Below are 127,969 nucleotides of genomic sequence, written 5' to 3' on the forward strand. Positions count from 1 at the left end.
GGACGGCTTGTTCTTATTCAAGTGTATACACAGATAAACAAACAAAGGAAGGCAACGTTCACACAGAGTGAACCCTTCCCTTCAACCAGCTAATCGGCAGGGTGCCGGAGTGTCAGACCCCCGCCGATCTGATATTGATGACCTATCCCGACGATAGGTCATCAATATTAAAATCCCGGAAAACCTCTTTAAAGTAAACCCTTGCTCCTGCAGTAAGGCGAGCCCTATTCTGTATGTGTAAACCCACAAATATAGAATTAAAATGGCAACCAAAATGTGGCTCAAAAATGTCACAAACACCACAAAAAAACTTGTGCAATACTGTATAAAGTCATAGTCACATACATAATGTAAAGGCAGCCAGGTAAACCAAACTAAACCTCAAAAATGTGGCCACAAATGTGCTTGGCAATTAGGCATATTCCGCTGTTTGTGGTTGCAGATGTGAAAGAAGCCATCCTGAATCTACAGAACATCTGACCTCACTATAAAGGAAAATATTAATTTATATCCAGTTACTACAGTCAACAGCAAGTTGTGTCTTGAGAAAAACATGTCTAAGGAAGTTACAGAATGTGTTGTCCATATAGTCAAGGGAAAATGGCTGTAATATTTACTACCCAATCATGTGACCACCGACAGTAATTGTGGTTAAGCTAAGTGCCTTTTAAGGTCTTGCAATCAATCCGAGGGAGATGATGCGGAAATGTTTTTTTGCTTCGGTCAAATCACAATAATATTAGTGGTTGAAGCATGAGCGGACATGCGGACATGGGAGCTGGATAATTGCAAGTGACTGTTGTAGGAATCAGCAGATTCCGTAAATGTGCATGTGATGGACGGCTGTGATCACTTTAAAAGGAAGATTTTAAAGGGAGCGATCTCCCTATCCAGCAGTTTGCATAGATGCATAGCTATAGTTCACCTGATTAAAGGGCTGTTTATTAGTGTTGATCGAGCACCCCAGTTCGGAAGAGAAGAGGATGTCTGGTTCACAAAAAAAAGGTTAGAAATTGATGGAAAACCCATCAAAATGGTTTGGAAACAGCTTCAAGAGGATGGCTGGATGCGTCTCGGACTCCTATTATCTATGACATACAATAGACAACCACACAAAGGCTATATGCCAAAAGCCAGGTATGTGGAAACCAACAATCTATCCATGAGACAGATAACAGTCAGCATACCTTACAATAGCAGCCTTTTGTACTATGAGGCATTCCAAACCAGCTCTCATCTGACTGAGCGCCAGTAAACTTCAAAGTTGCTTCACATCTGTTGGATGGCTTGGGTGGACCTGCGCACCTAGATCAATATCATTAGGGTGACAAAAAGTTTTCGGATTGTCCTAACATAATATTCAATAACTTTTATATACAGTTTTGTCATGTAAAAACTCATTTGCATAAACATGGGCATATGGGAAAGACAGGCAAATGAGCAGAATCTGCCTTTTTTTTCAGCTGAATAACCATTTGCATGGAAAATTTGCGATTTACACTACTCATGAACAGCGCCATCTATTGGTTTCATAGTCTTATGACAAGATTATTAGTCTTGTCATAAGACTATGAAACCAATAGATGGCGCTGTTCATCTTGTTGGGGTGCTAGTAAGTGGGGCACCCTGCTCAACAGAGTCCACACACCGTGGAGCACTCAGCCTATAATAGCCTGCGCTAACACTGAGGTGTATATCGGATTGCTGCTATCATTCAAACATCTTCTAGCACTTTATCTGCGATAATATAAGCTTGCTAGGGTGCATCTGAGGACTATTGCCCTGCTTGTAATGAATCATTAACAGCGCCATCTATTGGTTTTATAATCTTGTGACAAGACTAATAGTCTTCAAGAGAATTTAGACTAGAACCTTCAGAATCACAGGTGCATATCCATTAAGCAAACATAATTATAAAAAACTAAATGGCTGCACACCATTATACATACAAACAATAGAGCTAAGAAATGGGGGTCATTCTAAATAAAAGTGGTACAATACTGACTATAAATGAGTTAATGGAAGCTCTTAGCGCACATATTTGCTCAAACATGTGTCAGGTCCATCTTCCAGGCGTCAAGGTGGCTTCCGCAGATGGGTCCCTAACACTAAATATACTGCCTCTCTTTGGACTTATTTAAGCCTACAATATTCAGGGCAGTGTAGAGACCAGCTACATACGTACTCTGCTCAGAAGTCCCAGGTAGATGGGTGTGTTCAGTCAAAAAGAGGAGCTACCCTCAATATATACCACAAGAGAATTTAGACTAGAACCTTCAGAATCACAGGACCATATCCATGAAGCAAACATAATTATAAAAAACAAAATGGCTGCACACCATTATAGCCACCTTGACGCCTGGTAGATGGGCCCAAAACATGTTTGAGCAAATATGTGCGCTAAGAGCTAATAAGTATCTACCTGGGACTTCTGAGCAGAGTACGTATGTAGCTGGTCTCTACACTGCCCTGAATATTGTAGGCTTAAATAAGTCCAAAGAGAGGCAGTATATTTAGTGTTAGGGACTCATCTGCGGAAGCCACCTTGACGCCTGGTAGATCAAAAGTTTAAGACCACTTTAAAAATAGCAAAAAATCATATTTTACATTGTTGGATCTTAACAAGGTTCCAAGTAGAGCTTCAACATGCAACAAGAAGAAATGAGAGTGAGACAAAACATTTTTTGAGCATTCAATTAATTGAAAATAACAATTAAACTGAAACAGGCTGTTTTTCAGCTGATCAAAATTTTAGGACCACATGCCTTTAAAAGGCCAAATCTGTGCAAAGATGTGGATTCATTGTCATTTTCTGTCAGGTAGTCACACGTTGTGATGGCAAAGGCAAAAAAAACTCTCCCTTTTTAAATGTGGTCGGGTTGTTGAACTGCATAACCAGGGTCTCTCACAGCGCGCCATCGCTTCTGAGGTGGGACACAGTAAGACAGTCATTTGGAATTTCTCAAATGATCCTGAGGGTTATGGAACAAAAAAGTCAAGTGGAAGACCCAAAAAAATTTCATCAGCACTGAGCCGGAGGATCCAATTGGCTGTCCGTCAAGACACTGGACGATCCTCGACCCAAATTAAGGCCCTTACTGGTGCTGACTGTGGCCCCATAACTATCAGACGGCATCTGAGACTGAAGGGCTTCAAAAACAAAAAAACTTCTTCAAAGACCTTGTCTCCTTGAACGCCACAGAACTGCTCGTTTGGACTTTGCAAGAGAGCACCAAACATGGGACATTCAAAAGGTGGAAGAAAGTTTTATTCTCTGAATATAACCTTGATGGTCCTGATGGTTTCCAACGTTACTGGCATGACAAGCAGATCCCACCTGAGATGTTTTCTACGCGCCACAGTGGAGGGGGCGCCATAATGCTCTGGGGTGCTTTTTCCTTCAGTGGAAAAATGAAGCTTCAGGAAGTGCAGGGGCGTCAAACGGCCGCTGGCTATGTCCAGATGTTGCAGAGAGCATTCCTCATGACTGAGGGCCCTCGTCTGTGCGGTAACGACTGGGTTTTTCAACAGGACAACGCTACAGCACACAATGCCCGCAAGACAAGGGACTTCTTCCAGGAGAATAACATCACTCTTTTGGCCCATCCTGCGTGTTCCCCTGATCTAAATCCAATTAAGAACCTTTGGGGATAGATGGCAAGGGAAATTTACAAAAATGGACAACAGTTCCAGAAAGTAGATGGCCTTCGTGCGGCAGTCTTCACCACTTGGAGAAATGTTCCCACTCACCTCATGGAAACGCTTGCATCAAGCATGCTGAAACTAATTTTTGAAGTGATAAACAATAACGCGGAGCTACTCATTACTGAGTTCATGTTTGGAAGTTGGATTTCTGTTTTGGGGGGGGGTTTAGTTTTTTTTTGGAGGTGTGGTCCTAAACTTTTGATCAGCTGAAAAACAGCCTGTTTCAGTTTATTCGTTGTTTTCATTAAATTGAATGCTCAAAAAATGTTTTGTCTCACTCCCATTTCTTCTTGTTGCATGTTGAAGCTCTACTTGGAACCTTGTTAAGATCCAGCCATGCTAAATATGATTTTTTGCCATTTTTCAAGTGGTCTTAAACTTTTGAGCAGGACTGTATAATGGTGTGCAGCTATTTTGTTTTTTATAAGACTAATAGTCTTGTCATAAGACTCAGTTTAATAGTCTTGTCATAAGACTATGAAACCAATAGATGGCTCTGTTCATGACTCATGAACAGCACCATCTATTGGTTTCATAGTCTTATGACAAGACTATGAATCCAATAGATGGCGCTGTTCATGAGTAGTGTAGATCGCGAATATTCCATGCAAATGGTTTTTCAGCTGCAAAACAAGGCAGATTCTGCTCATTTGCATGTCTTTCCCATATGCCCATGTTTATGCAAATTAGTTTTTACATGACAAAACTGTATAGAAAGGTTATTGAATATTGTGTTAGGACAATCAGAAAACTTTTTGTCATCCTAATGATATTGATCTAGGTGCGCAGGTCCACCCAAGCCATCCAACAGATGTGAAGCAACTTTGAGGCTTACTGGCTCTCAGTCAGATGAGAGCTGGTTTGGAATGTCTCATAGTGCACAAGGCTGCCATTGTAAGGTATGATGACTGTTATCTGTCTCATGGATAGATTGTTGGCTTCCACATACCTGGCTTTTGGCATATAGCCTTTGTGTGGTTGTCTATTGTATGTCATAGATAATAGGAGTCCGAGACGCATCCAGCCATCCTCTAAATGCTGTTTCCAAACCATTTTGATGGGGTTTCCATCAATTTCTAACCTTTTTTTGTGAATCAGACACCCTCTCTTCTTCAGAGCAGGGGGTGCCAGGTTTGATGCTTGGGTCTCCCATTGACTTTCATTGTATTAAATTGTACTCGAGCACCCGCAGTATTCGGCTGAGCACTGCAATGTGCCGAGCACAGCGATGCTCGAGCCGAACAGCAGTTCACCCAAGCATGCTCGCTCAACACTACTGTTTATCTTTTGTTAATCTGAGGCTCCGTTCCAGAGTATTTTTTTTTAATATGCAACTTAGGCATTTGGTGCTACGAGGGCTGCACCAAAGTTCCACTCCTTTCTATGGCCAGACCCTCCCTGGCTGCTTTGACCGACAGGGTTAGGCAGTGACCATATGTCTTTTTCAACCCTACTAAGGCTAAGTTCACATCTGTGCTATAATTTCCATTCTTCTGCTCCGTTATAGGAACAGAAATAACAGAAGATAACTGACATGAAAGGAAACTAACAGATCCCATTGACTATAATTATTATTTTATAATTATTTTACAGGAGAAAAAAGTCCAGCATGCAGGACTTTTCTCTCTGCTATTTTTGACGAACTCTGGGAGGACGATTCCTAACGGAGCCTCCAATGCAGATGTGAACATTGCCTTACTATGCACCCTCATTGACAAAAAAAATAATGCACCCAGATAAAAAAGTCAGATTGCTGCAAAACTCGGCAAGCAGTTATGTCTCAGGCAGATACAGTATGTAAAAGTTCTTCCTCTGCTGCCCTATAAAAAGGCTCTCAGAGACTACTTTTGGGCAGTGGACCTCTTGGTGAAAGACCTGCTAGACATGCCTCTATGACGCACTCAAAGACATTTTGCCCAGTTGACAGACTTTGAAAGGGGGCATTTCATTGGACTGAGAGAAGCAAGATAGTCAGTTTGGGATCCAACAACAGTCGGGTTCGAGTATGGAGGCCTCATGGTGAGCGTTTCAATCCTGCTGTGATGATCTGAGAAGCCATCGCACATGACAGTAGAGATACGAGGAACACTAACAGCTCCTGGCATATCGAACCATGACAAGATGTGGGCAGTAGTGGTGAAAGAAGCAGCATTAGAGTGATGGAAGTGAGTAATCTTTCTGTTCTATTTTCTATTTCATTTAGATCTGTTTTATTTTTAATTATTTTTAATTTGCTCACTGGAAACCCCCTTTAAAGGGGATCTCCGACATTATCAAAAATTGGGGAACAGGCCGGGTGTAATAAATGAAAAACAGTAGATAGATGATGGTAGATAACAGAATAGCGTCTCGCTCACACATAAGGCTGGGGCTGCACAGCAACATTTATCGAGCCACATCACATCTAATAGTTGTCAATTATGTCACAATAAGACATGCTGCAATGCAACAATTGTAGAAATTCAGACCTGATGGATTTTTCACTGTACAGAGTTGAGATACTCTATTAGCAGGCACTGTGTCCTATCAGGGAACTCAACTGGTGGTTCATGTGAAGCTTATTTCTGAGATCTTCTGAGAGTTCCTAAGCACTTATTACAGCTTAATTCTTTGGCCACTTTCACATGGGCAAGAATTCCACGTGGGTGCAATGCGTGAGGTGAATGCATTGCACCCGCACTGAATCCGGACCCATTCACTTCAATGGGGCTGTTCAGATGAGCGGTGATTTTCACGCATCAGTTGTGCGTTGCATGAAAATCGCAGCATGTTCTGTGTTCTGCATTTTTCAACAACGCAGGCCCCATAGAAATGAATGGGTCTGTGTGAAAATCGCAAGCAAGTGCGGATGCGGTGCGATTTTCACGCATGGTTGATAGGAGATGATAGGGATGAGCAACCCCATTAAAGTGTAATCACTGTATTATTTTCCCTGGTTATAAAGGGAAAATAATAGCATTCTTAATACAGAATGCTTACTAAAATATGGCTTGAGGGGTTAAAAAAAATATATATATTAACTCACCTCATCCTCTTGTTCGTGCAGCCAGCATGTCTTTTTTCTTCTTCTTTTAGGACCTGTAAAAGGACCTTTGATGACGTAATTGCACTCACCACGTGGTGAGCGCGGTGACGTCAGCGCAGGTCCTGCTGAATGAAGATAGTAGGATCTTCTAGAAGAAGAAAGAAGACGATGCTGGCTGCGCGAACAAGAGGATGAGGTGAGTTCATTTATTTTTTAACCCCTCAAGGCACATTTTAGTAAGCATTCTGTATTAAGAATGCTATTATTTTCCTTTATAACCATGTTATAAGGGGAAAAAAAAAAAAAATGAATAGAACACCTAACCCAAACCCGAACTTCAGTGAAGAAGTCTGGGTTCGGGTCGGTACCATATTCAATTTTTTGTCACGCGTGTGCAAAAATGTATTGCACTCGCGCGGAAAAAACTGACTGCAATTGCATGCCTACTCGCGCGGTTTTCCCACAATGCACACGTGACGCATCCAGAGCAAATCCGGGACGCCCCCGTGTAAAAGAGGCCTTATCTAAAGTGCCCTTTACACAGGCTGAGAATCCCAAAGATAAATGCACCGCCGATTACCCAATGAACGAGTGAAGCACTCGTTGATTGGGTAATTCAATAGTTTGTGCGCACACAAAAATGATCATTTAACAGCACCAGATGGTACTGTGTAAACACGATCTGCTGCTGGCAAACAACGAGTCAGTATGTGGAAGAGTGGTGACTGAGGAGGAGATCGCTGCATGTAAATACAGCGCTCTCCTCCACTAGCGAGTAGGCGGTTGCCGGGGAGGAACGCTTCCTTCTTGACAATCGCCTGCTTTCTTGTTCCGTGTAAAGGGACATTTTCTTATAAGAATGTGGCTTAAATAAGCGATTATGAGCTGTTAGTAATTTAGAGATCGGGGTTATCAGATTATGGCACAAAGTGTAAGTAAAAGTAAGATGCCTACAGCTAGGATAAAGCATAACCCTTTAAGACAAAAATTGCTGACATTTTTTAATAAAGTCCAATTGAAAAAATGATTTTTTTTAGCCCAAAATGAGTGAAATGCAATCACAAAAAAAATTGCCTCCAAAGGTGTTAATAGCCATTAATATAAGTTGTGCAATTCACCTATGATTTTTCTGCGAGTCGCGTGAAACAAGCTAAACATTGAATACTATTGAACTATACCAGTTGTGAAAAGATCTGTGTGGGACTGGGGACAGTTCTGAGGTACACAAGGTTTCATGTAATTTCTTAAGCTTCTGCACAATGTATGTTCCTTTAGGGCTCATGCACACAAACGTATTTTCTTTCTGTGTCCATTCCATTTTTGTTTGCGGACCATTCATTTCAATGGTTCAGCAAAAAAACAAACAAAAAAAAACACGGAAGTTACTCTATGTGCATTGCGTTTTCGTATGTCCGTATTTCTGTTCTGCAAAAAAATAGGACATGTCCTACTATTGTCCGCATTACAGACAAGGATAGTACTGTTCTATTAGGGGCCCGCTGTTCCCTTCCTGCAAAATACGGAATGCACACGGACGTCATCCGTATTGTTTGCGGACTGCAAAATACATACGGTCATGTGCATTAGCCCCGACTCTCAGTGATGTAAAAGATAGTCAGGTCCATAAATATTGGGACATAGACACAATTCTAACATTTTTTAATTTGAGGGTATTTACATGCAAATCAGGTGAACCGTGTAGGAATTACAACAGTTTGCATATGTGCCTCCCACTTGTTAAGAAACCAAAAGTAATGGGACAATTGGCTTCTCAGCTGTTCCATGGTCAGGTGAGTGTTATTCTCTCATTATCCCAATTACAATGAGCAGATAAAAGCTCCAGAGTTCATTTCAAGTGTGCTATTTGCATTTGGAATCTGTTGCTGTCAACTCTCAAGATGAGATCCAAGGAACTGTCACTATCAGTGAAGCAAGCCATCATTAGGCTGAAAAAACAAGACAAACCAATCAGTGAGATAGCAAAAACATTAGGCGTGGCCAAAACAACAGTTTGGAACATTCTTGAAAAGAAGGAGCGCACCGGTGAGCTCAGCAACACAAAAAGACGCGGAAGACCACGGAAAGCAACTATGATGGCTGATCGAAGAATTATTTCCCTGGTGTAGAAAACACCCTTCACAACAGTTGGCCAGATCAAGAACACTCTCCAGGAGGTTGGTGTATGTCTCAAAGTCAAACAAGAGAAGACTTCCCCAGAGTGAATACAGAGGGTTCACCACAAGATGTAAACCATTGGTGAGCCTCAAAAACAGGAAGGCCAGATTAGAGTTTGCCAAACGACATCTAAAAAAAGCCTTCACAGTTCTGGAACAACATCCTATGGACAGATGAGACCAAGATCAACTTGTACCAGAGTGATGGGAAGAGAAGAGTATGGAGAAGGAAAGGAACTGCTCATGATCCTAAGCATACCGCCTCATCAGTGAAGCATGGTGGTGGTAGTGTCATGGCGTGGGCATGTATGGCTGCCAATTGAACTGGTTCTCTTGTATTTATTGATGATGTGACTGCTGACAAAAGTGTTTCGGGCAATATTATCTGCTCATATTCAGCCAAATCCTTCAGAACTCATTGGACGGCGCTTCACAGTGCAGATGGACAATGACCCAAAGCATACTGCAAAAGCAACCAAAGAGTTTTTTTAAGGGAAAGAAGTGGAATGTTATGCAATGGCCAAGTCAATCACCTGACCTGAATCCGATTGAGCATGCATTTCACTTGCTGAAGACAAAACTGAAGGGAAAATGCCCCAAGAACAAGCAGGAACTGAAGACAGTCGCAGTAGAGACCTGGCAGAGCATCATCAGGGATGAAACCCAGCATCTGATGAGGTCTATGCGTTCCAGACTTCAGGCTGTAATTGACTGCAAAGGATTTGGACCAAAGTATTAAAAAGTGAAAGTTTGATTTATGATTATTATTCTGTCCCATTACTTTTGGTCTCTTAAAAAGTGGGAGGCACATATGCAAACTGTTGTAATTTCTACACCGTTAACCTGATTTGGATGTAAATGCCTCCAAATTAAAGCTGACAGTCTGCAGTTAAAGCACATCTTGTTCGTATCATTTAAAATCCATTGTGGTGGTGTATAGAGCCAACATTTTTAGAATTGTGTCGATGTCCCAATATTAATGGACCTGACTGTATATACGGTAAGCCAAATTTCAAGAAGATTGGATAATATTTGGAGGTTGCACACTTTGATCCGTTTTGTATGGGAAAACTAGAAATCACAAACTTAAAATAATAATAAAACTAGACACTAAAATTAATAGGTAGTATGATAGGCAAAACATGTGTTATATTAATCAACTTTGAACGATGCAATCCCTTCTTTTGTTAGCTTGGTGACGACTTTTCTGTGAGGCTCGACTACCCTCAACAAGAATTGTTTTTGTTGTTCGTTCCTGACCGATTCGTTAAACTTTATCAGAGCAATTCCTCTTTCAGCAGTATCATTGACCACCTTAAGAGCGTTCACATGGCTTCTTAGAGAATCACTGCAGTATTCTGTCACGTTGTGGAACCCAAACAATTCAAAGAACGTCTTTGTTTTATTAGTAACTAAATGGCTCAAGTCTTTACCTTCAAAAACTAGGTTTTTACCCTCTAATCGTTTCATTTCCTTTTTCTTTGCAGGTTTGGTTTCAAAATTTTTTGTCATATTTTTCTTAACAGCCTGAGTAATACCTTCGTCCAAAAAAGCCAATCCTACGTTTGCTTCCGATACCAAAGGTGTCTCTTAGCAACTGTGAGAGAACTTTTTTTGACGTCTGCATCTGGGTAAGTGCTCAGAAGCTGTAGCATATCCAAATCATTCTTTGGAGCCCATCGACTTACGATTGCCTCGTGCAAAAAGCAAACATATGAGGCTGACAAAATGTGCAACCTGTTACATTCCTTTCAAATCTCGTTGAGGAATATTTAACTGTTTAGTGAAGAGGACAATCTTAAGTGCATATATTGGCTTTGCCATCCACCTTGCTTGATGCAGAGCCCCTGGGATCCAGAAAGTGAAGTCGTTTTTAGGAGTGAGAGTAGCAATGAAAAGTGATCAATGTGTGCAACCCCTAAATATTATCCAATTGTCTTGAAATTTGGCATATATATCTTTTACATCACTGAGACTTGGGGTGTAAGCAAAGTCATATGAAAATCACATCTTTGGAAAAATGAAACACCCTAGTGTGCATGAGCCCTTATACTGTATGCTTTTTGACACCGTACAGGCATGGCTTGTGTCTGTCATCCATGGACCTTTATAATTACATGAATATGTAATAAATATCAAAAGCTATTAAAACATACAAACAGAAAATATTTCAACTTTAATTATCATTTAAATTTAACTACGGTATTCTACAAAATGCATGATAATATACAATACAAAGCACAGCAGACAGCCAGAAATAGGATGTTATAAAGGCAAATATTGCACATTTCCTTTGACAATTATTAACAGGCTCCTGCAAGCAATCAGTGTCAATGCGGCTCTGCTTGATTTGCTGAATATGATCACAGATTTGCACTATGTTTACGGATATCTACTGCTAAATCATCACCATAGCTGCCCCTACAGCAGAATCAACATCCTTTCCATAGACTACAGGGAAAGGGAAGACTCTCTCCACCTCCTGCTTTAAGATAGCATTCCTTGCCAGCGCGCCTCCACTCCCAACGATTTGCTGAATCCCAGACTCTTTCAGACGATGTGACGGCAGCATGGAATAAATGTTCTCAATAATGCCGCGACACAGTGCTCTGGTCACATGACCCAGTGACAGATTAGCTGGAGTCAGGCTTGAAACTGAAGCGCGGCTGTCCGGAGCATGCCTCTCCCCAAATAGTGTAGGACTAATGGTAAGATGGGTGTCATGTACAGACAAAGCAGCATTAATCGCCCTCGAGTAGATATCGGAATCAGAAATTTCAAGACCTGTAAAAGAAAAAGCATGTTCATCATGGACTCTGTGCGCTAGGGTGCGGATTCTCAAGAGAGAAAAAAAGACCATACAACAGCACCCTGCAAATCAGATAAAGTACAATAATGCCATAGTCACAAAAAAATATTATAGTGCTAATGCTACGCTTAGTTATAAAGTGAGATGCTTGGCCAATGCATTTTGTACAAAACCATCTGAGCCCGTCTGCCGTACGTCAAGGCGATCTCTGTAAGACGGGTCCTAACACTAAATACTACCTGTTATGCGCAAATATGGCTGCCATAAAGTTCAGGAAGTGTTAGATCCACAAGAATGCTGGGTCCACTCTGCCTTTTACCATTTTTGGTGCTATAATGGCCTCCATTACTTACAAGGGATGCAGGTACCAACATGCATGCCGAGCCCACTCCATACCTTTCCTTGTGCCAGACGGCTTCCAATGAATGTAGTCAGAGCAGGCTACAGCTTTATACTGAAACTAATTAAAATCAGCCTATGGGCAGACAGGCTAATCAGGAGTGCACGACTCGCTGGATGGGGTGCGGATTCTCAAGAGTCATTTTAAAGGGAACCTGCCACCTGGATAGAGGCAACTATATCACCAGCGTGCCATTATGCAGCTGGGGTTTAGGGTCCTAAACCTGCCCACAGCAAACCCTTCCATCCCCGTACCGGGAGAAGAAAGCGGGACTGTTCTCCGGTGGCATCAGACGCATGTGCTGATGAAGCCAACAATCATTCTTCACTTTCCAGTACATATTTTATAAAGGGAGATGTACCATCCTGAGCTGTATTGGCATAATATGCATGTGCCTGATGCCGTTGGAGAAGAGTCCTGGACTCTACTCTGCAAGTTTGATTTTTTTCATGTATTATTTGCTGGGAGATATGGGTTTTGCTATGGACAGATTTGGGATCATAATCCCCAGCTACAAAATAGCATGCTGTGGTTTACATGCCCCAAACCAGGTGACAGGTTCCCTTTAAAGGGGTTATCCAACAGCTATAATGCCCCCCAAAATGCCCGGGCACCTCATACAGGTTATACTTACCCCACTCCCCGGCACCCATGTGAGGGAAAGCATAAAGGCGTCCATTTTGTATACATATTCATCTATGTCTAACCTGTGCTTACACAAGAGGGGGATTTAGCCTTTAAAGCAAGAGTACAAATTCCACAATGGGCCCCTACTCCCCCTATGCTGATCATTCTTTTTCTTATCTGAAACCAAACATAGAAACTCAAAACTGGTGTACAAGAGGACAGTTTATATTGTGTCGGTCTGTGTATAAATAAGTGCACTGCTCATTACAATAAAGAGGACATTATGAGAAAAACAGGTTGCTGTGACTTTATATTTTGACCTCGAGCCGGCTCACTCAATTTCAGACAAATTAGGACACTGCATCACATCAGAAAGGTCGGTTTGCGACCACAGAAAATGGTGCCCTATAACAGGGACAGGACAACGAGGAAGGCCATTTGGATCAACAACGGCATGTGCTCCACCGGGATGGACAAACCATAAAGCAGCTGCATGGTAAGAACTTTTATCCTTACAAAATTACCCTCTGTCCCTCCCTGGGTTGACTGCTAAGATCTGGGTGAGTGTTATGGTTATAATTGTTCAGTCCAAAAGAACTGTGATATTGATGTGATGTTGGTTTAATGTTATGCTGTCAATGTGGAGTTGAGACAGTCTCCACAGACCAGGGTTTGCCACGGTCAACTGGTATGGTGTCTCAAGACTGTTTTGATAAGAGGCTCTGGGCGTTCCCAGATTGCAGCGAGCATCGTAGCCACATAACAGAATTAAAGGGAACCTGTCACCGGGATTTGATGTATAGAGCTGAGGACATGGGTTGCTAGATGGCCGCTAGCACATCCGCAATACCCAGTCCCCATAGCTCTGTGTGCTTTTATTGTGGGAAAAAAAAACGATTTGTTCCTTCCCTGTGCTGGCATCAGCCTCAGGGAAGGAACAGCGCATTTGCTAGCTCGCGCATCGCGAGATTATGGCGCTCTGGCTGTCTGACGTTGTGGAGCAAGGAGGAGATTCAGAGGATGTGGGGCGGTGCTGCGCTCCTTCACGCTGGACTCATCTCACATACAGGACACATCTCAGGGTAATTTGCATATGGATCAAATCGGTTTTTTTCCACAATAAAAGCACACAGAGCTATGGGGACTGGGTATTGCGGATGTGCTAGCGACCATCTAGCAACCCATGTCCTCAGCTCTATACATCCAATCCCGGTGACAGGTTCCCTTTAACCATCCACCTGTATGCATTGCATATTACTGTCAGTTTTGTAAGACATCTGTTAGGGCTATACATCGTAATGTCAGTAGTGGTAAAGAAATATATAAGGTCAGGTAATCTCCATTTGAAAAGATATAGACTGCATGTTGTTTTATGAGAATCCCTGAATGAGAAGGTGTAAGAGTGTGAATGATCTATGAGGGGCAAAAGAATATGTCCCTGATTGATGAGGGATTCCAGTAGGTGTGACGTCTTGTATGTGACAAGACGAGTCCTTCTCCCTTAAGGAGACAGAAGGAGAGGGATGTGTGTGTGAGAAAAATAAACTGTAGGAAATAGGGTGTCAAAGAGACTTTATCCTTAACACAGACTCATCACGTGGCGAATGAGTGAATGAAATCAGGGGATCCAGCGTAGCAGTCAGGGACAACCCCAAAGAATAGGAGCGAAAGTTGTACGGCCTGAGAGTCTGTTTGGTAAAAAGAAGGATTCCCAAATCAGAGAGTAAAACTGTAAGACCTTATTCTGCAGATTGTAAAACATCTCCAGGAAGATATAGAAAAGATCTAGGTAAGATAGAAGTCTAAATAGTAATAGAGGAATTAGAGATAGTTGCTATAGTATTGTATGTACTGATAATTTGTCTGGCTGAAAAAAATTAAAGGGACACCCCGTATTGAAGTTAATAGACCTGGTGGGTCCCCAAAGTGGTATGTGCGCAAGTCCTGACTAGGTGTACCAGAAGGACTGTGAGGGAGGAGGACCTAGAGTACATTTTGACTAGGTGTACCAGAAGGATTATAATCCGAGGGAGGAGGACCTAGGGGGAGCCTAGCCGGCAAACTATGTAATTTAGGATTTGGGGTGTTAAAGTGTCTTGTGAGCCAGACCCAAATCCTGGGATTGGACAGAGATAGACCATGGGGACCACAGGAAGTAAGTCCGGGGAGAAACACTGCCAGACAAATAGTGAAAGAGAGTAGGAAAGGATGCTTTCAAAGGATGTGATAAAATGTTAATAAAAGCTGATATATGTAAGAATGCATGTCTAGATCTTGAACGGTGGAAAATTTTTAGGAAAGAATGTAGGGGATGGCTAATAAATGAAGGCTTAGCGCACACTGCAGAAAAATGGGAAAAGGTTGCTGAGGAAATATGTAGAGAAGGATATAAGGAATATGCAACCTCTTCAGGCCAGGTGACCTATGAATGTTTTACCCTGAAGAGTCCGATGGTTTCTCACACTGAGAAGTCACAGCCTCCACCGTATAAAGAATCTGGAGGGTGGATATGCCACGCTTGTGGCAATCAGAACCCAGGCTGGGGGGACCTTTGTGCGGTATGCTGTGCCCCTAAGCCCAAGGTAGGACTGTACCCAGTCTTAACTAGATCCCATGTGGTAGGTAGGAAGTCCTGCAACCTCGAGTGCCCCACAATTAAGCCCAATAGGCACCTATGATGCAATCTGACCCTGTGTTACCCACCCCATACATGCAGGCTGAACGGTGGGAAGGGAGTCAGGGTAGTTTTGAGAGTGGTATAACAAGACATCAGTATCAAAATACACCAAGTGCCACTCCTGCGGTTCCTGAGACTAGACAAATATTGCCTGCTATGCCCCAACTGATACCCCAGATGGGCCAAATTTCAGAGTATAGATCCTGGAGTCCAGGTGACCGATTAGCCATGATTGTGGAACACCTAAAGGGTTAACAAAGTTTGTAAAATAAGTTTCGAGTAACTTGAGGGGTGTAGTTTCTACAATGGGGTCATTTATGGGGGGGTTTCCACTATGTAAGCCCCACAAAGTGACTTCAGACCTGAACTGGTCCTTAAAAAGTGAGTTTTGGAAAGTTTCTAAAAAAAATTTAAGAGTTGCTTCTAAAATTCTAAGCCTTGTAACGTCCTAAAAAAATAAAATGACATTTACAAATTGATGACAACATAAAGTAGACATATGGGGAATGTTAAGTAATAAATATTTTAGGAGGTATCACTTTCTGTTTTAACTCATTAAGGACATATTTCACCTTAAGGACTTGGCCATTTTTTGCAAATCTGACCAGTGTCACTTTAAGTGGTGATAACTTTAAAACGCTTTGACTTATCCAGGCCATTCTGAGATAGTTTTTTCGTCACATATTGTACTTCACAACACTGGTAAAATGGAGTAAAAAAAAATCATTTTTATTTATAAAAAACAAATTTACCAAAATTTGGGAAAAAATTGCAAATTTCCAAGTTTCAATTTCTCTACCTCTATAATACATACTAATACCTCCAAAAATAGTTATTACTTTACATTCCCCATATGTCTACTTCATGTTTGGATCATTTTGGGAATGACATTTTAGTTTTTGGGAACGTTACAAGGCTTAGAAGTTTAGAAGCAAATCTTGAACTTTTTCAGAAATTTTCAAAAACCCACTTTTTAAAGGACCAGTTCAGGTCTGAAGTCACTTTGTGAGGGTTACATAAGAGAAACCACCCAAAAAATGACCCCATTCTAGAAACTAGACCCCTCAAGGTATTCAAAACTGATTTTACAAACGTCGCTAACCCTTTAGGTGTTCCACAAGAGTTCATGGAAAATGGAGATACAATTTCAGAATTTCACTTTTTTGGCAAATTTTCCATTTAAATCAATTTTTTCCAGTAACAAAGCAAGGGTTAACAGCTAAACAAAATGCTATATTTATTGCCCCGATTCTTTAGTTTGCAGAAACACCCCACATGTGGTCGTAAACTACTGTACGGGCACACGGTTGGCGTAGAGGGAAAGGAATGCCGTATGGTTTTTGGAAGGCAGATTTTTCTGGACTGGTTTATTTACATCATGTCCCATTTGAAGCCCCCCTGATGCAGCCCTAGAGTAGAAACTCCATAAAAGTGACCCCATCTAAGAAACTACACCGCTCATTCAAAACGGATTTTACTAACTTTGTTAACCCTTTAGGTGTTGCACAAGAGTTATTGGCAAATGGAGATGGAAAATTTGCCCAAAAATTTTAATTCTCAAATTTCATTTTAATCAATTTTTTCCAGTAAGAAATCAAGGGTTAACAGCCAAACAAAATGCTATATTTATTTCCCTGATTCTGTAGTTTGCAGAAACACCCCATATGTGGCTGTAAACTACTGTATGGCCACACAGTAGGGCGTAGAGGGAAAGGAATGCCGTATGGTTTTTGGAAGGCAGATTTTGCTGGACTGGTTTATTTACACCATGTCCCGTTTGAAGCCCCCGGATGCACCCCTAGAGTAGCAACTCCATAAAAGTGACCCCATTTTGGAAACTATGGGATAAGGTGGCAGTTTTGTTGGGACTATTTTTAGGGTACATGTGATTTTTGGTTTATCTATATAACATTTTTGTGAGGCAAGGTTACCAGAAATAGAAATTCTGAAATTTCATCTCCATTTGCCAATAACTCTTGTGGAACACCTAAAGGGTTAACGACGTTTGTAAAATCAGTTTTGAATACCTTGAGGGGTGTAGTTTCTTAGATGGGGTCGCTTTTAAGGAGTTTTTACTCTAGGGGTGCATCATGGGGGGGCTTCAAATGAGACATGGTGCCCAAAAAAAAAAGGCCATCAAAATCTGCCTTCCAGAAACCATACGGCGTTCCTTTCCTTCTGCGCCCTGCCATTTGGTCATACAGCAATTTACGACCACATATGGGGTGTTTCTGTAAACTGCAATATGCGGGTAATAAATATTACGTTTTGTTTGGCTGTTAACCCTTGCTTTGTTACTGGAAAAAAACGGATTAAAATGGAAAATTTGGCAAAAATTGCTTTTTTGGCACAGTTTTTATTTTATTTTTTTGACCGTGTTCATCTGAGGGGTAGGGGTATTTTTATAGAGCAGATTCTTACGGACGTGGCGATACCTAATAGGTCTACTTTTTTTTATTTATTTTAGTTTTACTAAATATTATTTTTTTATTTATTATTTTTTATTTAGTGTCTCAAGTCTGAGAACCAGTTTTTTATCCGATTGTCAGTGGCTAAATTGGAATATAAATTTAGTACTCCATGAAAGTGTGGTTCTCCCAGAAGCAACCAAAAATGCAGAGGCCCGGATGGTCGGGGCACGTGTCTGTAACGGTCACGTCCACACACACACAGGGGAAAGGATAGTGACCACTGCGCTCCACCCTCACCCCTGGCCCTGCCTACTTGCCTCACGAGTCCTGATGACAGGGGACAACTGGACGACAGTCCCTAACTTAGGATACGTGCAGGGAAGACAGACAAGACAAAATACGGAACATGAACGGACCGGGTCAGAACCAAGAGAGCTACGCAGTACAAAGGGTTAAGCAAATAATGGTCAGGAGAAGGTGGGGTCAAATACCAGGAGGAGAGTATAGAAGTACAAGAGGAGTCCTAAGAGAGTAGTCAGGTGGGAGCCGAGGTCACAATACCAGGACGAATGCGCAGTACAGGAGGAGCAGGCAAAGGATCGTCAGGGAACGGAATCAGGTGAGTATTCAGTAGTCCAACAAATAGCCAGGAACCTAGAAATTAACAGGCAACCTGTGGCTAGCAGGCTGCCTGTATTTATAGTGGAGAGTGAGGGTCATGTGACGTGGCCAGCGTCACATGACCGACAGACCAACCAGTTGAGCACCGAGTGATCAGCTCGGCGCTCAAGGCAGACTTAGGAGCAGGGAGCCACCCAGCAGTAAAGCCGCCCTGGGAATGAGGTCAAACACAGATCCTCATTCCCAAAGCTAAGCAACAGGTCTGCGGGTAATGGGGGACCGAGTGCACCTTCGGAACCCTGTTACAGTGTCACACTGAATAGTGGTGTCCTTCCGTATCCCCCTCCTGTGACACACACTGCACCTTTTTTGGGTCCGTCCCTTCTTTCCAGTATGGGGGACCACACCTGGAAAGTGTTGGCCAGGGACGATCCAGGCGCCTCCAGTTCCCGAGGTACTCCGGCCTGCTCTTTCCCGGTCAGAAAAGATTAGGTCCTTGAGGACTGCCTCATAGAACTGAAGGAATGTCCCTGTGTTGCCAGCGCTCTGGGACAGCACAAAAGAGTTGTACAAGGCAACCTGCACCAAGTAGACCGCAACTTTTTTGTACCATGCCCGGGTTTAGCGCATGGCGTTATATGGCTTGAGGACTAGATCAGATAGATCAACTCCTCCCATATACCGATTGTAGTCGACGATACAATCGGGCTTGAGGACCGTTGCCGCGGTACCTCGCACAGGGACAGGGGTGATGCTGTTACCATGAATTGTGGACAGTACAAGGACATCCCTCTTATCCTTATATCTGACCAGCAACAGGTTTCCACTGGCAAGGGCACGGGTCTCACCCCTGGGGATAGGTACCTGGAGGGGGTGGGTAGGGAGGCCGCGTTGATTTTTCCGCATGGTCCCACAAGCGGACGTGGATCTGGCGGCGAGGGACTGGAACAAGGGGATACTAGTATAAAAGTTATCCACGTACAGGTGGTAACCCTTATCTAGCAGTGGGTGCATAAGGTCCCACACAAGTTTCACGCTAACACCCAGAGTGGGGGGACATTCTGGGGGTTGAATACGGGAATCTCGCCCCTTGTACACACGAAACTTGTAAGCTGAGGTACTCACACAAAGTTTGTACAGCTTCACGCCATACCTCGCCCGCTTAGAGGGAACATACTTGCGGAAAAGGAGTCTCCCCTTCAAAGCAATGAGAGACTCATCAACCGCGACCTCCCTTCCAGATACATAGGCCTGTACGAATTTGGCCCCAAAGTGATCGATGACCGCCCTGATTTTGTACAGGTGGTCATAGGCAGGGGAAGGGGGGGGGGGGGGGCGGACATGCTGCATTATCTGAATAATGCAGGCATTTCCGGATGGCCTCAGACCGGGGAGCGTGTCATGGCCGTACTGTAAAGTACAGTCTGGTAGAGGACGTCCCCACTCCAGTAATGCCTGACACTAGGTTTCTTGACTAGGCCCATACGCAGCACGAGGCCCCAAAATGTCCTCATCTCGGCTGCACTGACTGGGGTCCAGCCACCGGGCCTAGCCAAAAAGGAGCCCGCGTGTTGAGCAACGAACTATTGGGCGTACAGGTTCATCTGCTCCACCATCAGATTTACAAAGTGGTCACTGAAAAAAAGACTAAAATAGTCGTATTCAGTGAAGCGCACTGTGGAAATCTGGATTCCTGTTTGGCCTACAAAATCAGGAATCACGGGCTCATAACGCTCTGGGGTATACTAGACAAGTTCACCGGCAGGGGGCTCCGGTGGATTTAACTGGTGGGCCGGAAAACTAGTATGAGCCCCAGAGCTGCTTGTACTAGGGTGGGCCACAGGGTCCCTAGCATGGCGGCCCCCTTGCTCCGCCTGGCGGCGTCTCTGCCGCCTTGGGGGGGTCATCATCATTGCTAGATGATGAGGAGGACGCGGATGACAAAAGGAAAGTGGGGTCATCCTCGTCCTCACTGGGACTCTCGGACTCGGGGCTGGGCGTATGCCTCCTCGGCCGAGAACATCCGGCGGGCCATAGGGGAGTGTGTGTGTGCGTGTACATCTTTATTCAGTGTGCGTGTGTGTGGGGGCACGGGTGTTCGCGAACTCCCCCTAAACCTAACGGACAAAAAAAAAGACTAACTAAAAAAAAGGCCAAAAAATGTGAAAAAAATAAATATTCAAAATCGCTGATCAACCGTCCGAAGTTGATCAGCGGTGGGGTGTGCGATGCGCTAACAGTGGCCGGACGCTAAGAGTGGCGGCCACAGTCAGCGTACGCCCAAAAAAAAAAAGTTGCGGGGCAGGGGGGCAAGCTGCAGCACCCCTGGGGGGGTCTAGGGTCACACAGCTGTGCTGTGGACCCCAGACACCTGATTTAGGGTGATACAATCAAAAATAGTTTTATTTTTTTCTTCACTAACTTGCCCTAAAATATCCCTGCCTAATCTAACCTGTCCCTAGCCTTTCCCTAATTACCTGGGTGCTGGGGCACAGATGGGGGTGCTGTCTGGAGATCTGTGCAGCGATCCACGTGCAGCGCTCGGCTCCCCGGACACAAAAGAAGGAGGAGAGGAGCGCTTCGGTAATTTGAACCTCCTGCCCCTGCAGCCGACAGAGCGATCCTAAGAGGTCGCAGGATGGTTATTGGTGGTGTATTATCACATCACCAACCTGTTCCGGTTTATCGGGTCCCCAGAGACCCGAAAACGCAGGTCTGAATTGACCTGCGGTTTGTTGCGATCGCCGACATGGGGGGGGGTCACAGGACCCCCCCCCGGCGCATTCAGCCAAGGTGCCTGCTCAATGATTTGAGCAGGCACCGGGTTCCGATCACCGCCCGCCGGGCGGCGGGGATTGGAACTATACTATACATGACGTGCCGTATCGGTTTGTCATGTGTCTGGAACAGGTTAAAAGCTGTGAAATTGAAATTTAGAAAATTGCTAATTTTTTCAAAATCTTGGGTAATGTTGGGATTTTTTCATAAATAAAAAGGTGAAATATATTGACTCAAATTTATGACCATCATGAAGTATAATGTGTTATGAGAAAATCTCAGAATGGCCTGGATAAGTAAAAGTGTTCCAAAGTTATTACCATATAAAGTGACACGTCAGATTTGCAAAAAAAGGCTCGGTCAGGAACTGGGTAAATGGCCCAGATGGGAAGTGGTTAAGCTCATTAGCAATGTCACGTCACAAGTATGTACACTTAACTTCCCTAATCCCTTCATGGCTAACAAAAAAATTAAAAATGTAATGGCAGCCCAACTATTCCCCAAGGATAAAGACAGGGGGAAAGAAGGATCAGCTTAGGCTAGATTTCAACATGCGTGATCATGAGGGTGATGCAGCACTGCACCTTTTATGTTGTCCCTGTATTAGTCTACTTTCACACTGGCGTTTTGGCTTTCCGTTTGTGAGATCCGTTCAGGGCTCTCACAAGCGGTCCAAAATGGATCAGTTTTGCCCTAATGCATTCTGAATGGAAAAGGATCCGCTCAGAATGCATCAGTTCAGTCTCCATTCTGCTCTGGAGGCGGACACCAAAACGTTGCTTGCAGCGTTTTGGTGTCCGTCTGATGAAACTGAGCCAAACGGAACCGTCCCCATTGACTTACATTGTGTGTCAGGACGGATCCGTTTGGCTCAGTTTCATCATGACTTTCAATGGTGTTCAAGACGGATCCGTTTTGGCTAGGTTACAGATAATACAAACAGATCCGTTCTGAATGGATGCAGTTGGTTGTATTATGTGAACTGATCCCAACGTGAGTGTGAAGGTAGCCTAATGTCGTCCAGCATTATATCTCCACTAGCTTTTCTGCAGTTTTTACTTCATTTTCATTTCCAAGAGAAAAATCCTATTATTAAGTACTTAGAAGCATCACTCCAAGAAAAACAAGGAAGAGGGTAGGCACACGATCTCCTAACAAGCTCTGCCTCCACACCAGATGTAAGGCAGCTCTCCTATAAGTCAATGTTCAACCTTATAAAAAGCCTTGAGACATAACTTGAATAAAAATTAACCCCTTAAGGACCCTGGGATTTTCCATTTTTGCGTTTTCGTTTTTCACTCCCCGCCTTCCCATAGTCCTAACTTTTTTATTTTTCCCATTCACATAGCCTTATGAGGGCTTATTTTTTGTGGAACAAGTTGTACTTTCTAATGGCACCATTTACGGTTGCATACCATGTAGTAGGGAGCGTGAAAAAAATTCCAAATGGGGTAGAATTGGGAAAAAACGCAATTCTGATAAAGGTTTTTTTTTTACACTGTACACTATGCGGTAAAATTGACCTGTTATCTTCATTCTCCAGGTGAGTACGGTTCCAACGATACCACACTTGTATAATTTTCTTGCGTTTTAATACTGAATTATTATTTTTTTTTAAACCTTTGAGGGAATAAAAATTATTTTTTCATAACCATATTCTGACCCCTATAACTTTTTTGTAGCTATGTGTATGGGGCTGTGTGAGGGCTCATTCTTTGCGGGATGATCGGTTCTTTTCAGTGATACCAATTTTAAGTGTATGTGACTTTTTGATCACTTTTTATTAAAAAATTATTGGGTAGTTGAAGTTTTTATTTTTTCTCCCACTACGCCATTTGCTGTATGCCATTAATATTGTTATATTTTAATAGTATGGGCATTTTTCGTGCGCGGCGATGCCCATGTTTATATTTTTATTGGTTAAGTATTTTTATTTTAAGGAAAGGGGGGTGATTTGAACTTTAATTTTATTTTATATATATTTGTAAAAACTTATTTTTTTTAAGTCACCTTGGGTGACAATAACTGGCAATCATTTGATTGCCCATAGTATTCAGTGATGGCTAAATAGCCATCATTGAAGACTTCATTTGCACTATATCAATACAAGGCTGCCACCTAGTGGCCTGTATTGATATATATACATCTTATTGACTCTGAATCATGCCTGAGGCTTCGGTCAATTAGATCGAGGTAACAGGTCCCCCGATCTCAGCCGGGGAATGCTGTTACCGGACTGGAAGCAGGCAACTTCCGGTTCAGGTCTGCGCAGATGCCATGGTCACATTTAACCACGGCATCTGAAAGGTAAGATGTATGCGATCGGCCTTATGGCTGATCACAAGGGTTAAGCCGGCACCTCATCTGCAGACAGCTGTTTCGGGGTGATTGCCCCGCATCAATGCATATATCTCCTTCCCAGAATTCCAGAGGAGTGTTGCCTGGCCTATAAGACTCCTCACGCCGTTTAAGGCGCTCCCCATAAGGAGATATTGTATTACCCAAATTCCGACCTAGACCCCTCACCCAGTAATCTGCTCTGCACTGATGAGGGGCAATCGGCGGTCTCTACAAACAGCTGATTGATGGGGTGCTGGGAGTCAGACCCCAGCATAGGTGTGCGCGGCTTATTGCTCTAGGGTGTGCACCCTAATTATGTATATAATATATATATATATATATATATATTATATTATATATCCTTTATGCCATTAGCCCCCATTATCAGCCATTATGCCTTATTAGCCCCCATTATGCCCCCAGCAGCCTCATTTTTTATAAAATAAAAAAACACTTACCTCTCTTCTCCTGGAGGCCGCCGCTCCTCGCCACCCGCAATCCTCTTACTCCTGCTGTCGGCTGTGCTCTGAACTGGCGCGCACAGCGTGACGTCACAAAGCGCCTCACGCTGTGCGCAGCCCTGCACAGCCGACAGCTGAGGACCAGGAAGCGTTAAGTACATAGTGTTCACCGCTTCCTGGTCCTCCGGTACTAATGAACGCTTCCAAAATGGAAGCGCTTCATTAGTATTCGCCGGCCAGCAGGCTTGATTAGGGTGTGCACGCCTATGGACCCAAGTCAATCTGATATTGAAGATTTCCTCGATAACCCCTTTAGGGTACATGCACACGTTCAGGATTCATGTGCGGAGAATCCGCACTGAAATCCGCAGGTGTTCGCAGGCAAATCTGTGCGGTCAATCCGCATTAATTGGTGCGGATTTGCGTGCGGATTTGGTGCGGATTTTCCGCATGCGGATTTCACTAAGTGAATGAAGAAAATCCGGTCAGGAAAAAAAAAATTAATTGACATGTCGCAGATTTGAAAATCCGCACCGCAGGTCAAAATCCGCGCGGAAAAAATCTGCATCGTGTGCATTGAGAATTTCAAATTCTCATAGAATACAATGGACATGACCTACGGTGCGGATTTTCCGCACGCAAATCCGCACGCAATCCTGATCGTGTGCAGGGGGCCTTAATAAGCAGTGTAATCCCTATGGCATATTCTAGCACCATGCCATTACTTTATAAAATGAGAACACCCCTTAGGCCTCCTGCACACGAACGTGTGCGCTCCGTGGCCGTATTGCGGCCCCGCAATACACAGGCACCGTTCCGTGTTCATTCCGCATCACAGATGCGGACCCATTCACTTCAATGGGCCCGCAATGGATGCGGAATGGAACCCTATGGGAGCACTACGGAGTGCTTCCGTGGGGTTTCGTCCCGTACTTCCGTTCCGCAAAAAGATAGAACATGTCCTATCTTTTTGCGGAACGGCCGGATCGCGGACCCATTAAAGTGAATGGGTCCGCGATCCGCTGCGACTGCCCCATGGATGGTGTTCATGCATTGCTGCCCACATTGTTCATGTGCAGGAGGCCTTAAAGGGCATCTGTCAGCAGATTTTTACCCATGACACTGGCTGACCTGTTCCATGGGCACTTGGCAGCTGAAGGCATCTGTGTTGGTCCCATGTTCATATGTGCCCATATTTCTCTATTATTATGTTTGCCCTTTTTAGAACCAAGGGATCAGAAAAAAATATATAAAAATCACAAATTGCACCAAAAACAGCATTTGTGAATTCAGACTAAATTTAGGTAATGGGTATTAGAAAGTTTATAATATGAAAAACGTAAAACTAAACACTATTGCTACTACAATAAATATATCTTTTAATCTTGTAGACAGCAATCATAATTTTAAAAACTTGGCACAAATAAAGAAGCCACAGAAAAGCTTTTTACCCAGAAAAATGCAGAATGCAGTCACCGTCTTCACAACACATCAGCTAATGAGCCCAGGAAATGAGAGATGTCTTGGGATCACATTGCATTTACCTAATCGTGTTAGATTCTTTTCATTTACAAGCAGGTTTCCTGTGTACAGTCAGATCCTTTCTACCTAAAAAGCTTATGTTTGAGCCACTGTTGTGTAGAACCAAGAGCCAGCACATATAACAGACGTATGAAGAATAAGGCAATCTGTAGAATAGTGTAATAGAAAGAAATACAATGGGGGACATTTATCAATAATGGCGTAATTTGCGCTAAAAAAATTATGGTGATTTGTTTCATCTCATATCAAAAGGTGCACACCACTTGTAAAACGTGACTTTTTTAAATATCAACTTGATTATCCACCCATTTCTCTTGATTTACGACATTTTAAAACCAATACCACTTAAATGAGACTTTTTAAAACTGAAATGCGCCATTTCAGCCACCCCTGTCCAGACCACACTTGCGACTTTTGAAGCATATTTGCGACATTCTCAATGGTAAATTGCGACTTTTGACTCTGGGCTTTTTTGTTATTGTTTTGTTTTTGTTGAATGACAATTTACTGACAAAACCCTGCTTCTTAGCTCATTTATATCATCCGGTTTTAATTCTTACATTTCACTTGTTCCCACTACAGGTTGGTTTTTCGTTTCATAAATGCGACTTATTGACAAAAAGTCGCATCTTTCTGCCATAAATGCGACTTTTTACACAAAGCACCACCACATAAGCTGGCTTAATGGTCCGGAACAATTTGAGCCATTTCTGCCATAATATGAGCCAATTTGATAGCACTGCCCACTTTGACATTTATAACTCATTTCTGGCGTATTGTATTCTTTATGTTGAAATTAAGAGATGTGCGAATCGACTTCGGATGAAACATCCAAAGTCTATTCGCATAAAACTTTGTTTCAATACTGTACGGAGCGAGCACTGTGTACAGTATTAGAATGTATTGGCTCCGATGAGCCGAGGTTATTACTTTTGCGAAGTCTCGCGAGACTTTGTGTAATAACTTCATAAATTGATTTCTACTGTTAAAAATCATTTCCCGAAATTCGGTTCGGTTCCAAGAGTATTAGAACAGTAATGTTTATGAATATATATATATATATATATATATATATATATATATATTTTTTTTTTTTTTTTCACATCACTATCTATAATAAAAATAAATATAAAAAAAAGCCTAACCACATGTCCAGAGTTTAGGTTCTGTAAAGACCACTTCTCAGCAGTGAAAAAGTGATAACTCCTGCCTGTTCCTGTCAATCAATGCAGAGCCTCTAGGTGTAATGGGAACGCCCCCGTTGCTCCTAGAGGCTAATTTGCATATATAAAGCATAATTTTTCTCAGCAATGCGGACTCATATGAACATGGGACCAACACAGAAGCCTTCAGCTGCCAATCGCACATGTAACAGGTCAGCCAGTTTCATAGGTACAAATCTGCTGACAGATGTCCACCATGTAGAGGGTGCCTGAGCATTAGGTTGCTAGTGACCAGCAAAGATGTTAAAATCTAGTGTTTCTGTGATTCTCCAGCGTTTTACCTAAATCATCCTGTGTTTGTTCTGGTTTCTGCTCTAGCCCTGTACCAGCCCTGTCTGTGTGCTCCTACACTTCCAGCTTCTGTTCTGTTCGTGTTTAAGTTAACCCTGTCCGTCCACTTTATTCTTGTCAGGTACCCAGCCTGCCTGCCCTGACTATGTCTTCACTACCACCAAGCCTGCCGGCTAAGCCTCAGTCACTGTTTGGACTACTCCTTCAGTTTTGGAGCATTTTCTGTATACTGTATGCCAGTGGGTCAGCTTCCAACTACATGGACTATTCCAGGACCGTTCAGCTGCTTCCCTGCAGAGAAGGCGAGATCCCTGTACAGGGGTTAAAGGGTGAATACCAGGGGAGCGGTTAGTTGGCACCATGGGTCCACACTCCTTGATCTGTAACAACCTGCATTTTTTTAGGAAGGATATATTAAAATTTAAAGGTTGTGACCACTTTTGGGGCAATTTTTGTTAATCTACTGGTTAATTCTACTAATTTTTTCCTAAAAAACAAACAAAAAAAAAACATTCAATTGATCTTTTGTAAACATTTTCAGCTGTTTTCCTCTGCAGCTTTTAATTTCAGTGCATCTTCAGGCTATTTCTACCCCCTTCTCAGTGAAACCATCAGAGTGCTGCTCTGACAGCTCGATGTGTAACCCTTATCTGCCTTACTTTCCTAACAGCTCATAAACACTTATTATAGCTAAATGCTTACCAGTTTGATATAAACACTAATTCTAGAAAATGTTGTAAGTTGTCAGGAGTTCAGATATAAGGCCTACAGATCGAGCTGTCAGAGCAGCTCTCTGACGGATTCACTGAAACGGGGGAAGCAAAAGCCTGCAGATACATTGAAAGTGAGGAAAGCCCCATTTACAAAAGATGGTAGGCCAAAATAAACAGGTTTGGCCAATATAGATCTAATGTTTATGGCCAGCTTTAGGAAGTCTATTTCCAAGGGAAGGTGACCACCGTAAACTAATATACAGTACACTACAAAATGTCAGTATTATATAAATGCACAGTAAAACAGACATCAGATATTACCTAGCTCTGCCGTCCATTGAGCCAAAGTTGTGACAAAGGATGCAAAAACATTCCCTCCATTCAGAGAAGCAGCAACTGCCAAATACCGATCCTTGAAGTAAGGAAAGTATGTCACAGCTTCTGCAGGACTAGGGTGGTCTTCAGGCTGGAATCCCTCCGGCATAAAGAAGGTCAGTTGAGCAGAAGTGCTAATATTCAGGACTTATAAAGCAGAAAAAATAAGTCATGAATACCGGTAATTAAATTTTGTTATAAATAATACTGCAAAGTGAGTGTGCATAATAGACATAAAGCCAAGGCAGCCTGCATTGTATATTCCCCAAAAGTAGTTCCAGTGACTTGGAAGGCCAGCTCTACCACCCAAAGTTTAAAACTGATGATGGGAGACGTTGTAGGGGCCTGCCTCTTCTGCAGTACCTCACAGTGACCATTTTAAAGGAGTTGTCTAGTTTCTGATATTAATGACCTCTCCTAAGGTTAGGTCATCAATATCAGGCGCCCCTGTTGATGAACTGTTCGAATAGACAGCAGAGCTTGTATGAGCACTGTGTTCTCTTCACTGTTTACCTGTTTGCTGTTGAGACTGCCGTGGTGAGCAGTGTAATTACATCTCAGCCGTCCCATTCTCCTTGGATGGGACTGAGTGTAACTGCAACTGTTCCTTCCCATTCAAGTGAACGGGACGGAGTTGCTTTTATTACACTACTTGCTGCTGCAATGTCAATGGCGAGCAGTTAAACAGTTAAGAGAACGCAGCTCTCATATGAGCCCTGCGGTCCCTTCAAGCAGCTGTTCGGTGGGGGTCTTGTGAGTCGGACCACCGCTGATCTGATATTGATGACTAGGGATGAAAGAATCGACTTCGGATGAAACATCCAAAGTTGATTTGCATAATACTTATTTTGAATACTGTACAGAGCGAGCGCTCTGTACAGTATTAGAATGTATTGGCTCCTATGAGCCGAAGTTATTACTTTGCAAGACTTCACATAATAACTTCATAAATTATTATTTGTCATGATGTAAGGGGAGCTGCGGTGTCAAACTGGATGTTTACAGCGAGGGAGCTCAGCTGAGCATCGCCGGCCATGAGGGGAAGGAGCGGGGAGCCAGCGCTGGGAAGCAGGTAAGTCTTCCCTTTACAGGTCCAGCCAAGTGGGAGATGCTTTGCCAACCCCCTCCCATCATTCTTGCACAATTCTTTAAAAGGGTTTTTCAAGACTTAAATACTGATGACTTATCCTCTATCCTCCAACACCTGGGACCCCCACGATCAGCTGTTTGAGAAGGCACCGGTGCTCGCAGTAGCGATGTGGCCTTCCCACAGCTTTGCCTAGGGCATATGACATCACATTCATCGGTCACATGGCCTAGGTGCACCTCAGCCCCACTTAAATAAACGGGGATGACCTGCGATTACAAGTTCAGCTGCAATAGTATGTACGGTGCTGTGCTTGGTGATCGGGGATAAGGCCGCAGTCCTCACAGGAGCGCCGGTGTCTTCTCAAACAGGTGATCGGTATTTATGTCTTGTAAATCCCTTTTAAGCTTTATGGGACAGAGCTGCAGTATCACGCACAGTCTCTACAAAACTTATGCCACTGCGCCTGGTAAACACTGTACAGGCTGTAGTCTTCCATTACCAAACATTGATCTTATATTGATATCCTAAGGATAGGTCATCAATATTAAAATCCCAGACGGCTCCGTTAAGCCATAGGAATGACACACATAAGCTTTTACATTAATGAAAGAAGCAAACAACCAGTTAAAACCCCAGTCTCATCCCTGACAGGGAAGATCATAGAGCACACATCACTTTATTTTTTCCAGGAAATGAGTTAAAAATTAGCAAGGAGACATTGCTCCCAAGATAGATATGGGTAGGCTTGTCTAATTAGACAATCCTGGAGGTAAACAGACTTGCTGTCCATTGTTCTGGGGTCTAATTAATAATTAGTTGTAGGCAGTTTGAATACTCTGTAGATGCGGTTAGTAAAGTGGCATTCTGGCACGCAGCCACAATGAATATAATCACTGCTAATTATGACATGGACACTTATATTTGTATCGTTTGTATAATTACTTAGATATCAAAGAACCAATGTAAGGCTACTTTCACACCTGCGCTAGGTGCGGATCCGTCTGTTATCTGCACAGACGGATCCGCACCTATAAATGCAAACAATGGTATCGGTTCAGTGTGGATCCGTCTGCATAACAGCTTTTTCAGATCTGAGTTTTCGCGATCGTAAAAACTCAGATCCGACAGTATATTCTAACACAGAGGCGTTCCCATGGTGATGGGGACGCTTCAAGTTAGAATATACTAAGAACTGTGTACATACCTGCCCCCTGCTGCCTGGCAGCACCTGATCTCTTACAGGGGCTGTAATCCAGACAATTAACCCCTCAGGTGCCGCACCTGAGGGGTTAATTGTGCGGATCTCAGCCTCCTGATCGGGTGCTGCCAGGCAGCAGGGGCCAGACCCCCCTCCTTCCCCAGTATTAAAAGCATTGGTGGCCAGTGCGGCTGCCCCCTTCCTCCCCAGTATTATAAGCATTGGTGGCCAGTGCGCCCCCCCCCTCCCTCCCCAGTATTAAAAGTATTGGTGGCAGTGGCCACAGGCTAACAACCCCCCTCCCCCCCATCATTGGTGGCAGCGGAGCGGCATTTCCAATCGGAGTCCCAGTTTAATCGCTGGGGCTCCGATCGGACGCTACTGCAGTCCTGGCTGCCATGGTTACTTAGCTTATACTTACATGTGTTGTCTGTGGCCGGCCGGCGCTCCTCCTACTGGTAAGTGACAGGTCTGTGCGCCGCACTGGCCACCAATGCTTTTAATACTGAGGAGGGAGGGGGGTCTGGCCCCTGCTGCCTCAGATCCGACAGTATATTCTAACACAGAGGCGTTCCCATGGTGATGGGGACGCTTCCAGTTAGAATATTCTAAGAACTGTGTACATAACTGCCCCCTGCTGCCTGGCAGCACCCGATCTCTTACAGGGGGCTGAGATCCGCACAATTAACCCCTCAGGTGCTGCACCTGAGGGGTTAATTGTGCGGATAGTGCTGCCAGGCAGCAGGGGCCAGACCCCCCCTCCTTCCCCAGTATTAAAAGCATTGGTGGCTAGTGCGCCCCCCCCCCACCCCAGTATTATAAGCATTGGTGGCAGTGGCCACAGGCTAACAACCCCCCTCCTCCCCCATCATTGGTGGCAGCGAAGCGGCATTTCCAATCGGAGTCCCAGTTTAATCGCTGGGGCTCCGATCGGTTACCATGGCAGCCAGGACGGTACTGCAGTCCTGGCTGCCATGGTTACTTAGCCTATACTTACATGTGCTGTCTGTGGCCGGCCGGCACTCCTCCTACTGGTAAGTGACAGGTCTGTGCGCCGCACTGGCCACCAATGCTTTTAATACTGGGGAGGGAGGGGGGGGGGGGCGAATCACAGGCCCCTGTAAGAGATCGGGTGCTGCCAGGGGGCAGTTATGTACACAGTTCTTAGTATATTCTAACTTTAAGCGTTCCCATCACTATGGGAATGCCTCTGTGTTAGAATATACTGTCGGATCCTTTAAGGCTAGCAGTGATGTTTAGATGACTGGCTTAAGGAAATTTACATATGGCACATCCATCTTTCAAACGTATTTTTCTACATCATGCTGCATCAGTCAGTTTGCATATGGAGGTCATTGTTAACCCAATACTGTGCTGCACAACAGCTGGAAAAATCTATCTATTCTAGACTAACCAATGGAAGAACTCATCTCCAGGCAGCAGAGATCCATTTCTATTGTAGATCAATTGACAGAAACCACTAAGATGTAGTTGTGACCGCTCTGGATCATGCAGGAGAACTTTATTCTACTCAACATGTATATCTTCAGAGAGAACTTTCTTCTGAACACTAGACATTTAGGCAGTAGAAGTACACGTCATCCATTTAGCAGTACGTGCACAGGTGTGCTGAAAGGGCCATAGCAGGAACCGCGGCGTACTATTCTTGCACACAGAAAGGGGTCCCAAGCAGAGGACCTCCATCTATGATGACCATATGTCATAACATGGCACACAGGCAAGGGTTATCATTGTAAGACACCCCTTTAACAGGTGGGAAGAATGTTCACACTACTGTACATGCTCTAGTACCAAGGCAGACATGATAAGTACAAATCCACAGCCAGTATTAAAGGGGTTACAAGCAAATATAATCAATAATGTAAGCACTTCTGGCATTCACACTTCGGGGCAGAACATGATGTGGAAGCACTAAAGGGTGTATTAAATGGACAGATTTTCTGCCCAATGATTGCTACCAAGCGTTCGCATGAACGCTCGTTAGCAATCATCTTGCAGTGTAATACTGCTGTCGATTGTATGAGCTCGTTCATTGGGAAATCCACATCTTTCAGCATGCTGAAAGATCAGGATTTGTTGGTGGTAGATCGTGTTAATTATGATCTGCCGCCGGCAATCCACTGTACAGCATGGGGATGAGGCATGGCACAGAGATCTCTCCTTCCCATGCTGCAGAGGCGATCACTGCATGTAATAGCAGGGGCCTCCTCAGCAAGCGAGCAGGCGATTGGTGGGAGGGAACAATTCCCTCTCGATGATCGTTTGCGTGATCGGGGTGTCTAATACAGCCTTAAAGCAACTAAACAGTAGATGCTCTTTTCAGGGCTTAGAATTTGATTACAATGTATATATTTCAGGCACAGTTGAAGAGCTCCTATTTACATCAGACGAATACCATATCATATACGATCCGTACTGTTAATCCATACCTGCATCTGTGCTTTCAGTCAATGAACTATAGACTGAACACTGGAAATCTCCCAAGGCAACACCAACTTCTGTCCCCTGTGGTATTCCGCACCACTCATACGAAGTCTTCCCTGCTAGACATCCAGCATCCAAAACATTAGGTAGAAGATGTACAGGAAAACCAAATTCTCTTAATCTAATATGGAAAAGCAAACAGAAATTAAATCAGTCAGAAGGATCACATAAAATATAAAACACAATACACAAAACAGCACAATACATTGTAAATTTAAACAAGTCACTAGCAAATACAATTCCTTCAACTGCGTAAAGCGCTACTAACCTTTCAACAAACTTTGCATTACGCTGGGTTCACACCTGAGCGTACTGTAGGAGCGCTCTGTATGCGCGATTTTATCGGCCGTTCCTATTCGCGGCCGGCAACAAGCAAACGCCCATTGTCGCGCGTTCCCGGAAGTCTATGTACGGGAACACGCGACCATACGCCCCAAAGAAGCTAATGCACTTCTTGGGGCGTAGGGCGTTTTACAGCGCGTTCGTACGCGCTGTAAAACGCTCAGATGAGAACCATGCCCATAGGGAATCATTGGTTCCTGCCTGTTGAGCGTTTTACAGTGCGTAGGAACGCGCTGTAAAAAAAACGCTCAGGTGTGAACCCACTGTCAAAGAGTAACTCAAGTTTTATAATAATTTTTAATATGTTGTCCCTAAGCCACTAAATAAATGTTTTCTAATATACTTTTTATAATATACTTTATTTATTAATTTTCTATTTTTACATCCCTAAAGTGCACCAGTCAGTGTGCGCTTAAAACTCAGAAACTGAGCTTGCAGCCGTCATGCAGTTTAGCTGCTGCTCAAACCACCCCCTCCCCTCTCCAAAGACTTACATTGACATGTGTAATATGATCCTCCCGCAGAGAAGATCAGTCCTGGACAGGTATAAGACATTTTGCCAAGTGAAAAGCATTTAGCAAGGAAGGAGGGGGTAAACAACTGATAGGCCTCATGCACACGACCGTATTTTTTCACGGTCCGCAAAACGGGGTTCCGTTGGTCCGTGATCCATGACCGTTTTTTCGTCAGTCGGTTTTTCTTGATTTTTGGAGGATACACGGACATGAAAAAACAGTCGTTTTGGTGTCCGCCTGGCCGTGCGGAGCCAAACGGATCCGTCCTGAATTACAATGCAAGTCAATGGGGACGGATCCGTTTGACGTTGACACAATATGGTGCAATTTCAAATGGATCCGTCCCCCATTGACTTTCAATGTAAAGTCAGGAGTTAATATACCATCGGATCTGAGTTTTCTCCAATCCGATGGTATATTTTAACTTGAAGCGTCCCCATCACCATGTTAGAATATACCATCGCATTTGAGTTACATCGTGAAACTCAGATCCGACAGTATATTCTAACACAGAGGCGTTCCCATAGTGATGGGGACGCTTCTAGTTAGAATATACAACGAACTGTGTACATGACTGCCCCCTGCTGCCTGGCAGCACCCGATCTTTTACAGGGGGCTGTGATCAGCACAATTAACCCTTCAGGTGCCGCACCTGAAGGGGTTAATTGTGCGTATCATAGCCCCCTGTAAGAGATCAGGGGCTGCCAGGCAGCAGGGGGCAGACCCCCCTCCCTCCCCAGTTTGAATATCATTGGTGGCCAGTGTGCGGCCCCCCCCCCCCATGTAATATCATTGGTGGCCAGTGTGCGGCCTCCGTCGGCTCCCCCTCCCTCCCTTTATTGTAATATCATTGGTGGCCAGTGTGTGGCCTCCCTCCCCCCCTCTATTGTAATATCATTGGTGGCCAGTGTGCGGCCTCCCCCGCCCCCTCCCTCTATTGTAATATCATTGGTGGCCAGTGTGCGGCCTCCGTCGGCCCCCCTCCCTCCCTTTATTGTAATATCATTGGTGGCCAGTGTGCGGCCTCCCCTCTCCCCTCCCCCCCCCCCCCGCCCGATTATTGGTGGCAGCGGAGAGTTCCGATCGGAGTCCCAGTTTAATCGCTGGGGCTCCGATCGGTAACCATGGCAACCAGGACGCTACTGCAGGCCTGGTTGCCATGGTTACTTAGCAATATTACAATATTAGAAGCATCATACTTACCTGCTGCGCTGTCTGTGACCGGCCGGGAGCTCCTCCTACTGGTAAGTGACAGGTCTGTGCGGCGCATTGCTTAATGATCTGTCACTTACCAGTAGGAGGAGCTCCCGGCCGGTCACAGACAGCGCAGCAGGTAAGTATGATGCTTCTAATATTGTTAAGTAACCATGGCAACCAGGCCTGCAGTAGCGTTCTGGTTGCCATGGTTACCGATCGGAGCCCCAGAGCGATTAAACTGGGAGTCCAAACAGAACTCTCCGCTGCCACCAATGATCGGGGGGGGGGGGGGAGGCCGCACACTGGCCACCAATGATATTAATACAATAGAGGGGGGGGGGGGGGTGGGGGGGCGCACACTGGCCACCAATGATATTACAATAGAGGGAAGGGGGGGGGCGCACTGGCCACCAATGAAATTAAAACTGGGGAGGGAGGGGGGTTAATTGTGCGGATCACAGCCCCCTGTAAGAGATCGGGTGCTGCCAGGCAGCAGTCATGTACACAGTTCGTAGTATATTCTAACTAGTAGCGTCCCCATCACTATGGGAACGCCTCTGTGTTAGAATATACTGTCGGATATGAATTTTGACGAAGTGAAAACTCATCTCTGAAAAAGCTTTTATGCAGACGGATCTTCGGATCCGTCTGTATGAAAGTAACCTACGGCCACGGATCACGGACGCAGATGCCAATCTTGTGTGCATCTGTGTTCTTTCACGGACCCATTGACTTGAATGGGTCCGTGAACCTTTGTCCGTCCAAAAAATAGGACAGGTCCTATTTTTTTGACGGACAGGAAACACGGATCACGGATGCGGCTGAAAAACGGGGTATTTTCCGATTTTTCCGCAGACCCATTGAAAGTCAATGGGTCCGCGAAAAAAAAAAGGGAAAACAGCACAACGGCCACGGATGCACACAACGGTAGTGTGCATGAGGCCATAACATGAGAACCAGACATTTCTCACTGATAACTCATATTATAAAGTTTCTTGTGGTCACTTGTACTGATTTGTGCGAAATTTGTGACCATTTAAGGAATGGATTTCCTATATATTTTACTAATCAAAACGAGACAGTGCTATAGATTCATTTTTTTCTAATCAGTTTTTTTTACTAATTAAAACAAGATAATGCTAAATATTATTTTTCTAATCAGTTATTTTATTGTAGATTTTTTTAAATTCTATTTTCGGTACATGATTATGGAGTTAACAGCATTTTGCAATATTGTCATGGTGGGGAGTAGGGCAAACCCCCCAGCGTACAATGTCAGGAATAAAGGGGAAGCAGCTAGGCCAGGACGCCGGGATCAAGTCACCTCATATTGCATCCCTAATGCTCGCCCTAACTCCTAACCGTATGAGCGGACCTTGATGGTAGGACGGCTCATACCCTGGATACCTTTGGCCCTGAGAATCCCTCACATAGGAGCAGGGGAGGGACGACCTGTTCTTCCCAGACATGGAGGAACAGGAGTCTCAAATGGCCTAGCTGCATGGAAAAGTGGAAGACTGAATACAGCAACAGAGTCGGCAGGTAAGAACACCAGACAACACGCTTACCTGCCGCTACCACCACGACTGGAACCCGTGCATACGTACAGGTGCCCACACACCAAACAGGACTCCGTACAAACAACACCACACACCGGTATCCAGCACACCTGATACTGCCTGGACCCCATGCCGCGAGGTGCACGGCAGCCCCAGACAGCGCTGCATACAGGCTTATGGTTCACCCCTCCAGGATACCAGACCCCTTCCGGAGGTAGGCAAGGGAATGTCTAGCATACATGCTGGATGACAATACCAAACATGGAACAACAAGCTACACATAACAAAACACCAAATACCTAACCCCACACCAAACATACACCACATGTAAGGGAGGGAAGACATAGCTGGAGAACTCGGAATGACATCGATGTCCTACAAGGTGGGCCTCAAGGACTGAGCAGATAGAACACCCTGGACTGGAGCAAAGCTCCAGCACAAACGACAGCTGAAGTACAACTGACTCCAGCCAGGGAGCCACAGGGGATAAAACCCTAGTGGACACACCCAGTCAGGAAGTTAACCCTTCCAGCACCAGACAGAGGGAGGATACCACTAAAAAGGGAAGTGCACACACCAGCCAACAAGTAACACGTTACCACAAGCAACAGCATGCGTGGCAACCATGTCACGGCGTACACAGCAAAAGCAGAGACACTGCCACGACATGCCATAACAGCAACACGTTGTCACCGGCAACTGCAAGCGTGGCAAAAGTGTCACGGCGCTCACAGCAAAGGCTGTGACATATATGCTGCAGTGTAGAGCAAACACTGACTTAAATGCAAGAGTATTGTGAGCATGCTCTGTGAACTGTGCAGGTTACTTGGAGAGAAGAAAGTCAGCTGTGACCATCACTTATTATGAATAGTGGATCCTGTATTATCTATATGTAGGTGTTATCCTTCATTGTAATCCTACCTGTGATGATAATGAGAGGACTGCTAAAAAGCGATCGCTAAAGAACAGCAAGTGTCAACCTATTATCAGGCTCACTGCAGGATTTTTTTTTTTTTAAATATAGATACAGACATGAAGAATTTAAAACAAATCACCAATAAATCTAAAAAAAAATCCATTTAAGGGTTCATTCACACGTCCGCAGTGTTTTGCGGATCCGCAAAACACCGGGCCGGCATCTCAATAGAAATGTGCATTCTTGTCCGCAGCTGCAGACAAGAATAAGACATGTTTTATTTTTTTGCAGAGCCACGGACCGGAGGTTCGGGGCCGCGGACCGGAAATGCGGATACGGACAGCACACTGTATGCTGTCTGCATCTTTTCCTCCCCCATTGAAAATGAATGGGTCCGCACCCGTTCTGCATAATTGCCAAACGGATCCGGACCCAAAGTTTTGATTTAAACAATAGGTCATTTTCTGATGACACATTCCCTTTAAGAAGTTTTTGAAAAGGTTGGATGGAAATCAATATGATTACTAAAATGGTGTCCCTGGCTGATGAATAGCAAAACTTCCAGGTTGCAGAGAAGACAAAGTCTACATCTACACCCAGTTAACAAATGCACAGATTTGTCATTTATGTTCTATCCACGGCATTGTGCCGCCACACAGATTTAGAACAATAAAGCTGTTACTCTCTAGACACCATCGTTATTTTTACCAAACAACCCGCGATACTATAGTTACAAGGGATTACTCTGCTCATATAGGATATTTCTAATTTAGGAGCAGGGCCATTGTGATACTTTCATGGTTTAACACAATTTGTTCTAGAGCAATGTGCTATTTTATGCAATTTTATGTTTCTAGCAAATACAATCTCCGGCATTACAGCATCAACTACATTGGTGATTACAATATAAACAGGAAGCCGCCTGCAATCTTCTCCAGTAACAGATACAGAGCCTAGCTCAGTGTCAGGTGAAAGATGATGACATATGTTACAACACAACATACATATCTGTGTTCCAGGTTTTGGTCCTGGTATTAAAATACCCCCAGCTAGCAGCATTCTGCACAGACATCAGAGGTTTCTGGAGTCCACACAGCATGGAGACAACATAGTCCTGGATTGTACCGGCGGCATCATATTGCTGAAGGAATTCAGGCCTGTACAAAACACAAAAGTACATGTTATAAAATGTTGGGCCAAAACCCGTCCAGACAATAGGCCGGTTTTACTGCTGCCTTCCAACGGAGAGCAGGCCTGCAAAGTTTGTAAGCATAATTCATTCAATGGCGAGTGCCTGTTAGACTGCTGATGTGCTGCCGATAATTAATACTAATAGTAACTAATTGTTCCTCCCAAATTCAGTTTGCGTGGACCTGTGTAATCAGACCAGTGAAGAAGAGTGCAGACGGATGTGTTCTCATACGCAGAGTAATATAGCCTTATGGCTTCTGTCCTAAGAGAATATTATTGACTATTATTTACAATGCCCGATTGTCGGGCAGATTAACGGGAACAAACGATCCTAGGAATGCTCGCTCCTGATAATCTGCCCGTCTAAATGTGCTGCAGATCATCCGATGGTAACAGTTCATGCAGGCACCTAAATTATTGTTTCAGGGCAGCAGATTGTGCGGCCTAAACAGCGATCTGCTGCCCAGAAACAATGCAGCTGTATGAGGACGAGCGATGGCAGCAGTGATCACTCGTCCTCAGTGAATGCAGCGCTTCACCTCCACTGACGAACAGGCAATTGTCATGTAAAGCCGGAATTAGACTTACCGGTAATTCATTTTCCACGAATCCACCATGACGGCCCAGAGAGATTGACCCCTGACCTCTGTAGGGGCAGGAACAGAGATAGGTTTAAAAGGACCCCTCCCACCACCATTCACCAGTGAGTTCCAGATTATAGTGCTACAACCACCGGTTACGAGTGAAACAACTCCAAGTGTTTTTTTTTTTGTTTTTTTTTTTGGTATTAACTCATACCAAGTCATTGGAAAAAATTTTCCTTTTTTTTTTTTTTTTTTTTTTATATATATAGGGCGGGATATCATGCCGTCATGGTGGATTCGTGGAAAATGAATTACCGGTAAGTCTAATTCCGGCTTTCCACTTCACCACCATGACGGCCCAGAGAGACATAACAGATTATACGTCTTAGGGTGGGGCAACGGCCTGTAGGACCTTGCGACCAAATGCGAGGTCGGAAGACCTGGATAAGTCAAGCCTATAATGTTTAATGAAGGTGTTTACATTTGACCAAGTTGCAGCCCGGCATATTTGATCTAGGGAAGCGCCTGCCCTTTCAGCGAAAGAGGCAGATATAGCTCTTGTGGAGTGAGCCCGGATGACTTCTGGACAATTGATGCCCTCGATCTTGTAACAGTCTGTAATAGTCTGTTTTACCCATCGGGCAATGGTAGATCTGGAAGCTGCCTTCCCCTTATTTTTACCACAGAAGAGCACTAGTAAGTTGTCCACCTTCCTCAGGTCTCTGGTGACCTCTAGGTATTTTAGTACCGTTTGTTTGACGTCCAGGGTATGGAAACGTTCCTCTCCAGGATTTTTAGGATTCACACAAAAGGAGGGAAGAATGATCTCCTGGTTTCTATGGAAGTCTGTTACTACCTTTGGCAAAAAAGTCGGGTCTAACCTCAAGGTAATACGATCCTCCTGTATTGTGAGATATGGTTGTCTTATTGACAATGCCTGAATCTCACTCAGTCTTTTTGCCGATGTTATGGCTATAAGAAAAGCCACCTTCTGAAAAAAATTCTTCAAGGAACATGCGTCCACGGGTTCGTAGGGTGGACCTGTGAGTCCTCTAAGGACAATGTTTAAGTCCCAGGTAGGCACCTTTGATCTGAGAGATGGTCTTAGTCTGGCTGCGGACCTCAGGAATCTTTGGATCCATCTATGGCTGGCTAATTCGGAATCGAAATAGGCACTAAGCGCTGAGACCTGGACTCTCAGGGTGAAAGGACTTAACCCTAATTCTAGTCCCTTTTGAAGGAAATCCAGAATTTTCTGTATATTTGGTCTGGTTTGGTCTGGGGCCTCGTTGCCTGACCAGGTGCAGAATCTTTTCCAGATTTTAAAATAAATGGCGTTAGTCACCTTTTTTCTGCTGGCCTTCAAGGTAGATATAACGCCCTCAGAGAGACCTCTCTGTCTCAGGAGGTTGGACTCAGGATCCAGGCCGAGAGTTTGAAGATTTCCGGATGAGGATGGAGAACCGGCCCCTGGATCAGGATATCCCTTCTCGCTGGGAGAATAAATGCTTCCTGTGGGGAGAGCTTGGCTAGAATCGAGAACCAGCTTCTCTTGGGCCAGTACGGGGTGACCAGGATGACTCTGGCTCTGTCCCTGATGATTTTTTGTAGAACCCTTGGGATTAATGGGAACGGGGGGAAAGCATATGCAAGATCCCAGTCCCAGTGCAGGGAGAAGGCGTCGATCGTTAGGGGCCTGTCCCTTGGGTTTAGGGAGCAAAAGGTTGATACCTTTGTGTTTATCTTTGTAGCGAAGAGATCTACCACTGGAAGGCCCCATCTCTGGACAATCAGATTGAAGATCTCGATGTTTAAGGACCATTCTCCCTGGTCTATGGTAGTCCTGCTGAGGAAGTCCGCCGCACAGTTTAGGCTTCCTTTTAAATGAACTGCCGATATTGATCTTACATTTTTTTCCCCCCAGAGGAAGATTTTTCTGGACAGACCTTCCAGTTTTTGAGACCGTGTGCCCCCCTGATGCTTGAGGTAGGACACGGTCGTTACATTGTCTGAATAGACCTTTATATGTTGGTTCCTTAGTTTTGGAGCAGCTGCTCGTATTGTTTCCCAAACTGCCCTGAGCTCCCTGTAGTTGGAGGACTGAGCTGCAATTTCTAGAGGCCAGTCTCCCTGGTAGAGATTGGAGTAGATTTTTGCGCCCCACCCTTTTAGGCTGGCGTCGGTCTGAAAATGTACTGCCGGGGTCTTGAACCAGACCATGCCTTTTTTTAAATTTTTTGTTTGAAGCCACCACCGGACTGAAGATTTTATGTGGCCCGGGATCAGGATCTTCCTGTCTAAAGAGGTCAGATTTTTGTCCCATTTTCTTAGGAGCCAGGACTGAAGGGCTCTGTAATGGGCCTGGCACCACGGGACTGCTACGATGCAGGCTGTCATCTGACCTAAAAGGCTCATCGTTTCTCTGAACGAGAAGGAGCGACGTCTCAGGAAGGCCCTGATTGATGACTGTAGGTTCTGGATTCTTTCTGCTGGAAGGAAGGTAGTTTGTTTTTCCGAATCCAGCAAAACCCCCAGGAATTTTACCCTGGTATTCGGAACTAGGGATGACTTTTTTAGGTTTATAACCCAACCTAGATATGTCAGAAGGGAACAGAAGGTTTCTCGATCTGCTATAGATTGATCCACCGTGTTTGAAATTAGTAGAAAGTCGTCTAGATAAGGAACGACCGTCACCCCCTGAGGTCTCAGGGAGGCGACCATCTCTACCACCAGCTTCGTGAAAATCCTTGGGGCTGAAGCCAGCCCGAAGGGGAGAGCCACGAACTGGAAGTGGTGAACAGACCCTCTGTGATCCCTTACTGCAAAACGCAGGAACTTCTGAGACTGGGAGTGAATGGGAACATGATAATATGTGTCCTTCAGGTCGATTGTACAGAGGGACGCGTCCCTTTGAATTAAGGGGATGGTAGAATTTAAAGATTCCATCTTGAACCTTTTGTAGATCACAAATTTGTTTAGCCTCTTGAGGTTTATGATCATGCGGAAGGAGCCCCCCGGTTTTTTTACCAAGAAAAGGCTGGAGTAGAACCCCCGCCCCCGTTGAGGCACGGGAACCGGAATTACTACTCCCAGGTCCAGGAGATTCTGGACCTCCTTCCAGATCTGGCTGTGCTGAAAAGGAGAAGGGTGGTGAGAAATCAGAAATACATCTGGAGGGGGGGAAGATAACTCTATCCTGTATCCCGACCTGACAAGATCTTGCGCCCAGGGGCTCGGAGAAGTCTGCTGCCACTGAGCAAAATGTTGGGATAGTCTTCCCCCTATCCTGGCGTCACTGTTTCTCGCCACCCTTGTTTTGGGGATTAAGGAGGTACCCTCTACCCCTCCCCCCTTTTGGGTAACTCCAACGTCCGGTTTTTCCTTTTCCACGAAAGGAACTATTCTGGGTATATTGACCACGAAAGGAGGGTTTCTTTTTAGGGGTCCTATCCTCAGGGAACCCCTTCTTTTTATCAGTAGCCTTCTCGAGGATCGTGTCTAATACGGGACCAAACACGTATTCACCCGAGAAGGCTATAGAACACAGCTTCATCTTGGAAGAGATGTCTCCCGACCAAGATTTCATCCAAAGTGCCCTTCGGGCCGCATTGGACAAGGCTGCATCCTTGGCTGAAAATCTAATTGTCTCTGCGGAAGCGTCCGCTAAGAAACCCGTGGCAGACTTTAGCAAGGGGATAGAGTCTAGTATCTGTTCCCTGGGAGTTTTACTGCTTAGATGACCCTCTAACTCATTCAGCCACAGGTACATAGACCTGGCGACTGAAGTAGCGGCTATGTTTGTCTTGACACTAAACATGGCTGCCTCCCAGGACCTTTTTAATAAGCTGTCCGCCTTCCTTTCCATAGTGTCCCTTAACTGACAGGAGTCTTCAAATGGAAGTGAGGTTTTCTTATTGACTTTCGCCACCTGGACGTCAATTCTAGGGACCTCGTCAAAAATTTTTGAGTCTGACGGGTCAAATACAAGGCGGTTTCTGAATTCTTTGGAAATTCCTAGCTTCTTTTCAGGATGGGCCCATTCATCCATCACCATCTCCTTAATGTTTCCGTTTATGGGGAATACCCTGGAGCGTTTGACCCTCAATCCCCCAAACATCTCTTCCTGAACTGTGTGGGGTTGCTGAATGTCCTCCACCCCCATGGTATCCCTGACCGCCTTTAAAAGGTCACTCATTTCACTGGGAGTGAAGAAAAATTTCCTAGAGTCCTCTACGATCTCTCCTTCAGAAAGGGGGTCGTCGTCCTCTTTTCTAGAGGATGAGGCATCATCTTCTAAATCCTCGGAGTCAGAGGGAATGTCCGCCCCCCTGGGTCTTTTAGGTGGGCGGATCCCCCTGGAATCCTCACGGAGGGAGGCCAGTGAGGACCTAACCTCCTCCTGAATCATGGATCTAAACTCCTGCATAATTGAGGGCTGTTCGTCTCTCACTATTTTAGAAATGCAATGCTTGCAAAGCTTTTTAGTATAGTCCTCAGGAAGCCTGACGGAGCACTGGATGCATTTGGCGGTCCTTTTTCCTTTTTTTAAGGTAAGTTTGGCCTAAAGTGAGAGAGGCAGCCCATTAAATTTATGTCAGTCTAGTATAGGAGCATAATTTGATGCAGTATACTAGCAGACACACCAGGGGGAGGGGAAAAGCGGTTACTCTAAGCACACATCCCCCCCCCCCTGCCACCTGTGAAGCTGCCGATTTGCCCAGGTGGGCTACTCACGCAGGGGCGCTCGGGAGCGGTCTGCTCCTGCTGCTGCTGTGGCTCCTTCTCCTGGTCCGACATGTTCCGGTCAGAGCACGATTTGCAGAGAGCGCAACGGGAAGGTGCTTGTTAGCATTTTTTATAGGAGCTCCGTCTACTTCCGGGTTCCGCCGGCGGCCCGGAAGTGACGTCAGACGCGCGCGACAGCGCTGAGCGTCTTTCCGGTCGGCTACCTCCCTGGAGGCAGGCGACTCAGCGGCAGCTCAGGGCAGGCTTCCCACAACAGGGAGCGTGACCCTGGCGTCTCCCTGTCAGCTTAGGAACAAAGTCCGCCGGAGAGCAGGGGACGCATCTCTGGGTGAAAAGGACCCGCAAGGGAGGCAAGGAACACCACCGATGCGGTCACCCAGGTACTTAAAAATAATAAAACGAGGTCCACTTCACCTCCCTGAAAGCCAGAGAGGACTTTACTCTGTCCTGGCCGCTATAGGGGCAGGAACACACTGGTGAATGGTGGTGGGAGGGGTCCTTTTAAACCTATCTCTGTTCCTGCCCCTACAGAGGTCAGGGGTCAATCTCTCTGGGCCGTCATGGTGGTGAAGTGGAAATGCAGCATTACAGGGAATAGCAGCATTCTAAAGAACCTTTCACATGGGCCAATGATCGGGTGAAGAACATGCATTCCCAGCCACTGCCAGGTGTAAACAGTCCCAGCATTTAGACACCAGCAAACAAGGGCTCCTTGGCTGTTGACTGATCCCAACAATTGCTAGCAGAACATTTCCCTGTGTAAAAAGGGGATTTGCTGCTGAAAGGTGGAATCCGATTGGTTGCTATGGGCAACTAAGCTAGTTTTCCTTTGCAGCAGTTTTGATAAATCTCCCCTATAGTGTAATGTCAAATGCTTTTCATTACAAGCAAAAGGATGCATGGGATCGAAGGAGAAGAAAACAATGTGATCAGGCCAAGATAAGGAAATAACATTTAAAGAGTTACCTGATGGCAGGATCAACCCTATTAAACCAAGCATACAGCCTGGTATAGTTGGTCCTGCTGACAGATACCTTTATTGCCCAAATGCGAAATGCTCTTGCAGAGATATATAAAGACGCATTTACATTCGCTGACTAAGCAGGCCATTATCAGAAAGGAACGGTTTCTTCCTGATAACTGCCTGCTTGTAAGTAGAGGTAAGAGCTGCATTTACATGTAGAGATCACCTCCACTGTATGGAGAGGAGTGATGGCTACTGCTATCACTCGTCCATATAGTATTGTTTCCAGCTCGCTCATTAGTGAGCACCCCGAGTGCACGGAACACAACGGGTAAGACCTCAGAATACGAAAAGAAGAAAAAAGTTCCAGCACTCACTTTAAAGATGTGTCGATCTTTGTCTTTATTTACTGCATCAGCATAACCGGTAGGGACACATTCATCCACCTCCTGGCAATCATTGACGCGTTTCGAACATACTGTTCTTAGTCGTAACGACACGAAAAAACTATTGCCATGAGGTGGATGAATGTGTGCCTACTTGGTTATGCTGATGCAGTAAATAAAGACAAAAAACGACACATCCATAAAGTGAGTGCTGGAACTTTTTTCTTCTTTTTGCCATCACTCGTCCTCATATAGATTCATTGGGGATCATTTATTAGGACCGGTGTTTTAGACACCGGTCATAATAGCCCTTCTATCTGGTGCTGGATCTGCCGAAGTTAAGAAGAGGCGCCAGCGCCAGTCTAAATGTAAGCCAGCTTCCTTACTGTCTTACATTTAGACCATTTTCTATGCCTAAAACAGGCGTAGAAAATGATGAATGAGATGGGCCTGCCGGCCCGTCCCCTTCCCCACTACGCCCACTTTTTTAGACCTGCATACGAAATGATCCCAGCAGACGTGCTTGCTCTTCAGAATGTATTTATTAAACGGTTCACAGAACGCGTTGCGGCATGTCTCAACTGCAGTTGGGGAAGGCAGACATGCCGCAACGCGTTCTGTGAACCGTTTAATAAATACATTCTGAAGAGCAAGCACGTCTGCTGGGATCATTTCGTATGCATCATATGGGGATCGCTCCTTTCCCGTGCAGACATTGAAAAGGTTGTGAGCTGTCTTATTTGGGAACTGTCACTTTTTTAGACCTGACGCGAGTGGGGAAAAGTTGCAGATTGCAGAGCAACTAACCATTGCGCCGCAATCTGTGCCTGAAATATGCTAAATAAAGGCATATTTTAGTTTAATAAATGACCCCCATTGTTTCTAGACAGAAGTTTGCTGTTTAATATATGTCTGAGAAGAAACCAGTAATATGTATTGTATTAGCTTTCTGGGCATAGAAAACCCTTATTCTCAACAAAATAGGTCTATAGCCTGCAGACAAGTGTTCTGTACATATACTGCCTTCCATATAGAAGGTTTCAGGTTCAAATCTCAAAAAAAAGAAGTGTACATTTTTTCTTCCTCATTTAACCCATCATAAAAGTTGATAGAAATTAAAATCTTATGTGTACGGCAAAATGGCCTGATGCAAGTAATGCTATACTTGCTAGGCTGTAAGTACAGTATATGACTTGTAAGTAGTGTATATGCTATGACACAGCTCTATGATGAATTTTACTTTGTTTCTGGTACTCATATATAATATTCCCCATATCTACTTTAAGATCTGTTTCTTACTGTAAACGTAAAGTTTGGGCCAGAGCCGAGTGTCACAGATGAGAAGCATGATTGCATCTGCTGCTTCTACCCTCAACATGCTTGATGTCTAGCCCTGTCAATCAAGAGGAAGAGGAAGCACAGGGGCGTTAAAAAAGCAGTGCTCCAAGGATTTAGGCCAGTCCCCCGGTGCTCAAACTTGCTCATTTGTATATGAATAAAAGCACTGATAGCTCTGCAGCTGTTCAACATACAGATCATCCTATCTGGTAGTATGCCTGGTTTAATAGAGTTGATCATGCCGACAGAGGCCCTTTACGTCAGCTGCCTGAGTGATCAGGCAGCTGAATGTTGAGTCCTCTGCAGTGAAAGACTGCCGGGCAACCCAGAGGGAAGACAGAAATGGTTTTCATGGCGTCTGTCCTCTCGGTTCTTGCATACACAGCTCTCAATAAGTGCAGTGTACAGAACAGAGGCAGTGGTATTTGTCATGGTGGTCGTGTGACTGCACTTCTATAACCTTTAAGGGACAAAGTCTAAAAATAAAAAATAACAGTAAGAAAGTAAGAAAAATAAATAAAAAATATATACAAAAAAAGTTAAAACATCTCCTAGTAGGGTCATACTATATTATAACTAGAAAATAAATCACAAACATGTGAAAAAGTTATAGCTGTGTCTGGCCAGAAACACTGATATTACCCTGGTCCTGAACTGGTTAAAAGGCTGCACAAAATTAGACAAACATGGTGCTTACTTCCAGAAACAGTGCAACACCTGTCCACACACTGTACCTGGTATTGCAATACCACACATAACCTGTGGACATGTGTGGCGCTGTTTTTAAAAAACAGCAGCCATATTTTTCTAATCTTGCAAAACCTCACAAAAGGTTCATTGAACTTACCAGAACTGAAGATCTTTAAACTTCTTGCGGGACATTTATTAGGACAAGTGTTTTCCACACTGGTCTTGAGTCCCTCTGCACTGCTAGAGGTAGCACCAAAGTTATGTAGAGGCACAGGCCTCTACATAAGTTTCTCGCTTCCTCCAGCAGGTTGTGCGACAGCCTTAAAGGGGTTGTGTCACTTCAGCAAATGGCATTTATCATGTAGAGAAAGTTAATACAAGGCAGCTACTAATATATTATTATTGTCCATATTGCTTCCTTTCCTGGCTGGATTGATTTTTTTATCACATTACACGCTGTTCGTTCCCATGGTTACAACCACCCTGCAATCCAGCAGTGGTGGCCGTGCTTGCACACTATAGAAAAAAAGCGCCGGCCAGGACCGTGGGAGCTCACATAGGCTGGTGCTTTTTCCTATAGTGTGCAAGCACGGCCACTGCTGCTGGATTGCAGGGTGGCCGTAACCATGGAAACGAGCACTGTATAATGTGATGGAAATTTTTTTATTTTTTTTCCTTCCTCTGGATCAACTTGCAGGATAACAGGCCGAACTGGATGGACAAATGTCTTTTTTCGGCCTTATAAACTATGTTACTATAAATGCCACTTGCTGAAGCTGGAGACAACTCCTTTAACCACCTCAGCCCCCTTAGCTTAAACACCCTTAATGACCAGGCCACTTTTTACACTTCTGACCTACAGTACTTTCACCGTTTATTGCTCGGTCATGCAACTTACCACCCAAATGAATTTTACCTCCTTTTCTTCTCACTAATAGACCTTTTATTTGGTGGTATTTCATTGCTGCTGACATTTTTACTTTTTTTGTTATTAATCTAAATTTAACAATTTTTTTGCAAAAAAATTACATTTTTCACTTTCAGGTGTAAAATTTTGCAAAAAAAACGACATCCATATATAAATTTTTCTCTAAATTTATTGTTCTACATGTCTTTGATAAAAAAAAAAATGTTTGGGTAAAAAAAAAAAATGGTTTGGGTAAAAGTTATAGCGTTTACAAACTATGGTACAAAAACGTGAATTTCCGCTTTTTGAAGCAGCTCTGACTTTCTGAGCACCTGTCATGTTTCCTGAGGTTCTACAATGGCCAGACAGTACAAACACCCCACAAATGACCCCATTTCGGAAAGTAGACACCCTAAGGTATTCGCTGATGGGCATAGTGAGTTCATAGAACTTTTTATTTTTTGTCACAAGTTAGTGGAAAATTATGATTTTTTTTTTTTTTTTCTTACAAAGTCTCATATTCCACTAACTTGTGACAAAAAATAAAAACTTCTATGAACTCACTATGCCTATCAGCGAATACCTTGGGGTGTCTTCTTTCCAAAATGGGGTCACTTGTGGGGCAGTTATACTGCCCTGGCATTCTAGGGGCCCAAATGTGTGGTAAGTAGTTTGAAATCAAAATGTGTAAAAAATGGCCGGTGAAATCCGAAAGGTGCTCTTTGGAATGTGGGCCCCTTTGCCCACCTAGGCTGCAAAAAAGTGTCACACATGTGGTATCTCCGTACTCAGGAGAAGTTGGGCAATGTGTTTTGGGGTGTCATTTTACATATACCCATGCTGGGTGAGATAAATATCTCGGTCAAATGGCAACTTTGTATAAAAAAATTGGAAAAGTTGTCTTTTGCCAAGATATTTCTCTCACCCAGCATGGGTATATGTAAAAAGACACCCCAAAACACATTGCCCAACTTCTCCTGAGTACGGGGATACCAGATGTGTGACACTTTTTTGCAGCCTAGGTGGGCAAAGGGGCCCACATTCCAAAGAGCACCTTTCGGATTTCACCGGCCATTTTTTACAGATTTTGATTTCAAACTACTTACCACACATTTGGTCCCCTAGAATGCCAGGGCAGTATAACTACCCCACAAGTAACCCCATTTTGGAAAGAAGACACCCCAAGGTATTCCGTGAGGGGCATGGCGAGTTCCTAGAATTTTTTATTTTTTGTCACAAGTTAGCGGAAAATGATGATTTATTTATTTATTTATTTTTTCTTACAAAGTCTCATATTCCACTAACTTGTGACAAAAAATAAAAACTTCCATGAACTCACTATGCCCATCAGCGAATACCTTGGGGTGTCTTCTTTCCAAAATGGGGTCACTTGTGGGGTAGTTATACTGCCCTGGGATTCTATATACAAAGTTTGCATTTGACCAAGATATTTATCTCTCCCAGCATGGGTATATGTAAAATGACACCCCAAAACACATTGCCCAACTTCTCCTGAGTACGGCGATACCAGATGTGTGACACTTTTTTGCAGCCTAGATGCGCAAAGGGGCCCACATTCCTTTAATGAGGGCATTTTTAGACATTTGGATCCCAGACTTCTTCTCACACTTTAGGGCCCCACATGTGACCCCATTTTGGAAAGAAGACACCCCAAGGTATTCAATGAGGGGCATGGCGAGTTCATAGAATTTTTTTTTTTTGGTACAAGTTAGCGGAAATTGATATATATATTTTTTTCTCACAAAGTCTCCCTTTCCGCTAACTTGGGACAAAAATTTCAATCTTTCATGGACTCAATATGCCCCTCACGGAATACCTTGGGGTGTCTTCTTTCCGAAATGGGGTCACATGTGGGGTATTTATACTGCCCTGGCATTCTAGGGGCCCTAAAGCGTGAGAAGAAGTCTGGAATATAAATATCTAAAAAATTTTACGCATTTGGATTCCGTGAGGGGTATGGTGAGTTCATGTGAGATTTTATTTTTTGACACAAGTTAGTGGAATATGAGACTTTGTAAGAAAAAAAAATATAATTTCCGCTAACTTGGGCCAAAAAAATGTCTGAATGGAGCCTTACAGGGGGGTGATCAATGACAGGGGGGTGATCAATGACAGGGGGGTGATCAGGGAGTCTATATGGGGTGATCACCCCCCTGTCATTGATCACCCCCCTGTAAGGCTCCATTCAGACATCCGTATGTGTTTTGCGGATCCGATCCATGTATCAGTGGATCCGTAAAAATCATACGGACATCTGAATGCAGCCTTACAGGGGGGTGATCAATGACAGGGGGGTGATCAATGACAGGGGGGTGATCAGGGAGTCTATATGGGGTGATCACCCCCCTGTAAGGCTCCATTCAGATGTCCGTATGTGTTTTGCGGATCCGATCCATGTATCAGTGGATCCGTAAAAATCATACGGACATCTGAATGCAGCCTTACAGGGGGGTGATCAATGACAGGGGGGTGATCAGGGAGTCTATATGGGGTGATCACCACAGTCATTGATCACCCCCCTGTAAGGCTCCATTCAGACGTCCGTATGCGTTTTGCGGATCCGATCCATGTATCAGTGGATCCGTAAAAATCATACGGACATCTGAATGCAGCCTTACAAGGGGGTGATCAATGACAGGGGGGTAATCAGGGAGTCTATATGGGGTGATCAGAGGTTCATAAGGGGTTAATAAGTGACAGGGGGGGTGTAGTGTAGTGGTGTTTGGTGCTACTTTACTGAGCTACCTGTGTCCTCTGGTGGTCGATCCAAACAAAGGGGACCACCAGAGGACCAGGTAGCAGGTATATTAGACGCTGTTATCAAAACAGCGTCTAATATACCTGTTAGGGGTTAAAAAAACCACATCTCCAGCCTGCCAGCGAACGTTCGCCGCTGGCAGGCTGGAGATCCACTCGCTTACCTTCCGATCCTGTGAACGCGCGCGCCTGTGTGCGCGCGTTCACAGGAAATCTCGCGTCTCGCGAGATGACGCGTATATGCGTGACTCTGCGCAGGGCTGCCGCCTCCGGAACGCGATCCTGCGTTAGGCGGTCCGGAGGCGGTTAAATCTACAGCATCTCCCTTGCTGGCATAGATTTAAGCCCTCGCCCCCTTTCGTCGCCACTTCGGAAAAGTGGCATGAGGGGAGAAAAGTTGTAGATTTTGCCACAAAATGACGTGCAACAAAATCTATTGTGGCGTATATCTGTTAATAAATGTTCACGGTTATGTGTGAGTAGGATTTCTTTACAGGTTCTGTATCCTGACATCCCCTCTTACATACAGTCAGGTCCATAAATATTGGGACATGGACACAATTCTAACATTTTTGGCTCTATACACCAACACAATGGATTTGAAATGAAACGAACAAGATGTGCTTTACCTGCAGACTGTCAGCTTTAATTTGAGGGTATTTACATCCAAATCAGGTGAACGGTGTAGGAATTACAACAGTTTGCATATGTGCCTCCCACTTGTTAAGGGACCAAAAGCAATGGGACAGAATGATAATCATAAATCAAACTTTCACTTTTTAATACTTGGTTGCAAATCCTTTGCAGTCATTTACAGCCTGAAGTCTGGAACGCATAGACATCACCAGACGCTGGGTTTCATCCCTGGTGATGCTCTGCCAGGTCTCTACTGCAACTGTCTTCAGTTCCTGCTTGTTCTTGGGGCATTTTCCCTTCAGTTTTGTCTTCAGTAAGTGAAATGCATGCTCAATCGGATTCAGGTCAGGTGATTGACTTGGCCATTGCATAACATTCCACTTCTTTCCCTTAAGAAACTCTTTGGTTGCTTTTGCAGTATGCTTTGGGTCATTGTCCATCTGCACTGTGAAGCGCCGTCCAATGAGTTCTGAAGCATTTGACTGAATATGAGCAGATAATATTGCCCGAAACACTTCAGAATTCATCCTGCTGCTTTTGTCAGTAGTTACATCATCAATAAATACAAGAGAACCAGTTCCATTGGCAGCTATACATGCCCACGCCATGACACTACCACCACCATGCTTCACTGATGAGGTGATATGCTTAGGATCATGAGCAGTTCCTTTCCTTCTCCATACTCTTCTCTTCCCATCACTCTGGTACAAGTTGATCTTGGTCTCATCTGTCCATAGGATGTTGTTCCAGAACTGTGAAGGCTTTTTTAGATGTCGTTTGGCAAACTCTAATCTGGCCTTCCTGTTTTTGAGGCTCACCAATGGTTTACATCTTGTGGTGAACCCTCTGTATTCACTCTGGTGAAGTCTTCTCTTGATTGTTGACTTTGACACACATACACCTACCTCCTGGAGAGTGTTCTTGATCTGGCCAACTGTTGTGAAGGGTGTTTTCTTCACCAGGGAAAGAATTCTTCGGTCATCCACCACAGTTGTTTTCCGTGGTCTCGGGTCTTTTGGTGTTGCTGAGCTCACCGGTGCGTTCCTTCTTTTTAAGAATGTCCCAAACAGTTGTTTTGGCCACGCCCAATGTTTTTGCTATCTCTCTGATGGGTTTGTTGTGTTTTTTCAGCCTAATGATGGCTTGCTTCACTGATAGTGACAGCTCTTTGGATCTCATCTTGAGAGTTGACAGCAACAGATTCCAGATGCAAATAGCACACTGGAAATGACCTCTGGACCTTTTATCTGCTCATTGTAATTGGGATAATGAGGGAATAACACACACCTGGCCATGGAACAGCTGAGAAGCCAATTGTCCCATTACTTTTGGTCCCTTAACAAGTGGGAGGCACATATGCAAACTGCTGTAATTCCTACACCGTTCACCTGGTTTGGATGTAAATACCCTCAAATTAAAGCTGACAGTCTGCAGTTAAAGCACATCTTGTTGTATACTTTGAGATATTATAAATTGCTTTTTAATATAATAGTATCTTATGTTTTAAATTCGGCGACTTTTCACCTGAACAATGTATATTACCTGTGCTTTAAATACCAGAATATAGAAGCGCAGCCAAAGCCTGAGGCCAGATTAAGATGGGACTGCGGCTGAGGTAACGAGGATAAGAAGTCTGTAGTACAGCGTCCATCTTCCCAGGTGACAAGTCGACTGACTTCTTTTGGCTCAAAGACCCTGAGGTTTTCGCTGTTGATCCAATGACACGCTTGTAAAAAAAAACAAAAAACAAATCAACGATCAACGTCACAGTGTGGTATTAAAGCGATTCTCCGGATCAAGAAAACAAATTTGCATTAACTAGGGAACAAACAGAACACTTATCCGGTGCCCTCCTTTTCGCCTGAAAATCCACACTTCTCTTTGCCATCCAAGAAGACGGCAGCCAGGGGCGTTGCTAGGGTCTCAAATTATCCAGGTCCCAAGCCCCAATGCATTTTACAGTATTTGCTCCATCATACAGTCCCATGTAAATTACACTATTTCCATCCATTCGCCGTAGAGTGCCATGTAAATAACATCAGCCTCTCCCCAGCCGCCTTTAAAATACAGTCCTATGTAAATAATATCACCCCCTCCCCAGCTGCCTCCAACATGCAATCCTATGTAAACATCACCCCCTCAACATTCAGTCCCATGTAAATAACATCACTCCGTCCTCCAGCCACCTTCAACATGGAGTCCCATGTAAATAACATTGCACCCTCAACATTCAGTCTCATGTAAATAACATCACTCCCTCCCCAGCCACCTCCAACATACAGTCCCATGTAGATACCGTCACTCCCTCCAACATTCAGTCCCATGTAAATAACATCACTCCCTCCCACAGCCGCCATCAACATACAGTTCCATGTAAATAACATCATCCCCTCCCCAGCCACCTCCAACACACAGCCCCATGTAAATAACATCACCCTGCCCTAGCCACCTCCAACATGCAGTCCCATGTAAATACCATCACCCCTCAACATTCAGTCCCTTGTAAATACCATCATTCCACCCCACTCCAACATACAGTCCCATGTAAATAACATCCCTCCCTTCAGCCCTAACATACAGTCCCAGTTAAATACCCACAACTCCCATTCTTAGGGTCCATTCACACGTCCGTGTGTGTTTTGCGGATCCACAGATCCGCAAAACACAGACACCGGCAATGTGTGTTCCGCATTTTGCGGACCGCACATCGCCGGCACTTAATAGAAAATGCCTATTCTTGTCCGCAATTGCCAGGCCCCGAATGTTTTAGCCTAGCAACGCCCCTGGTGGCACCACATCTCAGTCTACCTGATGCATCTCTGAGACTAGAGATGGCTGAATCGATTGGTTCATCAGAGTCCTTGAGCAGTGAGCAGCGCCCGGGCCCTGACAATCTCTCACCCGCACCACTGCTCCAAGTAGGCTCTGCTGCTGCTCCTGGAGCAGTAACTGTGCATGCGCCGCTACACTTCCTGGTAGGATCACATGCACAGCTGCTGCTTCGCTCATCTCTATCCAAGACACTTCCTGATGCCCTTGGATTGGCCAGCACTGTTCACATGAGCGATGCTGGCCAATCAAAGAGCAGGTGTGGACAAGCGGGAAGTGTCTTGGACTGCCAAATACACAGTGCGCCTCAGGGAGTGTGAGAAGTCGTGCGGCCATCTTGGAAGACAGACGAGGAGCCCGGGAACTGGCAGATTTGCAGCTGAAAAGATGGTTACTGGGTAACTGTTCTGATCGTTCTCCATTTAATGTGAATTTTCACTTTAAATGGAATATAAATGCAGGATCAGCACCTCGCCTACGTAACTGACTGCAGGGGAACACCATTGTTTCAGGTCACTAATGGTAGCTGTAAGCCCTGGTTTCCAGCAGGCAAATATGAGGGAAGCAAAGGTATGGAGCAAGTAAGCATAATTCACTTTATCAGGGCCCATGTGAATGGTGGTTTAATGTGCATACTTTGCTCTGTATTCCACTTTAAAGAGCCTCTGTCAGTATGATCAACCCTGCCAGGCAGTAGGCCTGGTTTAATAGGGTTGATCATTAAAACGATACCTTTCTTTTGTCTGTCTGTTAAACAGCTGTAGAGATATCCTTGTTGTTATTCATATGCGAATGAGCACGTTGGAGGACCAGGGGGCAGGGCTGAATCCTTGGAGCACTGCTTTTGTAACACCCCTGTGGTCTGCACACTCCCCCCTCCCCTTCATTGATGTGGCTAGACGTCATCATAGTGAGGTCAGGTATATCATATACACTACTTACTATAGCCTTACCATGTTGAGTATAGAGGTTTTCTATTCTTAGAAAGCTAATACATATTACTGGATTATTCCAAGGCACAAAATATGATTAGAAAGAAACCAGTAATATGTATTAGCTTTCTAAGTATATAAAACTATTCTTAGGCCTCATGCACACGGCCGTGTTCCACGGCCGAGAGCGGTCTGTGGTAACCCGGCTGGGATTCCTTCTGACAGCAGGAGCGCACGGCATCATTGGTTGCTATGACGCCGTGCGCTTCATGCCGCCGCTGCTGTACAGTGATACACTGGTATGAAGCGCACGGCGTCATAGCAACCAATGACGCCGTGCGCTCCTGCTGTCAGAAGGAATCCCGGCCGGGTTACCACGGACCGCTCTCGGCCGCGGAACATGGCCGTGTGCATGAGGCCTAAATATGATATGCTATAGCCTGGAGGTAAGTGGTGTTGATATTCCAGGTTCAAATACCGGGAGAGACTTCTCCTCATTTAACCATTATTAATAGGCTATAGCCTTACTATTTTGAGAATGGAGGTTAATAAATATTACTGGTGTCTTTAGAATCATATATTGTGGCTGTTAATAAACCAGCACCGCCCCTGTTCTATAACTGGAATATACCTTTAATACAAGGCACTTACTAATGTATTGTGATTGTCCATATTTCCTCCTTTGCTGGCTGGATTCATTTTTCCATCGCATTATACACGGCACGTTTCCAGGGGTTGTGGCCACTGCTGCAGCGCAGATACAAGGTGGCCGGGACATGATCTGCTGTGCATGTGTGCCTATGTGCGCTCCAACAGTCACGGTCACCAGAGAGGCTGGAGCTGATGGATTGCAGGGTGGTCGTAACCCCTGAAGACGAGCAGTGTATAATGTGATGGAAAAATGAATCAAGCCAGCAAAGGAAATGCAAAGCAAGATGGATAATCACAATACATTAGTAAGTGCCTTGTATTAACTTTCTCTACATGACAAATGCCACCTGCTGAAGTGAGACAACCCATTTAACACATTGAGAAACACTTTTTAGATCAGGAGGACCATCATTACAATTTGGGGTACTTCTGCATCTGGCTCTAGAGGTTGGTGGCTCTCAAATATAGAGAGGTAAGTGAGCGCACCCTTGTGGCAGAATCTTTGAGCAAAAACCATTGGTAAATTCAGTGGGGTAAGAAATCATCCAGCCAGTAGTCAGGTGGTGAAGCAGAGCCAATAGGGTTAGTGGATGGCCGGCTGCCAAACCCTTAGAATAATTTTGGTTTATAGCACAACCTTTTTTGTTATTATCGCTCACCATTTTATCACTTTACATAAATTGCCCTAACGACTATACTTCTCTTTCTTTATTTGTGCCCCCTTAGGCCTCTTTCACACGGGCATTGCGGGAAAAGGTCCGGGTGCGTTGCGGGAACATCCGCGATTTTTCCGCGCGAGTGCAAAACATTGTAATGCGTTTTGCACTCGCGTGAGAAAAATCACGCATGTTTGGTACCCAAACCCGAACTTCTTCACAGAAGTTCGGGCTTGGTTTAGATGTTCTGTAGATTTTATTATTTTCCCTTATAACATGGTTATAAGGGAAAATAATAGCATTCTGAATACAGAATGCTTAGTAGGTGATCAATTGAGGGTTAAAAAAATAAATAAAAATTAACTCACCTTCTCCTCTTGTTCGCGTAGGTCCCGGTCTCTTCTTTACTTCTTTAATGATGAGCTGTGGGCTAAAGGACCTGTGGTGACGTCAGATCACATGCTCCAATCACATGGTCCATCACCGTGGTGATGGACCATGTGATTGGAGCATGTGATCTGACGTCACCACAGGTCCTAGCCGGTAGTTCATCTTTTGAGAAGTAAAGAAGAAACCGGGAACTACGCGATCAAGAGGAGAAGGCGAGTTAATTTTTTTATTTTTTTTAACCCTCAATTGATCACCTTTTAAGCATTCTGTATTCAGAATGCTATTATTTTCCCTTATAACCATGTTATAAGGGAAAATAATACAGTGAATAGACTGTCACCTAGCAACCATGCGTGAAAATCGCACCGCATCCGCACTTGCTTGCGGATGCTTGCGATTTTCACACAACCCCATTCACTTCTATGGGGCCTGCGTTGCGTGAAAAACGCTGAATATAGAGCATGCTGCGATTTTCACGCAACGCATAAGTGATGCGTGAAAATCACCGCTCATGTGAACAGCCCCATAGAAATGAATGGGTCGGTATTCAGTGCGGGTGCAATGCGTTCAACTCGCGCATGGCATCCGCGCGGAATACTCGCCCGTGTGAAAGGGGCCTTAGTGTGTGATATCACCCAGACATTACACCTTGGCTTGTTCTCCAGAATAAGACTCCATGCATTTGTCCAGACACCCCGATTCGTGAAACTTTCCGCAGCCTCTCCCTGGGCAGAGCCGCCAGGCAATCATTTAGGGCCCTTATTATCTGGCAGACGTCTTGTTCTTTTCCCTGAAACATGAAGAAGAGATCTCACTTATTTAAATTATAAAGATTTCTGTAAAATGACCTGGAAATGTAAATCCATGCCCGGTGCACTACATATGATGCCAACATAGTGCCATAGAGGCTATCATCCAGGCTTCCACAGATCCTGAATGGCATAAGTCTGATAAAACGCCCATTCTCAATTACAATAATGACATTACACTCATAGACCATGTGACACGTAGATCAATTGCTACTAAGCGAGCCTTAGGCCTCATGCACACGAGCGTGCCGTGTTTTGCGGTCGGAACAGGCGGCCCATTGTAGAAATGCCTATTCTTGTCCACAAAACAGACAAGAATAGGACATGTTATATTTTTTTGGAGGGGCCACAGAACGGAGCAACGGATACAGACAGCACAGGGAGTTCTGTCCGCATCTTTTGCGGCCCCGTTGAAGCGAATGGGTCTGCATCCGAGCCACAAAAAACTTGGCTGGATGCGGAACCAAACCACGTTTGTGTGCATGAGCCATTATAGTAATGAACATGGAGTTCTTAATATATGTTTTAAACACAATGGGGGTCATTTATTAAGACCAGCGTTTTAGACGCTGGTCTTAAAGGGTTTCTGTCACCAGATTTAACCCTATTAAGCTAGCTGACCTTAGCGATGTGCTAATGTAAGCTTAACCTAACTAGCCTGTTCCTACTTTTATCTATGCCCCCGTTACGCCAGAAATCTAACTTTTATAATATGCTAATTAGCCTCTGGGAGCAGGGGGGGGGGGGGGAGTTGTTCCTGCTCCTAGAGGCTCCGTTCTCCCGCCTTTGTCGCCTTCCTTCAAGTCCTGATTGACAGGGCCAGGCAGCGCTCGCATCTGTCTGCCAGTCCTGTGCTCTGGTGAAATCTCTCGCCGTTTAGCATTCGGCGCAGGCACGGTGAGGGAAAGACGCTCGCAGGCTGCCAGCTTCCTCACCGCACCTGCGCCGAATGCTAAACGGCGAGAGATTTCACCAGAGCACAGGACTGGCAGACGGATGCGAGGACTGCCTGGCCCTGTCAATCAGGACTTGAAGGAAGGCGACGAAGGTGGGAGAATGAAGCCTCTAGGAGCAGGAACAACAACACGAACTAACGTTATATTCTTTCCACGAGATGTCCCTACAACCATACAGACCCCTCACTATAATCAAATAATATATATAGTGTATTGGTGCTCGACTTGAGTCATTAGAGCAGGTGGGTTTGGGTAAGACCCCACCACCCCTAACCCACCTATCTCCTCTTCTCTTGCATTGCCTTTACATACATGCAGACAACTGTGTCTGCATGATGAACCCTTGAGCAGACTCTGCACATACTTCCCCCCACCCACATCTCACCATCCTCTGGCGCCTCAAGTTTTTCAGGTCTTCTGGATTCCCTTCCACTAGATTCGAATAACCCTCAAACTCTCCTTGTGTCTGGTACCACAGCTCAACTCCATTGAAGTGAATGGGGCACAGCTGTAATACCACACATGACCTGAGGACAGATGTGGTGCTCTTTTTGGATGACAACAGCCATGTTTTTCTAGTCCTGGACAACCCCTGGAAGCAGCTTTGCAGTAATACAATTTGAAAAAAAAAAAAGACTTCTGTCCTTTCAGTTCGGCCTATTATCCTGCAGTGTTGATCCAGAGGAATGGAAAAAAAAGGAGACGCCAATTTTCCTCATCTTGGGGAAAAAATTCCTTCCTTACTCCAAATCTGGCAATTACTTTTCCAGTAATCTAGTAACTATGGCGAACTCACCATCACCACCTCCTCATGCAGAGTTCCATAGTCTCACTGCTCTTACCGTAAAGAATCCTCTTCTATGTTACCCCTAGCAACCAATCAGATTCCACCTTTTATTTTTTTCAGAGCTCCTTTTGAAAATGATAGGATCAATTTGATTGGTTGCTATGGGCAACTAAGGGTACTTTCACACTAGCGTTATTCTTTTCCGGCACTGAGTTCCGTCCTAGGGTCTCTTTACCGGAAAATAACTGATCAGTTTTATCCCCATGCATTCTGAATGGAGAGCATTCCGTTCAGGATGCATCAGGATGTCTTCAGTTCAGTCTTTTTTACTTTTCAGGATGGAGATAATACCGCAGCATGCTGCTGTTTTATCTCCGTCCAAAATTCCGTAACACTTGCCAGAATGCCGGATCCGGCAATTTATCCCATTGACATGCATTAATGCCGGATCCGGCCCCCAGTGTTCTGGCAAAACGGATCCGGCATTGCGGTCTGCGCATGCTCAAACCGCAAAAAATGTGAAAAAGATAAATGCCGGATCCGTTTTTCCGGATGACACCGGAGAGACGGATCCGGCATTTCAATGCATTTGTCATACGGATCAGGATCCTGATCCGTCTGACAAATGCCATCAGTTTGCATGCATTTTGACGGATCCGGCAGGCAGTTACGGCGATGGAAATGTCTGCCGGAATCCTCTGCCGCAAGTGTGAAAGTAGCCTAAAACTGTTTTCCTTTACCCCAGTTCTGATAAATCTCCCGCAATGTCACAATGACAGAAAGCGACTCAGTCTAGTCTCTAACTCCTGACATAACAATTCTGGAGCATCTTTTCTTAGAAAGTTATGGTACAAAATGTCTCTGTTGTTCCTCTGGGAAATGTATGAACAAATTCAGAAACCCTTGTCAGATGGGTGTGCACCTACATAGAAAGGCACTGAACAGAGCTGGAGTGTGCATGGGCACAATTTAGTCATGTATTTCCAGGGGGAATAACAGAGGAAAGGTCCTAATCAGCATTCTGATTTAAAAAAAATCCCTATGTGGTATTTTATACAAAGGTTGGGGACCTACTAAAAGGAATGACAGAATGGAATGCCCATAGAGAATAATGGAAATGTAATATTTGAATTAGAGACAAATAATTATAACCGTTTTCTATAGAATGCAAAGGTGAATGACATAATGGAATGCCCATAGACTATAATGGGAGGCAAAATTTGAATGTCCGGCACATTTCTCGCAGCCTTAAATACGCTGCGTATGCGCTCAGTGTGACCCTACCCTAAGGGTGTATTCAAACGTACCGTATTCTGTATATATTTGATACTTTATATTTGACGTTGTGTTCAGTCATTCTATAGAAAACAGCTTTAATCCCAGATAGTTTTAAATTTACAATGTGCTACTCTACCCAGGGAACACTTGCGGCAAAGGTTAACTTCCTACATAACACAGATTTACCTGCAAATAAGCTCATAGTTTACTTCCCAATATTGTCTATGGGCATTCCATTGTGTCATTTCATAGAAATCAATGATAATCCCACTTAATCTCAATTTTAATAATCCCACTGAATTTGAAGAGTAAGCCTGCTAAAGATTTAATTCATATGTTAAATGGTTCAGACACCAAGTCACGTTTTACTACCCATTATAGTCTATGGGCATTCCATTATGTCACTCACCTTTGCTTTCATTAGAAAACAGATATAATCCAAGGTAATTTTCATTTTACAATATGCTACTCTACCCAGGGAACACTTGCTGCAAAGGTTAATGTCCTACATAACACAGATTTACCTGCAAATGAGCTCATAGTTTACTTCCTATTATAGTCTATAGGCATTTCTTTGTGTCATTCCTCTTGTCATTTCATAGAAACCAATGATAATCCCACTTAATCTCAATTCTAAATAATCCCACTGAATTTGAAGAGTAAACCTGCTACAGATGTATTTGATATGTTGAATGGTTCAGGCACCAAGTCACGTTTTACTTCCCATTATAGTCTATGGGCATTCCACCTTTGCATTCTAAAGAAAACGGTTATAATCCAAGGTAATTTTCATTTTACAATGTGCTACTCTACCCAGGGAACACTTGCGGCAAAGGTTAATGTCCTACATAAAACAGATTTACCTGCAAATAAGCTCATAGTTTACTTCCTATTATAGTCTATAGGCATTCCTTTGTGTCATTCACCCTCGTCATTCTGCAGAAAACAGTGATAATTCCCCTTAATCTGAACATTAAATAATCTCACTGAACTTGGAGAGTAAGCCTGCTAAATAATTATTAGATATGTCAAATGGATTTGTCTCTAAATCAAATATTACATTTCCATTATTCTCTATGGGCATTCCACTCTGTCATTCCTTTTAGTAGGTCCCCCTTGTAGGTTCATGTTGTGCCATACATTGCACTGACGCCCCACACTCAGTATTTACCAGCCTCTGTTCACGTATGTAGATGTTACTGCTGTAGAACTAAAGGTCCCAGCATGCCCTGACCAGTGCAGGAGCAGTGAGCTGCCTCACCTGGGCTCCACACTCACTCTCCAGCCCTGCCCTCGTGTCCCGGGTCTCTTGGTGCAGCACCTCCCTGGCATCAGGCTCCAGTAACACGGCCTTCACTGAACTCGTGCCCACGTCAATGCCCAGAACTAAAGAGCTCCCTTCCAGCTCCATCTCGCAAGGCTGTCACTGACAGCGGCCGGGACAGCCCTCACACTGCAGTAAAATGTCTCTGCTACAGGGGCCATTTTACCGTGGCTCTACCGTTCACTTTACTGCAAAATGATCTTCAGAAAAATGGCGCCTCTGCGGGATCGAAGGACGTTTTTTGAGCTCAATTTTCCTCTCCGTTCCAGGTATGAGGTAAACAAGGAAGAAGACGGAGCTTGCTGACAATGTTGACAATTGAGGAACTGGTCAGCTGTATGAGGTGCCTGGTCTGCTGATAGGAAGCGCTGGACGAGGAGAGGTCCGCACACAGGTCAGTGTCCTGTAGACTGGACAGGTTGCCATAGTGACATTGGTTATTGGTAAGAGCAGTAAATGCAGAGGGAGCTGATGAGCCAGACCGGGCTGTGATTACTGGGAGAATACTGGGGAGATGTGATGTCGGCAGGAACACGTGTTCATGACTTTGTGTCGGCACTTGATTACTCCTGGCTTAGGTGCTAGTGGAGAGAGGTAGGTTTCAGGTAACCCTAATCCTAAACCTAACCCTTATAGTAATCCTAATCCTATACTAAAACTAATATTAACCCCTATACTAAACCCAATACCTAACCGGTATACTAAACCTAATACTAAATCCTATAGTAAGCCTAATCCTATTACTAATCCTAACCCCTATAGTAACCCTAATCCTAAGGCCTCATGCACACGACTGTTGTTTTCTTCCGTGTCCGTTGTTCAGTTTTTCGTGATTTTCTGCGGAGCCATTGGCTTTCAATGGGTCCGTTGAAAACTCGGCTAATGCACCGTTTGTCATCCGCGTCCGTGATCCGTGGTTCCAGTCCGTCCAAAAAATATAACCTGTCCTATTTTTTCCGCGGATAACGGTTCGTGGACGCATTCAAGTCAACGGGTCTGCGAAAAAACGCGGAGGCACACAAGATTGTCGTCCGCGGCCGTTTTTTTCCTATCATTTGCATGGCAAACTTGAGTTAGACTTTTTTTTTTACTTTCCTTCATGTCTGGTGATCCTCCAAAAATCAAGGAAGACACACGGAAACAAAAACTGAACAACGGAACCCCATTTTGCAGAACGGAACACAACAACGGTCGTGTGCATGAGGCCTAACCCCTATACTAAACCTAATACTAACCGGTATACTAAAACTAATATTAATGCTAATTAATTGTAGGTGTGGGGGGCACTCGTCTGTCCCTGGCTGCATATATTGATAGCAATATGTATAGTATGGACATATATTCCTTTAGGTGCTCTCCAATATCCAGAAACGTATAGAACAATCTAAATATATCTCAATGTCATGTAGATTTCTTTGTTGGAAACCTAAAAATGCTGGAAAGATGTCATACGACTGTTGTCAGAAAATAACACTTGATAATAATATAAAAGTTGCAACCGATTTATTTGATAATTATAATAAAGACAATAAGTAAAAACAGATCAAAAGAAAGATTTAAAAAAAGTAGAAAAAGTAAAAATATAAAAAATGGAAAAAGTATAAAAAAGTAAGATAGTAAGTGAATTGTTATTATGTATAAAGAGCCACTTCTCCCTGGCTGCGATTGCATCCAATCAGAGCGCCCCGCTCTTAGCCAGGGAGAAGGAGCTCAAGTTCTCACGAGATTCCCGAGAACTTGAGCTTTTACACATCCCGAGCTGTGCGCCATCTCGGAGTCCCCGGCAGAGAGCATTGCAGCGGCGGCGTCCTGTGGGGAAGTATGGAAAACGAGCAACTTGTTCAACCTTTACTAATACTCCCCCTAGGCAAACGAGCATGATGTTAGTTTTACAAATTTACCTCCCACCACCCCCTAAGGGACTCCAAGATGGCGCACGGCTCGGGATGTGACCCATTCATTTCTATGGGGCTGTGCACACGAGCGGTGATTTTCACACATCACTTGTGCGCTGCGTGAAAATCGCAGCATGCTCCTCTTTGTGCGTTTTTCACGTAACGCAGGCCCCATAGAAATGAATGGGGTTGCGTAAAAATCTCAAGCATCCGCAAGCAAGTGCGGATGCGGTGCGATTTTCACGCATGGTTGCTAGGAAACGATCGGGATGGAGACCCGATCATTATTATTTCCCCTTATAACATGGTTATAAGGGAAAATAATAGCATTCTGAATACAGAATGCATAGTAAAACAGCGCTGGAGGGGTTAATTTTTTTTTATTTAACTCGCCTTAGTCCACTTGATCGCGCAGCCGGCATCTCCTTCTGTCTCCTTTGTTGAATAGGACCTGTGGTGAGCATTCATTATAGGTCAAGGACCTTTGATGACGTCACTCCGGTCATCACATGGTACGTCACATGATCTTTTACCATGGTGATTTTTTTAACCCCTCCAGCGATGTTTTACTATGCATTCTGTATTCAGAATGCTATTATTTCCCCTTATAACTATGTTATAAGGGAAAATAATACAAGCTACAGAACACCGATCCCAAGCCCGAACTTCTGTGAAGAAGTTTGGGTTTGGGTACCAAACATGCGCGATTTTTCTCACGCGAGTGCAAAACGCATTACAATGTTTTGCACTCGCGCGGAAAAATCGCGGGTGTTCCCGCAACGCACCCACACATTTTCCCGCAACGCCCGTGTGAAAGAGGCCTAAAAGCTCAAGTTCTCGCGAATCTAAGAGTGGGGCGCTCTGATTGGATGCGCTCGCAGCCAGGGAGAAGATAACCGCACCCAGGACAAATTCAAGTCCCCCCGTCCCCCCAGTTAAACCAAATCACCTCATTAGCATATGAGGCGCCAAAACAAAAGGTGACAAGTGGACGAAAGGAGAGAGGGGGGTTCTTTGAAAAAAAAAAAAAAAAAGCGGAAATATAGAGCGCTCTGAGTGCAATGATGTCAAGTTATATATATTGATTCATATTTATCCTTAATTGGATAGTAACGCACTCTTATATTTATATAATTGATGATCTTATTGTAAAATCTAGAGCTGCTTGGTTGGACTGGGATAAGATGTGTGGATAGTACACTGGTTGGTATATCCAAAGATATCCATTTTGCGGACAAGATACCGCTGAAGCTCCCGCCCTCGTGGGACGCCACGTTAGGAGCAGGCGAGCACAGCGGAGAACACGAGTACACATCGCGGCCGGCAACTCCCGATCTGAACAATATCTACAGGACGGGTAACGTAATAATATAAAGACTGCATTACCTAGGAGTAGATATTATAGAACATTTAAATCTGCACTGGCAGAAACATACTTATCGGTATTTGGGAGATAAAGAACTCCCTTTGGATATACCAACCAGTGTACTATCCACACATCTCATCCCAGTCCAACCAAGCAGCTCTAGATTACCCAGAGACAGGCTGTAATCTTATTTGGATTTTACAATAAGATCATCAATTATATAAATATAAGAGTGCGTTACTAACCAATTAAGGATAAATATGAATCAATATCTATAACTTGACATCATTGCACTCAGAGCGCTCTATATTTTTTATTTAAGTGCAATAGCGCCATCTTTTGAACGTACATATAAAGACTATCACCCACCATAGCAGGGAAAGAACATTTCTATTAAGTGGATTCCCAATGAAGTGACTCTTTATACATAACATAACAATTCACTTACTATCTTACTTTTTTTTAATACTTTTTCCATTTTTTATATTTTTACTTTTTCTACTTTTTTTAAATCTTTCTCTTGATCTGTTTTTACTTATTGTCTTTATTATAATTATCAAATAAATCGGTTGCAACTTTTATATTATTATCAAGTGTTATTTTCTGACAACAGTCGTATGACATCTTTCCAGCATTTTTAGGTTTCCAACAAAGAAATCTACATGACATTGAGATATATTTAGATTGTTATATACGTTTCTGGATATTGGAGAGCACCTAAAGGAATATATGTCCATACTATACATATTGCTATCAATATATGCAGCCAGGGACAGACGAGTGCCCCCCCACAGCTACAATTAATTAGCATTAATTTTATTCTGCAACATTGGGGTGAGTCGCGGGGAGTTCACCGCTCCATATCTGTCCAAACCAGGTGTAGCCACTGACACATCCACATAAAACTAATATTAACCCTTATACTAAACCCAATACCTAACCCTAATACTAACCGGTATACTAAACCTAACCCTGAGGTCCCTTTCACACGAGCGAGTTTTCCGCGTGGGTGCAATGCGTGAGGTGAACGCATTGCACCCGCACTGAATCCGGACCCATTCATTTCTATGGGGCTGTGCACATGAGCGGTGATTTTCACGCATCACTTGTGCTTTGCATGAAAATCGCAGCAGGCTCTATATTGTGCATTTTTCACGCAACGCAGGCCCCATAGAAGTGAATGGGGCTGCGTGAAAATCTCAAGCATCCGTAAGCAAGTGCGGATGCGGTGCGATTTTCACGCATGGTTGCTAGGTGACGATCGAGATGGGGACCCGATCATTATTATTTTCCCTTATAACATGGTTATAAGGAAAAATAATAGCATTCTGTATACAGAATGCTAAGTAAATTAGGGATGGAGGGGTTAAAAAATAAATTAAACTCAACTCATCCACTTGTTCGCGCAGCCCGGCTTCTCTTCTTTCTTCTTCTTTGAGAACCTGGGAGAAAAGGACCTTTGACGTCACTGCGCTCATCACATGCTCCATCACAATGGTGATGGACCATGTGATGGAGCAGGTGATGAGCGCAGTAACGTCATCAAAGGTCCTTTTGTAGGTTTTTTATTTTTTAACCCCTCAATCCACATTTTAGTAAGCATTCTGTATTAAGAATGCTATTATTTTCCCTTATAACCATGTTATAAAGGAAAATATTAAAATCTACAGAACACCTAACCCAAACCCGAACTTCAGTAAAGAAGTCCGGGTTTGGGTTTGGTTACCACATTCAGTTTTATCTCATGCGCGTGCAAAATCCATTGCACTCGCGCGGAAAAAACTGAAGACCGCAATGCAATCGCATACAAAACTCACCCCACTCGCAGGCAAAATCTCACGATTTTCCCGCGACGCCCCTGCATCCTATCCGGCTCTCACACGCGACGCCTGTGTGAAAGAGGCCTAATACTAACTCCTATAGTAACTCTAATCCTATTACTAATCCTGACCCCTATACTAAGCCTAATACTAACCAGTATACTAAAACGAATACTAACCCCTATGCTGACGCTAATACTAACCGATATACCAATACTAACCCCTATACTGAAACTAACACTAACCCCCTATACTAACCCAAATACTACTAACCCCTATACTAAACCTGATACCTAACCCTAATCCTAACTCTTAAGGTACATGCACACGACCGTATAGCCATGGTGCCCGTATTGTGGACCACAAACAGCAAGTACACAGCGCCGGCACTAGTCATGTGCACTACATGGTGCGGATGCAGACCTATTGACTTGAATGGGTCCGTGATACGCAATATACGACCGAAGACAGGACTTGACCTATCTTTTGCACAGCGGAGGTACAGATCGGAAGCCCATGGTAGCCCTACAAAGCGTTTCCGTGAAAAGATAGAACATGTTCTATCTTTGGCCGTATCTTGCTGATTACGGACCCATTCAAGTCAATGGGTCTGCATCTGCAAACAGAGTGCACATGACCAGTGCCTGTGCATTGTGGACCACTATTTGCGGCCGCAGCACAGGCACTGAGCGCTTATGCTTGTGTACATGAACCCTAACTCCTATACTAATCCTATTCTGTACAGACTGCATGTATTATACGGTATAATAGATGCGGCGTGTACTGATATGTAAGGTATGAGGTATAATAGATACAGTGTGTACAGATATATAGTATACACAGCAGTGTACTGATATGTGAGGTATGAGGTATAATAGATGCAGTGGGTACAGATATATAGTATATACAGTAGGGATCGACTAATTATCGGTTTTACCGATATTATCGGCCGATATTCAGGATTTTCAAAGTTATCGGTATCTATTTTGCCGATATGCCGATAACAAATCGGGAACAAGGATCGCGCTGCTGACAGCGCTCTCCGTGTTCCCTCTGCAGCACAGGGGAGAAGGAAGCAGTGTCTCCCTCCCCCTGTGCTGCTGCCATTAATGAGAGGAGAAGAGGAGGGGAGGGGCTGTGGCCACTGCGCCACCAATGGTGTTGACCCCCATAATACATTCAAATTCAACAGGAGGCGGGAGCTGGCTGCAGAATCATATAGCCGCACCCAACCTCTAAGACAAGTAGCTGCGATCCGCGGCAGTTAACCCCTCAGGTGCCGCACCTGAGGTGTTAACTGCCGGGGATCGCAGCTACCGCTCATAGAGGTCGGGTGCGGCTATATGATTCTGCAGCCAGCTCCCACCTCCTGTATATGAATTAATGGGCGAGTTATCTTCATTAGTGGCGCAGTGCGCCCCCCCCAAATCCCAGTATTAAAGACATTGGTGGCGCAAAGTGCCCCCTCACCCCAGTATTAAAGACATTGGTGGTGCAGTGCGCCCCCCCCCCTCCTCCCAGTATTAATCATTGGTGGCAGTGGCCACAGGGTCCCCTCTCCCCTCCTCATTGGTGGTACAGTGGCAGCTCTTGATCGGAGCCCCAGCAGTGTAATCCTGGGGCTCTGATCGGTTACCATGGCAGCCAGGACGCTATTGAAGCCCTGGCTTCCATGGTAACATCCCTGATGCTGTGTGCACAGAGCAGCAGGGAGAGATCTATCAGGGGGAATAGGACAATGGTTCTAGCCCCTAAGGGGGCTAAAAGTTAGTAAAAAAAAAAAAAGTTACAAAAAAATCACAAACACCAAAATATTAAGTATAAATGAAAAAGAAAGATTTACAAAAAAAAGCTACAAGTTAACAATAAACATGTTCATTTTCAGCAGATTTGTGTAGGAATTTTTAGTTTTTTCTAAAATGAAAATGCACAGAATATCGGTATAAATTATCAGCTATCAGCCTGAAAGTTCACAGATTATCGGTCAATATCGGTCTATCCCTAATATACAGCAGTGTACTGATATTTGAGGTACGAGGTGTAATAGATTCAGTGGGTACAGATATACACTATGGCATCTGTCTGAGGTATATATTTCTTTTTGTGTATGACAAAAACCCAGCCTTACGTGCCCGATACAGCACTTCTGTTATTTTCGTGGTTCTGCTCATCTAACAGAACAGAAATAATCAGTGGTGATCTGAACGGGGCCTAAGAGGTGGGGATTTATGCAGGGGAACCATTACTGGTCTAAATAACAACAGGCAATTATAGTCAATTGATAAAATACAGTCCAATATAGTGGATCTTCTTCTCACTTGGCTATAATGGCCTGCTCTGCATTCACAGACATCACACACACACTGCGCCACAGACATCACACACACACTGCGCCACAGACATCACACACATCGATACATTACACGATGCGCTGTCACCTTGTTCTGCACTGGATGCCCAGGCTGTAGTTGTCCGCCACTCCCACTCCTCTTCAGCTCCATGTCACCATGTTCGCTGGTGTCCCCGGGCACTGTGCACTGCTCCCCCTACTCTCTTGAGTACAGCAACTACGCAGATAGCCCCTCCTCCTTCCAGCTCTCACCAGCTGCCCCCTCTTGCAGGACATGATACCGCTCCGATAGCTGTAAGGGGTTTGTTATTGGCTATTGCTGTTCACTGCACTGATGAAAAGCAGGGAAAAGTCAAAAGCGTATTGGTACATTTTTATTGATACTTTTTTCAGGGAATAAAATGGCCTGAACTGGCGTCTATGACCGCTGGACCTACTATATACACCCACTGGATAATGGCGGCTTCTGACTCCGCCTCCTTTGTTAACGCTCTATTCCCTTTCATTCTGACTTGTGTACTAGGACTAAGAGTCGACACACTGTGTACTAATAAAATATATTTATTGAACACTACAATGTCTTGAGATACAATGATTGTATTATGGAAATATATCTATCTATATATCCACACCATTTTGCAGCTGATAAAAAAATAAATAAAAAATAAATATATATACAGTCAGGTCCATAAATATTGGGACATCGACACAATTCTAACATTTTTAGCTCTTTACACCACCACAATGGATTTAAAATTAAACATACACGGTGTGCTTTAACTGCAGACTGTCAGCTTTAATTTGAGGGTATTTACCTCCAAATCAGGTGAACGGTGTAGGAATTACAACAGTTTTCATATGTCCCTCCCACTTGTTAAGGGACCAAAAGAAATGGGACAATTGGCTTCTCAGCTGTTCCATGGTGTGTGTTATTCCCTCATTATCCCAATTACAATGAGCAGATAAAAGGTCCAGAGTTCATTTCCGGTGTGCTATTTGCATTTGGAATCTGTTGCTGTCAACTCTCAAGATGAGATCCAAAGAGCTGTCACTATCAGTGAAGCAAGCCATCATTAGGCTGAAAAAACACAACAAACCCATCAGAGAGATAGTAAAAACATTAGGCGTGGCCAAAACAACTGTTTGGAACATTTTTAAAAAGAAGGAACACATCGGTGAGCTCAGCAACACCAAAAGACCCGGCAGACCATGGAAAACAACTGTGGTGGATGACCGAAGAATTCCTTCCCTGGTGAAGAAAACACCCTTCACAACAGTTGGCCAGATCAAGAACACTCTCCAGGAGGTAGGTGTATGTGTGTCAAAGTCAACAATCAGGAGAAGACTTCACCAGAGTGAATACAGAGGGTTCACCACAAGATGTAAACCATTGGTGAGCCTCAAAAACAGGAAGGCCAGATTAGAGTTTGCCAAACGACATCTAAAAAAGCCTTCACAGTTCTGGAACAACATCCTATGGACAGATGAGACCAAGATCAACTTGTACCAGAGTGATGGGAAGAGAAGAGTATGGAGAAGGAAAGGAAATGCTCATGATCCTAAGCATACCACCTCATCAGTGAAGCATGGTGGTGGTAGTGTCATGGCGTGGGCATGTATGGCTGCCAATGGAACTGGTTCTCTTGTATTTATTGATGATGTGACTGCTGACAAAAGCAGCAGGATGAATTCTGAAATGTTTCGGGCAATATTTTCTGCTCATATTCAGCCAAATGCTTCAGAACTCATTGGACGGCGCTTCACAGTGCAGATGGACAATGACCCAAAGCATACTGCAAAAGCAACCAAAGAGTTTTTTAAGGGAAAGAAGTGGAATATTATGCAATGGCCAAGTCAATCACCTGACCTGAATCCGATTGAGCATGCATTTCACTTGCTGAAGACAAAACTAAAGGGAAAATGCCCCAAGAACAAGCAGGAACTGAAGACAGTTGCAGTAGAGGCCTGGTAGAGCATCACCAGGGATGAAACCCAGCGTCTGGTGATGTCTATGCTTTCCAGACTTCAGGCTGTAATTGACTGCAAAGGATTTGCAACCAAGTATTAAAAAGTGAAAGTTTGATTTATGATTATTTTGTCCCATTACTTTTGGCCCCTTAACAAGTGGGAGGCACATATGCCAAGTGTTGTAATTCCTACACCGCTCACCTGATTGGGATGCAAATACCCTCAAATTAAAGCTGACAGTCTGCAGTTAAAGCACATCTTGTTCGTTTCATTTCAAATCCATAGTGGTGGTGTATAGAGCCAAAAATGTTAGAATTGTGTCAATGTCCCAATATTTATGGACCTGACTGTATATACCCAAATAACACTGCATCTAACAATACAACACTATAAAAACCCACACCTTCTAAATATCACTCTACCCAATGTAAATATACCTAAACACACACAGATAAGCTTACTGTAAGGGGGAAAACAAGGGAATGAGGCTGGGAAAGGGTTAATCCTGTTGCAGGGCTTATTGCAGGGCAATGGTGAAGTAGGCAGGGAAAGGGTTAATATAATGCTTATTGTCTAGGAAGGTGTACTTAGCCAGTTGCAGGGATTCCAGGGGTTAATGCTCGTTGTATACGGGATGACCCTCGCATCTCTCAGGTGGGGCTGCTCTGCTTAACTGATGAGCGCTCCACCGTCGGGTTATTTGCTCCAGAGTGGTCCTGCATGCAGACGTGTGAGCACACCTTCAGGCACTGCACGACGGCTGGCACGGTGATATGACGTCACTGAGCCAGCCTGCGTACGTATGCAGCGCTGGAGGTGTCCAGCACCCTGTTGGCGGATCTTTTGATGTGCCCGCAACTGGACACATTTGTCCAGTTGCCCGGGTGGCACCCCTCCTCAGCAGGCGGATGTGACTGTGTTGACTTTTGCCTGCAGGGGAATCTTAAAGGGGACATGTGTATGTGTGTGTATATATATATATATATATATATATATATATGATATTGCTGGGCAAGTCCCTCTACAACCTCTTGCCACTCTACACACTGCCTTTTACCCACTCAATTCCATCTCCTACCATGGAGAGAGGGGTCTGGGGTGCCCCATTCTAGCTTCCAGTGGTGTTCAGACCCCAGCTGTTCCCTATGAAATAGAAAGTTTTGACATACAGGACAACTAAATGTGCAGCATGGTGGCTCAGTGGTTAGCACTGGTGACTTGCAGATGTGGGGTCCTAGGTTTGAATCCGACTAAGGACAAAATCTGCGTGGAGTTTGTATGTTCTCCATGTGTTTGCGTGGGTTTCCTCCAGTTTCCTCCCACACTCCAAAGTCCTTTAGATTACTTAGATTGTGAGCCCCATTGGGGAAAGCTTGATGCTAATGTCTGTAAAGAGCTGTATAAGTGAGTATAATAAATGGGGCTCAAAAGTTAGACGAAGGCCAAAAGATTAGCGCTGCGGAATGTAGTAGCGCTATAGAAGTGCATAAAATATATAAAATAAATAAATGTGCGCAGGTCAGGAGGAGATGACCACTATCACTTGCAGTCGTCTACTAGTAATGTATGATGTCTGCTCCACAGCTCAGGAGAAGCCGTACAGCCATGGACATACCGCTGAATCCAAAGTCTGCAGCACATCTTCTACTTTACATCTTCCTATCCAGGTTATTAGCGTTCTGCGGTAAGTACTAGTGACGCGGTTAACCGCAGTTTCATTACTGGGGTTTGTACTGAGAACACGTTGTATTCCAGGTGCTGAGAATCCACCATCGCTGGTCTGGTTCGATGCTGAGAACCTTGTCTCCATCCCAGACGTTGTTACCATAGAAAATGGAAGCTTGAAAACCTTAAGCCTTACTGCAAAGTGAGTTTTATTACACAGTGACTTGCTTAGTAAATTTTGTGTATTTTTTTTTGAAGGGCAGGGGTGGAAGGAGAGCTAAAGTTGCTTATTTTGCTCATTTTTTTTAAATTACAATTTGTAAGTCATAAAGGAGAAGACTTAAAAATGTCTCCATATTTCCATTATTATATTTGTTCCGTGTTTATGTCGTGCTGTGCGACGGATATATCCGTCATATGCTTGCAGGTTATGCATGGAGTGGACTCACTAGCTGAGCGCACAGTGGGTGCCAACTCTTTAGTGCAGGTGACATCTGGCGGCAATGACAGGGATCAGAGAGAACTCCGATCTCATGTCATTTAACCCCTCATATGTCAATGGGAACAGCAACTGCGGCATCTCAGCAATCAGACAGCAGGAGGGGGCTCCCTCTGTCCTCCAATTAGATGCCATGATCTAGTTGGATGCTATGGCAGCCTGGCGCTCATAGACCTGTCATAGTAAACTGCCTCTTAAGCCCTGCCTTGGGCAGGGCTTGATAGACAGTCCAAATGACTCCCATAGTATACTTTGCAGTCTATGGTATGTGTTCAAGTCTAAAAATTAAAAACAAAAAATTAAAGTAAAAAACACTAAAATATTAATCATCACCCTCCTTTCCCAATTTTGCATATAAAAATAAGAAAAAAATAAAATAAATAATACATAAATGGTATCGACGTCTTAAAATGACAAAACTATCTCATATGGTGAAAGCTGTAATAGAAAAAACAAGTCAAAGTCTTAATGGCCAAATCGCCAATGTTTTGTCACTTTACCCTCCCCCCAAAAAACTGAATAAAAAGTGTTCAAAAAGCAGTATGTACCAATGAAAACTACAGTTCGTCCCCCAAAAAAACAAACTCTAACACAGCTCTGTAGATGGAAACATGAAAAAGTAATGGGTGTCAGCATACGGCAAAGAAAAACTTTTTTTTTTTTAAGTGGTAAAACACAATATAAACTGTATAGATTTGCTATTGCCTTAATTGTACTGACCTGCAGAATTAGGTTGTCATTTCCCCCCCCCCCCCCCATTATTTAATACAGGGTTTAGCAAAATTAAATGCTGCCATTAAAAAATACCAAAAAAACAGCCCATCTATTGCTATGCAAATGGTAAAGGAAAAAAAGTTAAAAGGCTGCATTCTTAGGCCTCTTTCACACGGGCGTCGCGTGTGAGGGCCGGATAAGATGCGGGTGCTTGGCGGGTAAATGTGCGATTTTTCCGCGCGAGTGCAAAGCATTTTAATGCGTTTTGCACGCGCATGAGAAAAATCGGCATGTTTGGTACCCAAACCCGAACTTCTTCACAGAAGTTCGGGTTTGGGATCTGTGTTGTGTAGATTTTATTATTTTCACTTATAACATGGTTATAAGGGAAAATAATAGCATTCTTATTACAGAATGCTTAGTAAAATAGGGATGGAGGGATAAAAAAAAATAATATAATAATTTAACTCACCTTATCCACTTGTTCGTGCAGCCCGGCTTCTCCTCTTTCTTCTTCTTTGATGAGCTGGGAGAAAAGGACCTTTGGTGACGTCACTGCGCTCATCACATGGACCATGTGATGTGTGCAGTGACGTCACCACAGGTCATTTTCCTCCTGGGCATCATAGAAGAAGACAGAAGAGAAGCCGGTGAGTTAAATTATTTAAAAAAAAAAATTTTAAACCCCCCCCCCCCCCCCCCATCCCTATTTTACTAAGCATTCTATATTAAGAATGCTATTATTTTCCCTTATAACCATGTTATAAGGGAAAATAATAATGATCGGGTCTCCATCCCGATAATCTCCTAGCAACCATGTGTGAAAATCGTACCGCATCCGCACTTGCTTGCGGATGCTTGCGATTTTCACGCAGCCTCATTCACTTCTATGGGGCCTGCGTTGTGTGAAAAACACAGAATATAGCGCATGCTGCGATTTTAACGCAACGCATAAGTGATGCGTGAAAACAATCGCTCATGTACACAGCCCCATAGAAATGAATGGGCCCGGATTCAGTGCGGGTGCAATGCGTTCACCTCACGCATTGCACCCACGCGGAAAACTCGCCCATGTGAAAGGGGCCTTAGGGTGCCTTCACACGCCGCTGATTTTGTTGCAGAATTTTCTGCAACTGCAAATCAGTTCCATTCATTTGAATGGGGCAGGAAGCACGTGGATTTACGCAATTTAGCAACAAAATCCACAGCGTCTGAGGGCACCATTAAAGGGGCAGTCTCACCTCCAACATTGGTGGCATATAAACCAATGCCAGATAGGTGCAGGTCTCACCTCTGGGACCCGCACCTACCGGTATCTCTAGAACAGAGCTCCCAAATTAAACAGGAGTGCAATGCACATGCGCGGCTGCCCTCCATTAATTTCTATGGGAGTGCTGAAAGTAGCCAAGCTGCACACTCAGCTATTTTCGGAAGTCCCATAAAAATGAATGGAGAGCACACCACGCAAGCATGGGCAGTACTCCATTCACTTCTATGGAACTGCCGGCACAAGGCTATTTTCGGCACTCCCATAGAAATGAGCGGAGGGTGACCGTTTACTTTGGCAGCTCCGTTCTAGAGATAGGTGTGGGTCCTTTAAAGGGAACCTGTCACGTGAACATGGTGTCTGTGCTAATCCTGCGCTAACTTCTCTAATGTGATGTTATTCATCGCGATCCCTGGCTGGTGGCTCGCACGTGCAAGGAGAAACGGCGCTGGTATTTTCCAGGGAGCGAATCTTCTGTGTGACATCACACACTCTGGTATCTACGGGTACCTCCTTGGACCACAAAACGAAGGAGGTACCCATAGATACCAGAGTGTGTGACGTCACACAGAAGATTCGCTCCCTGGAAAATACCAGCGCCGCTTCTCCTCGCACGCGCGAGCCACCGGCCGGGGCCGCACGTGTGAATAGCGGTAAGCCGAAGTTAGAAGAAACACTGCGCAGAAGTTACATCATTGCCGGAAGGACCTTACACGCTACAAAACTGGTAAGGACTTATTAAATCACATCCAGTATATGCGGGATCGCATGAATAACATCACATTAGAGAAGTCAGCGCAGGATTAGCAAGTTTTATTATTTGTTTGCAAATTTCATTGAGGGTGCTGGCAATTAACCCTATCTAATCCTGCAGCGACGGACTCTTTATACACATTACAAATTGTATCTCTCCCCCATTCTTTGAAGGCAGCGTGGGTATTACGTGTTCTGTATCAGATTAATATATAGTTTCGTGGGGAAAGATTCAGTAAAACTTGTATTTCATTCATTTAAATTTATGCTCATTCTGGGCTTTGAAGTCCAGGAGGCGGTCCTATCAGTGATTGACAGCTCTCTCTGTATACACAGTCATAGAGGGCAGGCTGTCAATCACTGATAGGACCGCCTCCTGGACTTCAGAGCTCAGAATGAGAAGGAATATAAATGTAAAAATTACAAGTTTTACTAAATCTTTTCCCACCAAATAAGACGAACCAAGGTTTTAGAGGGGGAAAATAGAAAGAAATGATTTTCCATTAGAGCTCAGCTCAGACTCCCAATGTAAATCACACCTCACATCAGACTCCCAATTTTAATAAGGCCCCTATTCAGGCCTCCATGTTAATAAGACCTCCATATTAATCAGACCTCAATGTTATTAAGACCCCCATATTAATCAGACCTCAATGTTATTAAGACCCCCATATTAATCAGACCTCGATGTTATTAAGACCCCCATATTAATCAGACCTCGATGTTATTAAGACCCCCATATTAATCAGACCTCGATGTTATTAAGACCCCCATATTAATCAGACCTCGATGTTATTAAGACCCCCATATTAATCAGACCTCGATGTTATTAAGACCCCCATATTAATCAGACCTCGATGTTATTAAGACCCCCATATTAATCAGACCTCGATGTTATTAAGACCCCCATATTAATCAGACCTCGATGTTATTAAGACCCCCATATTAATCAGACCTCGATGTTATTAAGACCCCCATATTAATCAGACCTCGATGTTATTAAGACCCCCATATTAATCAGACCTCGATGTTATTAAGACCCCCATATTAATCAGACCTCGATGTTATTAAGACCCCCATATTAATCAGACCTCAATGTTATTAAGACCCCCATATTAATCAGACCTCGATGTTATTAAGACCCCCATATTAATCAGACCTCGATGTTATTAAGACCCCCATATTAATCAGACCTCGATGTTATTAAGACCCCCATATTAATCAGACCTCGATGTTATTAAGACCCCCATATTAATCAGACCTCGATGTTATTAAGACCCCCATATTAATCAGACCTCGATGTTATTAAGACCCCCATATTAATCAGACCTCAATGTTATTAAGACCCCCATATTAATCAGACCTCAATGTTATTAAGACCCCCATATTAATCAGACCTCAATGTTATTAAGACCCCCATATTAATCAGACCTCAATGTTATTAAGACCCCCATATTAATCAGACCTCAATGTTATTAAGACCCCCATATTAATCAGACCTCAATGTTATTAAGACCCCCATATTAATCAGACCTCAATGTTATTAAGACCCCCATATTAATCAGACCTCAATGTTGTTAAGACCCCAATATTAATCAGACCTCAATGTTATTAAGACCCCCATATTAATCAGACCTCAATGTTATTAAGACCCCCATATTAATCAGACCTCAATGTTATTAAGACCCCCATATTAATCAGACCTCAATGTTATTAAGACCCCCATATTAATCAGACCTCAATGTTATTAAGACCCCCATATTAATCAGACCTCAATGTTATTAAGACCCCCATATTAATCAGACCTCAATGTTATTAAGACCCCCATATTAATCAGACCTCAATGTTATTAAGACCCCCATATTAATCAGACCTCAATGTTATTAAGACCCCCATATTAATCAGACCTCAATGTTATTAAGACCCCCATATTAATCAGACCTCAATGTTATTAAGACCCCCATATTAATCAGACCTCAATGTTATTAAGACCCCCATATTAATCAGACCTCCATGTTATTAAGACCCCCATATTAATCAGATCTCAGATCAGAGAAAATAAATAAACCAACTTACCTCTCCTGCTCCGGATGCCGCTGTTCCTGAATCCCAGCTCCCGTTCTTCCTGCTGCGAGCTGTGCCGTGATCTGAGGTCACCGAGCGCCGGTCTCCTCACGTTGTGCGCAGGTCACAGCACAGCGTTACGGAGCCTGCAGGAGCAGACCAGGGAGCGGTGAGTACAGAGCCTGCATGGGGAGCGCTGCATTCAGCGGTTCCCGATCCATACTGGAAGCGCTCATTAGTATTCCCCCCCATAAGACGCACTGACATTTCCCCCCACCTTTGTTATATACGGTATATATCAATCTGCTCAGCTTCTCCTGCTCTATAACATGCTGTCTGTAGCTTACTTTGTATTTTCACGGTGACAGGTTCCCTTTAAGGGGTTAATACTGATGCTAAATACTACCGTGTGAAAGTGGCCTTATCAACACTAGTGCAGCGGAATACTGCAGCATTTGCTAATGACTACCAGTGAAGTTCTTATAGTGTTGCCCTTTAGGGGTTAAAATTGCAGATGCTGGGAGGGGGCTATTACACTTTTTTGTGGCAGAAAAGGCATTAAAACTGCATTAGAAACAGTAAATGTGTTACTGAGTAATTAGCATTGATCAAATCTTAAAACATTTCGACGGTAATGACTCCAGAATTCAAAACATGCTTTTTTAATTGCAGTTTTAATGGGGTTTTTTTGGCCTCAAAACATACCGCAAAGCGTACGAGCTTTATTCTGGCAGAGAACTATAATTCCTCATTGGTGAGAGCTGGGGGTTGGGTGACACCAGGAGGTTTATTAAGGGAAGAATATGGCGGTGAACTGGAGCTAGACGTTTGCACACAGCCATGTTGTATGTATGTATCTTTTATCTTACAGTGCCCCCCTGAATGAAACTGCTCGTTTCACTTTCAACATTACATACGTTTCAAAGAACCAAACTATCGTCCGTCTTCCATCAGAAGTAAGTAACGTGCAGGCACAAGGCTGACCGCCGCTACGTGCAGTATCAGTGGTGTATACCGCCACTCACATTGGGTGAGATTTATCCCATAAGCAACCAGTCAGATTCCATATTTTCCCACGCTTTCATACTTTTTCTTTACAGTATCTTTGATACATCTCCACACGTGATCTCACCACATCCTCAGTTTTTAGATGTACTAAGAAGTAGGACACTTGTGACTCTCGTCTGGGACCAGAGCACCTGCTGTCTGCACTCAAAGCTGCAGTGAAATGCACAGTCCGCACATGCACAGCATTAGGGGAACAGGGTGGACTCCTTATGTGGAGTACTACTCATATAATACAGCAGATAATAGTCCAAGAGTGTGGTGACAGATTCCCTTCAATATACCTTATTTACCTGCTTGCCGGCGCTGCAGTCCCAAAATGGCTGTTGATGGAAGGTCATGTGACCAGTTCCATCCTCAGTGGCCTTCATTCACTTACACAGGGGACAGAAGCTCATCAAGAGAATGCCAAGAGTGTGCAAAGCAGTAATCAAAGGAAAAGGTGGCTACTTTGAAGAACCTAGAATATGACATATTTTCAGTTGTTTCACACTTGTTTGTTATGTATATAATTCCACATGTGTTAATTCATAGTTTTGATGCCTTCAGTGTGAATCTACAATTTTCATAGTCATGAAAATAAAGAAAACTCTTTGAATGAGAAGGTGTGTCCAAACTTTTGGTCTGTACTGTGTGTATATATATATATATATATATATATATGTTGAGGAAGGGTGGCAGGTATGCATAGATATATATGCATGCCTACTGGGCATGCATATATATATATGTATATATATGTTAGCCCCTCAGAGGGCGATGTGCGCAGATGTGCCCAGCACCTGCGCCCATCTGCCTCTGGTATTCCCCAGGGGCTCATTCATGCCCCTGTGGGAATTCACATAATGTGATATATGCATGTGCCATGTATATGTTAGCCCCTCAGAGGGCGATGTGCGCAGATGTGCCCAGCACCTGCGCCCATCTGCCTCTGATATTCCCCAGGGGCTCATTCATGCCCCTGTGGGAATTCATATATGTATGTGCCCCCTTTAATAGGTAGATAGATATATATATATATTTATATATATCTATCTATAATGCCCCCTGTATCCTATAATGCCCCCTGTATATCTTATATATATGAATATATCCCCATACCATATAAATCCCCCCCCCCTACATGGACACAGATGCATCAATGTAAATGTGCCCCAAGCATTTACATTGATGTAATCTGGGTGAAGGCGCCAGAATGACCGAACAAGGTCCGGTCATTCTGGTGACCTCAAAAGGATTCAAATTCAATAGAATTTGAATCCTTTTGTTCTAATTATCTGCAGCCCTGCTGAAGATAATTAAGCATAATAGAGGGAGAGGAGATACCTCCGCTCACTCTATTATGCGCATTCTGGCATCGCAATTACCATTGCGATGTCCAGAATGCTAAGAGCTGCAGACGGGAGATCAAAGGATCTCCCGCCTGTCAGCTAGTGCACGCGGCCCTGCGGTGCGCGTGCAGGGACGCGCGGGCAGGCGCGGTGACGTCATCTCACCGCGCCGGCCCACGTGTCCTGCACTGTGGTGCGCGCTCGCGCGCCGCTGTGTGGGCGGTACGGCAGTGCGGGCGGCCGGACATATAAGTCCGGCAGGCCTGCACTAGGAAAGGGAGAGCCGGCCGCCCACCCACCCTGAAGGAGACCCCCTTGGACCGACGAGCACCCCTAGACGAACGAGCGACCCCTGGACAACGAGCATTAACCCTAAGTATCTTTATATACCCCCCCCCTGCACTATCTATATACCCTCTGGACCCCCCCTGTACTCCATATACCCTCCGGACCCCCCCCCTGCCCTCTATATACCCTCCGGACCCCCCCTGCACTATATATATCCACCGGACCCCCCTGATATACCCCCCGGACCCCCCCCCCCCTGTACTATCTCACTCCCCTGGTAACCCTCAGATACTCCCTCCTGCTATCCCCTGGTATATATATATATCCCCTGGAACCCTCTGTATCCCTACCCCTTTTCCCCTGATCCTGGTACCCCTTTACACCCCTTGTCGCCCTGATCACTCTAATCCCCTCCTGTGATATATTTGTGCTTGGTGGTCGGCTTGTAAGACCACCGTCTATCTTCGTCTGCCCTGTAGGGATAGTATACAGTACTAGGTGGGTGGGCTGTTAATATTGAATGTGTGTATTGTATAGTTAGTTGATGGGTGGAAATGGGAATGTGTAGTGTAGTTTAGGATTGGATATTTAGTGCTGTATTGTAGTGTACTGCGTGCGTAGTGTATTATTAGTGTATTGCGTGGTGTAATAAATACTGTTATATTTGTACCCTTTTGTGTGGCGTGTACTTGTTAGCGGTAGCGAGTTAGTAAGGCGCTTGCAGTCAGCATAAGTGATCAGTGTAGAGCATAGCGAAGGTATTGTGTAATTATTATATAAAGGTATAAATAGGCGGAGTTATCAATAGACGGCTCCTCCCATTTATGAATATTAATTATCGATATTTGCATAAATATTGGTGATTAATATTCCCCCTTTACATTGGCGAGCCAGGTAGGAGCCGTCTATTTATATATATATATATATCTGTGCACAGGGCAGCAGGCGCAGCTGACAGATCCACTGTAACAAGTGCACTTCATGTGACACTTATTTGCTGAGTAGAAAATCTGATTCAAACGGGAAGGAAAATGTATTGTCCAAGCAACATTTTATCTCTAGGTTCTGTTTTTTCACCACATTTTATCTTTGCCCTTTAACAGGCGCTCTACTTCCTCTTAGACGACTTCCAACTAAAAGAGCAAAATCTAGTCTACACATCCTAATACAGGGAAGATCATAGCAGTGAGCATTGTATAGATGCTTCTTCAGAAATGGTATAGGAAGGCCAGGATTGAGGATAATCTGCAGTGTCCACACTATATCAGGGATTTTCATAACTCTGCAAGAAGTCTCCAAAGACCGATCACTGGTGACATTGCCGCATGGTTTCAGACTTCTCATCACCTGTGACTCGTTCACATTTGGACTATTAGTATGCTTTTTTTAGGGAATTCTGCAGCAGTAAATAGGATATAAACGCTCTTCACATTCTCTATCGTATATTTCTTCAACCTCTCCACTGTATCGCGCAGGGCAAGTGCTTTTTTGTTCATATTTTTACACTGCTAGGCGAAAGCTTCTGTCTAGCAGTGTTCCCGGTAATGTTACCGGCACTGATGGGCGGGCTTTAGCGCTGCCCTAGCCGCCTAACAGAGCTAAGGCCCGCCTAGCTTACCCATGGAGAGGCCAGTACGTCACCGGATCTCCAGAAAAAGCCCTTGCTAAATCGCGCAGGGCAAGGAAGAAGTGGGGGAAGAAGCCAGATAACCTGGGCATGCGCAGTGTGCCCTCTAACATTTTCAGGGCTCCGCTCTCCATATAGGTGCAGGTCCCAACGGTGGAACCCGCATCTATCAGGCAATGAGGACATATCCTAGCGATATGTGCCCGTTGTCTGAGACGAGACAACACCTTTAATAATATATGTGACTTAAGTGCAATGTGGTTTACACCTTGAGGTTTCAAAGTAGACCAGTGGGTTGCGACTTTTGCCATAATCCAGGTCTAATCTCACTTTTAGCTCTTAAACAAAGACCACTGGGAAAAGTGGCAAGGATAAGGAAATGTTGCTATGAATATGTCGCCGTTGCCATGACTTGCAACTTTTTTACTCCACGAAACTGACATATCTGATTTCCTATATGACCCCATAGTCTGTATGGGGGGCCCAGACTTTCCATACATTGAGGGACCCATGGCACCCTTAATCTGCATCTGCCAATAGAGGGTGGAAGCAATTCCAAATCTCCCCAGCACCAAGAAAAACAGCCTTATGTGCAGTGAGCCACAGGCAGAATACAGGCTGCTGTAAACCGTGACTTGTAATGGACAGCTCATTGGCTGGGAGATTTTATTTCCCCACTTTTTCTGCGCTGTCTTGATCTCTCACAAGTAATTCTGATGATAAATGTCTATATGTATCTATATGCTCCTTCAGTATATGTATCTAAAACAAATATATAAGGACATTGGGTTGCCATGTAACTCTTGTGTATGGTTTTTCTCTTTGCCTTAGATTATCTTGGCAGCAAATTCGGATCATTCTGCTTTTAATGTGACCGCAGAAGACGTGGGACAGGTCACAGCGTATCTGCACAGCAATAATTCTCACCACAACAGGTTGGTTTATTTTAAGGATTATTGTTGTATTATTTCTGCTTTTCATTAGATCTGGACAAAAATAAATATTTTTGAAGCTGTGTGACTAGTAAAGTCAAGGTAATAGTCACTCACCTATTACCCATCTTAGGAACTTTGCCTTGTTTAGCTTGTATGGCAGGAAACCTCCAGATGTACACAGTAAATAAGTCTATAGGGCTCAAAAGTTAGATCAAGGCCAAAAGAGGATCTTTTTGCCCTCTGTCTGGCAGGTACACATCAGTATACTGCAAAATTTGGGGGGTACTATCCCTCCTTGGGGAGAGAGCGCCTTAGGGTCCATTCATACGTCCGTGAATGTGTCCGCACCCGTTTCCGCAATTCTGCGGAACGGGTGCGGACCCATTTATTGTCTAGGGGGCAGGAATGGATGCGGACAGGAATGTCCGCAATCGCATTTCCGGAGCGCGCCCCCGATCTTCCGGTCCGCGGCTCCGGAAAAAAATAGAACATGTCCTATTCTTGTCCGCTATTGCGGACAAGAATAGGTGGTTATGTGGGGGTGCCAGCCGGGCGTATTGCGGATCCGAAATACACTACGGACGTGTGAATGGACCCTTAGGCTACTTTCACACTTGCGTTGTTCTTTTCCGGCATAGAGTTCCGTCCTAGGGGCTCTATACCGGAAAAGAACTGATCAGGTATGTCCCCATGCATTCTGAATGGAGAGTAATCCGTTCAGTTTGCATCAGGATGTCTTCAGTTCAGTCGTTTTGACTGATCAGGCAAAAGAGAAAACCGTAGCATGCTACGGTTTTATCTCCGGCTAAAAAAACTGAAGACTTGCCTGAACGCCGGATCAGGCATTTTTTCCCATAGTAATGCATTCAGAATACCGGAATGCCGGATCCGTCCTTCCGGTATGCGCATGCGCAGACTGAAAAAAAGGTGAAAAAATAAATGCCGGATCCGTTTTTTCCGGATGACACCGGAAAGACGGATCCGGCATTTCAATGCATTTTTTAGACTGATCAGGCATTTTTAAGACTGATCAGGATCCTGATCAGTCTTACTAATGCCATCAGTTAGCATACATTTTGCCTGATCCGGCAGGCAGTTCCGGCGACGGAACTGCCTGCCGGATCTCTCTGCCGCAAGTGTGAAAGTAGCCTTAGTCGGCATGAGGAGACTTATAGGCCATACACGCTCCACTGGAATTCTGGGAGGGAAGGGAGGCAAATGAGCTCTTAACAAGCTCTGCCTCTAATGCCACCAGATGTAAGGAAGCTATCCTATAAGTCAGTGTTCAACCCTTTAACTAAGCCTTGAGACATGACTCTGATATTAAATAAGCCAGCACCTCATCTGCAGACAGCTGTTTCGGGGTGATTGCCCCTCATCAGTGCAGAGCAGAGAGTACTGGCTCAACTGGGTGAGAGGCCTAAGTCAGGATTTGGGGGGGTGCTATCTCTTCTCGAATATTGACTTATAGGATAGCTGCCTTACATCTTGTGGCATTAGAGGCAGAGCTTGTTAAGAGCTCATTTGCATTTCTTTCTTACCAGTATACTGAAAAAGAAACAGCATGGAATAGACTGCGTTAGTCCATCCTGCAGTGTACTGTAAAAAAAAAACATATACGTTTACCACAAGCCATAAGAGCCTATGGGTGAGGGACTGATGCCGAGCAAGATGGATCCGCCATGACACGCAATGTAAGTCAATAATGCCGGATCCGTTTTCTTGGACACAAAAGAAAACGGATCCGGCACCCATTGACTTACAATGGTTTTAGTGCCAGATCCGTCATTGCTATTTTAAAGATAATACAACCGGATCTATTCATAATGGATTCTACCGGTTGTATTATCATGACGGAAGCTTTTTGCTGATCCCTGCCGGATCCAGCAAAAACACATATGTAAAAGTAGTCTAAGACAGGAGAACTAATCCGATTTTCACTGCTATCATTGGAGAGATGGGAGATTTTTTTCCCAAGAAGAATTCTATTAGTGTGAACAACGAGTTTCAATTGTGGATCTTCATCAGGTTTGTAGCAGGTACTTATAAACAGGGAGCAGCATATATGGTGGTTTCATAATGACCTTCTCAGACTTTAGTCTGAACTTGTATGTATAGTATACGTCGATTATGTCGGTATTGCTGCATGTAGTATGAGGTTTTGCAGCTTTTTCAGTATTGGGTAGACTTTTATCTGCCGTGCATGATCCCAGTCTGTTAATGGGGTAGCAGAGATACTGAAGGGAATTAGTATTTTTGTATTTCATTTTCAATGCTGTCAGTATAATTCTGTAGAAGTTGGGTCATGCAGAGTTACACAGCATTAAAACATCCGTATAATGCCGTGCGTTCCTGCTGAACGGGCAGTGAACATAACGGGAAATCGCGCTCACACACAGAGCGTGATTTCCGCCCAGGACACATTCGTCTGAAATTAGCTTTAGGCCTCTTTCACACCGTCAGTATTTGTAAGCCAAAAGCAGGAGTGGAATGGAAATATTTGTATCTCTTCTGTGTTTTGGACCCACTCCTGGTTTTGGCTTACAAATCCTGATGCAAAATACTGACCATGTGAAAGAGGCCTTAAGGTGAGAAACGCGGTCCTTACCCTGATGGTAATCCAGACAGCAGGCCTTAATCAGCGATTCATTTTTATTTTTTTATTTTTATGCAGCCATTGGCTCGCACAGGTGGATGTGGGCAGCCGCATTGCAATCGGACTCTTTGACCTTACGCCAAAAGTCCCTTTTATTATTGGTGCAATCCAACATCTAAAGGGAGTTCCCTGTAACATCAATCTAATAATGCTATACTGAGAATTCCCATTTTGGTTACATTTGTGGAGCTCTGCTTTACTTGTACTGGAGATCCTCTGTTGTCCTCTTCTCAACCACATTTGAATCCTGTGCTGGACGTAGCACTGCCATGAGCCACCCGAAGGTTTGTACTTTAAATACTCCAGAATTGGACCACGTAGGATCCCCAAATGTAGATTTTACTGTTTACCCTCTGCATATGAACAGTTAATAACACTAGAATGTCTCTGCTTGTTTCCAGTCCAAGAATCCGGTTCCTGGTGATCCACAGTCTAGCATTGCAAGTGATAGAGCAGATTATTGGCTGGATATATTTCTTCGCCTGGTCTGTGTCCTTCTACCCCCAAGTTTTTGTGAACTGGAGAAGAAAAAGGTGGTGATCTATTTATATGTGTCTGTCAGTTTCATCTTTTATGTGCAGATCTACTTGGCTGAATTTTTCCCCATTGAATTTGTCGGCGTGCCCAAACCTATCTGAGATTGATGGCCTGTCCTAAGGATAGGCCATGAATATTAAAGCCCTTCAACTTATTTCTTGTGCTTAATAGTGCCAGCATATACCTCAGCGCTGTACAGGAATTATCACCATTCATGGTTATTCCTGCCTCCAGTGGGGATCATAGTTTTTTTAGACATAATTTGTCCTGTATCTTAAAAAGTAAAGACCTTTTTTTTTTCCTTCTGTTAGGGTACTTTCACACTAGCGTTTTTCTTTTCCGGCATAGAGTTCCGTCACAGGGGCTCTATACCGGAAAAGAACTGATCAGGATTATCCCCATGCATTCTGAATGGAGAGCAATCCGTTCAGGATGCATCAGGATGTCTTCAGTTCAGTCTTTTGAACTGATCAGGACAAAGATAAAACGCAGCATGCTACGGTTTTATTTCCGCCCAAAAAAAACTGAACACTTGCCTGAATGCCGGATCCGGCATTTTTTCCCATCCGGCATTCAAAATACCGGAATGCCGGATCCGTCCACGCAGACCGAAAAAAAGTGAAAAAAATAAATGCCGGTCCTGTTTTTCCGGATGACACCGGAAAGACGGATCCAGCATTTCAATGCATTTTTAAGACGGATCAGGATCCTGATCAGTCTTAAAATGCCATCAGTTGGCATACGTTTTGACGGATCCGGCAGGCAGTTACGGTGACGGAACTGCCTGCCGGATTCCTCTGCCGCAAGTGTGAAAGTACCCTTAGCTTCTCCCTATCGTGCCTGCAAGCAGTGCTGTTATTTCCGCACTCAAGAGGCTAATTAGTGAATAAATTAACAACTGGATGGTCACCACCTATCGGTGAGAGAGGGCGTGAACCGGAGCCTCCCTTACAATGTGCAGCCAGCGTCGACAGTACTAGAGTGGCTCTGTCAGTGTGATTGTACGAGTGTCTCTGACACTGTGACTCCATATCAGGCGCCAAAAGTAATGCCACCGTTTGTGGAGGCTGGGCGATTAGAAGAAAAACATCTGCAATCGGGCTCATAATCAAAAAAGTTCTTCTGTCAGTTTTACTTTTTGGGGGACATGACAGGTTCTCTTTAACGTATAAATATATTTTTGGAAAGCGGGGGTTACAGGAAGAACATACAATCTCCAAGCGGATGCTTTTTTCTTGGTCAAAATTGAGTCCAGGACCCCAGCTCTGCAAGGCAACCATGCTACCCACTGAGCCACCCTGCTGCCTGTTCATTACATCACCCAGCGAGTTCTGCTATAGGTGCGCACTGGAGGCTAGGTTCAGATCCATCAGGTTGCCATTGCCTCACACAAGCGATACGGATTGTGTCAGGGTCTGTTCAGTGAAAAAGTTATGGTTTTGAACACAATTTCAATCAGTGTCGTTTGCAATTGTGCACAGTGTTTCAGTTTTTGCATCCGTTTTTTGCGTGTGAAGAAAAGCTGGTAACCATCAGTAAAAAAAAAAACACATTGTATCCGGATACCGTTTTTCACGCAGCTCCATTAATTTCTATGATGCGTGAAAAACGCACAATATAGAACATGCTGTGGTTTTTCCTGAACGCAAAGCTGATCAGTGAAAAATGACGCTCATGTGCATCCAAGCTCATTGAATTGAATGGGTCACGATTCAGTTCGATGTTGTCCGTTTGCAAAACAGAACGCATCCAGATGGAAAATGCGCTTATTCAAAATAAGCCTTATGGAAAGAATAGTGTATTCGTCTACCCAGTAATAATGGATCCAATATAAATCAGGGGAATCATTTACAAACAGAAACTGGCATGAGACCAATGTGAACATATTCAATCTTTCTATAAAGAGATAGATAGTGATGATTCTATAATTGGTATATCCATCCAGTATACAACCGTTCCGTATCGCTTCGTGCAATGTATGTTATGTATAGGTCACCTATTTAGGGATTGTGTGTATTTTGGTGCCTTCACGTCCTCTTTCTGGTTCTTTTAGTGTTGTGGGTCTGAGCTTTGACTTTCTGGCGTTAAATCTGACCGGCTTTATCGCATATAGCGTTTTCAACGTCGGCCTCTTCTGGATCCCGTTTGTTAGGGTGCGTATTCTGCTCCGTTCATTCATTTCTTATGTCAGTGGTATGTTCCCAATACTAAATGTGTATGTACAACAGGAACAATTTCTCCAGGTCTACCCCAATGGAGTGATCCCAGTAGATGCCAACGATGTGTTTTTCAGCTTACATGCCGTGCTCCTGACGCTTGTTACGATATTTCAGTGCTGTATTTACGAGGTAAGGAGGAATAACGGATTCTCTTCAGCAGACGTTGGGGGCGGATTTACTGTTGAAAATTCGCCCGTTTTTGGCTCATTTTGCATGCATGCTTTGCATCACGGTTTTACACACTTTTCAATGCATTTTACGCCTCGGCTGACAAGGCGGGTGTCGTTTCCCAGTTGCAAGGCCTAAATGCACCTTCATGTGCCCAAAAGTTTGTAATAATTTTCCAATACTAGAGAACATGGCACGTGCCGCCCTAAGCGCGCACCATGTTCTCATCAGCCAGCACAGTGGAGGAGAGTCCCTTCCCTCCCACTGTGACGCGGCTGCCGCTGGCCACCAATGAGAATTTAATACTGAGGAGGAGGGGCTGTGGCCACTGCGCAACCAATGAATATCATTTACCCCTAAATACAAATGTAGGCGGCCGTATCACACAGCCGGCACCTGGCCTCAATGACAGGGCACAGTGATCCGCCGAACCCCGTCAATTAACCCCTCAGGTTCAGCTTGAGGGCTTACCATGGCTGCCATGGTAAGCTCCCTGCTTCTGTGTGCACAAAGCAGCAGGGACAGTGTAAAGTCCTATTCACCCTAATAGAGCTCTATTAGGGTAAATAGGACAAGGGCCCCTAAGGTGGCTAAAGTAAAAAAAAAAAAAGTTTAAAAAACCCCCCACCAAAATATTAAAAGTTTAAATCGCCCCCTTTCCCAATTTTACATATAAAAATATAAACACAATAAAAAAAATAAACATATTAGGTATTGCCAGGTCCAAAAAAGTCTGAACTAATAAACTATTATCTCCTATGCGGTGAACCCCGTAACAAAAAAATATATAAACACTCGATTTGCCATTTTTTTTAGTCAACTTGTCCCCCCCCAAAAAATAGGATAGGACTGTTCCATTATGGGCTAGACGTTCCATAAAATGTGGAATGCACGTGTCTTCTTTTTTGGGGTTTTTGTTTTTCCGCGTGGTATAGAATGGTATAAAGTTTCGCAATACTTTTTTATGGTAACAAAATTTTGGTATCGTGACAACCCTACTTCAGTCTGTCCCAGTCTGAGTGCAGAATAAGAAAGAAAACAGGTCAATCCCTTATAATCCGCACCACCCATAATTCTAAAACGCCTCAAAAATGGCTTCCACTTGTCCTTATTCTTACTGTATGTAGCAAGCGGCTCTGCACAGACGTTCCCCTTGTGACGTCCTCCTCTGTTTTCTGCAGCGAGGTGCCCAGAAGGTCTCTAAAGTGTCGTTTGGCGTTCTGATCGTCGCCTGGCTGTTTGCTTTCTCCATGCTTTTCGTGGTCGTGGCTGGAAAAGTGAGCTTGCTCCAGTTCTTATTCTGCTTCTCCTACATAAAACTGGCAATTACACTGATGAAATACTTTCCGCAGGTAACGTACAGCGATCATGTGATTCTGACAAATTATCTTCTAGAAATTGGGACAGTAATAAAGTACCCAGAAAGACATTACCCCGTAGAGGAGGCCGCTTCACCTGACTGCTAGCTTTGTCCCATAGAGTTGAATGGAGTGCAATGCACATCTGACTGCTGCTTTTACAAATGGGGATCACAGGACCCCTGTTTGTGTGATATTGGGGGTCCCAGCTATGAGCCACAAGCCATGAAAAAACATTCTATATTTTTCAAACCGGCACCCGAAGCCAGTGAGTTATTCAATAAAATGTATCTGTATAGCGCCACCTGCTGTTTCTTCTTTTCCTTATTTCTTGTCTACTTCATGGTCGCACACGCTCAGTTTAAATCTTCAGTCCCCCCCCCCCCCCCCCCCCCGAGCTGTGATAAGGAGAGCTGCAGCAGAAAGGAGAAGCCCTCTGAGATGCTGGGCCGAAGATAATCTACACAAGGAGGCTCAACCTGCGGCCCGCTAGCTGTTGCAAAACAACAACTCCCAGCATGCCCTTATAGCTGTAGGCTGTCCAGGCATGATGGGAGTTTTGCAACAGCTGGAGGGCCACAGTTTGGACATCCCTGGTCTAGCAGAACAAACAGAGCAATGAATGTGGAGATCTCTGGACCCATGTGAGGTACAGGGCTGTTCTAGCTTTGTTAGGTATTGTCGTGTACTATAGGATGTCTGATTATCATTTCTTACATCAATCATGGCATAACCCCTTTAAGTGTTGCTTGTGGGGAAACCACTTCAAAGGGGTATTCCAGTTCTAGGTATCTATACACTAGATCAGTACCTGTAGTGTGTATGCACAGGGAGATTTCTCAGGATCTTGGGAAATCTTGCAGTTATTGGGGAGGGCAGTATATTTGCAGGTTGACATTTCTTTGAAATAATTTTTTTTAAATAATAATGATGATTTAGCCGTATGACCATATGGGATCCTACATAGAAACATAGAATGTGTAAGCAGATAAGAACCATTTTGCCCAACTAATCTGCCCAATATACTGAATACTATGGATAGCCCCTGGCCCTATCTTATATGAATGATGGCCTTATGCCTATCCCATGCATGCTTAAACTCCTTCACTGTATTTGCAGCTACCACTTCTGCAGGAAGGCTATCCCATGCATCCACTACTCTCTCAGTAAAGTAATACTTTTACTTTTAAACCTTTGCCCCTCTAATTTATAACTGTGTCCTCTTGTAGCAGTTTTTCTTCTTTTAAATATTCTCTCCTCTTTTACCTTGTTGATTCCCTTTGGGATGTATTTAAAAGTTTCTATCATATCCCCTGTGTCTCGTCTTTCTTCCAAGCTATACATGTTAAGGTCCTTTAATCTTTCCTGGTAAGTTTTATCCTGCAATCCATGTACTAGTTTAGTAGCTCTTCTCTGAACTCTCTCCAAAGTATCAATATCCTTCTGGAGATATGGTCTCCAGTACTGCGCACAATACTCCAGATGAGGTCTCACTAGTGCTCTGTAGAGCGGCATGAGCACCTCCCTCTTTCTACTAGTAATGCCTCTCCCTATACACCCAAGCATTCTGCTAGCATTTCCTGCTGCTTTATGACATTGTCTGCCTACCTTTAAGTCTTCTGAAATAATGACCCCTAAATCCCTTTCCTCAGATACTGAGGTTAGGACTGTATCACTGATTTTATATTCTGCTCTTGGGTTTTTACGCCCCAGGTGCATTATCTTGCACTTATCAACATTAAATTTTAGATGCCAGATTTTTGACCATTCCTCTAGTTTTCCTAAATCCTTTTCCATTTGGTGTATCCCTCCAGGAACATCAACCCTGTTACAAATCTTTGTGTCATCAGCAAAAAGACACACCTTACCATCGAGGCCTTCTGCAATTCCGCTGATAAAGATATTAAACAATATGGGTCCCAGAACAGATCCCTGAGGTACCCCACTGGTAACAAGACCTTGGTCTGAATATACTCCATTGACTACAACCCTCTGTTGCCTGTCCCTCAGTCACTGCCTAATCCATTCAACAATATGGGAGTCCAAGCCCAAAGACTGCAATTTATTGATAAGCCTTCTATGTGGGACAGTATCAAAAGCCTTACTAAAGTCTAGATAAGCGATGTCTACTGCACCTCCGCCATCTATTATTTTAGTCACCCAATCAAAAAAAAATCTATAGGATTAGTTTGACATGATCTCCCTGAAGTAAACCCATGCTGTTTTTCATCTTTCAATCCATGGGATTTTAGATGTTCCACAATCCTCTCCTTAAAGAGGACCTTTCATCAGCATCAAGTATGTAAACTGAATATACATACATGGAGAGCGGCGCCCAGGGATCCCCCTGCACTTACTATTATCCCCGGGCGCCGCTCCGTTCTCCGGTTACAGGCTCCGGTAAAGTCATAGTTAGGCTCCACCCATTTGAGCCTGCCGGCGTCTCTTTCTCCTATGTTGTAGCGCTGGCCAATTGCAGCGCTCAGCTCATAGCATGGCTAAGAGCTGAGCGCTGCGATTGGCCAGCGCTACAGTATAGGAGAAGGAGACCGCGGCAGGCTCAAATGGGTGGAGCCTAACTATGACTTTACCGGAGCCTGTAACCGGAGAACGGAGCGGCGCCCGGGGATAATAGTAAGTGCAGGGGGATCCCTGGGCGCCGCTCTCCATGTATGTATATTCAGTTTACATACTTGATGCTGATGAAAGGTCCTCTTTAAGTATGGTTTCCATTAATTTCCCCACTATTGATGTCAGGCTTACTGGCCTATAGTTGCCCGATTCCTCCCTACTACCTTTCTTGTGAATGGGCACAACATTTGCTAATTTCCAATCTTCTGGGACGACTCCTGTTGCCAGTGATTGGTTAAATAAATCTGTTAATGGTTTTGCTAGTTCACCGCTGAGCTCTTTTATTAGCTTTGGGTGTATCCCATTAGGCCCCTGTGACTTATTTGTATTAATTTTAGACAGCTGACTTAGAACCTCTTCCTCTGTAAAGACACATGCATCAACATATTCATTAGTCTTCCTTCCTAACTGAGGTCCTTTTCCTTCATTTGCCTTTGTAAAAACTGAACAGAAGTATTCATTGAGGCAGTCAGCTAGTTCTTTATCTTCTTCCATATACCTTCCTTCTTTTGTTTTTAATTTTGTAATTCCTTGTTTTAGTTTCCTTTTTTTATTTATGTATCTGAAGAATGTCTTATCGCCTTTTTTCCCTGACTGAGCTAATTTCTCTTCTGCCTGTGCTTTAGAAGCTCCTATAACTTGTGGCCATGTGAATGGGCCTATACTTTGATTACCCCCAGTGTGTGAAGAAGAACTAGGTAAATGGCAGATCTTTACCTTGGAGAAGTTGTTGTTAGGTTGCAAGGCTCATTTGTTCGATGGCTGCTGTGATGACATTTGTAACCTACGCCATGATGTCATACAAGTCCCTGACACGGTGGGATTTCATTTGTTTTTACTTAGGCGTACATGAATTTTCGTCGGAAAAGCACAGAGGGCTGGAGCATAGGAAATGTGCTGCTCGATTTTACAGGCGGCAGCTTCAGTATCATCCAGATGTTTCTACAGTCTTACAATAATGGTAAGTATGAAGAATACCGCCACATTGTAATTTCTCAAAATGCCATACACAATCATGTATGCCCCAGACTGTATACGGTCTACAGCAGTCCTAAAGGAGAACCCCGGCCAAACAAGACAACCCAGAGGAAACTCCAGCAAACTCCATTCATTAACATGTTTTTTTTACAGGGGGAAAAATTTAAAACCTTGCAAATGCTTTACCCAAAAAAAACAAAAAAACATAGCTCACCTCACGGATCTCTGCCACTCCATGTCATTGCTAGACCAGGCAGCAGAGGGCAGCAGAGCACCAGGCATCGGTAGAATGGGAGTGGCAGGAGATTTGCAGTTTCAATTTAAAGGTGGCTGCGTGTGTTTTCTGCGCAGATTTTTTGCAGAAAAGCCTCAGCATAAGACCTCATGCACACGACCATTGAGTTTTGCGGTCTGCAAATTGCGGATCCGCAAAACACGGATGGCGTCCGCGTGCGTTCCGCAATTTGCGGAACGGCACGGACAGCCATTAATATAACAGCCTATTCTTGTCCACAAAAAGGACAAGAATAGGACAGGTTAGATTTTTTTTTTGCGTACTACGGAACAGAGCAACGGATGTGGACAGCACACGGAGTGCTGTCTGCATCTTTTGCGGCCCCATTGAAGTGAATGGGTCCGTATCCAAGCCGCAAAAACTGCAGCTCGGATGCGGACCAAAACAACGGTCGTGTGCATGAGGCCTTATACACTATCAGTACAGTGAATGAGATTTGACAAATCTCATGTACACTTTGCTTTTTTTCTTAGGTACGTAAATTGACCTGTTGTGCGGATTTTAAAATCTGCAATATGTCAATTGTTCGTGCGACTCTGCACCTTCTGTAGGGTGGTTTTCCTATGGTAGTTTTCCCATAGACTTTAATGGGGTTGTTTACATAAACAGAAAATCTGCACCAAAAACGCAATAAATAGTGCGGATTCATGTGCATTTTCTGCACACAAATCTGCACCGCGTGCATGTACCCTAAAGAAAACTTCCCACTAGAAAATAAAAATGTTAATGAACGCAGTTTGTATGTTCTCCCTGGGTTTCCTCTGGGTTCTCTGGTTTTCCCCACAAACCAGAAAATAACAAAACGTATTTTAACTTCCTATAAAAGCGGCCCTAGTGCATATGTGCGTTCGATGAAGGGAAATTAGATTGTGAGCCCCAATGAGAACATGGACTGATGTGACTTGTGACAATACCTGCACTGCTATATGAACAACAGGAAATACTATTCATTTCTTAGCTTAGCATACTAATAGTCTGAATGTATTCATGTCACTACCAAGTAAAGCCGGCCATACACAACAGACCCGGCCACAATTTGATGGTTATGGGGGCAGCTCATGCCCCGGACAAAGGTCATGTACATTAGATTTCAGCATAAAGACCCTGGGTTCGCCCTAAAGATGAGCACTGGCAGGGGTATCTTGCAGTGGCTTCTTTCCCTACAGTAAACATGCAGCTTGGTAATAGATTGTCAGGGAAATTGTCAGTGGCAGCTATCTTGCACATATGAATATAGGCGCTTTTGCATGTGCCAACTGAGCAGGCAATTATTGGTAATGGACCGCACCTTCCCAATAATTGCCTGCTCATCAGAGGTTCATTCACATACACAGGCCTATTATTGTGAACATCTGTTCATAGTAATGTTCGTTCCCGATAATCGGCAGAGACGCACAGCATTATAAATCGTTATATATAATGCCATGCGGTCTTGTGAAACGAGCAGTGTCCATAACGAGCAATCATTCTCCCACACAGAGCGTGTTTCCCATACTAGGCACACTCGTCTGAAAGAGGCAGTAAGTACAGTCAGGGCATAAGTGCCAGTCAGTGTTCCCTTTAACGCATATTATGAAAATGACAAATTTCTACTTAGGCCGGGTTCACATCACCGTTTATTTTTCCAGTCTTCTGATCTATCAGTAGGACAGAAAAATAAAGAAAAAAACAGATCCTTTATTTTAAGCATCCGTAATGCTCAGTCTTTTTCTGTCTAGAATAACAGATCTCAGACAGAAATGGCTAAAACGGATGTCAAATGTGCATAACTGAGCAAAACAGATGCTTAAAATACAGGATCTGGTTTTCTCTTTATTTTTCTGTTAAAACGTGATGTGAATCCGGCCTTACCGGTAACTATGTGTTTGCGTTATTTCCTAGTTCCGCTAGTTTTGTGCATACTACGGCATCACAAGAACATTCTTTGTCTTTTTTTTTTCAACAGATGAGTGGAAGTTAATATTTGGTGACCCCACAAAGTTTGGTTTGGGCCTGTTCTCCATTATGTTTGACATCGTATTTATAATTCAGCACTACTGCTTGTATAGGACGCCGCATGGATACCAGAATGTTTAATGAAGAGATGACAAACTTGCACTTTCCGTTTGTGGAAGGGATTTAGGATTCTTGACCTTTGTGCCTTAACTTATATAAGACAAGCAAGAAGCTTGAATTCCACACCAGCCTCTGCATCAGATGACCTATAACATCCCATAAGTGATTGAGGCCTACGGGTCTGGCCACATGGCATGGAGCGATCGCGGTGCAGCCCTGCAAGCTGCGCCGGTATTCAAGTTACTCTATACAGCCACCTTTTTTTTCCATGTGCACTGTTAATGGCTGCGCCATATGGCCATTCCCTTAGGCCGGTTTTACCCAGCAACACCCTGGCCTCGTATGATTCTACTTAGATCATACTAGATCCCTGTAATAAAAAATCTAGATCTAAGCTCTGGTCGGTATAACCTTGTGGGCAAATTCCAATGTGTGCAACCAGTCTAAGCATACGAGTCACCGTTTTTTATGATGTTCTTGCCATGTTTTTTGGTGTAAAAAAACAAAAACAAAAAACAACTCCATATGTTAGATGAAAAAATTAGGCGAGAATTATAAAAGCAGGACACATGCAGTTTTTTTTGTGTCCAAGATTTTTCTTTTTGTAATTGCAGCATGTTATAGCAATGGCATTTTCTGGCGTTTTTTGCACACAATGGAGGAAAATATTTGAAGTCCGTTTTGTTTGAGTCTGTTGTTTTATCAAATGTCCCGCATTGGGGGAGATTTATCAAAACTGGTGTTCCCACACTCCCTGCGCTGGCTTGAGATGTGCCTATTTATTAAGAGGCTTAAGTCTATAACTTACACCAGTCTATAACTTCAGCTATAAGGCCCCTTTCACACGGGCGAGTTTTCCACGCAGGTGCAATGCGTGAGGTGAACGCATTGCACCCGCACTGAATCCGGACCCATTCATTTCTATGGGGCTGTGCACATGAGCGGTGATTTTCACGCATCACTTGTGCGTTGCGTGAAAATCGCAGCATGCTCTATTTTGTGCGTTTTTCACGCAACGCAGGCCCCATAGGAGTGAATGGGGCTGCGTGAAAATCGCAAGCATCCGCAAGCAAGTGCGGATGCGGTGCGATTTTCACACAAGGTTGCTAGGAGACGATCGGGATGGAGACCCGATCATTATTATTTTCCCTTATAACATGGTTATAAGGGAAAATAATAGCATTCTTAATACAGAATGCAGAGTACAATAGCGCTGGAGGGGTTAAAAAATAAATAAAAATAAATTTAACTCTCACCTTAATCCACTTGTTCGCGCAGCCGGCTTCTCTTCTTTCTTCTTCTTTGATGAGCTGGGAGAAAAGGACCTTTGGTGATGTCACTGCGCACATCACATGATCCATAACCATGGTGCTGGACCATGTGATGAGCGCAGTGACGTCACCACATGTCCTTTTCCTCACAGATGAAGGCAGAAGAGATGCCGGCTGCGCGAACAAGTGGATTAAGGTGAGTTAAATTTATTTATTTTTTTAACCCCTCCAGCCCTATTGTACTATGCATTCCGTATTAAGAATGCTATTATTTTCGGAAAATAATACAATCTACACAACACCTAACCAAAACCCGAACTTCTATGAAGAAGTTCGGGTACCAAAAAATCGCACATTTTCCCGCGACGCACCCGCATCTTATCCGGGCCAAAAACATGACGCCCGTGTGAAAGAGGCCTAACTTACACCCGTTTCTGGTGTAAGATAGTAAATCTGGTGGGTCATATGAAGCCCCCACCCCCCACTAAGCCCAGCCCCCTTTTTTATTGCCACTTCAGAAAAGCAGCAAGAAGCTTAAAAGGTTGCAAATTATGGCAAACATATAGCGTGTGCCAGCAACTGCGACTTTTGTACACCCCAATAGTGGCGTAAAGGGCTTAATAAATGTCCCTCATTGTTTGTTAAATTTGGCTCATGTTTAAACCTAACACTCTTGTCTAGAAATGTCACTCCAGTTTTCTAAGGAGTGAGTTTGCAACTTTTTTAAGTTGTGGTGATAAATCCGGAGTGAAACTTATTAGCATAGCTACCTACGCCCACTTTCCCACCTACTTTTCGAAACTGGAGTGAGTGGTGTAAAAATGCAACATTTTTTCACAGGTAATCAAAAAAGTTGCAAAGCTACTATTTTTGTGACTTTTTGAAGACAGAATTCTGCAGTCCAGGACGTGATAAATTCCACGCACCGGGTCTTACCATTAATGTTTTCTTCATGACGTTTTTCCCCCTAGAGAAAAGGTATTGTTAACATTTCTGGAAAAAATGCCAAAAGCTGCAAAAGACACAGAAAAACATCACCTAATGAACAAAAATGTCAGGAGCAAAAAAAACTCTTGTGTGTCCTCCTTTTATATTTCCCATAGACCTTCAGTTGGCGTTTTTATTTGAAAAATGGGGGTTCAAAAGTGTAGAAAACGTCAGAAAAACACTACTTGTGACAGCATCCTAAAAACACACAAGACATGAAAAAACATGCTGTTTTATGGCTGTTAAGTTGGGGCAAAGACAAGACCTAATTTAGGCCTGGTTTACATCAGCGGTTCGTTTTCCATTTTTCTGATACATTAGAAGAACAGAAAACAAAACTGAAAAAAAAAAGGATTCTGTATTTTAAGCATCGGTTATGCACTTTTAGCCATTTCCATCTGAGATCTGTTATTTTAGACAGAAAATTATTTTTTAGATAGGACTTTTTTTCCGTCTAAAATAACGTATCTCAGACGGAAGTGGCTAAAACAGTTGCAAAATGTGCATAAATGAGCATAACGGATCCTAAAATACAGGGTCTGTATAGTTTTTTTTCTTTGTTGTCTTCTAATGGATCAGAAGAACGCAAAACGAAACGGTAAAGTGAACTCGGCCTTATACTCTGAGCAGCACGGAGTCCCTGTATTACATGAGGCACTGTATCGGCAATATTGAAGCAAAGCATTTGATGGCGAACCTGTTAGACACCCAAGTGGCCAAACTGCAACCGAAAACCCACTTCTTTATCGCAAAGTGCAAACGCGGCAATTTCACCTGAATACCAATATAGTATATCTTCCATGTACTTTATAATTTTGCTATAATAGCCTGCCTACATTCAGTGCGCTGCCTGTGCTGTTCATAGCGCATCCTCCGCTGATGGCAGGATAAGTCCAAGGCATATTGGTACACCATAGACTTTTTACAGGGTGCGGGTGCCCACAGAGAGGGCTCTGGGTGCTTCCTTCCTGAGTGCTTACTTAATCACTGAATTTTCAGATTCTGATGTGGTTGGCTTTAATTCTTAATATTTGGGCGGTGTGACAGTAGATTTTATATTAGTATGGACAAGAGAGGGTTCCGAGTACATGGCTGCTACAAGAAGGCAGAGACCTGCACTTTTTATAAGGGAACAAAGCAATTTATCAGACTGCTCTTCTAAGATGAAATACCTCTGTTACTCCAAACTGAAAATGCATTTGCCAAATCATTTTATAGACTTGATACAACCAAACGGTGTTTATACCAAAACCACTGAAAGCGTTTTACTTTACCAGTATGTGAATGTTATAACTCAATAAATATATACGCCTGCTGAACAACCAGAATTGCTGTTCCTGAGCCTATTTCACATCAGGTGACACTGCAGATGGGGCTTATGCCTCAGGGAAGCTGTAGAGGTCTCATTTTACTTTACATCTGTCTGCGGCGTGTGAGATCACAAGGGATTTGATCTCCTGATATTCAGCTATTAGGTACCTGCACATATTGCGGATTATGCGGGTATGGCCGTTGTTCGGCCATACCGTATTGCAGCCTGTATTCTCACCGAAAGGAGCATACCTAGGTATTTACTAGGAGTACGACAAAAAAAATAAAAACTGTTTGCCTCAGTCATGCAAATACATGATTGTATGGAGCCATATTAGATTTTGTGTGACTTGAAGGGGTTGTCCGGCCTAGTTGCCGAAAACATGGTCCTATCCTGCGCCCCATTAAAATAAAATCACTGACCTGTCCAGGGTCCCCTGTTTCCAGACACTTCTGATCCCTGCAGGACAAAGAACTTGCTTTGTGCAGTGTACGCCGTGGCCAATCACAGGCCTCAGTGGTCACATCTGCTTGAATGGCACGTCACTACTGGTGATTGGCCGCCGTGGTCACAGGAGCAAGACACTTCCTGGTCCTGCAGGAGCACGGGACCACGGACACAAGTTAGGAGCATTGGAGTTCTCAACTGCTAGGCCAGATTATCCTTTTTTTTTTTTTTTTTTTTTTTTTTTTTTACTCGTTTTATTGAAGTTTCATAAAGAGGCATGGACATTACAGTATGACAGTGATGTATCCCTCGCAGGGGAGATTCAACCTTTATCTCATGACAGTGAAAGGCGATTGCTCTGTACATACATTTAGCAAATTCCGCAACGGAGCCTATGTCAAGATTAATTAAAGAAAAAGTGTCCGGAACACAAGAGTTCGAGTTTCAATGAGCTGCTGGTGAACAAGTGTCATCCGACGCCGAATACATATGTAATGGGTGTAAGGACAGAGGGGAAGAGCACCACTCTCCCCATACTTTTTGAAATTTCTGAGGACACTTCCTGTGTATAAAAACTAAGTTTCCCATGGAGACTGCATGATTGACCAGCGCTTTCCACTGGCCTATTGTGGGTAATCTATCTGCCTATGGCCTTCCTGGCATAGAATAGAGCCTCCCCCAGGAAAATCCTCTGATAATGTGGCCACTTCTCCTCGTCCAATATTCCAAGGACACATATTTTGGGACATACCGATACCGGGATGGGAACCATAGTGGACAGAACATCCACCAAGTACTCCCACTCCCACATCAAATGCCAGAAGTCTGCTCCAGGAGTATGACACCTATGACATCTACTGTGGGTTAGCCTACCCATTTTGTAAAGTCTAGTGGGAGACAGGTAGCTTCTGTGCAGTATATACAGCTGTGTCAGTCTACACTGCGTGCAGAATTATTAGGCAAATGAGTATTTTGACCACATCATCCTCTTTATGCATGTTGTCTTACTCCAAGCTGTATAGGCTCGAAAGCCTACTACCAATTAAGCATATTAGGTGATGTGCATCTCTGTAATGAGAAGGGGTGTGGTCTAATGACATCAACACCCTATATTAGGTGTGCATAATTATTAGGCAACTTCCTTTCCTTTGGCAAAATGGGTCAAAAGAAGGACTTGACAGGCTCAGAAAAGTCAAAAATAGTGAGATATCTTGCAGAGGGATGCAGCACTCTTAAAATTGCAAAGCTTCTGAAGCGTGATTATCGAACAATCAAGCGTTTCATTCAAAATAGTCAACAGGGTCGCAAGAAGCGTGTGGAAAAACCAAGGCGCAAAATAACTGCCCATGAACTGAGAAAAGTCAAGCGTGCAGCTGCCAAGATGCCACTTGCCACCAGTTTAGCCATATTTCAGAGCTGCAACATCACTGGAGTGCCCAAAAGCACAAGGTGTGCAATACTCAGAGACATGGCCAACGTAAGAAAGGCTGAAAGACGACCACCACTGAACAAGACACACAAGCTGAAACGTCAAGACTGGGCCAAGAAATATCTCAAAATTGATTTTTCTAAGGTTTTATGGACTGATGAAATGAGAGTGAGTCTTGATGGGCCAGATGGATGGGCCCGTGGCTGGATTGGTAAAGGGCAGAGAGCTCCAGTCCGACTCAGACGCCAGCAAGGTGGAGGTGGAGTACTGGTTTGGGCTGGTATCATCAAAGATGAGCTTGTGGGGCCTTTTCGGGTTGAGGATGGAGTCAAGCTCAACTCCCAGTCCTACTGCCAGTTTCTGGAAGACACCTTCTTCAAGCAGTGGTACAGGAAGAAGTCTGCATCCTTCAAGAAAAACATGATTTTCATGCAGGACAATGCTCCATCACACGCGTCCAAGTACTCCACAGCGTGGCTAGCAAGAAAGGGTATAAAAGAAGAAAATCTAATGACATGGCCTCCTTGTTCACCTGATCTGAACCCCATTGAGAACCTGTGGTCCATCATCAAATGTGAGATTTACAAGGAGGGAAAACAGTACACCTCTCTGAACAGTGTCTGGGAGGCTGTGGTTGCTGCTGCACGCAATGTTGATGGTGAACAGATCAAAACACTGACAGAATCCATGGATGGCAGGCTTTTGAGTGTCCTTGCAAAGAAAGGTGGCTATATTGGTCACTGATTTGTTTTTGTTTTGTTTTTGAATGTCAGAAATGTATATTTGTGAATGTTGAGATGTTATATTGGTTTCACTGGTAAAAATAAATAATTGAAATGGGTATATATTTGTTTTTTGTTAAGTTGCCTAATAATTATGCACAGTAATAGTCACCTGCACACACAGATATCCCCCTAAAATAGCTAAAACTAAAAACAAACTAAAAACTACTTCCAAAAATATTCAGCTTTGATATTAATGAGTTTTTTGGGTTCATTGAGAACATGGTTGTTGTTCAATAATAAAATTAATCCTCAAAAATACAACTTGCCTAATAATTCTGCACTCCCTGTATTATTGATAGAAGGGGAAACCCTAGTGGGGGGTCAACAAAGCCTCCTCCCAATCCTCTGCAGATAGTGACGGTATGGAAGCTTTCCATCTATCCTCCACCACAAGGGGCTGAAGCAACATACGGTTGCCAAGGAGATGTGTATACAGCACAGAAATTACTCCCCTATGTCCCTGAGATGTTAGTACTCCGATCAAGGGGAATTTGGAGAGGACGTGCCCTCCACCACCAAACTGAGCCCTAAGGGCATGACGCAGCTGAAGATAGCGGAAAAATAGAGTGTGGGGCACCCCAAACCTCCCTAAATCTGCTGGAAGGAGCGCAGGACACCCTCTTCATAAAGGTCCTCGAGGGTTAGTACCCCGTGTGGTCTCCATACAGCAGTTCCTTCTAGGGTTGCCAAGTGTGCGAACATGGGATTGTCCCTAAGTGGGATGACGTCAGGCACAACCGTAATTTAGCAGCATTCCATACCTGATTAGCCAGTTTATGTATAGGTAGCACCCCCTAGGTGCCGAACGCAGGTTTTCTAATATTGGCCATAGGGTGGACATGTGAAGATACTCCCGTGAACAATACTCCGCACCAGGTATTTCTCCCGGTGACACCCATGAAGATAAATACTTCAGCTGGCTAGCAATGTAATATAGAAAGAAGTCAGGTAAGGCGGCTCCTCCCTCTACAACACACTGAGGGTAAGCTTTCTTCTAGCCTTACCCCAGACAAAAGCAGCAATCATGGAGTGTAGGCGATCAAAGAAGGCTCTAGGGTCGGGCCACACAGGCATGTGCTAGGAGGTAAAGGCCCTTCGGCAGTAGTATCATCTTGACTAAATTTAATCTTCCCATTACCGAAAGCGGCAGGGACTTCCACATTTTGAGCTTCTCAATAAATAAAGATTCTAGGGGAGCTATATTTGGCGAGTGACATGCAAGGGTCTTTGGTGATTACGATACCCAAATATTTGAAATGATCAACCACCGGCAGATTATGGAGCCGTGGCGGCCAGTCATGTGACCATAGGGGCATGATGGCCAATTTCATCCAGTTTATGTGTAAGCCCGAGTAAGTGCCGAATTTCTCTATTACATCTATTGCACCTGGGAGTGTGCTTTCAGGCTCACTCATAAACAGAAGGAGATCATCAGCATACAGGCCTATTCCTTCCTCTCTGTTACCTATAGTTACTCCCAAAAAGGACCTATCCTGTCTTATCCTCAGGGCCAGATGTTCTATCGCCACCGCAAATAGCAGTGGAGACAAGGGGCAACCCTGCCTGGTTCCTCTGTGAAGATTAAATGACTCAGACTGCATCCCATTAACTAGGATATTAGCTGCCAGATGATCCTTTTAAATATTAATGACCTATTCTCAAATGTAAAAACTCTAATATGGATGAACAAATGTTGAGATATAGCTTAGTTTTGAGGCCACACTTTATAATTATTGGGGGGAAATCCTTGGATGTGGCTTAAATAAGTGTTCATGACATTTTAGTAATTTACAGAAAGTACCATTCACATAGCTAGAAAAACAGTGAACGTTTATAACAGAATGGCTTAATATTTTTAATAAAGACCAATAAAATAAAATAAAGATTTTTAGACCAGAATAAACAAAATGCAATCATAAAAAAAAAATTGGTATATAAAAAAGTTCAGACGGCTCACTCCTTGTAATCAGGGTCAGGTGCTCTGGTCTGATTTGAATCACCCTATTCAAAAGCCGATATGTAAAAGGAAAAAACGACCGACACTCTAACAATGGGAGTAATGTGGGACAACTAAAATATGGTTAACACTATTTAATAACATTTATATCATACAGTTCAATAAAATTGCAATACATAGATAAAAAGATATATATAAAATAAATAGCAATAAGAATCTACTGGGTGGAATTGTGAGTCCAAGTATATACTAGTGGTGTCCTCCTGAGGTAGCTTTCAGTATAATGTGGCTTTTATTCAATCATGAAGTGAATGAAAAAAAGGCGCATGATTTAAATCACATGGGTGGTAATAAAAACGCATGAGAATATGACGCGTATATGGTAATATTACACAGCGTATAGATAGTCTCTCTGTATAAATTATGAGTTTATTAATTTTTAAAGCATTAACACTTATTTATGTGTAAAAATGAAAGAAAAAATCATATGCTAATAAGCATATTAGACAGTATTGGAATTACATCATTCCATTCTTGTAACAAATACAAATAAAGTAACATATCAAAGTATACACAGGTATAGATCATTTGTACAAATAATTTGTGAAACAAATTAACTATATCATGAAAGGGATGGATGGAAGGGAGAGAAGGGAGGGAAGGTGAACATTAGCAGATCAAAGTGGTTATCCATATTCTGTACAATGAGTAATAAAGTCCCATATATTATATAAGAGGATAAATGACGTCATTCTCGGTTGCTTGTATCCATTTCTTCCAAACCTTGAAGAATTTTCCCGGGTTATGAACTGTATACCATCTTTTCTTTTCGAAATCGCAAATCTTACAGAACTCAGCATACCATTCCCCTAAAGTAGGTGTATTCTTTTGGAGCCATCTTCTCGGGATCAATATCTTAGCAGCGTTCAGAATAAACGAGCATAAGTCAGATTTCAACTAGATAGTCTCTCTGTAGTGTTCCGACATATGATGCAATTTATTAGATAGTAGTTACTCACTATTTCGAGCTGGCTCTTGTTTCTGTGGCGTCCCACATGTAAGTGCTCTATGCTCCAAGTCGTTTGTCGGATACCAAATTTTTTTCGGATACGAAACTTTTTTTTTTGGTAAAATCGCAGAATAACACATAACTTTGTCTTTAAAGGTATACGTGTATCTTGATAGAGACGTCTCTATCAAGATACACGTATACCTTTAAAGACAAAGTTATGTGTTATTCTGCGATTTTAACAGTGATTTTTACTCTAAGGGTGGGCCATTTATATGGATACACCTTAATAAAATGGGAATGGTTGGTGATATTAACTTCCTGTTTGTGGCACATTAGTATATGTGAGGGGGGGAAACTTTTCAAGATGGGTTGTGACCATTTTGAAGTCGGCCATTTTGAATCCAACTTTTGTTTTTTCAATAGGAAGAGGGTCATGTGACACATCAAACTTATTGGGAATTTCACACAAAAAACAATGGTGTGCTTGGTTTTAACGTTACTTTATTCTTTCATGAGTTATTTATAAGTTTCTCTTTGTTTACAGCCATTGACATGTCGCCGAGGTTAACACGTGAGGAGCGGATAGAAATTGTGTTGATGTCTGGTGAACGCAGTAACCGGGTCATTGCAGCAGATTTCAATGCAAGACACCCTACAAGACCACCCATCTGCCATGCTACAGTTAGCAAACTGCTTGCTAAGTTTTCGTGAAACTGGTTCAGTGTTGGATTTGCCAAAATGTGGACGCATGAAATCTGTCTCTAATGAAGAAACATCAGTGGCTGTCCTAGCTTCATTCAGCAAGAGCCCACAGCGTAGCACTCGCCGCATGTCACTGGAGAGTGGCATTAGTCGAACATCCCTTCGGCGGATATTAGCTACTCACTAGAGTTGAGCGAACACCTGGATGTTCGGGTTCGAGAAGTTCGGCCGAACTTCCCGGAAATGTTCGGGTTCGGGATCCGAACCCAATTGAAGTCAATGGGGACCCGAACTTTTGGGCACTAAAAAAGCTGTAAAACAGCCCAGGAAAGAGCTAGAGGGCTGCAAAAGGCAGCAACATGTAGGTAAATCCCCTGCAAACAAATGTGGATAGGGAAATGAATTAAAATTAAAAAAATAAAAATGAACCAATATCAATTGGACAGAGGTCCCATAGCAGAGAATCAGTCTCTTCATGCCATAGCAAAGAATCTGGCTTCATGTCAGCAGAGAATCAGTCTCTTCATGCCATAGCAGAGAATCTGGCTTCATGTCAGCGCAGAATCAGTCTTCATGTCATAGCAGAGAATCAGGCTTCACGTCACCCACCACTGGAACAGGCCACTGTCACACATTTAGGCCCCGGCACCCAGACAGAGGAGAGCGGTCCCGTAACAGAGAATCTGGCCTTATGTCAGCACAGAATCTGTCTTCATGTCATAGCAGAGAATCAGGCATCACGTCACCCACCACTGGAACAGGCCACTGTCACACATTTAGGCCCAGGCACCCAGGCAGAGGAGAGAGGTCCCGTAACAGAGAATCTGGCCTTATGTCAGCACAGAATCTGTCTTAATGTCATAGCAGAGAATCAGGCTTCACGTCACCCACCACTGGAACAGGCCACTGTCACACATTTAGGCCCAGGCAGAGGAGAGAGGTCCCGTAACAGAGAATCTGGCCTTATGTCAGCGCAGAATCAGTCTTCATGTCATAGCAGAGAATCAAGCTTCACGTCACCCACCACTGGAACAGGCCACTGTCACACATTTAGGCCCAGGCACCCAGGCACAGGAGAGAGGTCCCGTAACAGAGAATCTGGCCTTATGTCAGCGCAGAATCTGTATTCATGTCATAGCAGAGAATCAGGCTTCACGTCACCCACCACTGGAACAGGCCACTGTCACACATTTAGGCCCCGGCACCCAGACAGAGGAGAGGTTCATTCAACTTTGGGTTGCCCCACAATATAATGGTAAAATGAAATTAAAAATAGTATTGAATGAGGAAGTGCCCTGGAGTAGAATAATATATTGTTAAGGGGAGGTAGTTAATATCTAATCTGCACAAGGGATGGACAGGTCCTGTAGGATCCATGCCTGGTTCATTTTTATGAACGTCAGCTTGTCCACATTGGCTGTAGACAGGCGGCTGCGTTTGTCTGTAATGACGCCCCCTGCCGTGCTGAATACACGTTCAGACAAAACGCTGGCCGCCGGGCAGGCCAGCACCTCCAAGGCATAAAAGGCTAGCTCTGGCCACGTGGACAATTTGGAGACCCAGAAGTTGAATGGGGCCGAACCATCAGTCAGTACGTGGAGGGGTGTGCACAGGTACTGTTCCACCATGTTAGTGAAATGTTGCCTCCTGCTAACACGTTCCGTATCAGGAGGTGGTGCAGTTAGCTGTGGCGTGGTGACAAAACTTTTCCACATCTCTGCCATGCTAACCCTGCCCTCAGAGGAGCTGGCCGTGACACAGCTGCGTTGGCGACCTCTTGCTCCTCCTCTGTCTTCGCCTTGGGCTTCCACTGGTTCCCCTGTGACATTTGGGAATGCTCTCAGTAGCGCGTCTACCAACGTGCGCTTGTACTCGCGCATCTTCCTATCACGCTCCAGTGTAGGAAGTAAGGTGGGCACATTGTCTTTGTACCGGGGATCCAGCAGGGTGGCAACCCAGTAGTCTGCACACGTTAAAATGTGGGCAACTCTGCTGTCGTTGCGCAGGCACTGCAGCATGTAGTCGCTCATGTGTGCCAGGCTGCCCAGAGGTAAGGACAAGCTGTCCTCTGTGGGAGGCGTATCGTCATCGTCCTGTGTTTCCCCCCAGCCACGCACCAGTGATGGGCCCGAGCTGCTTTGGGTGCCACCCCGCTGTGAACATGCTTCATCCTCATCCTCCTCCACCTCATCCTCGTCCTCCAGTAGTGGGCCCTGTCTGGCCACATTTGTACCTGGCCTCTGGTGTTGCAAAAAACCTCCCTCTGAGTCACTTTGAAGAGACTGGCCTGAAAGTGCTAAAAATGACCCCTCTTTCTCCTGGGCCACCTCCTCTTCCATCATCGCCCTAAGTGTTTTCTCAAGGAGACATAGAAGTGGTATTGTAACGCTGATAACGGCGTCATCTCCACTGGCCATGTTGGTGGAGTACTCGAAACAGCGCAACAGGGCACACAGGTCTCGCATGGAGGCCCAGTCATTGGTGGTGAAGTGGGTCTGATCCGCAGTGCGACTGACCCGTGCGTGCTGCAGCTGAAACTCCACTATGGCCTGCTGCTGCTCGCACAGTCTTTCCAGCATATGCAAGGTGGAGTTCCACCTGGTGGGCACGTCGCATATGAGGCGGTGAGTGGGAAGGCCGAAGTTACGCTGTAGCGCAGACAGGCGAGCAGCGGCAGGGTGTGAACGCCGGAAGCGCGAACAGACGGCCCGCACTTTATGCAGCAGCTCTGACATGTCGGGGTAGTTGCGAATGAACTTCTGCACCACCAAATTCAGCACATGCGCCAGGCAAGGGATGTGCGTCAAACCGGCTAGTCCCAGAGCTGCAACGAGATTTCGCCCATTATCGCACACCACCAGGCCGGGCTTGAGGCTCACCGGCAGCAACCACTCGTCGGTCTGTTGTTCTATACCCCGCCACAACTCCTGTGCGGTGTGGGGCCTGTCCCCCAAACATATGAGTTTCAGAATGGCCTGCTGACGTTTACCCCGTGCTGTGCTGAAGTTGGTGGTGAAGGTGTGTGGCTGACTGGATGAGCAGGTGGAAGAAGAGGAGGAGGAAGCTGAGGAGGAGGAGACAGGAGGCAAAGAATGTTGCCCTGCGATCCTTGGCGGCAGAAGGACGTGCGCCAAATAGCTCTCCGCCTGGGGCCCAGCCGCCACTACATTTACCCAGTGTGCAGTTAGGGAGATATAGCGTCCCTGGCCGTGCTTACTGGTCCACGTATCTGTGGTTAGGTGGACCTTGCCACAGATGGCGTTGCGCAGTGCACACTTGATTTTATCGGACACTTGTTTGTGCAGGGAAGGCACGGCTCTCTTAGAGAAGTAGTGGCGGCTGGGAACAACATACTGTGGGACGGCAAGTGACATGAGCTGTTTGAAGCTGTGTGTGTCCACCAGCCTAAATGACAGCATTTCATAGGCCAGTAGTTTAGAAATGCTGGCATTCAGGGCCAGGGATCGAGGGTGGCTAGGTGAGAATTTACGCTTTCTCTCAAATGTTTGTGAGATGGAGAGCTGAACGCTGCCGTGTGACATGGTTGAGATGCTTGGTGACGCAGGTGGTGGTGTTGGTGGTACATCCCATGTTTGCTGGGCAGCAGGTGCCAACGTTCCTCCAGAGGCGGAGGAAGAGGCCGAGGCGGCGGCAGCAGCAGCAGAAGAGGCCGAGGCGGCGGCAGCAGCAGCAGAAGAGGCCGAGGATGCGGCAGCAGCAGAAGATGTAGCAGGGGGAGCCTGAGTGACTTCCTTGTTTTTAAGGTGTTTACTCCACTGCAGTTCATGCTTTGCATGCAGGTGCCTGGTCATGCAGGTTGTGCTAAGGTTCAGAACGTTAATGCCTCGCTTCAGGCTCTGATGGCACAGCGTGCAAACCACTCGGGTCTTGTCGTCAGCACATTGTTTGAAGAAGTGCCATGCCAGGGAACTCCTTGAAGCTGCCTTTGGGGTGCTCGGTCCCAGATGGCGGCGGTCAGTAGCAGGCGGAGTCTCTTGGCGGCGGGTGTTCTGATTTTTCCCACTGCTCCCTCTTTTGCTACGCTGTTGGCTCGGTCTCACCACTGCCTCTTCCTTCGAACTGTGAAAGTCAGTGGCACGACCTTCATTCCATGTGGGGTCTAGGACCTCATCGTCCCCTGCATCGTCTTCCACCCAGTCTTGATCCCTGACCTCCTGTTCAGTCTGCACACTGCAGAAAGACGCAGCAGTTGGCACCTGTGTTTCGTCATCATCAGAGACGTGCTGAGGTGGTATTCCCATGTCCTCATCATCAGGAAAAATAAGTGGTTGTGCGTTAGTGCATTCTATCTCTTCCACCCCTGGGGAAGGGCTAGGTGGATGCCGTTGGGAAACCCTGGCAGCAGAGTCTTCAAACAGCATAAGAGACTGCTGCATAACTTGAGGCTCAGACAGTTTCTCTGATATGCATGGGGGTGATGTGACAGACCGATGGGCTTGGTTTTCATGCGCCATCTGTGCGCTTTCTGCAGAAGACTGGGTGGGAGATAATGTGAACGTGCTGGATCCACTGTCGGCCACCCAATTGACTAATGCCTGTACCTGCTCAGGCCTTACCATCCTTAGAACGGCATTGGGCCCCACCAAATATCGCTGTAAATTCTGCTGGCTACTGGGACCTGAGGTAGTTGGTTCACTAGGACGTGTGGCTGTGGCAGAACGGCCACGTCCTCTCCCAGCACCAGAGGGTACACTAACACCACCACGACCATGTCCGCGTCCCTTATTAGATGTTTTCCTCATTGTTCCCGTTCACCACAATTTTGAGAATGGCAAATTTGGGAATGCTTTTTCAACCCAGAACAAAAAGTCTGCTTTTACGGTCACTACAAATAACTTGACCAGCTAAAACTGTGCAGATTTGGTTGAATAGAGATGTGAGACCTGTTTTTTTTTTGCGCTGTGTGACAGTTATAGGTTTAATCACAGAATGACACTTCTATCAGCACGCTAGCGTGTGTCTTAGGTTTTTCTGAATGATACTATCAATAACTTCAATGTAAGATTTTCTTTTTGGGATAGATTTCAAGTAGGCCTGAAATACCACAAACTAGTTATTTTCAGAATGGCAAATTTGGGAATGCTTTTTCAACCCAGAACAAAAAGTCTGCTTTGACGGTCACTACAAATAACTTGACCAGCTAAAACTGTGCAGATTTGGTTGAATAGAAATGTCAGGTCTATTTTTTAGGCGCTGGGTGACAGGCTCAACTTGCCCCTGATGTAATATATGGCCAAAAAATAACCAGACTGTTGATGGTTAAATGCACTTCGGTGACACAGGCTCAGCCTGCAGCTGATGTAGTATATGGCCAAAAAATAACCAGACTGTTGATGGTTAAATGCACTTCGGTGACACAGGCTCAGCCTGCAGCTGATGTAGGATATAGCACAAAATAACCACACTATCGATGGTTAAATACACTTGGTGATAGCTCGTGCTGGCGTACCACAAGTCACAAAATGGCCGCCGATCACCCCAGAAAAAAAGTGATCTAAAAACGCTCTGGGCAGCCTCAAAAAAGTAAGCAAGTCAATAATAGCACTTCAATGATCCACAGCTGCAGATCGATCACAGAATGAAGTCTTTTGGAGGAGTTAATCTGCCTAATCTCGCCCTAACGTCGCAGCTGCAACCTCTCCCTATACTGATCATAGCAGAGTGACGTGCGGCGCTACGTGACTCCAGCTTAAATAGAGGCTGGGTCACATGGTGCACTGGCCAATCACAGCCATGCCAATAGTAGGCATGGCTGTGATGGCCTCTTGGGCCAAGTAGTATGACGCTTGTTGATTGGCTGCTTTGCAGCCTTTCAAAAAGCGCCAAGAAAGCGCCGAACACCGAACCCGGACTTTTACGAAAATGTTCGGGTTCGTGTCACGGACACCCCAAAATTCGGTACGAACCCGAACTATACAGTTCGGGTTCGCTCATCCCTACTACTCACAAATGGCACCCTTACAAACTCCAGCTACTGCAGCATCTCAACGAGGATGACCCAGATCGGCGCACTGAATTTGCAGAATGGGCAAAACAAAAATTGGAACAGGACCCTCAGTTTACGCAGAAGATTTTGTTCAGTGATGAGGCAAACTTTTATGTGAATGGTGAAGTTAACAAACAAAACCACCGCTATTGGTCTGACACTAACCCACATTGGATAGATCCCTCCAAGACTGTTGGAACAAAAAAATTGATGGTATGGTGTGGTATATGGGGTACAAAGATAGTGGGGCCATTCTTCATCAATGGAAACCTCAAGGCCACTGGATATGCGAAATTGCTACATGATGATGTGTTTCCCTCTTTATGCACTGAAGCTGGCACGTTCCCTGAGTTTTTCCAGAAAGATGGTGCACCACCACATTATGGGTGTCAGGTCTGAGCATTCCTAGATGAACAGTTTCCTGGAAAGAGGATTGGTCGTCGTGGGCCAGTTGAATGGCCCCCAAGGTCTCCCGATCTGACCCCCTTAGACTTTTATCTTTGGGGTCATCTGAAGGAAATTGTCTATGCTGTGAAGATACGAGATGTGCAGCACCTGAAACTACGAATACTGGAAGCCTGTGCTAGCATTTCTCCTGCGGTGTTGCTATCAGTGTGTGAAGAGTGGGAGAAGAGGGTTGCATTGACAATCCAACACAATGGGTAGCACATTGAACACATTTTATAAGTGGTCAGAAACTTGTAAATAACTCATGAAAGAATAAAGTTAAAACCAAGCACACCATTGTTTTTCTTGTGAAATTCCCAATAAGTTTGATGTGTCACATGACCCTCTTCCTATTGAAAAAACAAAAGTTGGATTCAAAATGGCTGACTTCAAAATGGCCGCCATGGTCACCACCCATCTTGAAAAGTTTCCCCCCTCACATATACTAATGTGCCACAAACAGGAAGTTAATATCACCAACCATTCCCATTTTATTAACCCCTTAAGGACTTAGGACGTATCGGTACGGCATGGGTCCCGAGTCCTTAAGGACCCATGACGTACCGGTACGTCATAACTTGAAATCTGTATTCCGGCGCCCCAGGGGTTAATTGGAACGGGATTTCGGCTAAAATCATTCAGCCGGCATCCCGTAACAATGCAGGGGGGGTCATTTGACCCCCCCGCATCGGCGATGGCAGAAAACCGCAGGTCAATTCAGACCTGCGGTTTGCTGCGCTTTGTGCAGTTTCTGATCGCGGGGATCAGAAGCTTTAGTGTCCCTAAAATATATATTTTACACCCCCCCCCCTGCACCCCTGCATGATTTTTTGCCGGCGGGTGGTGCAGGGGGGGAGGTGGAGGCGGGCGGTGCGGCAGGCGGGATCGCGATCCCCCGCCCGCCTCCCCTTGTATAATCGTTGGTCTCTAGTGGGTATACCAGGGTGCCAGCACATTGCTGGCACCCTGGTATAAACGGCTGACATCGATGATGCGATGTCAGCCGTTTAACCCTTTCCATACAGCGGTCCGTACGGACCGCTGTATGGAAAAAGTTAACAGTAAGAGGGAGCTCCCTCCCTCTCCCATCGGGGGGCTGCTGTGCCTTTGCAGCCCCCCGATGGAGAGAGCCCCCAGACAGCCCCCCTCAGCCCTGTGCTTACCCTTCCCCGTCTGCGAAGTTCTGACAACTACTGAGCAGACGGGGAAGGTTCCCATGGCAACAGGACGCCTCTCAGGCATCCTGCTGTCCATGGTGCTGAACAGATCTGTGCTAAAGGCAGAGATCTGTTCAGACAAAGTGTAAGTAAAATACAGTACTGTACAATATATATTGTTCTGTACTGTATTATACAGACATCAGACCCACTGGATCTTCAAGAACCAAGTGGGTCTGGGTCAAAAAAAAAAGTGAAAAAAAAAAAAGTAAAAATCCCAAAACACATTTATCACTGATTAAAAATGAAAAAAATAAAATTCCCTACACATGTTTGGTATCGCCGCGTCCGTAACGACCTGATCTATAAAACAATCATGTTACTTTCCCCGCACGGTGAACGCCATAAAAATAAAAAAATAAAAACTATTAGGAAATTGAAATTTTGCCCACCTTACTTCCCAAAAAAGGTAATAAGGCTCTATAAAAATATCACATGGCCTAACCCCTCAGGTGACCACCGTAAAAAAATTAAAATAAAAACGGTGTAAAAAAAGCAATTTTTTGTCATCTTACGTCACAAAAAGTGTAATAGCAAGTGATCAAAAAGTCATATGCACCCCAAAATAGTGCCACTCAAACCGTCATCTCATCCCGCAAAAAATGAGACCCTACTTAAGATAATCGCCCAAAAACTAAAAAAACTATGGCTCTTAGACTATGGAGACACTAAAACATTTTTTTTGTCTTAAAAATGAAATCATTGTGTAAAACTTACATAAATAAAAAAAATTGTATACATATTAGGTATCGCCGCGTCCGTGACAACCTGCTCTATAAAATTACCACATGATCTAACCTGTCAGATGAATGTTGTAAATAACAAAAAAAAAAAAAAACGTGCCAAAAAATCTATTTCTTGTTACCTTGCCGCACAAAAAAGTGTAATATAGAGCAACCAAAAATCATATGTACCCTAAACTAGTACCAACAAAACTGCCACCCTATCCCGTAGTTTCTAAAATGGGGTCACTTTTTTGGAGTTTCTACTCTAGGGGTGCATCAGGGGGGCTTCAAATGGGACATGGTGTCAAAAAAACCAGTCCAGCAAAATCTGCCTTCCAAAAACCGTATGGCATTCCTTTCCTTCTGCGCCCTGCCGTGTGCCCGTACAGCGGTTTACGACCACATACGGGGTGTTTCTGTAAACTACAGAATCAGGGCCATAAATAATGAGTTTTGTTTGGCTGTTAACCCTTGCTTTGTAACTGGAAAAAAAATATTAAAATGGAAAATCTGCCAAAAAAGTGAAATTTTGAAATTGTATCTCTATTTTCAATTAAATCTTGTGCAACACCTAAAGGGTTAACAACGTTTGTAAAATCAGTTTTGAATACCTTGAGGGGTGTAGTTTCTTAGATGGGGTCACTTTTATGGAGTTTCTACTCTAGGGGTGCATCAGGGGGCTTCAAATGGGACATGGTGTCAAAAAAAACAGTCCAGCAAAATCTGGCTTCCAAAAACCATACGGCGCACCTTTCACTCTACACCCCGCTGTGTGGCCGTACAGTAGTTTACGGTCACATATGGGGTGTTTCTGTAAACGGCAGAGTCAGGGCAATAAAGATACAGTCTTGTTTGGCTGTTAACCCTTGCTTTGTTAGTGGAAAAAATGGGTTAAAATGGAAAATTAGGCAAAAAAAAGAAATTCGCAAATTTCATCCCCATTTGCCAATAACTCTTGTGCAACACCTAAAGTGTTAACGAAGTTTGTAAAATCAGTTTTGAATACCTTGAGGGGTGTAGTTTATAGAATGGGCATTTTTGGGCAGTTTCTATTATGTAAGCCTCGCAAAGTGACTTCAGACCTGTAGTGGTCCCTAAAAATTGGGTTTTTGTAAATTTCTGAAAAATTTCAAGATTTGCTTCTAAACTTCTAAGCCTTGTAACATGCCCAAAAAATAAAATATCATTCCCAAAATGCTACAAACATGAAGTAGACATATGGGGAATGTAAAGTAATCACAATTTTTGGGGGTATTACTATGTATTACTGAAGTAGAGAAACTGAAAGTTTGAAATTTGCTAATTTTTCAAAATTTTTGGTAAATATGGTATTTTTTTATGCAAAAAAATTAACTTTTTTGACCCAATTTTAGCAGTGTCATGAAGTACAATATGTGACAAAAAAAACAATCTCAGAACGACCTGGATAAGTCAATGCGTTTTAAAGTTATGAGCACTTAAAGTGACACTGGTCAGATTTGCAAAAAAGTGAAATAGGGCTGAGTCCTTAAGGGGTTAAGGTGTATCCATATAAATGGCCCACCCTGTATTTTACTCTATATGTTAAAGTTTTTAGATATATTCGATATATTTCATGTTCCGAATTTGTCAATACAAAATAACCAATAAGACATATATTATGCAGTAAGGGAAAACTGCAGACGAAAAAACGTATAAAAATCGCATTCCTCCTTTGAAGAGACATTTAATCGCACGAAAAACGCAATATGGAGACCTAGGATCGAAAAATCCACTCCTGAGTTTCGATTTTACATTTTCACCTGAGGTCATTGGGTATAAAAGCATGAGATTTATTATTGTGAGTGAACCCACTGAGGAAGAAGTAGTGATTACTTCGAAATGCGTCTGGGAAAGCTGAGAAACATTCGCTCACAAAATTTGAATAAGGACTTTTACATTCAATGCCCTCTGTAGAGATTATCTTCACGATACTTGGAGTATACAGCACAACAGCTGCGGACTGAGACAACACCCGGATTAACTCCATTGCGAAATTTATACTATCGAAAAATCAAAAGAAATTTTCGTATCCGAAATTTTTTTTAAAAAAAATGGTGTACATAGCCTTGAATGTATGGTACTAGCTGTGCTGTACTTCACAGTTTTCCACCTGTACAATACCTGGATTTTCAGTGTGGGTTTCATCCTTGGATAGTGTGAAAACCGAAGCTGTCACGGCTGAGGATGGGGGAAATCCTCAGCCGTGTGGAGCCCGGTGATGTTTAGGTTGCTTGGCCATGTAGACAGGATTAGGGAGCAGGTCACCTCCTAAGGCATCCCTAACCTGACCCTAGCTCCTAGTTACATGGGCCAACCTTGATGGTAGGAGGGCCCATGCTCCGGAACCTAAAAGTCCCTGCTGGCCCTCAAGATGACCCTCACCTAGGAGCTGAGTAAGACAAGCCCACTCCTCCTAGACACGGAGGAGCAGGAGTCTCAACGGCCAAGCTGCAGGAAAAGGGGAGACATAAACAGCTCTATGGATATGGCAGGTGAACTAGAGTTCCACCTACCTGCCACAGCCTTGCTGACTGGATCCCTGTGTTAGCAGGGTGCAGATCATAAACGCATCCCCACACAGGGACCCAGATCCATAGCTGCACAAAGGGAGACATATAAAACATCACACAGACATCACACATAACTGGAAATAACTTACGCACAATATGGTTATGACATTATGGTTTATGACCACAGGGGTGGCTCTTACTGGCAGGTAATAAATACATGAGGCTGCTCTCAGCTAAGCATGGCTGAAGGCCTGCAAAAGCAGTGAGGCTTTATAGGCCAAGAAGCCACACCCCACAGTCGGACACACCCAGTGATCACACACACTAGGAAGGGGATTAACCCTTCCAACACCAGGGAAGGGAAAACACCACTTAAAGGGAACGTGCACACAATAACATAAAACACAGTGCACACATCCACACATCACACACAAAACCGCATGCGCAGCGTAGCGAGCTGCATGGCACAGCTCAGCCTGCTACGCTGCCACATACATACTGTTGCCAGCGGCAACCACAGGTGAGGCCAATACCACAGCCCTCACCTGTGATTGAACACCAATGAAAACCGCTGACAACCGCATGCGGTTCAGGAGTCACGGTCATAGCCATGGCCGTGACACTCCCACCCCTCAAAGCCCCCCCACCAAAAAAAGACACGTGAGGGACTCAGACAAGGGGATAGGAGAAGGGGATGTCCACTCTCAGTGCCGGTTCTAAAAAGGGGTCGCTGTCAGCTGCATCCTCTCCCGGCTCACACTAGCCAGTCCGACGAGGACTGCAGCCCGCACCAGCAACAAAGAGAAAAGAACCACTGAGAGATGGACGAGGGGACTCTCCACTCACATCCCCACTCCAGTCGCTGCCAGCAGACACTCCTAACCAGCAAGCAGCCGGACCACCTACGGAGTGCTGCCAGCAAACGACCAGAGATGGGAACATGGAGAGGGACGAGGGATCCCCAACACGGACACGGAAGGAAAGGTGGCGGGGAATACGCCACCAACCGTGCCGTTAACGGAGAACCCCCAGGAACGCTCTCCCTCCGGAGAACGCGCATGCAGGCCACATGGATATGGCACTGCATGCTGCACCCTCTTTCGAAGGTATGCATACCGCATACCAGACACACACCCCGTGTAGTAAAATCAGGGGGACGCCACACGAGGCAACGGTGAAGGGATGGCGGGGAAACGCCACTCACCGCGCCATCAGAGGCGAAACCCCCAGAACGCTCTCCCTCCGAAGAGCGCGCATGTAACCCTTCCGCAGAGGGCGGTACATGCTTCCCCCTCTTTCGAGGGAACATACTCCCACCCCTCAAAGCCCCTCCCAACAAAAAAGGGGAAGGTTGGTGAGGCTTAGAAAACAATGGGAGGGGGGGAGGGGAAAGACAAACAAAGGGGACACCAACACGGACAACGGTGAGCAAGGAATGGCGGGGAATGCCACTCACCGCGCCGTAAATGGTGAAAGCCCCATAACGCTCTCCCTCCGGAGAACGCGCATGCACCCTATCCGTAGATAGCGGTGCATGCTTTACCCTCTTTCGAGGGAGCGCCACGTAAGAGCGACTGTGGTCATACTGTCACGGCTGAGGATGGGGGAAATCCTCAGCCGTGTGGAGCCCGGTGATGTTTAGGTTGCTTGGCCATGTAGACAGGATTAGGGAGCAGGTCACCTCCTAAGGCATCCCTAACCTGACCCTAGCTCCTAGTTACATGGGCCAACCTTGATGGTAGGAGGGCCCATGCTCCGGAACCTAAAAGTCCCTGCTGGCCCTCAAGATGACCCTCACCTAGGAGCTGAGTAAGACAAGCCCACTCCTCCTAGACACGGAGGAGCAGGAGTCTCAACGGCCAAGCTGCAGGAAAAGGGGAGACATAAACAGCTCTATGGATATGGCAGGTGAACTAGAGTTCCACCTACCTGCCACAGCCTTGCTGACTGGATCCCTGTGTTAGCAGGGTGCAGATCATAAACGCATCCCCACACAGGGACCCAGATCCATAGCTGCACAAAGGGAGACATATAAAACATCACACAGACATCACACATAACTGGAAATAACTTACGCACAATATGGTTATGACATTAAGGTTTATGACCACAGGGGTGGCTCTTACTGGCAGGTAATAAATACATGAGGCTGCTCTCAGCTAAGCATGGCTGAAGGCCTGCAAAAGCAGTGAGGCTTTATAGGCCAAGAAGCCACACCCCACAGTCGGACACACCCAGTGATCACACACACTAGGAAGGGGATTAACCCTTCCAACACCAGGGAAGGGAAAACACCACTTAAAGGGAACGTGCACACAATAACATAAAACACAGTGCACACATCCACACATCACACACAAAACCGCATGCGCAGCGTAGCGAGCTGCATGGCACAGCTCAGCCTGCTACGCTGCCACATACATACTGTTGCCAGCGGCAACCACAGGTGAGGCCAATACCACAGCCCTCACCTGTGATTGAACACCAATGAAAACCGCTGACAACCGCATGCGGTTCAGGAGTCACGGTCATAGCCATGGCCGTGACAGAAGCACAATCAACATTAATAAAAACCCTCCACAACAAAAAAGGACCTTATTGTAAAGTACAATATTTTCAACTATTTCTTATATCGGCATCTGTATATACAGGTGAAATGTGAAAAATTTGAATATTGTGCAAAAGTTCATTGATTTCAGTAATGCAACTTAAAATTAGAATTTTGTGAAAAGGTTCAATATTCTAGGCTCAAAGTATCACACTCTAGTCAGCTAATTAATCCATACCCCCTGAGCAAAGGGTACCTCAAAATGGTGACTTTGGGTTTTCATAAGCTGCGAGCCATAATCATCCAAATTATAACAAATAAAGGCTTGAAATATCTCGCTTTGCATGTAATGAGTCTATCTCATATGTTAGTTTCACTTTTTAAGTTGCATTACTGAAATAAATGAACTTTGCACGATATTCTAATTTCTCGCCCATTTCCTTGGGGGACACAGGAGACCTTGGGTATAGCTCAGCTCCCTAGGAGGCGTGACACTAAGTGAAAGCTGTTAAGCCCCTCCTCCAGCAGCTATACCCTCAGCCCGGAGAGAGAGACTACCAGTTTTTGCTTAGTGTCCAAGGAGGCAAGACACGCTTTGCAGGGCTGTTTTTCTCCTTCATTTTTTATTTTAGATTTTATTTTTATTTATTTTTTCACAGGGACAACAGAGACGCCTAGACCTCTCTGTTTCTCTCGGGGTCGAGCTGCGCCAGTGCCGATCATCCGCACTGCTGTCTCCCCCACAGAAGACAAGGAGGACCAGGGCAGCCCAGCTCCCCTGTATCCCGCCAGCGTAAGGGTCGCCCACACGTCAAGCCCCTCTCCAGCTTCCTGCCACTGCGGTGCCAGCAGCTGAAGGGGCGACCCTGCTGGAATGGACAGAGGGTGAAGACTTCAGGTTGGTGAGAGTGGCTGTTCCAGCCCCCCCCCCCTTCTGCTCTCTGCTCACCCCCCAAGGCCCCCTCACCTATAGTATGCTGTGGATGTCACTTGGGCCCCAATTCACCGCAAGAGCGGACCCTGATACTACTGGCTAAGTTTCTTCTTCAGCCGCAACAGGACAGGCTCTCCCTTAGGGCTCCAGGCTACAATCGCGAGCGCAGCAACAAGCAGCCGGCATACTTCACTGCCGGCCGGCATCACGAACGTCCGCACACAGGAATTGCGGCGATCGCTTTATCTGCAGGGGTGGACAGACTCTCCCTTACCGTGCTCCGTGGGACTAATGGAGGTAAACTCGGGCCATATGGAGTCGCGGTCTCTCATTACAGGCCGCAGACCTCCCCTTCTCTATATTTAACGAACGGAGCATCGGCGGGGGGTGGGGCTTCGCTTCCAGCTCCTGTCTTATTCCCGCCTCTGATTCACCTCAAGAGTCTGGCCACCGCTGCTGTTGCTTTCTCCTCTGCTGCCATGACGTGTCGGATCTCTTCTGCCACTGCTGCCTGCTCCTTCTGCTGTCGCACTGCCTGAGGTCTTCAGTCTGGTAGGACTGTTAACCCCTTCCTAGCACCAGCAGCCCCTAGCCTGGACAGCCTCCCCCTTTTTTTCTGCCAACATGTCTGACCCCTCAGGGGTCTCTAGGCCCTGGTATCTTACCTGCACCGCCTGTGAAGCACCCTTTCCACAGGGGCAATCAGACCCGCATTGCTCTGCATGCCGGGCCCCAATACAGGGTCCGCCACTTGCCGTGCCGCCCCCTGTTTCCTTGGATCCACCTGATTGGGCAAGATCCCTGTCCCAGGCCGTGGAAAGCCTCACTCATGTCGTGGGCCGCCTTGTAGACACACAGCCTGCCACGCAGCCTGCTACACCCCCTGTCGTACCCTCCGCTACTTCTGCTGACCCGTCTGGGTCCCTCGCTCCCAGCGATGCCTCCAGGGCCCGGCCCCTCCAGAAGCGCCCTAGGGCGGAGTGTGCGTCTTCCTCGGATGTGTCCCTGTCCCCTCCTCCTCACAGGACATGCCCTCTGAGGGAGAATTGGTGGATTCGGTTTGGGACATGGACTCGGCATTACTGTCCAAGCTAGCCTCTGCTGTGGGTCATCTCATTACCAATATTCGTGACACCTTTAAAATTCACGACGACCCTCCCAGCACTGAAAAGGCCGGTGTGTCCTTTTTCCGCCCCTAACAGGCGTCCACAGTTTTCCCCCTCCACGCCGACTTCTCGTCGGTGGTCTCTAAGGCTTGGTCTCACCCTGATGCCCGTTTTACCCGCCCCCCCCTAAGAAGTTGGATATCTGTTATCCCTTCCCAGCGGATTGCATCTCCACTTGGGCGTCTCCACCTAAAGTCGACCCTCTCGTGGCCCGCCTGTCTAAAAGCACGGCCATTCTGTGGCGGACGGCTCCTCTCTTCAGTCCACTGAAGACAGTCGCATGGAATCCCTTACAAAAGCCATATTTGCCGCCTCCGGTTCAGCCCTCAGACCGGCCTTTGCTTCCGCCTGGGCCGGGAAGGCGGTCTCGGAATGGGCTTCCCAACTGGACCAGGAACTTGATTCGGACGTCTCCATTCAGGACCTCCGTTCTTTAGCCCAGCTCGTTGTTCAGGCAGGGAAATTCATTTGTGAGGCTTCCCTTGATGCAGGTGCCCTCATTGCCCGTTCCTCTGTTCTGGCTGTCTCAGCCAGGAGAGAACTTTGGCTAAAAGTTTGGACGGCGGATGCTGCTTCAAAACGGTCTCTTGCTGGCCTTCCCTTCGCGGGTTCAGGACCCGCTTGGACGAGATCATTTCTGAAGAGCACCCATCTTCCCCAGCCTAGGACCAAAAGCACCACTCGAGGCCGTCCTGGTTTCTCTCATTTTAGGTCCTCTCGCAGGTCCTCCGGCCCTCGACCGGTCCGTCCTCTAATTCCTCCCAGGATAGGCGTAAAAAGCCCTTTTTTCGGACTCAACCCTCCTGGCGTAAGTCCCAACCTGCTCGCCCCTCCTCGGCCAAGCAGACCCCCGCCTGAAGGTGCGCCCCCACCCACCCGGGTGGGGGGCCGCCTCCTCCTTTTCAGGGACATCTGGCAGGCACACGTCTCCGACGCCTGGGCACTCGAGATTGTGTCATCCGGATACAAAATCGAATTCGCGTCCCTCCCTCCGAATCGCTTCTTTCGCTCCCGTGTCCCGAGGGACTGCCAGTGTGCGGCCGCCTTCTCCGAAGCCATTCGCACCCTTCTGGACAAGGGAGTGATTATTCCCGTTCCTCCAAGGGACAGATTCTACTCGAACCTTTTTGTGGTCCCCAAAAAGGAAGGCTCGGTGAGACAGATATTGGACCTCAAATGGTTAAACCGGTTTCTCAGTCTTCGCCAGGTCAGGATGGAGTCCCTCCGATCCGTGGTGGCTTCTCTGAAAAAAGGGGAGTTTCTGTCGTCTATCGACATCCAGGATGCTTACCTCCACGTCCCGATCGCTCGGTGTCACCAGCGTTTCCTTCGCTTTGCAATGGGGAACGACCATTATCAATTTGTCGCCCTCCCCTTCGGCCTGGCGACGGCTCACCAAGATCCTAGCCCCTGTCCTGGCCTTGCTCCGCTCCAGGGGTGTTTTTCTACTTCCCTACTTGGACGATCTGCTCATCAAGGCGCCCTCCTTTTCCTAGACGTCCACCAGCGTGGACCTCACGCTGCAAACCCTGGAGCGGTTCGGTTGGATTATCAACCTTCCCAAGTCTTCGCTTACCCCTTCCAGACAACTCGTCTTCCTGGGGATGCTGCTGGATACAGAAGCGGCGGAGGTTTGTCTCCCACCGGAAAAGCGCCTGACCCATCACTGTTCGGTTCGGACCCTTCTTCTCCACCGCCATCCGTCCTTCTGGTCCAGCATGTGGGTATTGGGACAGATGGTGTCCTGCTTCAAAGCGATTCCGTTCGCGCAATATCACTCCCACATCTTCCAGACGACGATCTTGTCTGCCTGGGACAAGTCCCCGGAGAGTCTGGACCGGCCCTTCCCCCTACCTCCCCATGTTCGGACCTCCCTCCTCTGGTGGTTACAGACCCCCCTCCAGGGAAAATCCTTTCTGCCGATGACCTGGTTGGTGGTCACCACCGACGCCAGTCTGCAGGGTTGGGGGGGGGGGGGGGGTTGTTTCCTCTCCGGTCCGTCCAGGGCACTTGGTCTCCATCGGAGTCCAAGCTGCCGATAAACATTCTGGAACTGAGGGCGATTCTTTTATCGCTCCGGCACTGGACTCCCCTGCTTCGGGGCCATCCCGTCCATGTCCAGTCGGACAACGCCACGACCGTGGCGTACATAAATCATCAGGGGGGCACTCGCAGCGTAGCGGCTATGCGGGAAGTGTCTCACATCCTCCGCTGGGCAGAAACTCATGTTCCGGCCCTGTCGGCAATTTACATCCCGGGGGTGGAAAACTGGGCGGCGGACTTCCTCAGCCGGACCACGATCGACCCGGGCGAGTGGTCTCTGCATCCCGACGTGTTCGAGTCCATTTGCCTCTGTTGGGGTCGTCCGGATGTGGATCTCATGGCCTCCAGGTTCAACCACAAGCTCCCCACCTTCCTGTCCAGGTCCAAGGACCCGAGGGCATACGGCGCCGACGCTCTCGTTCTTCGGTGTACGGAATTTTCCCTCCTATACGTGTTTCTGCCCCTCCTCCTTCTGCCGCGGGTTCTCTGGAAAATCGCGACAGAGGGCATGCCTACGATCCTGACAGCCCCGGATTGGCCTCGCCGGCCTTGGTACGCCGACCTAATGCTGCTCCTGGGAGACGAGCCTTGACCGCTGCTTCTAAGAGAGCTTCTCTCTCAAGGGCCGATCTTTCACCAGCATTCAGGGTCGCTACGTTTAACGGTATGGCTATTGAGACCGCAGTTTTAACGCGACAGGGTTTTTCGGCGGATGTGGTTCGTACCATGATCCGCGCACGGAAGCCGGCCTCGTCCAGGATTTACTACTGGACTTGGCGGTCTTACCTAGGTTTTTTCAAAAATCTGGATGTTCATCCTCTTCGTTTTTCCCTTCCCACGATCCTGTCCTTCTTACAGTTTGGCCTGGACCTGGGTCTAGGTCTCAGTTCGTTAAAGGGTCAGGTCTCGGCGCTTTCCATCCTCTTCCAGCGTGCTTTGGCCCCTCTCGGACCTGTCAAAACCTTTATCCAGGGAGTTTCTCACTCTGTTCCCCCGTATCGCTCTCCCATTCCAACCCTGGGACCTTAATGTTGTGCTCTCGGCGCTCCAGTCCTCCCCCTTCGAGCTGTTACGGAGGGTCTCTCTTCGCCTTTTGTCCTGCAAGGTCATTTTCCTTGTGGCCATCACGTCCCTACGACGGGTGTCTGAATTGGCGGCACTTTCTTGTACTGAGCCCATTTTGGTCTTCCACCAGGATAAGGCTGTTCTCTGTCCGGTTCCTTCCTTCCGAAGGTGGTCTCCGCCTTTCACCTCAATGAGGACATCGTCCTCCCTTCCCTTTGTCCGTCTCCTCACCCTCGAGAACGGGAGCTTCACCGCCTGGATGTTGTTAGGGCCCTGGAGGTCACCGGACCTTTTCGGCACACAGACTCTCTTTTTGTGGTTCCGGAAGGTCCGCGCAAGGGGATGGCGGTGTCCAGGGTGTCTATTGCCCGCTTCATCAAGATGGCTATTTCCGAGGCTTACCGCGGCAAGGAGACGCCTTTTGGTGTTATCGCTCATTCTACCAGAGCGGTCGGTGCCTCTTGGGCTCAGAGGCATCGGGCTTCGGCTGAACATACACCTTCACCAAGTTCTACAGGGTGAATACCTATGCATCGGCGGATGCTGCTTTGGGCCGCCTGGTCTTGCAGGCGGCGGTTTCTTGATACCTCCAGTGGTTTCGCCTTGGGCTGTAGTCCCTCCCCTCTTGGACTGCTCTCGAACGTCCCAAGGTTTCCTGTGTCCCCCAAGGAAATGAGCGAGAAAACTAGATTTTTGTATAACTTACCAGTAAAATCTCTTTCTCGCTCTTCCTTGGGGCACACAGCACCCACCCATTGTTCTGGTTTACCGTTACGGTTTAGTTGCCCCTGTCGGGTAGTGGACTTGTTTTGGTTTCACATGGTTGGTCATTGCTTTTTTTTTTTCACTACTTTGACACGCAACTGGTAGTCTCTCTCTCCAGGCTGAGGGTATAGCTGCTGGAGGAGGCGCTTAACAGTTTTCACTTAGTGTCACGCCTCCTAGGGAGTTGAGCTATACCCAAGGTTTCCTGTGTCCCCCAAGGAAGAGCAAGAAAGAGATTTTACTGGTAAGTTATACAAAAATCTCGTTTTTTCGAGTTTCACCTGTAGCGTAACTGATGTGAAGCAAAACACCTTGTTTTTGCAATTTATGATAGTTCAAGATTAAAATCTATACAAAAATGATAACTTAAGGCTACATTCACACGACCGTGTAGGTTCCGCAATTTGGAGACCGCACATGGCCGCAGCTACCATAGAAAATACCTATTCTTGTTTGCAATTGCGGACAAGTATAGGACTTGCTCTTTATTTTTTTTTGCGGGGCTGCGGAACGGAACTACGAATGGGTCCGCACCCGTTCTGCAAAATTGCGGAATAGATACAGACTCATTCATACGGTCAGGTGAATGAGCCCTTACAATTATTATGCTTCTTGCACTGAATCTGAGTTACCTGACGGCTACAGATAACTGAAATCAATAAATAAAAGACACACACAATGCACATTTTAAAAACCAGTTGCCATTTTATTTGACGCCTGTGTTAAACAGTAAAAAAAAAGCTACTGATTTATGCCTCGCAAGTCCGGCACATGTTTGGTCAGCTATGAGGAGTGCAAAATTAGTGCATTAAAAGTATCATTTACAGTGTCCCTTTATGAACTAGTGGTTTTGGCTGTACAGTCTATACAAACAAATCATAGAAAAGTGGTCATTATGTCAGCTGAACACAACAAACGTCATTTTGCATTCAAACAGTGAGGGGCTCGGTTATTAGACCAGCTGTGTGTGTTACAGGTGTAATGGCAGACACATCTGCACAAAGGCCACATCCATGTATAACAGAAGCACCCAGAAAAGTACTACAAAGACCAGACATCCCCGATTATACTTAGAACCTGAATCTAATCTCATGTCATAGAATTACAACTCGCTCAGATTCTCAGAGGGCTTCCTTACGTTCAGTGATGATATCACTAGAAGCTTTAGGGTACGGCCACACATGGTGGATACTCTGCAGATTTTCCAATGGAACTGCGCTCGAAATTCTGCAGCATTTACAGGAGCAGCAACGTGGAGGAGATTTTTCAAAAATCTCAACGATTTTCCACCACAAAATCCACCGACAATTGGACATGTGGTAAAGATTTTAAATTCCCCATCAATTTATGTTATGGAGATCGGTTGTCAATTTCACCCTTTGCATTGCAGCATTTTCAAAATAATTTCCGCAACACAATCCATACCATTCAGAGTGGTTTTTGCTGCTGCACAAATATTGGCAAGCCTGCGGTGGCCCCTAAAAGTTATGGTGGGAGAGAGCAGTCCAGTTGACTAGCTTTTCTCTGGTGTCATACAGTTGGCCAGACAATGCAATCATGTTTTCTATCGTCACCTTTAGCTTGACGGCTACATTTACCTCGTCTGAAATTAGCCTTAAATTGCTGGCTTGAGACATGAATGGCACTGAAGGCATAGTCTGTAGAAGAAGGCACTTATGTCTCATGTATCATGACAGTCTCATAGAAAGTGTCCTTGTTACATGTAGCAAGAATTGTAATTTTATAACCTGCAAAATTTTCTATAGGAACGTTGTGATACATAAGACCT

General features: G+C 44.9%; 2 protein-coding genes across 5 annotated transcripts; one reads left to right on the plus strand and one right to left on the minus strand.

The window, feature by feature from the left end:
- Positions 1-11,065: 11,065 nt before the first annotated feature.
- On the minus strand, positions 11,066-62,432 carry SHPK (sedoheptulokinase). 2 transcript variants are annotated; one of them, XM_040423342.1, is made up of 7 exons: positions 62,264-62,432; positions 57,821-57,962; positions 53,257-53,440; positions 38,499-38,651; positions 32,911-33,086; positions 28,119-28,319; positions 11,066-11,688 (listed from the first exon to the last, which is right to left on the minus strand). In XM_040423342.1, exons 1-7 carry the CDS (start codon positions 62,411-62,413, stop codon positions 11,303-11,305), a joined length of 1,392 nt encoding a protein of 463 aa, XP_040279276.1. In that variant the 5' UTR covers positions 62,414-62,432; the 3' UTR covers positions 11,066-11,302. The 2 variants fall into 2 exon arrangements, with proteins under 2 accessions (XP_040279276.1, XP_040279278.1); XM_040423344.1 differs by lacking the exon at positions 28,119-28,319.
- Positions 62,433-62,601: 169 nt separating this feature from the next.
- On the plus strand, positions 62,602-97,675 carry CTNS (cystinosin, lysosomal cystine transporter). 3 transcript variants are annotated; one of them, XM_040423345.1, is made up of 11 exons: positions 62,602-62,720; positions 73,310-73,409; positions 73,481-73,592; positions 79,559-79,643; positions 83,830-83,933; positions 86,991-87,122; positions 89,180-89,279; positions 89,355-89,474; positions 90,695-90,865; positions 94,346-94,463; positions 96,721-97,675. In XM_040423345.1, exons 2-11 carry the CDS (start codon positions 73,331-73,333, stop codon positions 96,849-96,851), a joined length of 1,152 nt encoding a protein of 383 aa, XP_040279279.1. In that variant the 5' UTR covers positions 62,602-62,720; positions 73,310-73,330; the 3' UTR covers positions 96,852-97,675. The 3 variants fall into 3 exon arrangements, with proteins under 3 accessions (XP_040279279.1, XP_040279280.1, XP_040279281.1); XM_040423346.1 differs by having other exon boundaries at positions 62,611-62,769; XM_040423347.1 differs by lacking the exon at positions 62,602-62,720 and adding an exon at positions 65,449-65,578.
- Positions 97,676-127,969: the final 30,294 nt, after the last annotated feature.

Source organism: Bufo bufo, chromosome 3, assembly GCF_905171765.1.
Source record: "Bufo bufo chromosome 3, aBufBuf1.1, whole genome shotgun sequence".
Classification (NCBI taxonomy): Eukaryota; Metazoa; Chordata; class Amphibia; order Anura; family Bufonidae; genus Bufo; species Bufo bufo.

What these genes read in the sequence shown, in the direction of transcription:
- CTNS (XM_040423345.1), top strand. Translation starts at nt 73,331, where the DNA reads ATGGACATACCGCTGAATCCAAAGTCTGCAGCACATCTTCTACTTTAC. An exon ending in CAGGTTATTAGCGTTCTGCG is followed by an intron (nt 73,410 to 73,480) that starts GTAAGTACTAGT and finishes GTTGTATTCCAG; the next exon opens with GTGCTGAGAATCCACCATCG. An exon ending in GTGAACTGGAGAAGAAAAAG is followed by an intron (nt 87,123 to 89,179) that starts GTGGTGATCTAT and finishes TGGTTCTTTTAG; the next exon opens with TGTTGTGGGTCTGAGCTTTG.
- SHPK (XM_040423342.1), bottom strand. Translation starts at nt 62,413, where the DNA reads ATGGAGCTGGAAGGGAGCTCTTTAGTTCTGGGCATTGACGTGGGCACG. An exon ending in ATTCTGGAGAACAAGCCAAG is followed by an intron (nt 53,441 to 57,820) that starts GTGTAATGTCTG and finishes TTTTTTTACAAG; the next exon opens with CGTGTCATTGGATCAACAGC. An exon ending in TCAATGGACGGCAGAGCTAG is followed by an intron (nt 11,689 to 28,118) that starts GTAATATCTGAT and finishes TTTCTTTTACAG; the next exon opens with GTCTTGAAATTTCTGATTCC.